The sequence below is a fragment of the Notechis scutatus genome, chromosome 6 (assembly GCF_049901735.1).
Source record: "Notechis scutatus isolate UNSWTSFEM ecotype Mainland chromosome 6, rNotScu1.2, whole genome shotgun sequence".
In the NCBI taxonomy this organism is placed as follows: Eukaryota; Metazoa; Chordata; class Lepidosauria; order Squamata; family Elapidae; genus Notechis; species Notechis scutatus.
The window spans coordinates 58323576-58467754 of NC_142014.1; the positions used below are offsets into that span (position 1 = coordinate 58323576).

The 144179-nt window shown below is 37.4% G+C and overlaps 1 protein-coding gene and 1 long non-coding RNA gene across 2 annotated transcripts in view; one reads left to right on the plus strand and one right to left on the minus strand.

The window, feature by feature from the left end:
* Positions 1-13678: 13678 nt before the first annotated feature.
* NUAK1 (NUAK family kinase 1) lies at positions 13679-71840 on the plus strand. The gene is made up of 7 exons (XM_026694987.2): positions 13679-14326; positions 43117-43237; positions 57847-57998; positions 59796-59861; positions 66627-66746; positions 67088-67220; positions 69499-71840. Exons 1-7 carry the CDS (start codon positions 13994-13996, stop codon positions 70638-70640), a joined length of 2067 nt encoding a protein of 688 aa, XP_026550772.1. The 5' UTR covers positions 13679-13993; the 3' UTR covers positions 70641-71840.
* Positions 71841-100637: 28797 nt separating this feature from the next.
* The window catches only part of LOC148130233 (uncharacterized), a 51032-nt gene continuing 7490 nt past the window's right edge, over positions 100638-144179 (minus strand). The window contains exons 2-4 of the long non-coding RNA XR_015750131.1: positions 133078-133231; positions 132928-132997; positions 100638-100904 (exon numbers count right to left, since the gene is read on the minus strand). This is a non-coding gene — a long non-coding RNA (uncharacterized LOC148130233). The remainder of the gene's footprint in view (positions 100905-132927; positions 132998-133077; positions 133232-144179) is intronic.

Here is a 144179-nt window from a genome sequence, read left to right on the forward strand (position 1 = left end):
AACATGTAAGTGTATGGATTCAAATTCAATAGAGTTGGAAGGGACTACTCAAATCCCATTGCATGCAAGAATCCAGATTAAAGCATCATTGACAGATTGATGTCTGGTCTTGATTTGAACACATTCAAGTCCTACCATTCTGGGTAATTGTAAAGATTTGTCTTCATATCCACATTTAAAAATACATTGCATTATGTGTGGTATACATCCACACATCAATAGGAGAGCCAGTTTGGTTTATTGGTTAAGACATAAGGCCTAGAAACCAGGAGACTGAGTTCCAGTCCAGCCTTAGGCATGAAAAACCGGCTGGGTGACCTTGGGCCAGTCATTGTCTCTTAACCCAACTCAAATCTTAGGGTTGTTGTGGCGAAAACAGGAGGAGGAAGGAGTGTTAGGTATGTTTGCTGCCATGAGCTATTTATAAAAATAATAAACACAGGATAAAAATAAATAAGGCACTTTCAAAATAGCATGGTGATACACATCATATACATTAGTATCACATTGACTTACATTAATACCTTTGAACATCTTCTAATTCTTTCTGTGAGGAGAACAACATTGCAAGATTCTGTTACCATATAATTACCATTAAGTATTGACCTACACGAAATTGGTTTCCGGGTCCGGTTTTCCTTGAAGGAGTGACAGTAGAGATGAACAAACACAACCTCAGTGCTACCTGTGCCCCTCAATATCTCTTACTTTAGTACAGAAGAGAAAGTCTCCAGTTCAAGAATGTCTTCAGAGATATGAGGTTCTTGGCTTTGTTTAGTAAATCTCAAGAACCAAGTGATCCTGAACATCTGAGCTGTGAACATCCAGAGAATTTAACACCGGAACAGTTGGACACTGTCATCTAGTGATAATGTGTGGTAATACTACCTAGAATTGCTTTGCAAAACAAGGTTCAGGGCTTGATCCTCAGTATTCCATAAAGAACATTGTTTTCCTGTCAAGTATAAACCCGAATTTATTATAGCGTTAAAAACTGAGCAGTAGAAGAAAAAAAAAACTGACCAGAACTGAGGGGGCTTGGAAAAATCATATTCAAACAGATTAAGAGTGAAAATGTTTTTGTTTTACAACACTCTATTTTTAAGTGCAGGGAAGAAAACACCACCATTCTACATGTGTCCAATTTTAGTTTTATATATTTATATATTGATAAATTGGTTTATAATTACTATGCTCTGTGGATGTATTACATTTTTAAAACATATGAAGAACGGTTACAGGAACTGGGCATGGCTAGTCTAGTGAAGAGAAGGACCAGGGGAGACATGATAACAATCTTCCAATATTTGAGGGGTTGCCACAGAGAGGAAGGGATCAAGCTATTTTCCAAGGCACCCGAAGGCCAGACAAGGAATAATGGATGGAAGCTGATCAAAGAGAGATTCAACCTAAAAATAAGAAGAAATTTTCTGATGGTGAGAACAATCAAGCAATGGAACAGCTTGCCCTCGGAAGTTGTGGGAGTGCCATCACTTGAGACTTTCAATAAGAGATTGGACTCCCATCTGTCAGAAATGGTGTAGGGTCTTCTTCTTGGGCAGGGGGTTGGACTAGATGACCTACAAGGTTCCTTCCAACTCTGATTATCTGTTATCTGATCTGTTATCTGATTTCAGACAAAAAATTCATCTTTACCAGACACCAATGAGCACTTTTGGTTAATAATCCATGCAGTTTCAAGATTTCTTGTTAGTCACTGCCAGCTCAGTCCCTACTGGTATATGCATGAAGCTTGCATTTATTTTTGCTTCAGCATGCTCAGGCTCTTCACACTTGCTGCCATTGAATTGTGTTTACCACCTGAAAATCTGTTTATCCATTTTGGACACATCCTTTTGGATCCCTAGTTGGCACTAATTTTTCAGTTTTACCTGCCCAAATAATTTGATGTGAGACTTGGCTGTCTCACTGCCTACTTCCTATAAGTCAGTTATTAACCGATTAAGTGTTAACCCAAGGTAGGGAAAGAAGGCAGGATGAAACTTCTGGAGTTATTTTCAACCCCTATGGCAGCAATGGGCATTTACTGTAGGTATCTATATTGTATTTTCTTTTGCATACAGATAAACCTCACTTAGCGACCATTTCACAATTATGACCGTGATAAAAAATAATTTTTTAACCAATCCTTGCATTTATGACCTTTGCAGGTCTGTAAAGCCAAGGAAACCTGAAGTAAGATCCTAAACACAGTTGCAGTTTCTCTTAGTGATCACATAACACCCAAGTTGACAGTCCTAATTGTGGTTGCTAAACGAGAACTCCCTGTAATGAAATAATGTGTCAGGTCTGCATGTATGTGCTCTCTTCTTGTATATCTCCGCAGTTTTGGGCATGTGTGACGAAATGGGACAATTTGCCACGGCCAACTCACCACAGAAGAATTCCATTTTTGTCACTGGAAATAATGTGGAAGAAACAAAGATGGATGACATTTGTCATGTTGAGCTATTCTGCGTGAAATTGTTCCCAGCAAGTTGTCCCCTGGTGAGATAGGGGCAGCAAGTTGCCTGAGATGAAATGGCTGTGGTGAGTTGGCCACAGCAAGATGGCTGCAGCAAGATAGCCATGTTGAGTTGGCTGCGGCAAGTTACCCTAGACCAAGAGCAGACATTCCCTGATCAGTTGATTAAGATGAAGGTATGTTTAGAATGAAACAATCTGCTCTGTTTGTAATCACTGCCCAATAGCCTCTCTTGTAAAGATACATTAAGAAATGCTTTCCTGGAATTGTTTTCTCCAGTCTCCCTGGCTTGATCTGGACCGCTTTTAATTCAGTCTTTGATTTGCTGGACTTCACTCTGCACATCAAATTTGATCTGTTCAGGTTTCAGAGCGCTACAGTATCCTGTTTACGGACAGGTAGAAATGCAGAGCCTTGAGTCTTTTTGCAATATTCTTTCCAACATTCTGTAGGGCTTTAAGAATAATGAAGTATCACAAGCATATAGAGTGTACCTTCTTAAATTCTTTCCAAAGTCATAGAGAGTATCTGTATTTTCATCTGTGTAACATACATATGTGTTACATCTATATATGTGTATGTATGTGCATTTTTGTTCATTGCACTGAGCCTGTATTTCACAATCTCAAGTTGTGACCAGTACAGCTGAGTTTGTAATTATTTGAAAAAAACCTGGAATGAATACACAAAGAGAGAGAGAGACACACACACACACACAGAGAGAGAGAGAGAGAGAGACAGACAGAGACAGAGATGTGTATATATCCACAACTAATTTAGTCATCCAGTGATCTCTGTGAGCTTCTTCTATAAACAAGTTCCTAAATATGCAATTACGTACATATTTGGGGACTGAGATTTCTTGTCAATTTTGTAGGAATCTTAGATCATCCAATGAAGCTGAAAGAGTGAAGTATATCACTACTTAGCTTATGGCGAACTCATGAAAATTATTGTCAAGGATCTGGTAATGAATTTAAAAGTAGATTGGAGAAATTCGTAGATGAAAGAAAACTAATGGAGAATAAAGCTTTTCATGGCTACTAGTCATGATGATTACATGTTATTTTCAGTATCAGAGAGAATATACCACTCAACAACAGTTGAGTACACAACAAGATATTCATTTTCTGTTTGTGTCATATTGACATTGGCCATTGTGAGAACAGTAAATAAACAGATAATTAGTTTGGTCCAATGCAATTCTTCTTGTATGTTTGGATTCTGTCTTTTGGGTGAATGTCCTAAAATAAAGCAACTAGCTCCTTTCTTCCTATATATTACCTATTCAAAATCAACTTGTCTTGCTACAAAAGAAAGAAAAGCAGGGATAGGTGAGATACTCAGTTCCAAATATGGGAGATGCAACCTCTTCTCTGAGTTCAGTTCTATCTACTAGATTTGGTTATGCTATATCATGCCAAGATAAAAATTGGAAACCTTTGTAGTCTTTTCACTACCATGTAATAAGAGTACAGAAATTTCACACCTCACATTTATGTATTGATGGGACTGAAACAAACAACATCCATTTCATCCAGCACCCTGCTGCTCCAAATAAAAACATCTGTAAGAGATGGATTTGTAGCTTCTATTTCAACATATTCAGTGACTGGGAAATCATCACTTCTCCAGGTAACTGTTTCCCTTTTCACAGCATTTTTACTATCAGGATTTCATTTCCTAAGATTCAGTTAGACCAGCGGTCCTCAAACTTGGCAACTTTGGACTTCAGCTCCCAGAATTCCTCAGCCAGCTATGCTGGGAATTGAAGTCCACAAGTCTTAAAGTTGCCAATTTGGAGACCTATGAGTTAGACTTAGCCTTTCTGTCTTTCTGGCCTTTGGAACATGTCAGAGTTGAATGCAGCATCTCTTTAAAACAGTATTCAAAGCAACCTTTGAATTCAGTGTTAGAGTCAGCTATGTGTCCACTTACACCCCAAATCTGAGCACACATGCATTCAGTCGTGCAGCAGATGTTTTCACACACATGTGCACACATACACATACATATACTATTAATATAATTTGAATCAGGTAATGCCTAGCTCCAGATGCCTCTGCATAGATTTTTTTTTGCTTACTAGATTATTACTCCTCCCTCACTTGTTCCCATGTTCATCAATTAGTTGACAGAGACGCATCAATTTGACTGGCTGGATCAAACTTTCATAATTCTTTTGGCCTATGTGTGCCATGCATTGCACAAGCTATGAGTTTCTTGCCCATCTTCTGATTCATTTGTCTGTGCCTAATTTAAGCCTTCCTCTGCTCATGCATCTGTAAGTATATTGGCATCCCCAACTTCACACATTAGAGAGAGAAATCAGCCAATGCAGAGTAAGTTTGAAATCTACAGTACTGTATCTGCATCAGAAACCCACAGAACACCATGGGAGAAAATGTTGAGTGACTCAGAAGGAAAGATAACTGGGGAGCCAGATGCTGAGAGAAGTGAAATGGGAAGGCTAAAAAGAGACATAGATTAATAAGAAAAGAATGGTGAGAGCTCATTGTCTAAATATGTTCACAATAGGTTCACAATGAGAATCTTTTTACAGCACAGAAATCAAACATTTTAAGGCAATTGTGATGAAGGACCAGTATTTCCATTCCTCCTTAAGAACTCTCCTTATCTGAAAAAAGTGAATGAAGATTGAGTGTATAAAATGAATACAGAAAGCAAGCTAACTAATCATTAGAAGGATAGAGGTGAAGGAATCCTGAACTCCGGTAATCCTCCCTGTGCAATTTTGATGGAGTGTCTTTCATTTTCTTTTCTTATCTGCCCAGGTGCTATATAAGAAAGCAGGAGTGCTCAGGTGCCCTATTGGTATCTGAGTTCAAGAAAGGAAAGTGGAAGAACACATGTAGCTGTGACTATTACTGCATAGGCTTTTCAACAGAGGACATTAAAAAAAGAAAGATGTTCATTTTAGCAGCCTAAATGATTGGAAAAAAATATTCTGATTGAAGTGTTAGTCATCTCCAGTCCACCCACACTTACCATTCCATCACAATGACAAAAGGATGGTTATTTTAACTAGGTCAGCAATAGAAGGGTTTTCTCACTGAGCTAGACATAAATATACAAAATCCCAGCCTTTCTTATCCAGACCACCTTGGTCTGCAGTGGAATGAAAACATTATGAGACAAGGCAGAAAACATAATAAACATAGTATGATTAACAATTTCCTTGGAATTCATTTGTGAATTCAAAGTTAACTTTCTTTGCCATTTTGCTGTTAACATTCCATCTCTGCTCAACTGGCCTTCATGAATTTGTAAAAAGAGCTAGAGTATGCCTATATATGTGGTTTTTAAAATACTTATTCATTACAAGAAAGTGGTCAGGTCTTTTTAGTAGTGGGAGGGAGCTTGGCTTTCCATGCTCTGTAAAACTTGGTTGAAATTAAGGTAGGGACTGGGTTGGGGTATTTGTGTGTGGGTGAGTGGGTGGGGTTATAAAAAATTAATGATGGGAGAAGCCCAAAGGTGCTTTTTCAAGAGACAACTGGACTTTCTTGTTTTCTTTGAAGACATTTTGCTTCTCATCTAAGAAGCTTCTTCAGCTCTGAAGCTGAAAAATCTTCAGCTGGCTGGTGGGAAAACAAACCCATCAGGACAAGATTCACCAGTCCACCTGCATTTAAAACACAAAGGACACTCTTTTGAAGGCAGCAATGTCCACATTTTGGACAAAGAGGACCACTGGTTTGAAAGAGGGGTCAAAAAGACCATCTATGTCAAAATTGAACAGCCCTCTCTCAACAGAAGGGGAGAGATACAACATTATCTATGCAGTCTTCAGTCCTTTCAACCAGTTCCAAGAAGGCTCCACACCCATTTGCATGATTCAAGTGGCCCTGATAACACAGATAAACCTCCAGGTGGTCTCAACGATTCTATAAAAGAATGTGAATGACCAGCTGTCTATATGGAGTATAAATCCTTCTATTCCCCACCATCCAGTCAACGCTGAAGAAGCTTCTTGGATGTGAATCAAAATGTCCTCAAAGAAAAACAAGGACGTCCAGTTGCTTCTTGAAAAAGCACCTTTGGAACAACTATGATCTGACTGAGAATCTCCAGACAGATGGGAAAAGTCTGTTGAATGTTTGCCTACCACAAACATACTAATAGAACAGCAGCCAGGGTTATATAAGTTACCTATAGTAGCATGATAAGTATATCACATATCTCATTAAAGATATTAATGTCTTCATTACAATATGCTCAGTTATTGATGCACAAATGTACCATGATTGAGAAGGAAGAATTTGCCTTAAAGCAAATTCTTAAACATCCTATTAGATTGTTGCCTATATAAGAGCGTGAGAGACAGGTACCTCGGTCTATATACTAAACTAAATGAATGATCCATTGGGAGTCCATATAAAAACAACTTACCTTATGTGCAGCCAGAATTTGAAAATATTTAATACAACACATAATACTTGAGCAAAATGGTTCATTTGAGATTGGCATATGTGGGACTGATGGGGTTGTAGGAGTGACACTGAAATCGAATTTTATCATATTTTATTTATCCATATATTAAATTATTGTATTTTATTTCAATTCCATTTTAAATTGTTTTTCCGGATTTTAGTAATAATTTCTGTTTGGAACTCTGCACTTTGATATAGCCCATGGGCTAATCAATAAAGTAAACTTAAAGATATTAATGCCTTCATTACAATATGCTCAGTTATTGATGCACAAATGTAACATGATTGAGAAGGAAGAATTTGTCTTAAAGCAAGACCTACACCAGAGGTGTACAATCTTGGCAACCTTAAGACTTGTGAACCTCAGGGAGTTGAAGTCTATAAATTTTAAAATTGCCAAGGTTGGACAACCTGACCTATACAATGGCAGCTATTTTGTGGCAACACGTTCCACACTAACCCCAAACTTTTGCCTGTCCCTGAATTACAAGACCCAACTTCCACCATCTGAGCATCAGAGGGTTACAGAATATAAAACAATTGGTTAAGCCAATTCTACATTAATACATATTTCAATTTCAAAACATCCACTTTTTATTCAATATCTTGACCCGAAAGTCTTAGATAATCAACTGTTCTTTAAGGAAACTATTGTCCTAATCAGAAACCTCAGTGGAACTGCATTTATTGACTATAATATACTCTAATTTTCCCCAGAGCTTTTTTCCTTTGAACCTACATAGTCTATACATGTGGTTAGAACCATAATGAGGGTATGGCTATGTTCTCCAGGGAACTATTTGTCTTCTTAAACATAGTGAATTTTCTTATTACTTGCAGAACCCTTTGACTGACAGTCTCTAGTCTTAGTCTGCAATTCCATCTGCATTATATATACCGTATTTATCGGCGTATAACACGCACAGGCGTATAACACGCATCTTCATTTTAAGAGGGAAATTTCAGGAAAAAAAAAAAAAAAATTCTGCCTGCCTGCCTTAGTTTCTGGTTGTTTGGGAGCAGCTTCGGCTGAGAATAATAACTATTCGCCTCTTTTACTCAGCCGAAGCTGTTCGATTCAACCATTAACGAAGGCAGGCAGGCAGGCAGAACGGAGCACTGCGGGCGGGCGGGCGGGCGGACGGGATGGGGGTGGGGAGAAACGGGCGCTTCGGGAAGCTGCGGCGACAGGAAAGCCCCCCCGCTTCTTTGAAGCAGTTTCTTCCTGTGCTGGTGGAGGAGCGAGAGAGCGACTGAGAGAGCTGACCCAGAGAGAAGGACAGGCTTGGTTGCTTCCTCCCTCCCCTTCTTTCATTTGTGTCCTTGATCCCGATCCCAGCAGCATTCACCGAAGGCTTCTTAACATTATATCGGCGTATAACACGCATACATCATTTGCCCCCTATTTTCAGGGGGGGAAAAGTGCGTGTTATACGCCGATAAATACGGTATTTATTATAAAACCAGTTTAGACAAATGTTCTTAGAAAGTATAATACTTTTTATTATAATAATTGAACATATAAATATGTTTGTGAACATAGATTCAATATTTTTAGCTGAAAGATTGTATTTGTATTACAAAATCTAGCAAATTCAAGGAGTGGTCCAGTGGCCTAGAGGTGGAGCTCTCACCTTTTGATCAGGAGGCTGTGAGTTCGATCCTAGGTAGAGGTAGATATTTCTCTCTCTGGGCACTTGAGAATGTATCTGCTGAATATAACTCTACATTGGCGACAGGAAGGGCATCCGGCCAGTAAACACTCAGCTCCATTCAGTTGCCCAGACTCCACCCTGCAAGAGATTATGGCGTCATTAAAAGAAGATGATGATTTTGCAAATTCAAGATTTAATTAAAATGAAGATATTATTTTATTTTTGAAAAGCCATCTCTCCATCATGAGCTCTCCAGGAGAAGAGTTTTAAAAACATATCAAATAGTTTTTGAAAAACCAAGGAGATAAAAAGGAACCAGGTACTCTGAGATGTATTTCTCTCATCTTCCTTTCTTAGTTCTGCATTCACTGATTTTATTAATGTCACATTATATTTGACTTTCTCTTTAATAACATTATTTTAATTCTTTTGAATTGGACAAAATCATGGCCATTTTATATGGAAAATGGCTATGAGTCTCCAATATGTCAAAATATTGGCAAATTCTCTGTCCTGTAATACATTTGGCATAAAATAATAATATTTACCACTTGGTGGAGCTACTGTTTGTAAAAAAACGAAATTCTACAAAGTTTGACTTTTCCTTGTTTTCTGTGAAATAGCAGAGCAATAAATACTTGCTACATAATTTGTATATTCCAGGCTAAGATGACATACCATAACAAGCTGAATTATTTTTGTACTAATGCAACTGGAATTAAATTAGGTATTTTAGAAATGTATTGTACTACAAGTTTTATCATCTCCAAATAGCCCAGTTTGTGCAATTATGGAGGAGTCAATAGATCTGGAAACCACAATGAAATGAGAAGGCCAGGTGTTACATATGAAAAAAACAGATGAAGAGCCTGTTGGGAGTTTGTTTTAGGTACTCCCAGTAAAGTATAAACACGAAACATTCATGTTTTGTATTTCTATTTGGATAGAACGCAACATGTCACTTTACAAGCTATGTAGGGGAATTCATACCAACTTCCTGTTTCAAAAAATAGCTTTCCTTATATCATAGCCATGATACAGGATGTAAGTTGCTTATCCTACTCTTGGATCCTAAATAGTAGGGTTGTTTCTCCTTCTCCTCCTCCCCTCCCCCTTCTTGATCTCCCCCTTACATCCTCATCCCTTCCCCCTCATATCTCAACATTCAAAATGCTAGCCAGGGGAAGGTGACAAAGCTATTTACAGGGCAGTGTCCACCTTCTGATGCTCTACTACTCTTTAATGTATTAAAGTTTTTAAACAATAATTTATTTGAACTTACCAGAATAATAAATAGTTCAAACCTGAATCTTTTAGCTCTGTTTTGCTTTTCTTTGGGTTCAGCATAATCTCCAGTGAATAAACTGAAGTAGTTTAGTTAAAAGAACAGCTTTGTCACATAAACAGCATGTAAAATATGAAAAAAGGTTTACATTTCAGCCTTGCACAAAAATAAAATCCCTAAAATGTAATCTATCATGTAACTATTTTCAGCCTCTTTCCAAAAGAAATACATGCAAATTCTCTGCCCCATTTCCATCATTCCTCTATATCTATTTGTATGAATCATCCGTCATAGAATATTTCCATTGCTGTTATCATGTTTTACGGACAGTCCACTTACAACTGCATGCAGCTGCTTCTAGAAATCGGTTAAGGCATCTGACTTACAGAAAGAAGACTTTTCTTGACCTATAGCTGTACCATGAAATAAAGCTATTATTAGATGCTCTACTTCATGACTCATCCATTTGAAAGGTGACATTACCAGGCACATACAGCCTTATTGATAAACAATATTATTGCTATTTTTTTCATTGTGATGCCCTGTGGGATACATTTTCTGAAATATCTAATATGGTTTAAAAAATCTATTTTTTTCTTAATCCTTTGGTTAACACCTTCCTGCTGTGGCTAGAGATATGCAGATCAATTTAAATTCCACCCAGTTTGTGGGACAGATTTCCATTCACACAGATTTGTGTCTAGGTTTTTAGTAAAAAAAATCTTCACACATAAAGATGTGGGTAAATTTGTAGGGCTTGAAGGTTATACTTTTGAAAAAGCACAAGAGGGCAAGTTTTTTGGCTTTTCCCTTTTGTCAGCAAAATGGCTTTGGTTTCTGTAGCAATGTAATATCCTGAGGGCTATTCCTTGCAGCTTTGAGAATTCATGTAGTCATACAGAACTCTGTCTTAGAAACCCATTTCACATAACTTCCTATCTTGAGATTAAATTCATATGCAGCTCTCCCACATAATTTCTCTTCATATATAGGGAACTGGCTCAAACATAGCTTATATCACGGAGGATAGAATATGCTTGCAAAAGAAAATCAACTTTGCTCAATCTAAAATAATTAAAATACTCAGCTACATATTACAGATAGTAATAGTTTCTTTAGAACATAAGGCACATTCATCTGGGAAGGTGGTTAAAGCAGGAAAAGAAAGTGATATATAGAGTGCAACAAGAGTGCTGAAGAAAATGTATATTTCCTGAAGATTTAGAGTATATATTGGTAAGAGTAAAAGCCTGGTAGCTCTAACTCATAGCTAATGATGTGTAGGTGAAACAAATATATGACTAAAGAAAATCAGTAGTAAAAAAATAATGTTCTCAACCTTACAGCCTGCTGATCTATCTAGCTAATATTTTAAAGCTTAATGGTCTGCTAGATTGTTTCTTATTCAGACTCCCTATAACCTATCATGAAATGAAAACAGATAGCAAAGAGAAGGGAATACCTAATCTAATTTAGGAAATCTAAACAAATCTTTCTCTAAACATATTTGATAGAAAAAGACTGTTAGGTTTTAATTCACAAATCCTTCAAATGGTCTACTAGGAACATAACTGACCAGAAAGATAGGGGGGGTGGATATTGAGAGAAAGTACTGATGATTAAGCACTACAGGATCAGGGAGAAAACAGGCTCCATCCCACAGCATTCCTATTTGAAGATTGTAATAAATAGAAAGTGTTAATGAAAAGGTTGGAAAGTCCATATTTTGACTTCTGAGAAAGTGATATTTTTGGTCTTCCAGTTAACTTATTTTCCCTATGAAAAGCTAAACTAAATTAAAACAAATTGGGGATAGTTTTTGGGGCAAATCTGTGCATCTTTTAAGGACTTCCAAAACTTGGAGGGTTTATTCTTCCCACATTGACCTGTTTCTGAAGGCTAAAGCAAGGGGCCTCTATAACAGCATCCTTGATAGTCCAGTTAGGGGTTTGTGGGCTACCTATCCTAAATGAAAATCCACCCATTTAGTATGATAAGAACACATGTGGAAGCATTACAGGTCCCATAATTGAAATAGTTGAGAACTTTTCTTAGATTCCATTTTTTAAATTTAGCAAACATACACATTTTCAATCTCAATGAACTCTAAAAGCAGTGTGCAATGTATTTAATATAAAACATAATAAAAAATTAAATTAGACCAAAAGGGGGCATTCTCACATCTGGGATTAGTTGTTCCACTGGATCGTATTCCTACAGAGAATACCCACTTTTGAGTCCTTTCTGGAGATCCCTTTTGTTGTCCATAAATAACAATATATTCAATTCTTGTTTATGGAAAAGGAACCGAGTATGTCACACATTCAAGAAAGAACATTATTAAATGTCATCCTGCAAATGTGTGCATGTGTCTCCTGAGTACAAGAGATGGTCCTGGCAGCAGGGGATCTGGGCAATATTGGAGCGGAGCAAAATGATCCTTTTTGTGGCACAAAGACAGAGGTGATCTTGTTTTCTTGCATGGAGAGCTTGAGGGAACATTATGCCTATTGATCAACTGCCCCATACATTTCTGTAATACTATTCTACACTATGCAACAATTGTAGGATCCTACAAATAAAAGTGGATCCTCTACATGTTATATGATTTTAAATAAGATTACCCCAGATTACTTTATTTGGTAATCTGTTATTAAAAATCGTACATGCCTGAACATAATGAAGTATTTGAACCATAATGAACCATTTTGGACCCACTCTGAGTGCAAAGATGGATCTGATTTTTAAATACTGATGCAGTCTTCCTTCTTTTTAAAAAAAGAAATGGGAAGGAGATTTTCCTTTTCTGGGCTTGTCTGCACACATGTGGGGTGGGATATACTTTTTTGTACCGGGAGTCTTCCAAAATCTGTCATCAATCTGTCATCAAGTGACTGCTTCCATCTGTTTTCTCCATAACCATCTACTTCTACAGGGCTGAGAGGCTTTCTTAGGTACCCCCTGCTTGCAGGCAACAACAAATTGGGAAGAGCGGCCAGTCTCTTTCCCCTAAATTATCCGTGTAACTCGGCTGGAATAATACAACTTCCTTTGGCACAAAGGCCGGCTGGAACCTCCATCCTCGATTTGTCTCCCCTCCCCGCCTTCTTCGGGGGGGGTTGCCCTAAAGAGCCCGCCCAGATCGGAGGCCAGGCTCGGAAGGGGAGGTCCCCGGCTCCCACCCGGCCCGTTAGTTTCCGAGAGTAATTTCTCTCCGCGCCACGCCCGGCTCTTTCCCAGCCTAGGCGCAGCGCCGGGAGGCCCCACCGGCTCGCCCGCCCCCGAGTCGCTGGCTGGGAGTCTCTGAGGCGTGGCGAGCTCTCCCAAGCGCCTCTCATGGCCAAATCAGCCACCGCCTCGCTGACAGCACGAACGGGGAGAGGCGGCTCTGCGCTGCTTTATGTCACCTCGGGAGTCTGACATCGCCGTCCCTGCCCCCGCCGCCGAATTGCCTCAAAGAACGAGCGCCGGGAAAATGGGGCTTTTGCGAGACCGCAACCCGGACGCGTTTAGGCATTGTCCCGCATCCCTTTTTTAAGGCGGCTGGGGGCTGGGGGAAAAGAAAGAAAGAAAGAAAAGAAAGGAAGGAAGGAAGGAAAGAGAGGAAGGAAGGAAGAAGATAGATAGATAGATAGATAGATAGATAGATAGATAGATAGATAGATAGATAGATAGATAGATAGATAGATAGATAGATAGATAGATAGGAAGGAAGAAAGGAAAGAAAGAAAGAAAAGAAAGAAAAGAAAGAAAGAAAGAAAGAAAGAAAGAAAGAAAGAAAGAAAGAAAGACGGAGGAGGGGGACACGGCTTTTTTGCTTTCCCCTCCCCAACTGAAAAGCGTCTTCCGCCAAAGGACCGGGTGCAGCCGGGGAATCCCCTCCGGCCCGGCCGCTTTCACCGTCCCCAAATTCCCGTCTTAGTAATTGCTTTTTAGGTACCCCAGCGGGGAGTGAGAGGAGGGCGCTGTGGCCTCCGGTTTCTCGGCCTCTCTCCCCTCCCGGCCCGAAAATATGAGGGCAGCCCTTGCTGAACACGCCTGAAGGGAGGGACCCCCGAGGCTCCTCCCGCGCCGCTCCAAGTGCCTTCTAGGCGCACGCCCGCCGGAGCGGGAGATGGATAGGACTGAGCTGGATGGCAGCAGCAGCACAGAAGCTCCCCAGCAATGCTGCCGGGAGGCTGAGCGGGCTGTCGGTGAAGTGGCGGGAGCGGCTATGGAGGAGTCCGCAGCGGAGACTCCTTCTTCAGGGGACTCGGTTGCTTCGACCCCCAAGGCCGTCAGCCCTGTCAGCGCTCCCCAACAGGAGCTGAAGCAGCAGCAGCAGCAAGGGGTCAAGAGGCACCACCACAAGCACAACCTGAAACATCGCTACGAGTTGCAAGAAACGCTGGGCAAGGGTACCTATGGCAAAGTCAAGAGGGCCATCGAGAGGTTCTCAGGCAGAGTGGTAAGGGCTGAAAGGACTGGTCCGGGAGGGGATGCTGGACTAAACTGCAGGGAGAGAGCTGGTGGCATTATCGATGCATCTAAGCAGGGCACTTCTTGAGTAGACCCTTTATGCGTGGCAGCCTTCTCTAAGGTGATGATGTTCAGGGGAAATTTTGGGACAACTATTTTGCTTTGTAGGCTGCTTCTGGAGCAAAGAGGTTTCAACATCTTTTAAAAAAATAACATGAACTCACATAATTCTCAGCCATTAACTACAAAATCTGAGAGTCACGGGAGTTGTAATTCTAACATACCTGGGAGGGTACCAGCTTGGGGGAAGACTTATGTTGTAATATACCTAAATTTTCGAAGCTTGATGGTGGCTGCTTTTGCTTTTGCTTTCTTTATCTCAAACTGTAACCTTCTTTTAGCCTCTAGGGAGGTTTTTTATGTTCTTGCCTCCTCCTCCTCCTCTCTTTTTGAGATCCAAAAATCCACTGGAGGAGTCTTTATGAGTTCTCCAGAAGTGTTTCATCATGGAATTTTATTTTGAGCCTTTCTCTCCAGATGTCAACTGAGCCTATTTATAGAAATCAGAGGTAGTTCCTTGAATAAAGAGAACTGGATCATTTGTAAATTGGCATTATTTGTCTCTAACCTTCCAGCAATCAGACATTGCTCTGTTGTTCAAAGTGTGGACATCACATCCATTGAAATGCATAGCTAGTTTTCTAATGAGAAATGGCTTTGGACTTTATTAACCTCTAGAACAAACACATTGATGCAATTGCTCCTATCAAAGCGAAGTTTAGAGTCCACTTTATTTTGCAGACTAATGTTGTGGTGTACTGTAACTATCCTAGGACCAACTTAGTGGTCCTTGGTGCTTTTTGTTACCTGAATAGGTGCCTGAATATCAGAAAAATTCAGGCACGTGTATCAAGTTTTCATGTAATAGGCTAAAAGTACGGCTATTTTCCTTTGATGCTGTCTGGCTACATCTGATGGTTCTGCATTTAAATTGGGTATGCATGTGCTTTCTGCAAAATCATACAATTGTTTGATCAAGTACTTTGCAGTAGATTTGGTACAGGCTCCATGTTTTGTTTGTATTTTCAATTTTTCCTGTTGCTTGCTCAGTCAATGGTTTGAACAAGAGACTCAAGTAAACAACTAAGCAAACAACAGAGCAGTAAAAAGCACCTTAGCTACATGTGGTGTGATTGTGTATGCAAGAGCGTCCTCTATTAAAGAACATTTAAGCTTTTCCATGGTGTGATTTATGGCTAAAAACACTAAATCCTAGCACAGTGGTAAAAATAAATAAAAAATAAAAAATATCCCAGTGCATGAAAAGAATTGTTAAACACCTGGTTCAGATAAGTCTTAATGTTGTATTATGCTCTCTGTCATTTTACTAAATCATTAAGATAGTTAATCAAAAGCAGAAGTGAGTGCTCATGTTCTTTTTGGCTGCCTGTTTTTTCTTTGAAAAGGAACATTGCCTGCAGTGTATCATGTTACAGGGGTTTAAAATTAGCAAAAACATCTAGCTCAAAAAATGTCCAAGCTGAAGAGTATCATTTCCAGATTGTATTAGTCTGCTCTTTTCAATAACTTCATGTTTATTCATTTTATGACAGCATGGATAGTTTTTTAGGTTTGCTTTGCTAGAGCAATGCAACATTTGCAGTTAAAGAGACAAACCGAGGAAAAGGGAGTGAAATCATCAAAATGCAGTAGCAGTGTTATTTATTATATATTTACTTGTTTATGGATTCTTGGGTTTTAATTCGGAATGTGTTTCATGCCACATGAAAATGCTTAGTTGTGTTAAAAATGGCAATGTACTTTACTGAAAAACAAACATCTCTGTCTGCTTATATGTGTAATATACCCCCTTCACACATAAGAGTGTCATGAAAAGTATTTGGCCCAGAACTTAAACTGGGAATTCATGTAGCCTTCTCTTTCCTATCTGTGCTATCTTTCTTTTTCCTTAGTCATAACTTATGGAATCATTAAAGGGCTTTGATTGGAGCTAATGTGTACTGTAACCAGCAGAGGGGGTCCTTGGTATAATATGACCAGCATAATTCCCATCATGACCTCATGTAGAGAAAAAGCTTAGGACTGCATTAGAAATCTCAAGGTCATGTTCTCACCTATGTCATTTGTTTGCTGTCATATTAGTAGGTGAGGTAGCATTTTCCTACACAGTAGTATGTAAATATTTGGAAACATAGGGCAACGTCTAAAAATATCCTTGGTAGCTTACTCTCACCAGGTTACCTAAACAAAAACATTTCCATTAAAATTTTATTACTTGTAATTTTGGTTTGAAGCATACAGCTGTGGACTTTAGAAAAACCAGACACCACTAATTAGAATGTCAGGTACTGGCTTTTCCTTTGGCTTCTGGGAGAAATCCTATGAAATTTGCAGGAAAATCTCTAAACATCCCCAAATGGGAGAAAAAATTCAAATTTGCATCAAAAAAGACTATGTACTAAAAATTATCATCTACGTACACTCTTTTGTTTTGCTTTCGTACACACCTCTACAAGCTAGATATTGGCATCTAGGAATTTGATTGTTTTTTACTCTGGAAAATGCTTATAAAGTTTGACATTTGTTTTGAGAAATGTATAATACTTTCTCAGCCCTAGCTTATATGATGGCTGTTGAGCTGTGAATTGTATTATAGATACAATTAGATACAAATAGATATATTTGTATTATAGATACAAATAGATATATTTAGTTTGTTGTTAGCAGCAACTTGTTATTTACTCTTGTTTACTTAATAAAGTAGTGGAGATTAGGTTGCATGCTGAATGAAATGAAATGCAGGAATACAGCCTACTTATACTGAGGCAGCTTACCTGCCAAACATTCACTGGGGTTCTGAAATTCAAGTATGATTTATATAAACATGTAATAGTAGTAATCTGTATGGTAGGTAGGCTGGCATTAAAGCATTGGTTGTGTGCTATGGATTACATAGAATTATATGCAAGGAAGAAACAGTCTTTGATATTGGTTATAGAATCAAATCTGGCCACCTAATTTCTCATTCTCTTTCATTTATTCTACCTAGTCATGCCAGATGTTGAAGTGCTTCTTTGCTCCTATCTTCCCAGTGAAGATAGCTAATTGTTTCTGAGTAAACCAGACTTATGATTAATTTAAAAACACATTGTGCCTTGCTGCAATTCTATCTGTTCTTAAATAGACAAATTCATTTTTATGTGGGCACATTTTCAAGGCTGCTATACTGAAAAAAGTGGTCATTATGTTAATTCACTCAGGTACAGCTCAACAGAATTTTATGCTTCATGCAAAATAAGAGGACGAAAATGGGGTATGTTTGCCGCCTTCAGTTATTTGTAAAAATATTAAAGGTGGAATACAAATAAATGAATAAATAAATATACATTTATTCACTTTAAATTGCAATTCAGCTAGTCCTTGCATGGTGAGCACAATTGAGACCAGCAGCTTGGTCATTAAACAAAGCAGTTGCTAAACGAATTTGTGATTATGCTCATGATTTATTTTACAGACCTGCAAAGGTTGTAAATGCAAGAATTGATTGCAAAATTATTTTTATCACCATTTGATCTATGCAAACAGTCCTTAAACAAGGCAGTCATTAAACAAAGTCTATCTCTACTAGCAATCTGTGGGTTAATTCTGGAAGAAATGTCTCCTAGAGATCATCAACAGAGTAGAATAGTTTGATTCCTTTACTCCTATAAAAACTCTAAGCAGTATCTACATCTACATCTAATCTATTCCTATCCCTATCCCTCTATCCCACTACCTACCTACTTATCTACCACCTGTTTCCCTGAAAATAAGACCTATCCCCAAAATAAGCTCCAGCATGTTTTTTTAATGTGTGCGCCTAATATAAGCCCTACTCCCAGAATAAGCACTACTTAAGAGCCGTCCACCTGCCCATTCCATCTAGTTGCTCACGATGCCATGGCTGTGAAGTGGATGAGTGGTGGAGCTGCCTCACATGCCCCACACTGACTTACCTCAGGGGCCCCGCAGCCAGGCCATCCATGCCCCAACATCTGCTTCATGGCAGCAGCACCAGAAGCTATGTACAGCAGGAGCCCACATGGCCGCCGTCTCACTTCTTTTCCTCACTCGCGTCCATAACAGAGCAGGGAGCAAAGCAGTATGTTGATGCCACTTCCGTGAGGTGATGCAGGTGTTGAGGCATGGATGGCCTGGCTCTGGGCACCCTGAAGTAAGCCAGTGTGGGGCAGCTCCACCCCCCACCTCATGGCGGCATTACTGGCATGCTGCACGGCCTTCTGCCCTGCTGTGAGCAAGCAGAAGAAGGGGGCCTCCCATATATGTGGGGGAAAAAAAAACAAGATACCCCTGAAAATAAGCCCTAATGCTTATTTTGGGACCCAAAAGAAAATAAGACCCGGTCTTATTTTCAAGGAACCACTAGTACACACACACACACACACACACTCAAAAGCTGAGCAGGTGGAATTGGAAGGGAGACTATTAGAAAATTTCGGAGCTTTGTACTTAAAAGTTTTAAAAACATCTCATAAGAGGGCCTTGGCAAATCACTCCTGCACTGTTGCCAGGAAACTACATGGACATATCTATAAAGTTACCTGGAGTTGAACTCAACTTGAAATATACTTTATTATTTAAATCCCTGAATAAGTATAAAGAGTATTCAAGGAAGAAAATGCCCAAACTAACTCTGTCTTCTCTCTCTCTCTCTCCCTCTCCCTCCCCTCAACCTCTCTCCCTCTCTCACACACACACACTTGAAAATTGTTCAGTTATTGTGGTGGCAATGGTGTCTCTTGCTTTTCTCCCATTTTCTAAGAATTCTGTACATCAGATTGTCAGTATAATATTTATTTTTTCCTGATACTACTTAGTATTGCATTTTACTTTCTATTCCATATGAAAACTATTTTCCTTATACAACATTTTTGTTCCTTTATTCTCACCTCCATCCATTACCCTGAGAATTTATTTGTAATAAATAATGGTGTGTTTATAGAGGCACGTTTGTAATATCTTTTCAATTAAGGGAAAAAATTCTAACTCCATTTGTGGACTGTAGTCAAAAGAATTCACATTATATCAGTTTTACTTACAAATCAAAAGGGTAATGAACAAGTCTATTAAATCAGGGGTCTCCAACTTTGGTAACTTCAAGCCTGGGGACTTCAACTCCCAGAATTCCAGGAGTTGAAGGTCACAAGTATTAAAGTTGCCAAGGTTGGAGAACCTGATATTAAGTTGTTAAATTGCTCATCAATATTTCATGACTATGTCTTAAATTCTACAAGAATACATTCTTGACTCACTTGCAAGTATTACTAAGACACGGACACCAGGCAATGGCTAGTGAGCTATATGCAGCAAAACTAGGTTTTTTTAAAAGGAAAATATGAATTGTATAGCAATTGCAGCACATCTACATAAACAGTTATAAAAGCTTTAGTTCTTGCAGGTTAATCATAAGTGAAAAAGCTACATAGATTGAGGATAATTTCTAAAGGGAAATCTAGCAGCCATAATACAGAATTATAATCAAGTATCATGCAAGGGTTAATAAAAAGATAACCACTCCATTATTTTGTTTAAAGGAAACAATAGTTCTATTTATTTTTAAATCAAAGTCAGTCTAGTTAAGTTTTGGCTTGTCATATGTGAAGAGATATGGTAGATATGGTCCACCCAGAGTGAAAAAGATTCCTAGGAATGCTGAGACACACATTTCTCAAATAACTCTTTGCGGCCAATGTGTGACTGATTTCTTGCTTCAGTGACAGGAACTTCTTTCATCTTGGAGCTTTCATTTTTTTCAATGGAATTTTTAAAAGCTATTTTTTAAATATTGGGAATCAATTAAAAAGGCTGTGATAATATAGGCACAAATGTTTGAGGTAACTTTACTTGAAGAGGGTATCTCTTAAGATTGTCATATTAGAGTGTTTTTGGACATTACAATTATTGACAGCTTCACTTGACATTTTAAGACAGCATCCTTAAAATTATTTCTATCATCTATGAAAAATTGGTGAACATTTTTGCCTCCAATTTAGCTGAAGTAAATGAATACACAGTAGAATCTATGTGCCAAGTAGCTATTAAATGAAAGCGCTATTGCATTCTCATAAATGGTCACTAACAATTTCAAGACCACATTTGAGAAGAAAGATCACAATCAAATTGATAAATAATGTACTTTGCAAGTGGGTTTCTTAATATAATCATGTTTAACATTAGGAAATTATCTAAAATGAAGGAAATTTTATCTGAATAAAATTACATGTTGTTATATTCACTTGGGATGAGTCACTTCAGGGGAGATAGGCAACCATATAAATTTAATAAATAAGTAATATTTCTGGAATAAAGCTATTCGGAACAAGCAGTTCTTGCATGAGAGCATTTATTCTTCACAAAACTTGAGTCACACATTCTTTAATTGGCACTCATCCTATGTAACAAATGCTGTTCCTTTTTAACAGATGCTTTCTGAGTTCATTTAGTAAAATTAAAAATGCATAGTTTTCTTGCCGAATATTTTTATAAGAAGAACAGAGAGAATTATAGGAAGAATAAATATGCAGTATTTGATGACTAGTTCATTAAAGCCACAAGTGTGCTGAGGCTTTCATTTGTGTTTTCCTGCTATTGTTTCTTGGACTCAGCCTGTGCAGTCAGGCATAGGATTCTCATTTGTCTTGCCCACATGAAAGTTCTCAGCATCTGTAAGCTATAGTTTGTGAAGTACAGTTTCAAAAAGCACATATGTATCACCATATCTACACAGACAACACTGTACATTTGAATAAATTAGGAGATTTCAGATGCAGAACATTAGGGGGATGGGTGAGATACTGCATGGGAGTTGAATGGTTGCCCATGCTGATCAAATATCTTGGATTTATATCAGAAATTCCAGATGTTTAATGCATGCAGAATCCCCTCAGTAATGTTCAATTTTAAATGAGAAGGAATGCCTGTGTTCACTAGTTAAATGTAAAGTTATTTGATATCCAAACTGTAGCAATAAAATATATAAAAGAAACCACATGTATACAAATGAGTCATGTCTACTTTACATTTAGTTATCTTAGATAATAGTTATATTTTGACTCGCTTTAGGATGAAAATTGGTTACAAACATCTATGTTTGATTAAAATGAGAGATCTCAAAAAGTAAACTGGTCTAAATATGGTACAACTAGTGCACATATGCTGATTCAGATCTTATATATTTAGGGGATATGAATAAAAATGGTTTGTGAGAAACTATTAATTCAAAATAATAATGGCTATGGAAAAAAACTTCCAGGATTAGAATGATATGGGACCTGGTTATTGTCAAACAATATCTGTATATTTATTACATTGATATACTACTTTTACTTTGTATAACTCAAAAGTTGTAGCTGAGCTACTAGAACTAATCTAACACCTTAGACTCTACACTAAGTAACGCTAGACATTGAGCTAAACTATATGGTGATTTATTTAGTTTGGCTCAGTAGGGCTTAGCATACTGTGGGAACCAAATTAATTTTTAAAGTTGATCATGGCTTAGTAAAGCTTGTTGTTTTTCAATAGTATTTAATCATTTTATGCATTTTAAAGGTTTCTCAGGTGTTAGATTGTTTGTACATATTCCCCAGTCATGATTTCCCCCCCCCTTATAAAATAGAGACATGTTAAATCTGAATAGAACACAGCCCGATTCCAGAGGTGCAGCCCATTTCTTAGTTTATCAAGATTGGAATCTTAATTTGTGTTGTGTGAACCACTGGGAAGTAAGCTTTTGAATTCATTTGAAGGTACAGTAAGGTTTTGAGGGCCTCTATGTGAGGACATCCATGCTTGAAGATATGTGCCACTTCATTATGGCACCAATCTTGGTGAAAATGTACATAGACAGAAGCTATGTACAGATATGTACAGAAGATATGAGCAGGTCCCAAAATGGCCAAAGAGTGTGGATATAATCATTGACATTTGGAGTAGCAAATGGGCTTGGAGACTTCCCTTTGGCTTCTGTTTTTATTTCTTTTTCTGTTTATTAAGAGATAAAAATACCCTAGTGAGAGTAGGGGTTGTGAAAGTTTCTTTAACTTGCTTCTATCAATAACAGTATACCAATTGTCTGGCCTGGACAATCAATTTTTTTCTCACTGCATCTAAAGTCCACTGAATTATAGTTTATAAAATCAAGGTTTTACCATATAGAGATCTTGTGAAGTCTTTATTGAAAATTCATAAGGATCTATCAGTTGCCTGCTATTCACAATTTAAGATGTTGATATTGACCTTTCAAACTATAAATACCTTAAGATCTGACTACCTGAAACATTTGTCTTTGGCTATAAAACTGGCTGGTTAGTTAAGTGAACAGAAGAGCTTTTAGGAAGACCCAATGCCAGAATCTGGGCCTTTGGACACAGGAGTTCCGCCAAAACTCATGCAGGAAATGTTAGCAACAGGGGTCAAGCCGGAAACTCTCCTGATTCTGTGGTTCTTCTGAAACCCCATGCACTTTCCTCAGATGTCTATTGTTGACCTCTCGGCATTTAGGGTCTAAAGGGGTATACATAATCCGCTACTGTCCCTGTCTTAATGTTCCCTTTTATTGGTATCTATTTCATGTATTAATAATCATGTTTATACTTATAAATATTATCAAATGCATGCTTGACAAAATAAATAAATAAATGATTAAAATCTGCTCCAAGCTACATTTATATAAGTAGAATGATGGGGTATGCATTGAATAGCACCCATTACAGCTTTCCTATAAAGTGATATTTATGATTATAAGATGGCCACAACTTCATTAATTTGCAAGCATGGGCAAGGTTAATTTAACAAAGGCAAAAAACACATTCTTTTTATTATTCTTTTGCATCCAGTCTTACTACCATCTGGCCTACCCTGGTGAAAATAGGTATGCCTTACTAAGATCATGCTATCCCAAGGAAGATAAAATTAATATCCTTAGCCAATCTAGAGGAAGTTGCTGTTTAGATGTATAAAATGATTTAAAAATTACCCAAGTACCCAATAAACTAAAAATTTATTCAGAGTTTTGCAGCGTTAATTCAGCGCCAGAAAAATAAACACAGATGGCTGATGCTTCATTTAACATCTTTATAAACATAATAAGTAGATTTTACAAACCAGTTGTAGATTTCTCCAACATGAAGCAAACTTAGACAGAAACATGTTGCAAGTAACTCTCAGCAGAACAGAACAGAGAACTTCCAGTTTCACTTTAGTTCAGCAGGCAAGCAGAGGAGAGAAGCAGTTTCATTTCAATAGACAGACTCAGAGCTCACCATAGCTTCAGAGCTTAATATAGAGCCACACCTAAGCTACTTCTAGTTTCAGTTTCCAAAACAGTCCTCATTGGCTGACTTAGTTGCTATGCCTATTCATTGGCTGACCTTGTTACCATGCTCTATTCCAGTTCATGAATATGCTCTGACAAAATTGTAAGAGTTTTGGTTTATGATGCTCAGGTTCTCAGCTACTACAAAATAATCCTTGGGAAAATTTCCTGATCCCAAATTGCTTTGTCTCTCTCTGACTCCAAATTCCATCTAGTATTTTCCAATACTATGTTGATTGGTAGAAGCACTTGAGTGTATTTCATAGTATTTGTGCATAAATGTGCCATCACTCTTTTCAAATATTATTTTAAAATCTTACTGTACAGCGTGTTTTGAAAGTATGATAGAAAAATGATAATTGATTTGTAGCAAAAAATCATATTATTTTAAACATTTTTAATGTTTATATAGATTAATTTTTTAACTTGTTTCTCCAGTGGGAATTTCAACGTAGATATATTGTAGATTGAATGCTATATCTTTCTTGGCAACTAAATATTTACAGAAATCTGGAAACATGCAAATGATGATCATTAGCATAGTTTAAATGCCCATAATCAGGTCATAATTACACTGTCAGTATAGCTGTCAACCTGAACAAGGTAATCCCTCCCTTTAATTAAGAATGCTCAGTTCAGTCTTGCAGGATCAAGCCCAGAAAATAATTTTAGAGCACTGCTTAAATCTGAACATGTGATGATGATCTGGTATTTAAAAATAATAATCTTGTCTTCATGTCACTGACCTTTTATAATGGAATGCATAAATACAGTTAGTTCAGATTGGTTTTCATTACCATTTCATTATCTCTCTTTCAATCACTTTCTTTTTTGCCCACTGTCAATGTAATCAAAAGTTTTAGTATGATTCAGGTATATTTATTTGTTTGATTTTAACTGTAATATATTGTTAGAAGATTTTGCATATCTTTATGAGAAGAGGGCATGGATTCCCAACAAGTGAACAGTAATACACTGCATTGTGACAGAAATTCCTTATTGTAAATGCACCATTTACACAATATAAGAATGTAAGGACTAGTGCTTGTGTTGTGACATCAAAAGGAATGTTTTAGCATTTTAGTAAAATATTAGCTTGCTATGGACAGTGCTGGCAGGGAGTTGTGTTATCTCACATGAAGCTAATGGACCACTTCTGCCTAGGGCTGTTCTGGTTGGACAGCCTCTTGGAACGAAAAACCAGCTTCTGAGTCAGGGCTATGTTCATCTGGACTCTAGTTATCATTTGTTGGTTTGTTGTTGCAATATTTACATACCACTTACATCACTAGACAGTTTACAGTCCACAAACATAAATCAATGTTTTCTTCTCTGGGGTTTAAGTTAGTTTTGGTGTTGGGTCCCTTAACATTATCATAAAATAGGCTTGATGTGATTGTTATTAGTTACTTTTACCTATTGTAAATCTCTTCTTGTAGACCTGTCCACTTTGTGGATTTCCTTGACTGTATGGAGATTCTGTGCAACTAGAATCAAGTTGCCAAGTCTTAAGATGTATTTATATTTATTCAGGTGGAAACTAATTTTGTATATGTCAGCCATCTTGAAAACTTTATTTTATTGCTAATTTTGAGAGTCTTCTATGCATTGAACAGACATTCATCCTAATCAGCCTTTTTAAAGATAAAATAAAATATCTTCAAGATTTTTGAAATAAAATCTGAGAAAATTGAATGTATTGCTGTGTCCAGAAAATAAAATGTTCAGCCAAGGTATTCTGTTATGCAGATTTTCCTACTTCAGTGAAATGAATCAAAATACATCTAGGATTAGAATGAATATGAGGCTACTTCCAGACAAGGGACATAGAGATGAATTCAGACCATATCAATTCATATGTAAGCTTATTGGAACAGATAGCTGGGATTAAAAAAAATAGTAAAGGTTTTCCCTATCCAGTCAGATCTGACTCTAGGGGGCAGTGCTCATCTCCATTGCCTAGCTGAGGGAGCCAGTATTGTCTGAAGACCTTTCCATGGTCATGTGGTCTGCATGACTATAGGCCGAGGCACACGGAATGCTGTTACCTTCCCACCAAAGTGGTACCTATTTATCTACTTGGATTTGCATGCTTTCGAACTACTAGGTTGGCAGGGGCTGGGGCTGGGAGGCGAGCTCACCCTGTCATGCACTATTTGAATCTTCAACCGCCAACATACCCTTTGTCAATGGGATACTCTGAGCATAAATTAAATCAGTCACTATATAGTACAATTTGTCTTCTTCCAGCCTCTGATAATAAGAAAAGAAAGCATTGCCACATATACTATGAATTCCTAAGATTCTTGGAATTATCAGGAAAAGAAAACAGTAAATTACATGGCTATTGGTATCTCTTGTGTCTTCAGAATTGGGTCTTTTGCTTCAGTGGAAAGTATAACAGAGAAAGTATATTAAGGATGTATTTAAAACAGTGTGTGTTATTGTCTGTTGAGCTAAGTTTGTTCTTTATGAACTGGATGATCATAAAAGCAGCATAAATCATGTAAAGAATTCTCATTTGCTGTTTCTGCTTTTTGCAGATGGAGCTTATAGAGTAGAAATGCAGTCTGCTCCGGGATATTTTAGCTGAACTGTGTGAGTCCATTAAATAAATGTAATGGGTTTTTGGAAAGACTTTACTATGCATTTGAAACCAGATGTTTTACACAGAGAACATCTGGGAAGTATGGGTGTTCGTGTGTATATACAGCACATTGGAAAATAGCTTTATTGAGCCCAGCTGGGTGGCTGCTTGGGATGTGGTTGTAGAATATAACAATCCAGTTGTTATAAGAAATAATTTATTTGAAGTGTTGCCATCAAATGAATGTTTGGCACAGGAGCCAGCATCTTTGTTTCGTTTTGTGCGCAAATTCTTCTCATTATCATTCCAGCAAAACTTGCTATGACATTTTATATCCTGTTATATAAGCTAATTCAATCATGAGCATGCTTTTAAGTTGGTATGAACATTATAGAGCACACTGCAGAACAAAGTCAGTAGTTAAACAAGGGGGTTGGTAAGATTAGGGTATCAAATACAGTCACAGGATTTATGAAGAAATTGTACAAATTCACTATGTTCACTATTGGAAGGTATCATGATTATTTATAGCTTCATTCCTGTGCGCTTGTTAGAGCAATATAAAAGCCATTGCATGGGAATATATGCTTCATCGGAGTCTAATGAAAGAATATACTATAGTATGCTTTTATATTTTCATATCATATTTTCATGTCATGTTTTCAAAGCAGTTTTCATTTTAACAATTATTGGAGTACAAACTTGATATTTGTAAAAGAAGAGAGTTTAATTCTTGGTGGGATCCCTTTTTTGTCATTTTGTATAAAATTGTTTTTTCCACTTCACTTGATCTGCCAAGTACAGGAAATATTTTTCTAGTTTCTGATGTAGTAGCATAATCATTTCATTTGGGATAAATAGAAAGTTTAAAGTCAGAAAGGCTGGCTTAAATTGGCTGATTCCCATGGTACTGTATAGGTAGTCCTCAACTTACACATTTGGGACAAGAACATCCATCACTAAATGATGCAGTCATTAAGTGAATAGCACCCAATTTTGCAACTTTTGCTGGGGTTAAGTGAATTGCATGGTGAGTCAGACTATCCTTGTTGTCTTTGCTTGTCAAAAGAACCCTGGGAAGATCACAAATGGTGACCATGTGACTCCAGGATGCTGCAACTATTGTAAATATATGCCAATTGCCCGAATTTTTATCTTGTGACTGTAGGAATGCTGCAACTTTCTAAGTAGAATGACTGGTTGTCACTTTTTTCAGCATTGTAACTTCAGGTGAGATAGATGGTGTAAATTGAGTGCTACCTGTACAAGTTTTAAAAATAGTTCTCTACGGAATGGTATGATTTTTATATAGTATTTGCTGAAATTAAATTCTAGCTAAAATAACCAGAATGAGATATTGTTCTATGTACTGGATGTGGTGGTATATCATGTTTATGATAAAGACAAAGACATTGATTTAATTAAAATACCTTTTTTTTTAAGGACGTGAAATAGGCAAAATTTCTTCCTCTATCCCTGTGATGGCGAACCTATGGTACGCGTGCCAGAAGTGGCACACAGAGCCATTTCTACTGGTATGAGAGCCGTCACCCCAGATCAGGTGCGCTGCGCATGTGCGCGTGCCTCCTGCCAGCCACCTGATTGTCGTGTATCTGCAATGCATGCGTGGGGGCAGGGGGGGTGCGCATGCAGAGAAGTGCACAGTGCACATGGGTTGTGTGAACATGTGCAGAGGCGTGTGGTGTGCAGGGGGGTCATGCACACATGCACAGAGGCATGTGGCACACACACGGGGTCACACACGCATGTGCAGGGGGGCGGGGAGTCATGCTCACAGTGCATTATGGGTGTAGGTGAGGTCGAAAGGGTTAGCCATCATTGCACTATCCTGACTTATACTCTGAACAATGTATGAAGCTGAGAGTGCTAATACTGCCATTTGGTTTTATGAAAACAAATATATACATACATACATACATACATACATACATACATACATACATACATAATGACCCAGGATATCACAGCACAAGACCAAGGATACCACAGCAATAAATCTCACAAGGTCATCACACAACCCATTACCCAAGCTGTTACTACACAGGAGGCTAATGGAAAAGAGATCAAAACACAAACAACCCAGGAGATTACAACGCAGGACCCAGTATAACACAACAAAAGAACTCGCAAGCCCATCACACAACCCCATTACCCAAGCCGTTAAAACACTAATGGAAAAGGCTAATGAAAAAAAAAGGCTAATGGAAAAAAGATCACTACAAAACAAACGACCCAGGAGATTACAGCACAAGATCCAGGATATCTCCACAACAAAACTCACATCACACATCCCATTATACCAACATCAACTCCATCAACTCCATCAACCAATCAAGAGGCAGCAGTGCAGCCAACCAGCCCAGCACACCAGCCCCCACCACCAGTATTTATAGAGAGACGGCAGATCCGATCACACACTGCTTGCACTGGCACGAAGCCGAAAGCACCAGCCTGAGGATGGCGAGTGGGACCTCGCCGAAACGTTGCCAAGATACTCTTAATCTTACATGAGAAAAGACCAGAACACACTTAGACCTATAGTTCAAAAATAGAGGTCTTTTCTAGAATCTAAGCAGTAAGTATTTTTCTTTCATAGTGCTTACCAATATTCACAAGGGTTTATATGGATTGTCACAATTAACAGCAACCAAAATGCAGAGCTATTAGATAGCAATTCATATTTGATTCCAGGTCTCAGTGGAATGTAGTTGTAGAAAACTGACATAGTAGCACTAGGAAATAAAAGCTGGAAATATTGACCAATTTATTTTTATTTAATTTAGATTTATGTTGTGTTTGCTTCTTCCCACAAAACTCAGAGGAATAGCACTGTATTTTTATCCTCAAGAAAAAGTGGGATAGTTTGAGCTGAGGAAAGTTGTCTAGTCCAAAGTCACACCATGCTTTTCAATAGTTAAGGTAGACCTTAACTTGCTTCCCCAAGTGGTAATCCAACATTTTAACTGCTACATCACAATAACCAATATAAATGAAACAAATAGGAAATTAAAGAACAGTTAACTGTTTCAAAGACTTAAAGTATTTCAAAATGTTTTAAAGTGACTTCATAGATCAAAAAATATGTTTGCCCAACATCTAAAAGGTAAAAAAGTTCAAATCAGACATAACCCCGACAAAGGGATTCCATGACTGTGATAATCATTGCCCAAATAGTATCAGCATTTCTCCCCCTCCTCCAGGATGTCTGTAAATTTGATTAATAAAAATGTAGACTAGAAATGAATTGCAGGAACTCTATTAGTAAATAATTTTACCCTCACAGGTAAAATAGAGAACCATTCACTATTGCAAAGTTATATTCTAATGTATCCTTGTTTTATGTTATTTCACTATAAGCAAAACATTATGCCTGCATTGTTTTTAATGCTTGATCAGTCCAACTTGGTTCCTTTCTCAGTGAGAACAGCTAAATTAATCAAGAGTTATGTACAGAGTAGTAGGGGAAAATAGTGTTCTGTCCAAAATTGGGACTTCTGGTGCTGCTAGCAAACTAATACTTCAAATTAGAATTTGAAGTTGGCCTTTGAATTCAAGCTCTTTTGAAGAGCAAGAAGCCAAGATCCAGATTTGGTTATATCTCTTACCTTCTTTATCTTGCTTAGTTCTTGGTTTGTTTATTTATCTTTGTTGCATGCCTCTTATCATGGCACACACATGATCTGGTTTCTAAAAGCAGGCTCATGGTTTTTTCCCCCCTTCTGTGTTCTTATGATGCCTCCCTTGTCTGATGTCCAGCCCTTATCTGAAGCAGCTTAAAGTCATCCTTGGCTATCCCACTTCAGTAGCAGTATTTGTTCCTCTTCCCCGGCACCTTTTTTTGCTGGCCCAAGGATTACTTTAATTCAGCCATCTGGAAGAGCTTATTTTGAATTTTTCTCTGTTCGTTATTCTTAAAAAGTTGTGTTGAAGACCTTGTAATATGTTGAATACTTTCCTTTTTCAAACAAATGGACGTAGAGCACTTGGAAGTTGATGATGAAACCAAGGTTAATAAACGAAATACATTCAAATCAGGTTGAGAAATATCATGAATGAGCCAGACTGCATCTTCAGGATTGAGTTTCTGAAGAAGACTGGGAATAAACACTCAATTGGAAAGTAAAGTTTTATCTAGCATGTAGAATATGATAGTCTGCCTCTCCTTGTGTAGAAGCAACAGAGAAAGAATTCATGCTATGTAAAAAAGCATTCCCTTTTCATATGCACAGGAAGCAAAAAAAATATTAATTGCACCAACCAAATAACACATTAAAATTAAGACAGGTATTTAGAAAAAAGGAGATACTTTTGTCTAGCTCTGCACAGGATGGATAAAAAGGACTTGTAGGGCATAGTAAGACCAGGAACAAAGTTTCTACCCCTGATTTAGTTTATCATGAATATTTACACATAGTCAGACTGAGGTTAGTAGTCTGCCAATTCCAACCCATTTGTAAGAAATGCCAGCAATTGGGCCAAGTGAAAATAAAGACCAAAAATAAATAAAAGTTTTGCAATTTTAATACAAACTAAATATAACTGCAGTTTTAAGTTTTTTTTTTTTTGGTGGATTTGGCCCTCAGTATTGGACAACATTGCTAAAGTCAAAATTATGGCTTCTTGTTTACTGTTGTGGAACAGTTTTCATTTTCATTCCAGTTGTGAAACTTTCTGATAACTTCTCCACCCCTTTTTTGGATGAGATCTGAGTTTGCTTTGAAAGATACTCGGATTTCTTTTTATTCATGGCACTTCTTCTGGGAAAGCTTTTGGTGCTTGTTTTCTAAAACAGGTTATATCTTTGATGTTTTATGAGTTCCTCCAGATTTCTTTGTTTCAAGTTACTTCTCTCCTTCCTGCCATGTGTCGTTTTGGATGACAAAATGCGTGAAGTTCTGATACTTATGGATATTCTGTAACTACAAAGGGTTTGATTTAAGCTATTTGCTGTTTTCAAATCATTATATCTTTCATGCTATCTTTTTTCCTCATTTTTTTGAGTACAAAATTTAGGAAATATTTTAGCAACATTACATTCTTGTTCCTACTAACTAGACACCAAAGTATGTGTTGTTTATATCATTTGTAAACATTCCACATACTATAATCATCACTGCTCTAAGAGAGAAAAGTAATTCAGGATTCTACTACAGAACTTCTAAAACATTTTGCCTCTCTTTCTCTCACACACAGACATGTATATAAGTATTAACATTACTAAATGTTGCTTCCTAGGAGACTCCTTTAAATCATTTAACAAAGTCTACACAACCAAATTTACTTAGAATGAGCTAAAATATGGTGCATTATTTTTTCTAAGTGCAAAAATACAATTTTCCAGAAACTTTTGCAGGATACAAGCCAAGCTGTAAAGTACAGCAAGTGTGAAACAATGAAGGGATATCATTCTTTAGCATGCAGGGTTCAGGAAGTACGCATAAAAATCCTGTTATCACATGTGGGTAGGAAGGGAGTTGCAAATGTACCTTCCACCCTTTGGCTTACGTAACTGTAGCATAAATCATTTAGGATATAATTGCTTATTTTAATTACACAGGCTCTCTTTGAATCTGTGCATCATTGAGCGAATAAATATTATCTTCTAATCTCCCTGTTGAAAGATTGTTTCTTCCAGGGAGAAAAATGGACAAAATGAAATTGTACTACATACATACATTTAAAAGCATCCTAGTTATTGTACAAAGAATACATCAAATTATTAAAGTAACATATTGGATTGATACTTGATTTGTGATGCCAAAAAAGGGAAGTGCTTTTTTTTCAAGCTGAAGCATATGAGTTGCAAAGCATATTACATTTTTAGTCTTTTTTTATATAGATATATTGAGGTTAAACGTTGTAGCAAAATGTTAATTATTTATATGAATTCTCTTAATAGCAATAGTACTTAGACTTATATACCTCTCTATAGTGCTTTACAGACCTCTTAAAGCGGTTTACAGAGTCAGCATACAATTAAATCATTTTAAAGTCAATGTGCAAAGAATGAAAATAAGGTGTTTCCATCTCTTGACTCTTATGCATAAATAAAGCATCTTTGCTTCTTGATGCTATTTGCAAGAAAAATGTAGTAAAAGAGTTTAATTCTAAAATTTCCTCTTTTGCGGCTTAATCTATATTCTTTTTTGAATCTTTTCAGCCTCGCAGGCAGATGGCATCAAGATAAATAATTGCAGAAAAATAAAATATGTAAATTGCAAAGAAAAAGGATAGCAAATCCAAAACCCCTGAGGACACACTTAAATTAGCTTGTGTTGACTTCAAATTGTCCCACTGATTGCTCTTTTGGATTACTGTAATAAAATCTTTAACAGTCCCCCTAACAGTTTGTATCACTTCTAAATGCAGGTAGTCCTCAACTTACAACTTAATGGCACCTGGAATTTCCTTCATAAGTCATTATGGTTGTAATGGTTTGAGGCATCTACCTGAAAAGATCCAACGTTATGACATGTGTTGTAGTGGTCATTAACAGATTTCAGGGATCATTAAATGAATGAAGTGGTCATTCTACAAACCCAGTGGTCATTAGGGAAATCAATGTATTCCTAAAATGGGGTGGGTTTTTTTGCCAGAAACTGACTGAAAAAGCTGAAAACTGGCAAAACACATCATAAATTGTGGTTACGTGACCACAGAATGCTGCAACCAGCATGAGATGATACAGATGAACTGATAGCCAAGTGTCCGAAATGCAGTTATGGGACTGCGAGAGGAAAGGTATGCAGCCATTGGAACTCTAGAACCAGATCTTAGGTTGCTTTTGGGGGGGAGTCCATTGTAACTTTGAACACTTGCTAAACTACTGGTCATAAGTTGGGAGTTGGCTGTAGTGAATTTGATTTTAGATGTACATTGTGGTCTTTCTACCTTAAAGCTATATATGGAGACAACCTGGCTTGGGGATCAGAAAAATCGATATGTGCAAGCAATTTAACTGTCCCAGCCTTAACTTTCAAAATCTTGCGCTTCCTAACAATGGAAAATCCTCTGAAATTTCCCTGGTTTTGATTTGAAATAATTTGGAGTAATAATCATAGTCATAATAATCATCAGGATCATAGTTATTCTGCAGTTTGGATCACTCAATAAACCAAATAAACACACATAATTTATAATATATTATCTATATGTAATGAAGGAACTATTAAAAGTGAAAATGCTTTAAAGCAATTTGATACATTTTAAGCATATTTCCCAATGGCAGAAATATACTTCTCTCCATGAGGGATGTTTAGTTTTATTCTTTCCTTTCCAAACTAAAATTCTGTTCCAAACATAGATTATAATTCCAGCTGTATCAAATTACTATTTTTAAATCAGAAATCAGATGGGCTTAATAAAATGTACAAACTTAATTAGGATAGAGTGTTCGGGAAATGAAATATATTTTAAAATCATTTCATTTTTTATTGTTGAGTCTTCAACATTAAATAACATTTATTTCTACTTATAATTTAGATGTTCTTTTAAATTGAAAATTATATTTTTGTGGAAACACCAAATGTAGAGAAACAACCAGAAATTCTACAATTCTGAAAACTATTTGTACCTAAAATTAAAATTGTAAGAGGATGAAATAAAAATTAGAGAAATTATGACAAATCATCATAATAATTCAAAATTCAAATTGCCTAGAAGGAACGTCATCTGTTAATCCATCAAGTATCCTTGTTTGTCTTCCTAAGACCACAAACCATCTTTAGTTGTGGCAAGTACTGCACTTCCCCTGCACATACAGAGACAGTATGCAATATGGGTTAGGGTTAGGGTTAGAGTAGGGAAGAGGCCGCAGCTGTGGCCAGGAGGGCCTTTGCACAGCTTCCTGTTGGTTACCAGTTGTTCCCTTTCCTGGACTACAAGGTTCTGCACAAATAATTCATGCTTTAGTCACATCCTGAATGGACTGCAGTGCACTCTACATCTGGCTGCCTTTAAAGAATATCTAGAAGATATAGCTAATATAGAACGGTGTGGACAGTTATGTGTACTCCTCAATCAGCACATGTTACTGCTCTACAAGCTGCAAGTTTGATTCTGGGTTCAATTTATGATCCTGCCTGCATTTTTAAACCCTTCCTGGCTTGGAACTGTTTATTTGAGGGACTGCCTCTCGCTGATTATGTTTGTCTGTCCCATTAGAGACAGAAGAGGTATGCTGTGTATTCCATTTGCCAAGGAATGCTACCTATTGAGGCTGAGGAAAAAACCCTTTTCTTTTGTGGCACTCACCCTTTGGAATATGATTCCACCAGAGATCACATTGCCCTCTTCTCTCTTGGCCTTACATAAGGTCTTAAAGACTTGATTATGTCACTAGGCCAGGGGTCAGGAAGTGGGGCTGAGAATGTCCATCGGCTGCATTGATTTATGATTGTTTTACTCCTGGTTGCTTTTTTCACATGAATTGCTTTTTCTTTTCTTGTTTTTTATGTTTCTATATTTTCTTTCAACACTGTTAATTGCCTGTTATCATGAATTAGAGATGCCTGTCATATAAATTAAAATACATAAATCCAAATTTCTAGAGGTATCTGTTCATCTACCACGTATCCTGATTTTCCCCCCCAAAAGCGATAAATGCAGGATTATTTTACTCTCTCCAGTAATCTGAGATATAGTATTTAAGAATGAAACAAACATGTTTTCCAGGTTCACAGTAAAATAGACATGCAAGGAGAGCAATAGGAATGGTCTACATCAACAGGCTTCTACCTGAATCTTTTATTAGAATGTGTATAGTTTACTATTATTATGTTTGCTTTCTACTGTCACATAAACTTGGTAGTCATATTTTACTTAAGGAAATAGCAATAATGCCATATATATTCAGCTATAAGTCCATCCTTGGATAAGCCAACTCTAGAATTTTTAATCAAAATATGAAAAATGCACCATCTGCGAATAATCCAATCTTGAAATTTTTGTATTTTTACTTTTTACAATTGGTTTATCTATGGGTGGTGTATTATTTATTATATTTTGAATAAAAATTTGAGGGACTGTTTACTTGCAGAAGGGCTTATATGGATATAACTGTATTTTAACAACCTATTATCGTATATACTTGCATGTAAGCCCATCCGTGGCTAAAATAAGCCCAATTTTTCAGGTGTACTTTGGCACCTAAAATTATCATCTTATCTAGAAGTCTATGCTATTGTTAAATTCTATGGCCATTTGGATAGATAAAAGGCTTCAAACTATAATTATTTTTTAAAACATTGCTGGGTCATTGTAGACTTGTTGAAAGATTTCCTTGGATAGTGTTCTTAGGAATCAGCTCTTTTAGTATATTTTTCTATCTTATTAATACACAATTGTGAGTGTTCAGCAGGAATTCTGCAGTCATGAGAGGACTTAAAACATAGAAGAATTGACTTCCGGCTGGGCGCTGCGTTGATGCGGAGCTGAGGAGCGGATCGCCGCTCTGAAAGGATCCAATTTTCACTGTTTGGTGGCTTCCAGGAGTGTGTCAGACCTCGGAGGGGTAGACAGATGAAAGGGGAAGACCTGGAGATCTCGGGGAGGTGCCGCGATCCCAGAGATTACAAGAGAATCCCCCGAAAACCAGCAGCAGAAGAGGGAGATCGTACAGATTGGAACCAAAGACATGGCAGCCCAGCAGCTTAAAGAAGAAGGAAGGAAGCAAAGAGTGGAGAACAGCAAATTGAATAGTGGAAAGGTGAACTTAAAGAAGATTTCCAGAATACTGATTTATACTACAAAGGGAAATTGAAAATTGAGACTGTAAACCGAACAGTGTAGCGAAGCGGCAGAAATATCGGAAGGAATACTAACTAAAGAAACGACAGTAATTCGTGCTGATTAATGGAGTGCTGAAAATGGAGGAGCTGAAGGGTGAGACAACAGCATTTACTTTTATCTTGGGAGTTGAAAAGTGGGTTGTATAACTATATTTTTTGGCGTTTGACGTTTCAGAACTGTGGGAAGAAAGAGAAAGTGACAGCGATGTGTCCAAGTGAGACAGAGATCAGAAGAACAGCTGAGAGTAAAAACTTGAAAAGAGAACAATTGACACTTTGAAAGATTTAAGGAAAGGATTGAGGAAAGAAACTTTATAATTGCAATATTTGTCTGATAACTGTGATAACGGAAAAAGGAAGAAATAAGATAACTAAGATTTATACGTGGAACTAGGACTGTGTGGAGAAAAAGAATAAAAGGAGCAAGAAGAAGAAGCCAAAACAGAAAGGAGAAACAAAATGGTGGAAGTGACTGTGCAAATTTAAAGAGGACATTTTGAACTCGAACTAAGAACTGTAATAAGGTATTTATCAAAAAAAGAAGAAGAGAAAGAAGATGTTGGACATCACTCAACTGATCAAACATAGATGTAACTAAATAATATTGGTAAAACATAATCTTAATAGATATATATATGTTAGAATATTGAGCTAAGAATATTGGTTAATAATTTTTGAATAACTGGACAATTGAAAGTGTGTTGTATAAATATAGAACTCAGACCTTTAAATAATAATCATATAGTAAGAGACTGAGGTATTTTTATTCTGAGGTAAGCATATAATTAAGAACTCTAAAGAAATAGATTAATTGATATTTATATATAGATAAGAATCTAATTACTTTAATGAATTGGCTGCTTTAAATTAATTAAGCATATAAGACTGTTGATCTTATGAGTAAATATATCTGTATTTGATTAATATCGAATTCTCTTAAGTATTGTAATAGTTGAATAAGTTCAATAAGAAAAAATAGAAATAAGAGCTGATTGTGATTTTCCATAATAGAATTTTGGTAATTAATAATATAATAATATATGTATTAATATTACTATTGAACTGAAAAGGAGAGGAAAATAGTGCTCTACTAGGGATAGTTGATGGTAGATTGGAAAGAGCTGCTTCAGATAGTTAAAATGGCGACAACATCAATTACAAATGTAAAATCAGGAAAGAAAACTACAACAACTATGTCTTCACCTATGGGGCAGAGATCTATAGATGCAATGCTATTGGCAGAAAAAACTAGTTCAGCTCAAAGCTTGCAGACAGTACAAGCAATGCTCACTATGATGCAGGAAATGATGGCAAAAACCCACGAATTGATAGCAAGGAACCACGAAGACATGAAAACAGGAATGAGAACTGAAATAGGACAAGTGAAAAACGAAATACAAAATTTGAATAGTAAGATTGGAAAGATGCAGAAAGAAGTGATAAAAAATGAACAGAAATTAAATTTATTAGAGGCAAGAACAGAGATGGTGGAGAAGAAGTTAGAGGATTCAGAACAAAATTGAAAAGTGCTTTACTGCGAACTCTGGGATTCGATGGTACACATGGAATTAGAGAAGGCGTCATTTCATCTTAGGTTCCAAAATGTGGTGGAAGACAGAAAGGAAGATTTACGTGCAATTATGACGAATCTGATAGCGGCGGCTTTACAGAAACCCAAACTGGAAATTGAAAATGATGTAGACGAGGTCTACAGAGTATATACACACTACGTGAGGAGACATAGACTACCCCAAGAGGTTCACATTCGATTTGCGAGGAAGACAACACGAGACTTGCTCTATAGTAAGATCAGAGATGAACCACTTGTATAAAAAAAGCTCATGAAGTGGTTACACTGAAACAAATACCCAGGAAAGTCAGAGAGCAGAGAAGGGGCTACCAGTTTTTATCAACTCAACTTATTAGAAATGGTATTCCATTTAGGTGGCTCATCCCAGAGGGGCTTTTAGTTTCATGTCAGGACAAAATATACAAAATTGATACAATTGAAAAAGCACAGGAATTTTGTGAACGACACCTAGGACCCGAGGAAGAACAAGAAAGTAGAGATGACTTAAATACGAGAAGCCAAGAGGAACAACTTTTTTTTGAACCCCCACCACTCTTGGTCCAGAATAGATCAGATATGGATGAACCCTGGGTTAATAGAGAATATTGAAAGGATCAAGATTTTGCCAAATCTATGGGCTGACCATAATCCCATTCAAATTAAATGGAAAGGAAAGAGAAAAATGGGAAGATGGACATTTAACAATACCATATTAAGAGATAAAGAATATGTTGAAATGATAAAGAAAGAATTGAACATATTTTTTGAAATAAACAAAAGAGAACATACCTCTCTACAGAATCTTTGGGATACGGCCAAAGTCTATGTGAGAGGTCTAACTATTGCTTACAATACTAAAAAGAATAAAGAAAAAAGACATCAACAAAACATATGGAGGGAGAAACTGAAAGATTTGGAAACAAGTAGACAAAAGGACCCAAACAATTCAAACATTAAGTAAGAAATAGATCTGGTAAAACATAAGATAAATCTAAATGTACAGGAAGATCTGGCCCGAAAAATTAAATTAGCAAAACAAAATTATTTTGAAAATGAAAATAAGCTGGGGAGGTGGTTAGCCCATAAAATTAAAAAAGAACAAGAAAAGAGAACGATCGTAGCTCTCCAAGATCAGGAAGGGAAATTATGCACGCAGACCCAAGAAAAGAAAGAAATTGCTAAGGAGTTTTTTATGAAATTGTATAAGCAAGAAGAAATACCAGAAGAATCTATTGATCAATATTTGAATGAAAAGAACTTGCTCAAAATTACTGATGAAGAGAAACAAATTTTGAATAATAAAATATCTATAGAAGAAATTAGGAAGGCAATTGGAACACAAAAAGCAAATAAGACCCCTGGCCCAGATGGAATTCCTTCGGAATTCTATAAGCAATTCCAAGAAACAATAGAGGAGATATTGGTGGACTTGTACAATGAAGCCCTGGAGAATGCTAACATGCCTAAATCATGGATAGAAGCATATATTACCCTTATTAATAAAGAACAATCAGACCAACAAAAAATTCAAAACTATAGACCAATATCACTTTTAAATGTAGATTACAAAATAATGGCTACAATATTGGCGGAAAAATTAAAGAGAGTATTAAGTAGAATTATCCACGCTGATCAGAATGGCTTCCTCCCCCATAGGCAAATAAAAACAAATACAAGAACCATTATGGATATATTAGAATATTATGAAGTATACTCAACCAAGACAATGGCACTGATATTTTTAGACACCCAGAAGGCATTTGACAACCTGAATTGGAACTTCCTTATTAAACAACTGATAGGCATGAAATTTGGTGAAAATTTTGTAGGATTTATTAAGACAATTTATAAAATGAAAACCGCAAAAATATTAATAAATGGGGAAAATACAGATACCATAAAGATAAATAAGGGAGTAAGACAAGGCTGCCCCCTAGCTCCTCTATTGTATATATTGGCAGAAGAGACTCTCTCAGTACAAATTAGGCAAAAACAAGAGATTAGAGCACTAAAATTGGTCTGTGGTCCCAAGGTCAAAGTTGTGGGCATCTGGCAGCCTGTCCAGTTTTATGACTGCAGAAGTGCTGAACATAAAACCTGCCCATCTCCCTGTCAACTCTGAAGCTGGTCTGACTGAGGCCATCTTTGAGGCTTCAGTGTTGCCACAATGGAGATGAGAGTTAGGGAAGGGGGAATAGAGATAGCTGTGGGGATTTGTAGCCAAAACAATATAGTTTCCTCTGGGAATCAAGGACATTCTCACATGTGGCTGGAAAGAGGAGTGAAGTTACCAAGCAACCAGACAGAGCAGTGATTGGACCATGTGACTGATTGTTTGGGAAAGGGGGAAAAACTTTTACTTTTAATTAGGTGAAAACCATGGGAATCGTTAGAGTTGGTTTTTACTAGTCTGTGCCAATATGATATATCCCATAAAAACTGTTCTTTAAGGAATCTACCTGCCACGGAGTTCAATTTTCTATGGGTGTGTTACTTGGAACCCTGATATTAAACCAACTCTCCACTGTGGCAACACTGAAGCCTCAAAGATACTCCCGCCAACTGTGCCCTTTTGGTCCCCTGCTACCCACTGCTCTGCCACTCCAGCTCTCCTTCATTGTATTCGTGCTTCTACTTCTGACAAGATGTACCCAGCCGGACTGCTGGGCCAGGCTGCAATTGACTTTGCACTGTGGGGAAAAGTCAAAAGTCCCAGAACTGTTCCAAAGAGTGAATGAGTGACGCTGGGGCTGGCTTAATGCTGTCAAAAAAAGGGGGGGGAGTACAGGGGCTTGTGCTGCAGGGTGGTGAGGACTGACCTGGGGCAGCTTCCCAAGGCATGACGAGCTGCCCCAGAGCTGCAACGTTCTGGAGCTGCTTGAGAGCTTACCTTGCACGGCAGGGTGCAGGGAAGCTATTTACGTCTTGCTTTATGGTTGTATCACTTCATGACAGAAATTCGAGTCCCGGTTGTAGTTTGTAAGTCAAGGACTACCTGTAAAGCAACTCTTCATGAGATTCTGATTTAAAAGCAGATCGGAAGGAACATTTATTAAGTTTTATACAAATCAAAAAATATATTCTGTTTTTCAGGCTTAGATCTTTGTACTGCATGCAATTTATGCTCTCGTCTCCTATTTATCATGTGGGCTAAGATCCCAAGTATATTTCCATCCCTACATGGTATGATTGATTCCCTGTCCCAAAATGGTGAAGAATTTATTCTTTTCTATCTTTGACAATAACATCCTTTTAACATTCTTTCTGAGATGCAGAACTATTTTACGCTATACATATTTTTAAATCAATGTCTACATTTATTTTTTCCTTAGGAATGCATGTGTGGATCCAAAAGCCACCCACATGCTTTCTTTTCATACTTAGCATATATGCACTTTCACAGCCTCTCCCACAGAACAGAATCAAAGAAAAAGAAAAAACAGACCTTTCTTAACACTTGAAGCTGCTTTCTGTCCCTCAGGAATTGCTCAAGGATTTGTTCCTTTGTCTCTTTTTAAAATACATATTTAAAATTACATCCAGCCTTATTAACAGTTAGACTGTTGAGCTGATCCCTCAAATTAAAGTCATGATATAAAAAGAATATAGAATTTTTAAATTTTAAATTTTAAATTATAGGAGAACATGATGAAGATCGCCATTTTTTCCTGGAAGGATAGAGGTTTTATACAATAAATCTTTGTAATCTTGCTTTTAAAAATGTGATAATAGACTTTACTGTTCATGGGCAGGAACTAAAATAATTTGGCATTGCATCCAGAAGATAGAAGAAACATTTTGTTCATATTCTCCACCTAAATAAAATAGATTACTTATTTTGAAAATAATATACAATTCTATTCCTGAGTAAATCAAATAGTAAACCAAATGTACTCTAAACAAAGCTAATGTTTCATAGCATGTGAATAATAACTCCATCGTTATTCATAAAATATTTTGTATTGTTGGTGAAATAACATGCAGAATCAGCCTTAAAAATAATAATGTATATTAAATTATATTTGATAGCCTTTTCTGTATTTTCCTCTACTAGTACCTGATAGTAAAAACTAAAATCACACAATGAAATTAATAGAAAGTTTCCTACTTCATTTTAGCTTAAAGATAAGACAATGATTCAGTAATATTGTGGAATGAAAAGTAATATATTTTGGTTATCAAGCAGACGGAAGCAATGACAAATATTTATTTAAAACATCTAAATACTAAGCATTAAAATGATTCTGCTGTTGCATATCTATGTTTTGAAAACTTGCATCTTGTATTTTAAAGAAAATTATATGTGTATAGAGGCAGAAGTTTATTCATTCTGAATATGGATGGTTCAGATGTCCACATGTTGCCCTATTTGATCTTGGTAACCTTTTAAATTCTTGCCTCTGAAATGTAATACATATTCTCATGACTGTCCAATTATGATAAAAGATTGGCTATTGTTTCCTCTGTTCCCATGTTTTTTTTTTTTTTGGAGGGGTAGGTGGGGGAAGGTATCTACTCAGATGATTAAGGAAGGGTGCAGGAAGGGTATGGTTACTGAGTGATTGCTAAGTGCTTCAGGAAATATGGAAGTTCAGGATTCAGAGAGCAATATAGCAAGTAAGAGTTTCTTTTGGAATCAGCTGATGGAAATAGATCATGAGTTCATGTCTTAGATTTTAAAAAATTGTTATACTATAGTTTGTATATGAAATTAGACTGTATATGAAATTAGCGTGTGTGTGCACACACGCATACATACTAGCTTGATACCCATGCTTTGCTACAAAACTATGTGATCGGGCTTAGTTTTGGGGGAGGAAAATGATTTGCCTCTGCCTACCAGCATCCATTGGTTATTCAGTATTCATCTGGCTAGCGTCCTATCACTGTGTGAGAGAGTTGAGGGCTGTTTGGAAACTGAAACAGTATTTTCTGTGTGAGCAAGGAGACAGCAAGGAGCCTGGGTGTGGCTTAGCTCAACTGTTCTATACTAAAGCTGCTTGGTGCTGTGAAACTTAAAACTGAAATTCCTCTCCTCTGCTTGTGTTTTGCATTTGGAACATATTTCTTTTCAGGTGGGGAGGAGGAGTAGAATTCCTTAACACCAGAGCATATTAATAATAATATAGGAAATACTAATTCTCTGATGGTCATTTCAAAAAATCCTTTCTTAGTGAGCAACTAGAAAAAGGAACATACATGCCAAATTTCAAGTTTGTAGGCGTTACTGTTCTGGAGATTTTGTGATGATGCGTGAATGCGTTTTCACTTTTATATATATAGATATATACATTTTATTTTGCTCATTCCATGTTTTATCAGCATCAACAATCTATATTTATTTTCTGAACTCTCCTTATAGATTACTTTTATGTACTTTATTTTAAGAGTAATGATCGATTTCCTGAATTTATAGGTTGCAATAAAATCCATCCGTAAGGACAAAATTAAGGATGAACAAGATATGGTTCACATCAGACGGGAGATTGAGATTATGTCATCCCTCAGCCATCCTCATATCATCACCATATATGAAGGTTAGTGACATCATTTATACTATTTAAGTTTTCTTAAAATCAGTTTAAAGACGAGCAGATTTTTTCTACAATAGCTAGTTTTCCAATGTATCTCTTTGGATGACATGGTTAAGGTATGTTCATGAATGAAGCATCACAGATATTTGACATAGAGGCACTTGTTAAAATATTTGTACCATTGGAGATTAGTTTCTCTAGGAACTTCAGGCCAAGAAACTACAACAAAATCTAGATGTCACTATGCATACTGTATATTCAAGCAGCAGTTTCCTTCTTCATTCAAGCTTCAAAAAAGAATTCATCTCCAGTGTATCAAAGCCATGTAACAACAGTGTCACCACCATAGAAATCACATAGAATTAAACTTCCAGCCATTGTTTTTCTCAGGGGCGTTCATTGATAGGTGTACAGTCACTTCTACACTCTCCATAGGTGTAGGAAAATCCAGTAGTATTGTGACATTGCTCCATGCTGAATGAACTTGGATGGTTCTCAGAACTGAGAATCTGTGGAGGAAAGAATTCTGCAGACATAGGAAAAATAAATGAAGACCATATACAAGGAAAGATTTTATTTAAGATCCTTTTAATCTGAGTCCAGTTTGGATCAAACTTTCAGCTGTTATGACAATAGTATAAACATTATCATCCCAGAGTAGGCGGTTGGAGCAAACCCATATGGACCTTCTAAATTGATCTTGGTTCTGCAGACATCTATTTAGCAGATGAGATTTAGAAAGTAGTGTCTTACAATAGTATATATTGTATTAATTCTCTCCAGATGCTTTGCTGAGTCTTTTTGTTTTCATATTTGCCTAGTAGTGTCCATTACTTTAGATTAAAATGTGTTCTTTTGGAAGTAATTTTTTCCTAAGCTGCCATCCATGTCATTCACACTTGTGTTATTGTAAAGAACTATAAACCAATATAAAACATAAAACAATTTTTAAGTCCAATCTTGAAAAGCCCACCTAGTTGTTTCCAGTTTATTTAATTTAAACCAGTGTAACCTGGGCAAGGGTGCTATACAGAGGTGGTATTCAGCGGTTCTGACAAGTTCTGGAGAACCGATAGCAGAAATTTTGAGTAGTTCGGAGAACCGGCAAATCCCACCTCTGACTGGCTCCGCCCCCATCTATTGTCTGTCTCCCAAGTCCCAGCTGATCGACTAGGTCTTCTTTTGTTGCCTTGCACAGGAGAATGGAACTGGAAAGCAGGTTAGTGGGGTGGGGAGGGAATGGGATTTTGCAGTAATCTTCACCCAGGAGTGGGGAGGGAATAAAGATTTCCCCTGCAACGCCCACCAAGCCATGCCATGCCCACCAAGCCACGCCCACAGAACCGGTAGTAAAACATTTTGAATCCCACCACTGATGCTGTAAGGTGGTTGCTTACTACATTTGTAACTGGCACGTGCCTGATTAGATGACTTTGATAAATACCAAACTCTGATTCAATTTCTCACTCTTGCAAATTTTTAGTCATTGACATCTTGTGTCATTTAAATAAGCCATACATGCCATGGGGCCTACATTGGTAACGTGGTTTAAATATTTCAATGATCAGGCTATAGTACAAATAAAGGAAGTCCATAAAGAGCTGGCTGTTCTTGGGCTATAGTGGTTGGAGCCCCCTGTGTTGAATGTTAGATGAAAATGTTTAGAATATTCACCGCCTTGTTCTTTTTCTCTTTTTTTCTGCTCTGATTTGAGTTTTTTGTTTCTTGTTTTGTATTTTAACTTTTTGTACTGTAAGCCATCCAAATTGTTTGGAGTTGAGTGGCACACAACTAAAACAAATAAATAGCTATTCATCTGATTCTAAGTTGCAAAGGCAACTAATTAAATTGCAAAGGCAATATTGATTGTAATTATAAGAGCACATCTTACTTTTATATTCACAGATATTAAAGCAATTAAGGATAGAGGCATGTTCATGAATCACTAATTTGAAGAGTAGTTTTGAGTTCTTGATTTATATGGGGCTGTACATCTAATTAACTTGTGAAGTAAGATGGTTAGAGAGTATTCCAGCCGAAATAACATGCTGGATCTCCAAAGTTTAGTCTGCCATGGCTTTTCAGAGAAAAAGCTAACACAATTCGGGTTGTATAAACAGAGGCACAGAATCAAGATCACGTGAAATATCTGTACCGCTTTATAGTAAGAGCACACCTGGAATACTGCAACCAATTTTGGTCACCCTACTACAAAAAAGATTTTGAAACTCTAGAAAGAGCACAGAGAAGAGCAACAAAGATGATTAGGGGATTGGAGGCTAAAACATAAGAATGACTGCATGAACTGGGTATGTCTAGTCTAATGAAAAGAAGGACTAGAGGAGACATGATAGCAGTGTTCCAATATCTTAGGGGCTGCCACAAAGAAGAGGGAGTCAAGCTATTCTCCAAAGCAGCAGAGGGCAGGACAAGAAACAATGGTTGGAAACTAATCAAGGAGAGAAGCAACTTAGAACTAAGGAGAACTTTCCTGACAGTTAGAACAATTAATCAGTGGAACAGCTTGTCTTCAGAAATCATGGGCACTCCATCACTCGAGGTTTTTAAGAAGGAACTGGACAGTCACTGAAGACAACATTGCCTTCAGACTGCCCTTAATCCATAAGAAGGCAACCTCCACCTGAATTTTTGTCTACCTTTTAAGGTAGGCCAGGTCAGGAAACAGACATCACACCTATCATTGGAACTCTACTTCATTGTTACTGGATATAATGCATAATCTTCAAAGGCTTGATAAAGATTCCATCTTTCTTTTTTTACTAAGTAGAATCAAGACAAAGCAATCTTGATTCCCCGCCCCCCCCCCCCTTATCCCTCGTATCTATTTGGCTATGCCGATGTTTACAGTTCTTTTAAATTTTTCCTTAATTCAATATGGAATAGGGAAAAGAAAGCTGGTATATTTTGGAGATTCCATAGCGGTGTTTCTTGTTATCTATTCCCACAGAAAATGTTGGGAAGGAATTATATTTTAATCTACTGTTAGAGCTTTAGTTGCTGACCTATTAATTGAATCAGTTAAAACTCATAGGATTAATGGAAATCCAATTCCAACTGCTTGAATCACATACTGAAATATTTAAAAGGGTTTTTGTTTGTTGGAAGAAAGTCTGACTTTTTTTCAATTAAGTAAATTTTTAATAGATCTTAGAAATAGAGAAAGGGAAATAGCTGTGTCATCATGAGGAAAACAAATGGACCAAATATTCTTCCAGAATTCTGTTTAGCGCAAATCTGTATCTTGCTTAATGCTATTCATTAAAATAATTACATTACATAATAGCCCTTTCTAAAGTAGAATCAGGCAAACTTGAAGCTGTATTTCTGAGGCTGTCTGTAGACCGAAAGATAAATGCAAACAAAGAAACATTTGTATGAAAGTCCATCCATTAACAATTCCAGTATACTGTAGCAAAATATTGCTTACATGGTGAATATATCTTACAATAGCATTACATTTTGCAAATAATCTTCAATTCTCATGTTGGAGTCTCTTCTTTAAAAAAGAAATCAAAATTTATAACTAGAAACATTGTCATATATATTATTGAATGGTTATTGTAAACTGCTTTCAGATTTTCTATAAGGTGGTGCTATAGAAATAATGTGCAAATAATAATGCACTTAAATAATTAAGTGCCCTTTTTTCTTCTGTAACACACTAAATACATTAATGATGAATAAAGACGGTTGGGAGGAAGAAAGTAGAAAAAGAAAAAGAAGTAAGAAGTAAGGGAGAAAGATAAGGGAGAGGAAAAACTAACATCTGGCAAAACCTCCCCCCCGCCTCAAATAATAAAACCTATATTGGAGTTGAAGGTTCTGCATCTGGAAAAAATGAAGACTACTGGCTAATGAATGCATTGAGTATGAGCTGGAGGACCTTTAATAATATCAGGATTCCAAACATGTGCTTTCTTTAAACAGAATCCATGTTTTTGAATCTTTTAACCTTGTGTGGTTAATGGTGATTCACTTCTGCATTTATCAACTTAGCATCAAGACAAACTAGCCATTTTCACTTGTAGCTAAATCCATATGTATATAAAAAGGATTTCTTTTTTCAGAATTCTTTTTGGAACTTGATTAAAACAAATGTGTATCTTGTATTACCGGTAAGAAGCAGGCTCACCATTCATAATCAGAAGAAATTCCATCTTCTTCTCAGGATTGTAATTGGCAGCCTTTTGACAGCAGCTGGAAGGAAAGTACTTTCAAGTAATTTTTAAGGATTGGATGGATTAAGCTGGCTTCTCCAGAAGTGTTTTGATTATCATGGCATACATTTCAACTTAAAAAAAGCCCTTACTTTTCTTTTAACTTTCTCCTCCCTCCCATGTCCTGTATTCAATAACTAGATGAACAGAAACATCATGCTATGGAATAAAAAAAAAGCAGAAAAATAACCCATCTGGCAATACTTCATATACTTATAGAATTTGAAGAAAAAATAATATATAGTTCCTTAGTCATGTGGAACACAAAAGTGATATTAACTAAGGTGTTAGTAGATGGATCGTTTCAAAAATCATTTATTTATTCCTTCATTCATTTATTCATTTGTTCAATAGAGTCATAGCCCACTTTTTATTTGGAATCCCAAAGTGTTGTATATAGTGCACCCTCTTCTTTTCCCCCCACAACAGTAACCCACCAAAATAGGTTGGGCCACAGAAGTGCCTGACACAAAGTGAATCAACTTCTATGGCTGATGTCAGTGAAGATTATCAATCACTCAGGTAGAGTTGTCTGGAAGTTGCATTATGGCAACTTGACTTCTTGTTGTTTTGTTGCTTATCCAAGTAGCTTCTTCAGTATGGACAAGTTGGTTATGGGAACCCCATATACCGTATTTGCCGGCGATAAGACGACCGGCGATAAGACGACCCCACCACCACCGGAAACGCCTCCAGAAATCCCGGGGCTGCAGCGGCAGGGCAGAGTGCCAGGGCCGTGGGAAGAGCAGGAAGCTGCAGCCTCGGGCGGAGCGAGGCGAGCGGGATGAAGCGGAAGCGACGCAGGGGATCCAGGAAGCCAGAGGCGCCGCTGCTCCAACAAGCATCCGAAAAGCTGGCAGTGGATATACCGGCGTATAAGACGCACCCCCCACTTGGAGGCATGTTTTTCGGGCAAAAAGTCGCCTTATACGCCGGCAATACGGTATGTCCTCCAGGAGAGTTTCATTTCTCACCTAATCTGGATAGACTCATTAGGTGAGTAAGCAGAGAGTCATTGGGATGTAAATATTCTAACTCCTAAATCATTTGCCCTAGGTGGGTTGTTAAGCATGGCCACCTTAGTGAACCTCTGAACTGGTCTTAATCTTCCTGGGGACTGAAAGAGCAGCATAAAAAATGGGGGACAGGTTGTATCTGAGGCCTCCATCTCTATTAAGGGAAAGATTCTTTCCCACTTCTCCCAACCCATGGCTGAGATCCTAGTTATGGGTTTTCGTGCTCCTAATTCAACATCTTAATCTTACCCTTCTTAACATGTTTTCTGTGACAAGGGGAAAAAAAGGATGGAAGACAATATTGAAAGGTTACAACTGGAAAACAACATCTAAAGTATGCAATATTTCCATTGGCATGGGACAACTTATCATTAATATATAGATGATACCCCAATTATACATCTTCATATTTGGTTGGGTAGTAAATACAGTATCTGGTAGCTCTTAGGGCCTGAGTGGGGAATAACAAGCTCAAACTGAATCACGGTGAGATGGAGTGACTATGTATTCAAAGTTCAACTGAATTTTAGAATAATCCTTCCTTAGCTCATGAGAGTATTGTTCTCTCTTGGGCAGAGATTGTAGTTTAGGAGTCCTCCTGCTTGAGTAGAAGGTGGAGTCTGTGGCCAAGAGGACCTTCCTTTCCACATGTTGCAACTGTGGAAACTGTGGCACTTTCTGGATTAGGAGGCATGGCACATGGTTATTCGCCTTCTTCTTACTTTGTAATTAGACTGTTGTAGTTTGTTCTGTATGTGTCTATCCTTAAACACCATCCAAAATTTCAGCTGGTGGCCCATGCAGTGTCCCATGTAGTTGTAGATGTCCCTATATTTGTCCATGAGAGATCACTACTATGGGAGCTCAGTCTGATTCTGGTGCAATTCAAAATCATGTCATGACATTTGCTCCTGGCTGAGTCTGCCCATCCAGAAGTAGGAGAGAAGATTCATTAAGGGTCTCATCATCGAGGGAATGCAAGAACTTCACAATCAGACTTTCTCATGAGGAAGAATAATATTGACGAAGCTTGGTATGAAGATAATAACTTTAATAGCAACTCTTATTTCCAATATATCTTAAATTTATGTGAAAAGTGGAAAAGTCCACTCAAAATCTCCTTGAACTGCGAGATGGGTTGCTAATAAATTTGACAAATAACATAAATAAATAGAAAACAGTATATGCTAAATTATATAGCAAACAGGAACTTATACTTCCTAAAATGTGATTTGAAGACTGAAAAATCCTTACTGAAGTTAATGTCTAGAGGTAACTATATCTTTAATCTACAGGGACTCCCAGTGGCTACAGTGGGATATTGCCTAAGGGCCCTTTACATTTTAGTGCTACCTGTGTTTCAGGAATGATTTAGAAGACATGCATGTCATCTTATGTCAGTGAAGCATCTATCTGCTAGTCATTGTACATGTGAGCATGAAAAATATGCCAATTCAAAGCAATGTTGCTGAATCTGATCTGGGAAGGTCAGCTAGGTAAACCATTCATTGCAGTTTCTGCAGGTTCATGTATGAGAGCATACTAACTGCCTCAACACAACTATACTAAAAGCATTTACAATCAGCTGGTTAGAACCCTGGTTACTGCTTTAGTCAGGGGTGCGATTCAACCGGTATAACAACCGGTTCGGTGAGTGCACGCTGCACGCACATGCTCCGCATTTTAAAAAGCTAATACTTACCTTCAACGGCAGCTGAAGAAAACAGCTGAGGTGCGGCAAACTGCTCTTCTACGCGAATCAGCTGTGCTCTAACAAAAAGACATAAAGGTCAGGAAAGAGCAGGGGCAGGCAGGCGAGCCCACATGCTCGTTGGAGCAAACTGGTTCAGAGCCAGCTGATCATCAGAACAAGAGGTTCGCCCGAATCAGTCCGAACCTGGAGAAACCCATCCCTGGCTATAGTGCTGACTGCCTGTGTATGTTGTCAGTCAGACAGAGAGAGTCTACTTGTCACCTTAGCCCTGCCTCTCTGCGTACTCTGAGAACTGATTCATAAAATTGGATTAGTGGTTGAAAACTGGTTGGTTGAAGCATTAAATGGAGAATTATGAGCAAAAATATTCAGAAATCTGATCATGGTGAATAATCTTGAGTACAGTTACCAATGATGAGTTTGTATGTTCTATGTTAAATAGAACTGCAATCTCACATATACTAATCTCCCTCCCAGAAATGTAATAAATATGATAATATATATCTAAACATGGGATTTAATTGTGCTGGTGATGTATTCACTTCACCTACTTACTACTCAGAAGTTTCTATTGAGAAATATTATTGACATATTGTGTTCAAATTGTGATGAAGAAAGATGTCCAATAAATTAATTGATACATAAAATCATCAGGACATGTTTTCATAGTACATCAGATATATAATTAAGTTAATTGTTAAAAAAACTGGAAAAGTTGCTTTGTGAACAGAATGTATAGATTACATTGCACACATAAAATGCTGACTATATTAATATGTGTAGATTTGATTCCAAATACTTCATTCTGGATTTTTTTTTCAAAATAGCACACCTAAAATTTCATCTTAAATGCTTTTAGTGCCTATTCATTGGTATTCTTCATAAAAAAAATCTTTATTAAATTAAACAGGAAAAATCATGTTGTGCTGAGGGTCATCTCTGTCAACTCTATGAATTTGTTATGTCAGCGATTTAGCTTAGTTGCTTTAAAAATAGTATTTAACTATTAACTAATTCAGTTCCTTTTAGTTCAACTTTTGGCACTCTATTTCTATTGTTTGTACCTGGTAACACCCAAGACTGGTGTGTGTGTGTGTCTGTCTGTGTCTGTCTGTGTAAAACCTGATGATTGAGAATGAATCTAATCTCAAAATCACATGCTCCACAGCACTTCACATCCTTGCAGTCAGTATAATTTAACACCTAAAACTCCTTATTCAAAGAAATCCAGACTATCAAGGTTAAACAAAATTGGCAATTTGCCATATTTTCGAAATTTAAATAATTTATATCATACGCTTCAGCCACTGTGACTCTGGGTTTCTCAGACCTGGGCCTCATCTTTGTTCAATTCCTGTAACCTAGTTGTAGGTGGAAAAAAGCATTTTCTCTAATGTCCAGATAAATGTTATGGAAGTTTGTTATGATGGCAAAATAATTTGCCTGAAAATCTGAAAACTTGTTAGTGTTTATTGGAGAAAAAAATATTATATTGCCCTTGAGCTCCTGGAGGAAAACCTGCTTATAAAACCAGGGGATAAATAATAGAATATTACAATATTTTTTCTGAGAAATATTGTTGTGGGAAAGTAGGCAAGCATTGCATTCTCCTTTTAGAAGTCATGCTAATAGGAGTGACTTTTCTTTGCTGAAAGAGCTAAGCCATTATGGTATGCATTAGTTGACTCTCATACATATTGTACTGTTGTAAGATCTTATCAAAAGTAGCATAAGGGCCTCTAGAAGGAAGTAAGAATGATATCAGTCATGATTATATGAAACCGCTCGTAAATGTTTAATTGACACATATATAATTATAGTTATTAACTATGGCACTTTGATTTTGAAAAGCTACACTAACAAAATGTTTAACTTCTTTTTATAAGAGACATGAATATGCCTGAGTTCAGGTCTAGAACTCCAGAATTAATAGGAATCTAAAACTTGACATTTTTTGGTTAGGATTTTGGGTATGAACAAAACCAATCAAAAAAATATTTCCAAATTTTATTTATATTTTATTTGTGGTATTGTACTCAGTATTCTATATCTAGTCAATTCATAAAGCAAACAATCTTCAGTGGTTAATAAGTATTGCTATTAACAAATGCTTTATAATGTTATGTTTAACATATGATGATGATGATCTGAATGGTACTTAATTAAGTGAAGGTTTGAGGGACACAGTTGTATATATTAAATTGCGTAAAACATTATTTGATAAAGTTTACAACATTGATGTAATAATTTGAAGCATGTTCTAGAGCATTGGTAAAGTTTTATTCTAGCAATGTTAATCATATTGGACCGAACAGATAAATTGTAATAGATTTTAGATAATATTTTTCCAACAATTTAAATATATGTAAGAAAAAAAAGGCTTTTTTTACTTGAAGAATTTTAGCTTTTGGTCAGTGAAAAAGTTATACCCGCATGTGCCTCTGAAATTGTATTTATTTGCTGTTCTGATTCAACTATCCTTTAATATAGGAGCTCTTTGTATCATTGCAATGGTACTTCTGACTATAGCTATTGGGGGTGTGTGTGTAATAAAAACACCCCTTTATGGAAAAGATACCAGATGGAAGGAATGTCAACACACTGAAACTAATTTAGGAGATTGTTCTGATATAGAGCAAAGGCATGAGGAGAATTCAGATGTTCTAGTGTGAGGCGATTGATTGCCTCTCTTAAAATAACAAATCAAAATTCTTATCCTGAGGTTACATGTAAACAAAAAGCAATCAACTCTCAAGGTAGATGTCTGGTTTTTTTTTTTTGAAAAATAAAAATAAAAAATAAGCATCTGCAGCTTTCAGTGAAACTAGGATTCCAAAATAAAAAAATAAATTCCCATCTTAGTTATAAAATAACACTTATAAAGGATCTAAAAACCATGAAAGAATTAGGCAGAATGGTCCATGGCTGTTCAAATTCAGTAGGGTATGTCACTGCGCATATACCAATCTACCAGTTTCGCTTTAAAAACATGTTGGCTTAATAATGAAGTCTCAGTTTTCCTTTTAATGACCAAGTATGTTTTAAAGAGGAATATGATGCCTCACTGGATGCAAAGAATTCAAAAACTCTTAATAGGCAGAAGTAGAGGGAAGACTTTGTGCTAGTGAGGTTTTCTGTTTTATAGCTCTAAATAGAAGCTGAGCTCATCATTTCAACATTCTAAATATAGTTAGACAAATTACATTCAGGAATTATTATGAATAGTAGAATAATAGGCTGAGAAACGCTGTGTTACAAAATGTACTTCGACTCAGACATATCCTTGGTAACGAGAATTAAATTCTTTCCCAGTTTTACATTCCTTATGTTTTAGTAAAATCCAAAGCCAAAATATGTGTTTTCAATTAGCTGTTCAGAAACAAGGAATTAAAAAATAATGCAGAGACAAAGATATCAAATAAACAAATTCTTTTTTAGAGTCTAAGGGCGGAAGTAAATATATTCAGTGTTTGAAACATAAATACTTTAGACTAATTGCATAAAGACCTTCTGGAATAGTTTATGGAACTGGAAAAAGCATATATACACATCCTATTGAAGAATTGTACAGGTAGTTCATGACTTACGAACATTCCTTTAACAAAAAGTGATTTATGACCAGTTCTCACACTTCTGACCATTGATTGCAGCATTCTCACAGTCATGTGATCAGGTTTCTGGCGCTTGACAACTGGCATGTATTTAGGATGGTTGCATCATCCTGAGGTCAGGTGATTGCCATTTACAACTTTTTCAAACAATTTCCGACAAGCAGTCAGTGAGGTAAGCTGGATTTGCTTAATGACTGTGAGATTCACTTAAGAATTGCTTTGTTTAGCAACAGAAATTCTGATCCCAATTGTGGTTGTAAGTCGAGGACCACCTTTATCACATTTTAGGTTTTTCCTGCAGTATTTATTTAAGAGCTGTGGTGGTGCAGTGGTTATAATGTAGTACTGCAGGCTACTTCTGCTGACAGCTGGTTGCCTGCAATTTGGCAGATCAAATCTCACCAGGCTCAAGATTGACTCAGCCTTCCATCCTTCCAAGGTGGGTAAAATGAGGACCCAGATTGTTGTGGGCAATACACTGATTCTGTAAACCGCTTAAAGAAGGCTGTAAAAGTGCTGTGAAGCGGTATAATTCTAAGTGCTATTACTATTTGTATCCCCACCTTTATCATTTTTACAAATAAGGCAGTGAACATATCCAACACACTTTCTTCCTCCTCCTATTTTTCCACAACAACAACCCTGTGAGGTGGGTTGGGCTGAGAAAGAATTACTGGGCCAAAGTCACCCAGCCAGCATTCATAGCTAAGGCAGGACTTGAACTCATGCGCTGCCTTTCTCTAGCCTGATGCCTGAACCACTACCTCAAAGTGGCTTCCTCCCCCTGCTCCAACATGACTTCTATAGAGATGAAATGAAATTTACTTTGCTGGATAAATAGCAGCGTGGTAATATCTGAGCAGGTAAATAAATATTTGTCGGAAATATTTAGTTATCCTGTAAATTCTTCCAGGCTGCATCAAAAAATCCAAGTTCTATTTTAAAGTAAAGTATTTATTTACATAACAAGATTCTTATTTAAGGAACTTTCTTTTTGAAAAGGATGTGGGTGGACAGGGGGCAGGTGAAGATGGAAAACATTTGTACATTGAAACAAGATGATTAACATGTATTGCCAAGACTGAAATGTAGGCAGCTGTTAGAGAATAACTAAGAATCAGAGCCAAAGAATCCCACATAACCACAAAATCCATTGTTTCTCAAACAGAATCTCATCCCAAGTTGAATTTGTAATCTTTCCAGGCTAGGAGCCTTGTAACAATCTTAGGTAGATGAATTCAGTGTAGGGACTGAGAATACTTCAGTTTCTCAACCTTGGTAGCTTTAAGATGTATGGACTGGATTTGAAGTCGTCACATCTTAAAATTTGCCAAGGTTCAGAAACACTGATCTAGGGTGATGTTCTGATCGATTGCTAAAAGGCAGTGTAGACAGAACTGAAATGTAGCCATAGTAAATAGACATTCTTGGTTGGCAGTTTTTATTATATTATATAAGTCCTATTCAGATCCTTCAAAAATATGAGTTTGTTGCTTACTTTTATTTTTTCTTATATCAGAATTTATCCACCCATCCATTTAGGTAATGTCCAACTCACTCTTGGTGACTCTGGGTGTCTTTCAAAGATAAAATCCCAATATAAATCCTTATGGCTCCCAACAGCCCTGGCCACAACTATCAGACCAGCCACTTGATGGGCTACATACCATTCTAGGGTCCTCAAGCCTGTAGGCAGAACCATGTCTTCAGGACATTAAAAAAGAGTGTCAGAGTGTAGGCCAAACTTACCTCTGCAGGAATGATATTTCCTAAGTCTTCTTGGTCCTGCTAGATGGACCTCCTTAGGATGGGGGACCTTCCTAAGGGAAGAGGGGAAGCAGAGAAAGTACTGCAGTACCTATTTATCTACTTGTATTTGCTTGCTTTCGAATTGCTAGGTTGACAGGAACCAGGACAAGTAATGGGAGTTCACCCCATTGTGTGGTGCTTGAGGGTTGAACTCACACTGTCAACCTTCCAGCTGACAAGCTCAGTGTCTTAACTGCTGAGCCATCGCCTCACCCCCCACCCCAATGAGTCTGCAGAAGCCCATGGATGAGGGTCAGATTTCTTGGTTCCTATCAATACTGACTGAGATCAATCACAGAGGAAGGAATTGAACAGAGCAGCATAGTACCCACCACTCCCAACCCCCAAAGCCACTCCAGAAGGATACCATAGTTGATGGTATTGAAGGCTGTAGAGAGATCAAATACAGCAAAGATGCATGCACTACTCCATCCTGCTCCTGCCAGGCATCGTCAAAAGGCATAACCAATGCCATTTCAAAGAATATAAAGAAGGTTTTTGTTTGACCAATTCCTGTAAGAAAAGAACAAACGAACCGTTCTAGTGAACAGATTCCTAACGTATTTTAAATAGTAATCTTGTTATGTATCATAGTCATTGATCCACATCTCTATAGTATCTCGTATCATTAATTTTTTTTCCTGAAGTAGTTGGTGGTAGCAACAGCACAGAGCCTAAATAGAAGCTGTCCCGGATTTAGAATAATCTGCATTATGATGACAGGTCATAAATCAAATGGAGCAAAAACACAGTGAGCCAAGCATTCCAAATAGTTATACCAGAATTGGTTATAGTATAACTAATACTATATGAAGCTTGAAATTTAGATTTTAATAGGAAAGAATAGAAATTTAATTCATTTTTAACTATTGGACCGTGTTGAGTTTCAGATACCAGTTTCCTGACATTTCACAGGCAATGTGGCTGGCATCTTCAGAGGCAAGGTGGTTTGTATGACGCATAACTCCATAGAGCTTTGGGATTATGTACCACACAGCCTCTGAAGATGCCAGTTGCCTGTGAAATGTTATGAAACTGTCTGTGTGACGCATAACCCCAAAGCTCTATGCACAGTTAAAGATTTCATTGGCCTTGAATATCCACACATTTAATTTTAATAGCATATTCATTTTCCTTGACATAGTAATACACACTTATTCCATAGTGAAAACCTGGATCATGAAGACAGGCAAGGCAAGCAGAATATGTCAAGCGCGAGAGCTCACTGGATACTGTGCTTCCTTATTTTTGTATAAGTGACATAATTTATCGACAGCACACATTATTTTATATTTTACCTATTTACTCCTCTTCAAAAGAGCATCAACCGACTGCGTAAGTTTCATATTACATGTTGATTGCTAATAGTAATCCATTTTTCTCTATTAATGGCAGCATGACCAAGAAAAAGGTGTGATTTCAGTTTCAGACCTCATTTGTGCTCCAAGTGGGAAATTCATATTTTTTATTAAGCAAGGAAGGAAATGTATTAAATATTGTGTTGTTGGTTTATCATATTCCTGAAGCAAATTCTGCAGCTCATATAAATTACTTGATTGGTTACCTGTGGCGATCAAAGTTATTTATTAAACATTTTCTCCCTATTCACAATATCTTTCTCTTTTTTTGCTTGTTCTTTCCTAATTAAAAACAGGCCTTCAAATAAAATGCCTATTTATATTTATGAAAATGAGAAAAAAATGTAGTCGCAACAATTTTTATGAGGTTACTAGAAGAACCTAGGAAAACATTAGGGGAAAATGTTACTGAATTTTTATTTGTATTTGCATTGAAACACTATCTGTTGATTAGTAGGAAGATTGGAATTAATTTTCACTATTTTAAATCCTTTGTTTCAATTTATGGTTCAAAACTGTATCAGAGTATTTATAAGGTATGATGTTTATAAGGTATCTACTCTATGACAAAATTTCTCTTGAAATACATATTTTGATAGAAGATATGCTTAGAATTGTGAAAAACATGTCAAAGTATTATAAACTGTTAAAAGTATTTTAAATTTTTAAAAATGTGCCTAATTCTGTTTCTAAACTGCAAAAATGATAAATTAAGAAAGAACATGAAACTGCTCTTGACTTGAAACTGAGTAATTTGTGCTTCTCTACATTAGAAGATGCTAGCTCTGATTACTTATAAGTGTATATGAGTATTTTGTATTTAATTCATCAATATAATAAAAGTATTTGTTTCTATTTTATCTTAGTATTTGAGAACAAAGATAAAATAGTGATCATCATGGAATATGCAAGTAAAGGGGAATTGTATGATTACATCAGTGAGAGGCGAAGGCTAAATGAAAGGGAGACAAGACACTTTTTCCGGCAAATTGTTTCAGCAGTTCATTATTGTCATAAGGTGAGTAAAAAATATTTGGAGGTGTGTGGTGATAATCTTTGCATTATGTGCACTTCCTTTCATACCCGATTTCAGACTGTAAGATGAAATTATATCAGAGCAACTAAAAATAGGTTTCAATTTAGTGTAGGCCTCTCTTTCAAGCAAGTTGGGTTCTAGACAAATAGCAACTCCATCTTTTAAAAAATTCAGTTTCAGCCTGTTTTGTTTCATTCCATTGTTTCCACTGCTTTTCCTGTCCAATAAAATGATACCTCATTCTGAACTGACCAATTTGCTTACTCACTGCTGAAAAATGAGATTTACAACCTCAAACCTGCAGCTGTCGCGGCATCCCCATGGTCACCTGATCGCAAATTTGGGTGCTTGAACACAATCAGTGTGCATTTAGAATAGTCAAAGTCTCCTGTGGTCACAGGTTCACTATTTGCAACCTCCATAGCCAGCTTCGCATAAACAATGGGAAAGCTGGCAGGAAATTGCAAGTAGTGGTCATGTGATGTTGCACTTAATGACTGCAGGTTATTTGCTTCAAAACTGCAGTCAGAAGTGATGTAAGTTGGATTCAGTCATGTTTCATATTATGACTGTATTACTTAGAGATGGAGTTGCCAATTGTGATAAGTAAGAAAGGACTACCTGTATCTTCTTTCAGTAGTTTCATGTAATTCTGATGACTGCCAGCTGCTAGTGGTTTGGCAGTTTGAGTCTCACCAGCTCAAGACCAACTCAGCCTTCCATCCTTCCAAGGTCGGTAAAACGAAGATCCAGATTGTTGGGGGCAATATGCTGACTCTAAGCCACTTAGAGAGGGCTGTAAAACAGTGTTTCATAAGAGTGACCACTTCATTTTCAATCTCATGCCTAGGTCTGAAGCTCAACTGTGAAAGGGTTGAGCTTCAGGATTATTTCTAGCTTCTGTGCAAGAAGGGAAAGTTGGAAACTGTACAGGATTTATCCAAAATGATGAGATGAAAAAGTGTCCTCTTCAGGAAGGGGTATACCACAATCTTCAAGACAAGAAGCACAATCCCTCTCAAATTCACATGCAATCACCCTATCTACCTTCCTGAAGGAGCCTAGTGCAGCCTGGGGTCCACCCAGAGAGCTCATGCTGCCAAAAACTCTGTCCACACCTTCAGAGTTCGCAAGATCAGAAGAATCCCTGCAAGTTGTCCTTGCATAATAATGGCATATTAAGAGACGCTCCAGGCTGATTATATTGTTATGAAAGTGGTTCCAATAGGATTAATTTATGCTGCAGGGAACATAGCATGAAATACACAAAACCACTTAAAACACACAGATTGTAGGTTTTACTTTTATAATTTTAATATTAATGAATTTGAAGAAGTTATGAGATTTCAGGCTCATATTGAAGCAGCCTTTGAAGGGTACAGTATAAGTCATCATGCCTAAAAAGGCTAGCAGCTAGAATTACTGGGCCTTTTGCAAGTACTGTACTAACATACCTTGATAGGGATTGTTTTCTAATGCCTGGGAAGAATATATTACTTTTACATTGTGAGGGGCAGATTGGCGTTGGGATTAAGTTCCGAAAAGAGTTCCCCTGCTGTTTTACAGGCTTTGTGGGAGGACAAATTCCAGTCATTCTTCTCCTAACCACACAGCAAGTGACTAATGCATCTCCTGTCACTAGTTACTAGTGTTATGACTGAAGTGTAAATGCAAAGACCACCCTGATGCTTTGCTTCTTTAATCCAGTCAATATTAAACCCCGCTCCTCTAGAATCTCCTTTATATTCATCTGCATGTTTTCTTTATTTCTTCTTTCAGAATGGTGTCGTTCACAGGGATTTAAAACTGGAAAATATTCTTCTTGATGACAATTGTAACATCAAGGTAAACAGCCTTCATAATCTTTAAATATATATTGCCTTAAACATTTTTTTTATCAAAGTTGCTACTTTGAAGCATCTGTTTACAGAATAAACAGACTATCTTTGTGATGATTTAAAAATGAATTAAGACTTTTATTTACTTTAAAACTAAAGTAGTAGTTTTCCTCCCTTTTAAAAAAGCAATAACAGCAATCAACACAAAGGTTAGTAGATCCCTTTCGCAAGATAATGTATTTTACAGATGACTTTTTTGCTGGCTGCTGGGACCATGCACACTTTTTTGGCTTACAGGTTTCAAGTGCTTATTTCACCCTCTGAACATTCCTTTGATTGCATCTGAAAAATAAGCAAATCCACTTTCAAAATAAACTCAAGCAGAGCACATGCCCTTCATTAGGAAGTGGCCTTAGAACTCCAGGCACAATGATAGCTTTCAGATTAGCTTTTGGTGATGTCATAACTATGTCAAAAATCTTTAGTAAAAGCATGGGAATGACCTTTTCATTCTTCTTGGAAAAAAGGGATGGCTAAGATACAAGCTACGTGATGCTTTTATGGGAAACTCTTCCTGCTTCCAAAAATCCACATTCCATTGTTTAAACTTCTAAGTATGCTTAATTATATAATATTATAATTATATAATAAAGAGTTTTCTTATATTGGATCAGGTTCCTTAAGGTATAGCATGAAAGCACATGATGCTGTAACCAGGGTGATATAAAACAGATCCCAACCTGGTCAATAACTACAATTGGCATATCATCTAAGAACCCCATTAGTGGTACTTGGAATGTAAATAAATCCCTTTTTCCTCAAATATATGTAATACTTAATGAGTGGTATTGGTCCATATCTAAGAAACACTCTTAGTAATAATTCTTTCCATACAACATGGATTCTAGTGATTCATGAAAGTCCAAGAAATGTATTATTAAATATATCACACATTTATTGTATTTCATTGTAAAATTGCTATTTTGGTTGTCAGATTTGGTTGCATATATTCCATAGGGATTGATCAATTTATCCAATATAGAGGACAGGGATGTCAAAATCAAGCCCAAGGGCTGAATCTGGCCCATGGTGTGCTTAGATCTGGCCCACGGGGCTGCCCTGGAAACAGCAAAGGGCCAGTCTGCAGTGCAGAGGATTGCAGGAAGCCATTGCAGCCAAAAATGGAGCTTGGGAGGCCATTTTCACTGGCAGAAGGCTTGGGCCACCACAGGTGCCCTGATATGAGTGATATCAAACTGGTTATGCCCACCCTGGCCCTCCGAGGTCAAATACAACCCTAATGTGGCTCTCAATGAAATCAAGTTTATACCCCTAGTGTAGGAGACGAATAGAAGATGCATCTGGTAAAATGAGCTGTAGTTCATAAAAGCTTATACCGTTAAATAAAATGTGATAACTTGAAAGATGCTACCAGACTCCATGTGATCTAATATAAGGTATATATAGATATTGATTGTATATATTACATTGAACTACTAGTAATTGTAAGGTTCTTCCTATGAAAGTCCCTTGAGGTTCTGAGTAATATTAGTGTTTCTCAGGCAGTTATTTGGTGGAAGTAACATTGGAATCTGCTTCAGGACATGGATGAGGCAGACAGCGGGTGGGCAAATTATAAAATGTGCCTGGTGTCATCATCTAAATGTAGCAACCTATGTAGTTGCATCAGAATTTGCGGCTCAAACACAGAATGGTGGCTTTTACATTGTGATATTACTATACATATCATCATTTTGGCTTTCTTATAGGTCACGGGTGTCAAACTCACTGCGTCACATTGCTGTCATGTGTATCGCGATGTTTTTCCCATTCACGGAGCTGGGGTGGGTGTGGACTGTGCATGACGCATCTGGCCCGTGGGCCGCCAGTTTGACACCCCTGTTATAAGTTGAGGGCTGTGCCTAGTATTTGATTCTTGTATTTGTGTTAGCATGAACAAAGAATTGCATAATGAAACATTGTATTCTACGAATTAAATTCTTTATGAAAAAATTGAATGAGAATTCATTAAAAGTTCTACCTTTTCTGTGAGTTAAACAAAGTCTGATGTTTCTTATCTTCAATACATGAATGCCTCTGTCACAGCTAACCACTGCTTCAAGGTCATTGTGATTCTTGCTTCTCATCTCTCCTTTTATATTTCTACCTATGTTTTCTGTTTCTCTCCTTCTCCTCTCACATTATACAGTATGTACATATACATGAAACACATTTTTTCAGTATCACAATGTGGACTGGGATCCTATAAAAATGTACATTATATGCATTTAGATGGTTTTAAGATACTCTGGGGTATATATTTTTTCCATAGAAGTCTATAGAAGGATACCCTTTTGTGGGGGGAAAATCATAAAACCTTTATTAAAGTGTAATTTTAACATAATACAAGCCAGTGCTTTTTATGTCATGGATATATAACTGATAATACTATATTATAATAAAACTGGCAGCCTTTGACAGTGTGCTCTGAGAGATAGACCAGTGTTTGGTTTTTGCACTATTGCCTAGATTTTTTTTTCCTCTTGATGTTTGAAATGAGGTTTGTATTTTTTTATATATAAATCATAATTCCCCAAAATAATTTGGCCAAAACCAGAACCCTTCTGGCAACAATCTTTCTTCCTAATCATGGAAATTGAATTCAGTCCTCTTCCAAGATACCCTTTGTGGGATCTCACCATATCTGTTACTTCCTTGTAAGAAATGTAAGATGGAAACCGTCTTCCTTCTGCTTCTGTCTCTTTTTCCATTGTAAAAGATGTAAGTACATTTGATGGGTCTTGTCCAACACGCATTGAATTCCCCTCCCTGTCTCTCTCTCTCTCTCCCAGTCTGAAAGCGGACAAATTTGTTATGTCTGCTAGAGAAGGAGTCACCTTCGGTTATGTGGCATCTCTCTTACAGCCTCTTCCCTTTCTCCCTCCCATTATGTATTTTTCGTAATGTGAATTTCAAGAGGAAAAAAATGAAACTTTGCTTAGTTTATTCCCAATGGCCCAGTACCTGAACTAGGTATGAAAAATAACTTTCCCAGTGACCTACATAGTTAAGCCATATTTACTTAACAACTGCAGTGATCCTTTTAACAACTGTGGCAAAAAAAGGTCACAAAATTGGGCACAACTTATTTAACAACTGCCTTGCCTAGCAACAGAAATTCTGGTCCCAATTGTGAGGACTATATATAAAGTTGATGATTACATATAAAACCAAAAGTTGTTTTGTTACTCTTTGCACTCTTTTAGTTGTAAAATCCCTTTCTAGCCAAAACCCCTTTAATCTTGGATTCAATTTTGCTATTATTCCATTTATATAGTGGAACAATGCAATCATTTGTCCAACAGGACAATGCAGTCCTATTTTGAAATTTCTGTACATATACAGTACACATCTACACCTATAGTCTTATATTTCTCCATTTTCACAGTGCTTAGGACTACCTCTTTTTAAATTGTTTTCTTAATATTATTTGTTTAAATTTGACTTGCTGAGCAATTTACTCACTGAGTATAAAGCTTAAAGCTAGTGCTTTCTCCAGTATTACAATTTAGGTTAAGCTGAAATTGTTCCCTTAAAAATGTTCCTTTACACTACAAATACAATGAAATTTACTCATGGAGTATGAAACTTACGTTCCATCCAATTTTGAGTTAATTCAGATTACCCTAAGCTCAAATATTGGAGAAGGTATAAGCATCATATTCAGTGAGTAAATTTCATCACATTTAATATAAGTAGTGGAAACAATCATTTCCTTGAGGATAAGGGAATACAGCATCTGGTTTTTTAGCAACCCCTCCCTATTTGGGAAACATTTGAATTCTTTGGCTCTGTTTAAGTGAGAAGAACTTGAAGGAATCTTGGCTACTATGATTTTGTTCTCCACAGAGGGGGAGGGGAAATGTCAGTTTTAACTAGAAAATCTGATAAACTTGTGAATATAGGAGTTGGCTGAAATAGAAACACTTTTTCCTGAAGGTCAAAAATGAAAATGCTTTGGAGCCAGTTTGAGATTTAAACTTTATACACCCATTTGCCCATGTATTTTGTAGATTGTAGGACAATAAGACCACAGATTGTCTTAATAAACTGTACAATGAATGTCAGAACAGTCTCTCTAAGTAAAGGAAATCTACTGATTCATGGAGTTGTGATTATGAGCTCAAGATAAAGTTCCAGCAAACTCCTCAGAGTGATTTGATAAGAACTTAAGGAAATTAACTGCAAACTGAACTTTTAAAATTTGCAGACTGAAGTTCTACATCAGCTGCTTCTAATGGGATTTGAGACATACAGTGAAGGCTTTACACAGGGACTTTTTTTCTAGGATTTCTTTCTGCATGCAATTCCAAAACATGAATTGAGACATTTATTTTGAAATGAATTCACTAATATAACTGTCTACCATGGACCTCACCCTATTCTTAAGAGGTCCTTAAAGGGGGTGTGCATCAGGAACCAGTGTGCCTACTGTCCCTGTCCTACTGTCCCCATTTATCTGTATTTACTTCCTTTCTTCATGTTTATGTTCATACCTATACTTGTTATCTTGTCATGTTTGACAAACAAATAAAATAAATAAATAAAATATAGCTACTGGCTTGTCTTGTAATGTCCTTGTAATGAAATATCAAAAAGCACAGCCTGGAAAATGTCCTATAGCCCACCTATGCAGTTTTCTTACTTCAGAGTAGGACTTTCCACCACATTCAATCATTAGTTTAGTATACTTTCCATCATATTGTTCAAGAAGTAGATACTGATTAATTATCTCCTGCTAGGAATGCATGTTAAATTCACAGAACACTTTAATAAAACAGTAGGCCACTTGGGCAAATGACCCTGTCAATTTATATGCTGTAGAGAAAGCAACATTCCTATCTACTTTGATAAATCAGAGGGGAGGATTGTAGAAACCTTGCCAGTATGAGGTAAAAAGTGTTCATATTTCATTAGCCTACAAGATACAAGTGTTCTGAAATTGAAAGAATACTCTTCCCCTGGTTTTATTTATTTTTTCCTCTATAGCAGGGGTGTCAAACTCAGTTTCATTGAGGGCTGCATCAGGGCTGTGGTTGACCTATGGGGGGTCAGGCAGTGTGGCCAACTGGGTGGGCATGTTCAGCTCAATGCCACTCCCCAAACTGCTGGCGTTTTTCCTCTTCGCACTGGGTAGACTGGGCTGAAGTGATACAGGCCAGCCCCTTACATTTTCCAGGACAGCCCTGTAGGCCGGATCCAACCATATTGTGGGCCGGATCTGGCCCATGGACCTTGAGTTTGACACTCCTGTTCTATAGGGACACAGATTGCTGTGACTAAACACTAACACTAAGCCCCAAAGACTCAAAATTTCAAATACAGGAGGTGACCAATGTGATCCTCCCTCTGTTTGTGTGACCTCTTATTTGCTATTGAATAGAGTTTCTCCCAAACAAGCTGGAGTTTATTTATTCTGAAATGGTATAGGGTCTCCTGCTCAAACAGGGTTGGACTAGAAGACCTCCAAGGTCATTTCCAACTCTATTATTCTATATTCTTATTCATTGGATTTTTATCCCACCTTGTCATTCATCCAAATTTTATTTAATGGTAACTTTGGGAATCTTCTCATTCTTTCTTATTTCTAAGCACATATTTGGATCAACTAGACTTCTAAATTGCTTCGCTCCAAGAAAGACCCCAAATATGTTTTGACCCAGCCTTTGCAAGTAGTGATAAGATGTTTACTCACAAGTAAAACAACCCCTTTTTATAATAGGGCAGTAATAGTCTTTTATTCACAGGGATAAACAAAAAATCAAATGTAATTGGTCCCAACAAACCTGGGTTTATCCAATAAATATGAATTGCTTGCTGTATATTAGAAACAAATGGTTGTCTCCACTCCCAAACACCTCCTATTTATTTCCCAGCCAGGGAGGGGCTGGCTATCATCTGTGAGCCAGAAATATGTGTATCCCTGAGAGCCAGCTTATTGCTTTCCTTTGCTCTCCTCTCCTTTGCTCTCCTCTCCTTTCCATATGCGCATCTGGGATGGCCCACTTCTGTTCCTCCCTCTCACTCAGGTCAGGCCCCAAAGACAGCTTTCTCTCCACCTGGGGGAGGACGGAGGCCCTGGCTGTGCCTCTGTCTCTGGTGCTGTTTCCTTATCAGAGCCTTCCAAAGGCTTTGAAGCTGGCCCAGGCTCTGCCTCAACCACCTCCTCCTCCTCCTCCTCCTCCTCCAACCTCCTGACTCTGCAGCTATCTCTGCTGGCAGCCAAAAGGCCAGAACAAAATATTAGAAAGTCATTTTCATTCTAAGTTTTTATTTTCCAATTTTTCAAAACTGTTCAAAAATATTTTGCAGCCTCTAACCACTATTTTTATTCAATTAGCAGTATGATATGTATGCAAGCATAAATTATTTTGCATGAAAATATTTTTAGCATTACAAATATGTGCTATATGGTTCCAATGTTTATTTTATTCATAATATACATGTACATTTGAGTTGCCCATGAAAAACAAATAAAAGAAGATGCATTTTGGCATGGATGTTTTACTAATACAATAACACATGCTTTATATAACTGAAATATAATATAATATATAATGTAATTGAAAACCAGAATTAAAAGAAATATAACAGCTGTTATAAACTCCTCATGCTACTATTCTGAAACTAAGAAAGAAACAGAATGGAAAAAAGGCTTGTATTAATGTTACATATTATCCATAGCCAACCGCTTCTAAATTTGTCTTTACAGATTGCAGACTTTGGTCTTTCAAATCTTTATCAGAAGGATAAATTTCTCCAGACTTTCTGTGGAAGTCCACTATATGCATCTCCTGAAATTGTTAACGGAAGACCTTATCGAGGACCAGAGGTAAACAAAATTCAGAAGAAATAAACATTTTTTAAAAATGGAATGAAAAATATAAATTTATGTATTGATTAATTCATTTTATATAGCCGGTTTGTGTAAATATTCTGTGTGTATGGAATTCGGTGAAAATGTTTTTTTTTTTTTTTGATAATCCAAAAAGTAATAATCTTTGCATACAAGATACTTTAAAGTCTTGTTTTCATTCTTCATTGATGTATTTTCTACAGAATACTTATACCTTTTTAAATAATGGTAGATGGATGTTTTGTTTCTTTAGTAATTTCAGCGTCTTCAGGAGTCACCATATTTTACTCCTTATGTTTCTTATCTTTCTGCTTTAGGTTGACAGCTGGGCTCTTGGTGTTTTACTTTATACTCTGGTTTATGGAACAATGCCCTTTGATGGCTTTGATCACAAAAATCTGATCAGGCAGATCAGTAGTGGAGAATATCGTGAGCCAACACAGCCCTCAGGTATCAAAAGATGTGTCATGCATGGTGCATTGACATAATAGGGGTTTCTAATGGCTTGTTTTACATCCTTTCTGATGTTTGCTATGTGGAGGAGTTGGATGGATAAAACAGAAATACTGCAATACAAACTAAGGATTCTCAATTTGCATCAAAGGCTATCTGGATGCTTTTGATTTTCAAAGGGTATTGTGAGAAGTTTGAGGAAGATCTGTCTAAAGCAACAATCACCAATAAGCAGTTTGCCTGTTCTGTGACCCGTTTTAATTTCTTTCTCACAGTCTTGGGGTACCTAGGTTCTAACAATGTCTATGAGATATTGACTTGAAACTAAATTCTAATTTTATATCTAATACTTACTGGCCAAACATTATTCAATTCTTTATTTCTGTAATGCAGAACTCCTATAATAGATAGTTTGAAGACAGATTGAACTGTATTACAATTTCCCTCTTAAAATGTTGATTGCCAGGTCATTTTGTTCTGACCTAGGCTTCCCCAACAGCATGAAACCTTTTATTTGATTTACAATGAATTTCCTCTCCAACAAAATTCCGGCCTACAGTCTTTCAAGATAGTTCCCAATTACAAACCTTTATCAGGCTTGGAGCATGGCCAGGCCGATATCTTTCAGATCCTGCAATACTTGGCAAGCATGCCGGAAGGAACTAATTGTCTCCTGCAAAGCCCCACTCCCCTTTCATTCTCTTTTATTCCCTATGGGAGGGGCCATTCACCATCCACCTGTGGCTTTACTCCCAAGTCGGCCCTTGTTCCTCAGCTGTTCCCTTCTTCTGGCAATTCTGCACATATGCACACTGGAAACAGGCTCCAGCTCTTCTGCCTCACTGATGTCTGACTCTGAAGGCAGCTGATAACTGTCAGATGGCCCTGGCCCCATCTCTGCCTCCAACGCAGAGCACTTGTCAGAGCCTTCCCCAGACTCCAGGACTGGCCCATGTTCCTCCCCAACCTCCCCACTGTCCGAATCTGCTGCCAGCTCTGCTGGCTGCTGTCGGGCCACAACAGATTTATTGCCATGGACTTCTGTTGACAGGCTGAAATGTTGCTGCTGATCATAATGTCTAATGTCCTAAACACTGACCAAGACATATCTGCTTTTTTTCTCTCATGTGTCATAGCAAATCTGAGTGACAGTGAATTTGTTTCAAATTTGTTTCAGCTAACTAGGTGATAGTCAAAAGTCTCTTAGTCTTTACAAGGAAGCTACAAAGTGTTACTTGATAGAGATTCATTTCAGCCATTAGAATTGTGTGTGTGTGTGTGTGTGTGTGTATGGGTGTGCACATGTGTGTGAATTTAAAAAAAAAGACTTTGGAGAGCAAACTTTGGCTTAAGAATTTAGTCCTATGTTGACCATCAACAAGTCTTTCACAATTTCTTAAAAATACAGAAGGAGGTTGATGACAGCAATTAAAAAACTAGGCTGAAAAATTAAAGGCACCATTTGGTTTGACATGGGAACACCAAAGATCTACCAAATATTTTAACATTGTTCTCACGGAGATGGTAAATCTGATGGTTAAAGGTAGAAGAATTGGACTAGTTGTATTCCAGGTTATATGCATTTAGCTATTAGAAATAATACATAGGCTTTCTCTCATACACACACAAATATACATTCCTTATATGCAGTCAGTCTCCAAGTAGACTATATTTGACAAATATATATGTTTTGATTTTTATACATTCTATTACAAACTCTAATTTTACTGAAAGATAAATCTCACATATTAGCCTCCAGAGTGCAACTCAGGTTGTTTTCCTTTAAAAAGCAGATTAAATTTAAGATTTGTATAGTTGTTCAGGAAAGTCTTATAACACTTAAAACTACTGATAAATATTTACATAATAAATATTCCTATAGATATATATTGAGAAATGGATTGTCATTTGCTTTTATCCCTACAATCTACATGCAAAAATTGATAGATTTTCTGAATCTGTGTTTCTTCATATGTGCTTCCCTTTACTATATTCATTCAGCAACCTTGGGGGAAAAAACAGACCGGTATTATTAAATATTATGTATGTACCATTTTCATGATATGGAAAAGTAATTTAGTGTCAGTTTGTACCAGGAATCTACCCCTAGGAAATCTATCAGTCAATTACCTATCTACTTAATCCCTTTCTTCCAGGCCAAAATACTGCCCTGCGTAATTTTCGTGTCATTTGCAACTATCCATTATATGTTAGATTCTGTATTAATGTAAAATCTTAAGCTCAAAAGTCTTTAATGTATATTATTTGTTAATAGATGCTCGCGGCCTGATCAGATGGATGCTGATGGTGAATCCTGAGCGCAGAGCAACCATTGAAGACATTGCCAACCACTGGTGGGTTAACTGGGGCTATAAGAGTACTGTTTGTGATTGTGATGCCTTGCAAGACTCTGAGTCCCCTCTGCTGTCTAGATTCATAGACTGGCATCATCGATCCAGTGGCCTCCAGCCAGAGACTGAGACCAAAATGAAGTGCCTTTCTAAACCAAAAGGATCCGAAGTCCATTTAGAGAGACAGAGATCCCTCAAAAAATCAAAGAAGGAAAATGACATTGCACAGTCTATCCAAGAAGGAGTTGACAGCTCCTGCAAATTAAATTCCAAGAGGCCAAAAGGTATTTTGAAGAAGAGGAGCAATAGTGAACATCGATCTCACAGTGCAGGATTCATAGAAGGAGTAGTCAATCCAGTATTGCCCTCCACTTTTAAAAAAGAACAGGAATTATGTAGAACAGGTATGCCAATTAAGAGTGTTTTGGAAGGGGATATAACGGGTAAATACAGCACTAAGCAGTCTTCTTTAATGCCAAAAAAGGGAATCCTCAAGAAGACTCAGCAAAGAGAATCGGGATACTACTCATCTCCAGAACGGAGTGAATCTTCAGAACTCCTGAATCATAATGAGGAGGTAGGAAACAGTGATACATCCCCAAATATCATCGAAACGTTAAGGATAGAGTCTTACAGTCATTCCTACAGACGGAAGGGTATTTTAAAACACAGTAGCAAGTATTCCACCACTACTGCACATTCAGCTTTGATCCATTCTGATAGACCAGTCACGAAAGGCATGGAGGAAGCAGGTCTGGCTGTAGATGGATTATCTCGAAGTTACAGTCGCCCTTCTAGTGTGATTAGTGATGACAGCATTCTTTCCAGTGACTCTTTTGACTTGGTAGACTTGCAAGAGAACAAACTTAAAATAAAAAGCTGTGTGTCTGCTGAAAACTTCCTCCAGATCCAAGATTTCCAAGGACTTCAAAAAAACCGCTCACGACCACAGTACCTGAAGCGCTACCGAAATCGGACAAGTGATAGTTTTTCTCTTCTTACAGACATGGATGATGTCACTCAGGTCTACAAGAAGGCTCTAGAGATCTGTAATAAATTTAATTAGCAGATGGGGAAAAAGTAGGACTGGAGAGAAAGGGTCTTGGATACCTTTATGATGGAGTTGACCCAATTATCAATTAGCTGAAAGTAACAACATTGTTATAAGGAGAAGCCCTTTGAAAATACCACCTCATGCTTATTATTCAAACTTGGAGTTCATGCAATTAAAATACTACCTAATGTACAAAGAAATTATGGTAATATATGAAGAAAACTCTCTGGCAGATAGAAAAAAAATAAAATCTTCCAGTGTAGTAAGTTGAAACTAGATAAAATGTAAACTGAAAAAAGGTACTTTTCATTTTTGTTAGAGAAGGTAACTAACTAGTGGAAAAGCTATAACTTTAAGAGTAAAAAATAATCAATAGTTAAAAATAATAAATTATTGGCGAATGGATTTATCAGTATCTATACTGATGAATTAAACTTCAGCTAAGTTAATAAAAGTTCTTGAATTTCAACCAAAGGAGATCCTAACTGAAAAATACATGCAAAAAGGCCTGGGCTAAAAACTTTGTGGGCATACTTGCCCAGCCATTTATTGGAAATGCTGGTTATAATATTTTTCTTTTGAAAAGCATTTAGCAATTTAAGTGGGAAATATTTCATTTTTTATAGAACTTCAGTTAGCAAGAAATAGTAATGTAGTAAAAATGATGAGTTGAGAGACAAGAACCATATTCTTTTCCCATTAGTGGGGACTCTGGAAATCTGTATGTCTGCAATTAAAAATAAATTGTTTGAAGTGCCAAGAACCTTTAACAAGTTTCTTTTCACCACTTGTGCGTTTATGTAAGTTATAGGAACCATAAAGTTTTTCTAAAGGACTTTGTTATGCAAAGTGATCTAATGCTGATTTAATGAGCTGCAGAATTTAAGTTTTATCAAAGACTTTGAGTTTAGTTATTGCAGACCTCAGTTTAGGACAGATTTCCAGAGCCCTGTTAATAGGCAGTGGTGTGAATGGCTAGATGAAACAAAGTGATGAGGATGACTAGAAGGAATACACCCAAAGGTGCTTTTTCAAAAGGCAATTGGACTTCCTTGTTTTGTCTTTGAAGATGTTTCGCTTCTCATCCAAGAAGCTTCTTCAGTTCTGAAAGCCCAGTTGTCTTTTGAAAAGCACCTTTGGGATAACCATAACCTGGATGACTGAGAATCTCCATAGATATTTAGAAGGAGTACAGTTTACGTGTAAGAAAAAGATAATAGGGTAGTGGACTTCATGAGGAATTCAATTTAAGAATATATGTGTATTATAGATGATATTGTTAGATCAGTTGAATCAAATTGGAGAAAACAAGACATGATTCATGGATGTCATTCTAAAATTTCAATTAAAGGTTTCAACTCCCATAAAGATACCACTTGGGTTTACTGGATTATATGAAAGAATGTAAGCCTCTTTTTAAATAGGCACTATGTGGTTGATAGGCCTGGGCAATGGAGACTTCTGACTTACTTTAGGTCACACATATCCCAGAAAGCAGTTCAGAGTTTCAGTACAGTAACATTATTAAGGTATTTTACAGAATCAGTGTTGTAACCCTTTGTTGAAAAAATAGGCCAACTCAAATCTAACTAGGCTAAGAGTACTTCCTTCATTTAAGCTATGCCAGTTTCATTACAAAGAACATAATTCCCCTCCCTTTAATTTGAGGCTCCCAAATTACAGGAATCTAGTGCCAATTCCAAAGGATTTCAAAGCAAAGATACTAAAATATTAGAATTAACTGACAGTGTGGTTGTACAGTTCTCATAATTTTGTTGAAAAAATGGATGCACTTGGAATTTGGGGATTATGATGTAGATCAGGGGTGTCCAACCTTGGCAATGTTAAGACTTGTGGACTTCAACTCCCAGAGTTCCTCAGCCAGCTTTGCTGGCTGAGGAACTCTGGGAGTTGAAGTCCACAAGTCTTAACATTGCCAAGGTTGGACATCCCTGATGTAGATGCTTTCATGAAACAGCTGGTGTGAGGAGGGAAATTTAATGTTCTTAAAATGAATGATGTATGATCTTGTTCAATTACAAAACGTACTGTAACTGAAAGACTAATAAGTCTCTTTTGAAGCCTTCTCTAGCTTCTGTCCACCGAATGCTGTATATTCCAGCTTAATTTTGCATTATTTCTGGACAGATGTGCACATATCCAAACATTTTTATGTTCAAAGAATGCCTTTGAAACCTATAGAGGTTTGCTTTGTAGCAGATTAGCTTCTCTTTTTAAAAATTAAAAGACCGTCTTAAAAAGTAAACAGAAGCAGCAGGGAACATGATGGGCACTATGACAGGTATCTGTAGACAACTTGCTACCAACTTGCTACCATTAAGATTAGTGAATTAATTGATTTCCTTTTCCCAAATAACAGAAAGATCATTGTATTCTTCCAAAACATATTGGATCAAATAATCCAAAATGGTACCAAATGCTAATAGTATCCCTATAGTACTGTCCATCTGGACTTGTCATTGATACTAAATAGAAATGCTTCCAAAGGTATTCTAGTAATATAGTAATTGATTGTATCCACCTACCATATCCTTTGTCTTCCAGTTCTTATACATCTTTCAACCTTGCCAAGCAATTCTTTTTTCTATTCCATCATCTACTTGTACCATATGCCTAAAATGAACAATCTGATTTTATTTGGACTAATTTACTGGTTCTTCCAGCAAGTCATGATATATTTAAAAAACCCAAATCCATAGTTCAAAGTCATCTACCTTCTCATTGTCTCTCAGTATCCATTTTAACAGCTATACATTGCCACAATTACAATTCAAGTATTCTGAACTTTGTTGACATTGAGGTCTCTTTCACGATTTTATATAAGTTTTATTACTGCCTTCTTTCTTAACCAACCTATGCTTTAGATTGCATACAGCTCGTCTTTATTTATTGAGTTCAAAAAACTAAAAACACCTTCATATTCACAATTTGTCTTCTTAATATTTAATGTTATCTTGGATGTCTCACTTTTTATTTTTACCTTCATAATGAGTTCATCCAAGTCTTTTTGAATTTAAATTCCAAGTGCTAAATATGAAGCCCAGAACTATGTTTACTTAGTCAGCCTCACTGGATTGACTGGTAAGCAAATTTGTTCAGAGATTTCCACCTTAGTAGGGTACATATGTTTCAACGCACAACTTTAAAAAAAAAGCATAGTTCAGTAATTTGGATAAATTTAAGATTTATTAATAAAGACCAGGTTTTGATTCATGAATAGGCAACCCTTTTTCCTTTCAGAACTAAGGATTGGTCTCAGTTGTTTTAAAGTAGAATAGTGCTAATTGCTACTTGTCTTCAGCAAGCCCAGTTTAACATGCAGTTGATAAACATTGAGAAGAAAAGGGAACTCTCAACAGCTCCTGGGAAGAACTAAGAATTGTTCTTACATTTAGCTCTGTGTTGTAGCCCAGGCCTGTCATCTTGTATACAAATGTGAATGACTGATTAACTCGGTGTTTCTCAACCTTGGCAACTTCAAGATGTGTGCACTTCTATTCCTAGAATTCTGTAAGTTGAAGTCCACGCATCTTAAAAGTGGTCAAGGTTGAGAAACACTGGTTTAACTGATTGCTGCCAAACTGGAAAAATGTTCTGTAGGGACTTACTGGCATATTATCATTCCTAGAAGAACCAGAACTCTTGACTGCACATTGTTATTAATAGTGCTGTGTAATTTTTTTCCTTATTTAATTTGCAAAGAATTTTTTTTTTGTCTTTAAAGTTGACTTTTGTATTTGTTTTCCTTTAATTTATTGGTCTGAAAGCCATTTCAAAGGTATAATAATATATTTTGGTATAATTTAATTGGTTCTGCATTATTTTACAGCTTTGGCCAAAACATTACCTTAAGAAAATGTTTTGTTTTTCATTTTGCTTATTGGTTGGTTTGATTATTTTGAAGCAGAGGGAAACGCTGGATAATCACCCAAAGTGTTTGTATTTTTAATCTGATCTTGTCTTTTTTATTAAATAAAAATTGATAAAATGTGAATGGCGTCTGTTTCTCATCTTCAATACTCTATAAGAGATCCGCTTTGTAGTAGTGTTTAATGGTTACTTTAAGGAACGTTGTGAAGCGTCCGAGAATGTGCACTAGAGAGTTGACGTCATCTTGACAAACAGTTTGTGGAATGCTCTAAAAATAAGTGAGCATCTTTGTCATCTCACATCATTGTTCGGCATCTCAATCTCTTAAATTTCAGCTTAAGATGTAGAGCACCTGGAACGACACTGAAGTTGATTTCCTAATGGAAGTTTGCAGAGCATGTGAGTAGACAGTTTTCCCACTGATGGGAACTCTTGTTTCAACCCATTTTCCAATTGTTGAGTTTCACCAATCCTCTTCTCATTCTTCCTGATAATAAATTCAGTATCATTTCCTACAAGCCATTTAAATGTTTACAGCAAGACACATTTGTTTCCCTCTTGATGTTTTGCACATCCCCCTCTTTGCAACTTCCCAAACTTGTGCAAATCGATACAAAAAACTTAAAGTTTAAAGGGGTTTCTAATGAAAGTGCAGCTTAATTTTTGTAGAAGAAAATTGTATTTAATTTTACAATTTAATATGTGGACCTTGCTAATATGTGGTAAAAGAGTAGAAATCATACATACTTCTGCTGACTGCTGGCTGACTACAGTTTGGCGCTTCAGATCTCATCAGGCTCAAGGTTGACTCAGCCTTCCATCCTTCCAAGGCCGCTAAAATCAGGAGCCAGGTTATCAGCCCAATAGGCTGACTCTGTAAAGCACTTAGAGAGGGCTATAAAGCACTGTGAAGCAGTATATAAGTACTACTGCTATTGCTATTCAGTCTTATACTAAAAGGAAAAAAAAATCTGTTAATTTTAGTATAATACAAGTTCTAATTCTGGCTACAAGTTGTCATCATGCTCAGTGACTGAAGGACAACAAAATTTAATTTTCAGAAACATGGCCTCCTGAGAAAATACCCTCCCAAAAATCCCCACCCCTACCAATCCACATTTTATTTATTACATTGTTTTTGACAGAAGTATTATTTCTGAAAGCCATTTTGTTTTATTCCCATATAATCTTATTTCATTTTATTGTCATATTCTTGATTTTAGCTTTGACACAAAAAGATCAGATATTTTTTGTTAATGTTGGCTATATGTGCCATGTGCCATTCCAGGTAAATATGGGGCATCTTTTTATATTTCATCCCCTATTACAGGATGAAGCACCCAGTATCCATGATAGTGCCATTGCTCATGAATGCCACCACATTGCTATTTTTACTTTTTTTCCCCATTTGAGGCAGAATGAATTAGTAACTTCTGAACTTCCTTTGACCCATAGAAATAGAATGGCTGACTTGTTTAACTAAATTGTTAATATTAATGCTGACTTCAAAAATGCAGACCATAATAAAAATCAAATTGAATTAAATCGATACAGCCTGATCAGTGAAAGCCTAGCAGATGACTGACATATAGGTGTGATATTGGCAGTTAATTATAGACATGAAAATTATATTCACAGTATTTTATGCAGAATAAGATTTACTTATAACAAGAACCCTGAGCAGTGGTGGGATTCAATTTTTTTTTTACTACCGGTTCTGTGGGCGTGGCTTGGTGGGCGTGGCAGGGGAAGGTTACTATAAAATCTCCAGTCAGAGGTGGTATTTGCTGTTTTTCCAAACTACTCAAAATTTCCACTACCGGTTCTCCAGAACTGGTCAGAACCTGCTGAATACCACCTCTGACCCTGAGCCTTTATAACTAAAGTTAGGTTTGGGAGGAGGTAAGGCTTACTAACATAAAAAACTGTTTTCCTTGATTGACTCTAAATTATGTCAGAACTGTTGGCAATAATCTGAAAATCACATTTTTCTTTTATGATGTTAAAATAGAATCTCTTTTTCAGATGAATTCTTTTTAAATTTTCAAAATAGAAATAATTTCTTAATTTGAAATGACTAATAATAACATGAGGTCTGGGGAGAAAAATGGTTATGACTGTACTCAAAGGGAAGAAGGAATATTCAGACACATAAACAGAATAATTTATCACTTGCACTGTGTGGCTAATATAATAGTTAGTCCTTGACTTATGACCACAATTGGGAGCAGAATTTCTATTCCAAGATAGTTGTTAAGTGAGTTGCACCCGATTTTGCAACTTTTTTATGCCAGAGTTGTTTAACAAATCACTGCAACTGCTAAGTGAATCACATGGTGTTTAAGCCAATTTGGCTTCTCCCATTGACTTTGCTTGACAGAAGTTGGATGGTAAACTTGCCAGTGGTGGTTGCCTGGCCCCAGGATGCTACAATTATTGTAAATACATGCTGATTGCTTTTGATCACATTACCATGGGATGTTGCGATGGTCATTATTGCCCGGACTGGTTGTAAATCACTTTTTTTTCATTACGACTGAAACTTTGAATGGTCACCAAATGAATAGTTGTAAATTGAAGATGATCTGTACTTAACTAATCCTGCATTTTAAAAAATGAACCTTAGCAACATCATCCTTTGGCACATGTTACTCATTTATTGTGATTGTATTGCTATTGGAGTATTTTAAAATGAAATTTAAATTCAGTTCAAGCTAATGTTTATTAACAGGCACATAGTTAATAGCTTTAACTATCCCCTGGTAAGATATATTTCCTCCAATAAGACAGTTTCTCTATTGTCTTTGTCAGTGGCAATCTTCTCTATACTCATACTAAAGAAACTTTCATTTAAGAAAAAACAATAGATTCTTGGAAAGCGGGAATCAAAGTTAATTTAAAGACTGTTCATAATGTGTTTAATATTTCTAAGGTTAGACAGCTGTGATGTCAGGAATGTAAGTCTGACTGTTTATCTTTCTCAATGTGGTAATTTTCAGATGCACTGAGAATGTGAAGCTATATATATCTATCCACAGTAGTCAGTTCGGTCTAATAGATAATTCTTCAGAGTATTTGAGAGGTTTTTCACATATGGTATATTTCCATAAAAGTCTGAAAAATTCTATTTGTGAGGCCATTGATACTCCCAGAAATGCAGTTCCTGTGAATTTATGAGTGCCTTCATAAAAGCTAAATTACTTCATGGGTAAGAATAACTTCTGCTTTCAGTGCACTGAAAAATGCTTAAAGGAAAGAACATAGAGTGCTTCATTTTTGTGTGCACAAGGAAGAGAATGAAATGGCCTTGTTTCTTTCACTTTAATGACTAAACTGCTCTAACTGTAAGTTAACATCTTTGTAAGTAACAAGCTTCAAGGCTTAGTGTTCATTCATGGTAACTTGAACTATAATTTGACTCAATTTTTGTCGGTCCAAAAATGAAAACAAAAAGATACATTTCAGTAATTTCCACAAATTTTAAGGAATTAGAACATTTTGAGAAATGAACTATCCTTTCTAAAATTGCAACAACAATAATTAAAAAAAATAGAAAAGACCATAGTGATTTTTCAATTAGGTTATCTGTTGCAAAGATCATGAAAAGCCTTGACCTTTCACCATAGAAATATCTCCAGCTGCATAGACATGCATATGAGATAGAAAGCTTTTTGTTCAGACCCAGCAGAGCAGAAACAAACTATTGTTTAAAGGTCATCATTTGCTTTGGTTGTTGAAGAGGGACAAATTGCAAAAAATAACACATTTTAAAGAAGTTATCGCAGATCTGGCCTGCGAAGACAGCAGAATGTTTATTTCCTAAGAAAAGTCCTTCTGGGCTCAGATGGTAGCATGGTCTACGCATTCCTCGTGTATTTGTATCAGGAGCTTGCTATAATAGAAATAGGGGTAGCTAGTATCCCAGTTAAATATCATGATTGAAGTATGCATCCTTTGTCTGAGAAAGCAGGGCTCCAAACCTCCACTTCCTCCAGATTAGCATTCTAAAAATCTCAACTATTATGTTAGCTATACCAGCTTCTCCCTCCGCAGTTCATATTTTCTGTCAGCACTGGCTGGTGAATATTAAAGAGTGTTCCTGTTCAATCATTTTTGTCAGTTCTAATGTGAAAACTGGCAGCTGCTGGGTTTCTGTGGCCTTCTTTGCCTTTCTTCTATTCCCTGTTCTTACCCTCATCTCCCCACCTTCCCAGAAACACATGAACCAAGATATTACTGAGAAGGAAAGACATAAAGATAGTCTGCGCTTAGCGCCCACTTGTTCAGCAAGCATTCAGAGTTACAACAGTGATGAACAAGGGGAACTTATGACATATCATAATATCATAAGCATATCCATGGCAGCATCCCACCCACAGTCACATGATCACAATTCAGGAAATCAGCTCACAGTTAAAGGTAAAGGTTCCCTTTGCACATACGTGCTAGTCGTTTCTGGTTCTAGGGGGCGGTGTTCATCTCCGTAACAAAGCCAAAGAGCCAATGTTGTCTGAAGACATCTCTGTGGTCATGTGGCAGGCATGACTAAATGCCAAAGATGGACAGAACGCTGTTACTTTCCCTATTTTCCCTATTTTTGTACTTGCATTTTTAACATGCTTTTGAACTACTAGGTTGGCAGAAGCTGGGACGAGTAACAGGAGCTCACTCTGTTACGCGGTGCTAGGGATTTGAACCGCTGAACTGCCAACCTTTCTGATTGACAAGCTCAGTGTCTTAGCCACTGAGCCACCATTCAGCTCGCAGTTAGAACATTGCAATGTCCTGCGGTTTACCTGATTGTCATTTGTAACTTCCTGCCAGCCTATTCATTTATTTTTCTTGTCAGAAGCTGACAATAAAGATTGGATGTCACACAATAGCAGGAACCTGTGATCTCATAACTGTGAGCTGTTTGTCAAATGCACAAATTGTGATCATTTGACCATAGGACAACAACCCTGTGGAATTCACCCAATGGCAACTGGGAGCGGTGGAACTGATGTCATAAGTTGGTGTAAACATGTGACATTACACCTTACACCTTTATTAAGCGAGGGCTACCTATATTTGGTACTGGTGTATTACATCTATGAACACTTTTGGGAAGATTGTAGTTTGATGCTTCAAACTGCTTAATCACATACGTAAATACTTGATATGTTAAGAGCATTTAGGAACTTGTCATTTATATTTTATAATGAATGAGATGCAATTATTTCTCAAGAATAGATATTTAGTCAGTAGCTTTGCATGCCTTCTCTAAATAATGCTCTCTTTATAGAAGCCAAAAAAACTTCACTCTCCCTTGCATTAATAGTGTTACGTAGCCTGATAATAACATTTCTGCAAAAAAAGCACCAAGTGCCTAAATCCAAGCTACAAATATTCATTGATTCATTGATTGATTGGAATGGGATGTTCAGTATATATTTTTTTTTTTTTTTTTTTTTTTTTTTTTTTTTTTTTTTTTTTTTTTTTTTTTTTTTTTTTTTTTTTTTTTTTTTTTTTTTTTTTTTTTTTTTTTTTTTTTTTTTTTTTTTTTTTTTTTTTTTTTTTTTTTTTTTTTTTTTTTTTTTTTTTTTTTTTTTTTTTTTTTTTTTTTTTTTGTTTTTTTTTTTTTTTTTTTTTTGTTTGGGTTTTTTGGGGGGGTTTTGTTTTTTTTGGTGGTGGGGGGGGGGGGGTGGGGGGGGGGGGGGGGGGGGGGGGGGGGGGGGGGGGGGGGGGGTTTTGGGTTGTGGGGGGGGTTTTTTTTTGGGGGGGGGGGGGTTGGTTTTTTTTTGGTTTTTCTTTTTGGTTTTTTTTTTTTGTTTTTTTTGTTTTTTTCGTGCTGTTTTTTTTTTTTTTTTGGGGGGGGGGGGGTTCTCCTTCTTTTTTTTGGGGGGTTTGTTTTTTTTTTTTTTTTTTTTTTTTTTTTTTTGTTTTTTTTTGGGTTTTTTTTTTTTCCCTTTCTTTTTTTTTTTTTTTTTTTTTTTTTTTTTTTTTTTTTTTTTTTTTGCGTGGGGGGGGGGGGGGGGGGGGGGGGGGGGGGGGGGGGGTTGGGTGGGGGTGGTGGGGGGTTGGTTGGGGGGTTTTTTTTTTTTTTTTTTTTTTTTTTGTTTTTTTTTTTTTTTTTTTTTTTTTTTTTTTTTTTTTTGGTTTTTTTTTTTTTATCAAAATTCCTGGAAAGGAATATGTTTACCAATTTTTAGAAAGATAGCAGGGAAAGGCAGGCCTTCTTTAGGAATGTGATTATTAGACTTAGGATTCACCACAGAAACATTTTATAAAATTAGTTATCTAAGAGAGAATAATGACTCCAAAGGTCCCAGTGAATTTTATGGCCTTGGCAGGGAGTTTGAACTAAGGTTCAAGTGTCTGCTTTTTTTTTTCATGCTCTGAACTACGAAAAAAGAAACAAATAGGTTTCTTTACCTTTTGATTTTTCCCCCCAAAGATGCCAACTTAATTTGATCCAGTGACTGTGCATAATATTATAGGTTACATTGTTTTTATCTTGAAGATGCCAATCGGAGGATGATGCACTGAATCACATACCAGACCAATTTTGTTCTCCAAATAAAAGACTTGGGAATGTATTAAAGGAAATGAGGGCTTCCCTGCTAGTTTCCTTTCAGCAATGCTGATTTACAGTAAATCTATGTCTGAAAGAATGGCATTAAAAAAACGAGAACATGTGTCAACTTCAATCCAGTAGAGAGGAAATACTGGAAGTGTACAAACCAACATAATAAGGTAGAAGTCACGCTTTCCCGTATTAAGTTTGCTTCCGTTTAAATGTTATATTTAAGAGGGGAATTCTGTAGACTTTTCCATTTTGTAAATAACTCAATGACCTTTGTAAAGGAAGTAAAAGTAGGGACTTGTCCAGACAGCAGTTTCCGCACTTGGGTTGGGAGTACACAGTGCTTTATTTCTTAGAAAAGAACATATATTGGAACGTAGATCTGCAGAGAAATAACTGATTTTGATCTAAAAGTGCTTATCTAAATCCTGCTGTCTCTAGACTGTAGGAATATATATATATTTACCATAGACAGGGTCTGGATAAAGTAGCAGAGGCAATCCTACCATTTTTCCTTAGCACAATAATTTTAACATCATACAGCCCTGCCTTGTATGCCTTAGATTACTTTGATCCCTTTAAATGTCATCATGAATGCCACCTTGTCCCAATATGGTGGGATTCAATTTTTTTTACTACCAGTTCTGTGGGCATGGCTTGGTGGGCATGGCATGGCATGGCTTGGTGGGCATGGCAGGGGAAGGTTACTGTAAAATCTCCATTCCCTCCCCATTCCTGAGGGAAGGTTACTACAAAATCCCATTCCTTCCCAACCCCACTAACCTGCTTTCCAGCTTCATTCTCCTGTGCAAGGCAACAAAAGAAGACCTAGTCGATCAGCTGGGACTTGGGAGGCAGAGAATAGATGGGGGCGGGGCCAGTCAGAGGTGGTATTTTCCGGTTTTCCGAACTACTCAAAATTTCCACTACCGGTTCTCCAGAACAGGTTAGAACCTGCTGAATACCACCTCTGCCAATATTGTTAGATTCAGCCATCAGTCTAGTTGGCTTTGCATATAATATGGGAATAACTTGTCTTCGGTTCAGGAAATAACATTTCTTGATGTTACCCTGCAGTTAATAGAATCATTTAGTGAGCATGTTCCTTCTAAACAATAATGTAAGTTTTATTACAGATAGGTCTTGTTTAGCAACTACCTTATTTAGTGACTATTTGCAATTATGATGATGATGAAAAAATAATTTTGCAACCAATGCTTGCATTTACAATCTTTCCAGGTCTGTAAAGCGAAAGAAAGCCTGAAGCAAGATCATAAACACAATATCAGTTTCACTTAGAGACTGCTTCACTTAACGACTGAGTTATGAGTCCCAAATGTCTTTGCTAAACAAAGACTACCTACATGGTAATAAAAAGTAATCACACCTATTTTAGAGATAAACCTTTATATTGATGATTGCAGTTTTTGGATTCAAACAAATCACAAAGAAACCAGGGGAATACCATGCAACTTATCAAGGATGTCCCCAAGTTTTAGGAGGCTGGTAAGATGATCAAATTGGAATTACTTAGATATTTTTAGAGTGCATCTTCTTGTCTGCTTTGTGGAAATCAATGGCAGATTGGCCATTGCTGTGTCTAGAAGTCCTTGGAATCTTGTCTAATCTTGGGTTTTGAGAACTGAAAAATCATATTCAGAGGGGAATAAGAAGCAAGGAAAGTGAACTAATATGTGGTAGGAGAGTGCATCCACAAAACAATTGCCTTGTACCACGAGGTGAGCAGCATATAAATGTGATAAATAAACAGCAAAAATGCTTAAATGTCAGATAGCCTATTAAGGCTTAATTATTACTATAATTTACAAACAATGGGGCTGTCCATCTCATACACAGGTTACTTGAGGTGGTTTACAACATTACAAAACCACATTAAAGTGTTTTATTCAATTAATTATTATTTAATAAATAATACACAATTGTTATAATAATTAAATATATGCCATAATTATAATAAGCTAATATAAAATTAATAACAGATAAGTTCTCCTCTTGCAAAGCAAGTGCAACATCTAACATTTTATGGAAAGCACTACACCAGAGACAGAGTAAAGACAGTTTATTTTTTTTTAATTAAATGTTTTAATTAATTTAATTAATCAGTATCAGTCAAACCCGAAAACATTTTGTATTCTTTCTTGCCTTGACATCTTTGAGTCTTTTATTCCGACAAAGGCTCTCCTGAAAAGAGCTGCAACAGATTTACTAAGAGCAGCAAAAGTAATTTATCGGTAATTTATTCCGAACTAAAGCTGTTGACCAGGAGTTTCTACGAAAGGATATAAAGCCTCTCTCTTGCTCTTCACAGACAAAGGATAAATTCTCCCCTGGTGACAAAAGCAAATCCAACATCTAACATATTATGGAAAATACTACACTGGAGACACAGTAAAGTCAATGTAAAGTTTTACTTTAACAATAGTAAGCATAAACTTTAAAATGCATTTCTCATCAGTTACCTCCACTTTAGAGCAAGCATGAAAAACCTCTGAGGTTTTAGAATAATCTGGTAAAATTACTTAATGTATGAGTCTATTTGGGGATGAATAAAATAAGACTTGTCTTATTTTACATGGACTGTTCCACAACTGAAAAGCTACTCTTGTTAAATTATTTGAGATTACTTTTACACCAGTTACTGGTTTAAGGAGAATGCTTTTGATTAATGGGATTTGTCTCTTTTAAAGAGGGAGGAAGTGGTGTAGTGACTTCATGACCCTGGAATTGCTGGCTACAAATAGTTCTCACTCTGTCGGTTTGAGCCCAGCTTCTTGAGATGGAGTGAGCTCCCATTGCTCGATCCCCAGCTCCTGCCCACCCAGCAGTTCAAAAGCATGCAATCTTGTGAGTAGGTAAATGGGTACCACTTCAGTGGGAAAAAACTAGCTGTATTCATGTATGTGGAGAGCACAAGCCAGCTCCAGACCTGGCCAGACAAGGGGAAAAGCAACACAAGGTGAGGTGGGGTGCGAAAGGAAGAGGAGCCTGGAAGAGCCAGCAACTCGAGTGCTACTAGCTAATTGGTATAGAGCTAGTTTGCCGCCCCCTATTGCCCCAAAGATAGGTGCGCAAGTGCCTAACAGAATGAACTAGCAACCTAGCTGTCCAAACTACATTATGTCTAGCATGTATAGATTTCCCTGACATTGTATGCCATATGCTAAATAAATAAATCTCTTTTAAAACCTCAAAATGATTGATAGGATAAATACTATATATACTATATTAATACTATATTTCTGGAAGAGAAAGAAGAAGAAAAAAACGTATTTTATAGAAACATACTTGGTTGCTACATTTTACAATTATTTTATTACTTTATATTACAAATTTGCAATACAGAACATTATTTATATATTTATTTACATTTGTGGATCACAAGATTATGACCCAGTCATTTTTATTGCCTTTGATCAGCAGAGAAATATCGCTATTCCCCTGAAAATCAAATGGTTGCGTATAATGATTTCGCGGGGGCTTTTTTCAAGGACCTCTGAAAATAGGGGGCAAAATGATGTGAGCCTGCGTGTTATAATCACTCTTGGAAGAGCATATCGCGAAGCCGCCGTTGCTCCCCAAATCCAGAAGCCTTCGTGAATGCTGCTGGGATCGGGATCAAGGACACAAATGAAAGAAGGGGAGGGACGGGAAGCAACCGAATAGTGCTGTCCTTCTAAAGAAGTTTATATTATTTCTTTTTACAACTCTGTAATTCCTTTTCTTGGGGTGGAGTTGGGGACTACTGAATAGTGCTGAGCATTTACTGGCTGGAGGCCTTCCTGACACCTACACAGAGTTGCAGCATATATTTCCTTTCTGCATCTTGATAGAGAAACATCTGCTGCTACCTATGACTGAACTCTCAATCTTCCAAGTGGGAGGCAAGTATCTGCCCCTGCACCACTCCAAAGAAGTTTATAATTAATACTAATATTATTGTGAAACAATAGGAAAAGAAGTGATATATTGCCAACACACCTGTCAACTCGTAAGCGAACCTGGCTGAAGCCATCTTGTACTGCCTCATAGGTGCCACAAAGCCTGAGAGGGGGAAGGGAGAGGGGAAGTGGATAGCCTGGCTAACCGCTAAAACAAGAAAGTTTTCCTGTGAGAACCAAGGTCATTGTAATAGGTGGCTGTTGAAGGAGGAGAGGAGTGACCAAGCAACCTGCCAGCTATATTCATTGGACAATGTGACCAGTAACATCTGGGAGGGAGGACTTCTGCTCTTTTAATTAGGTGCACACCACGGGAACTTTTAGAGTTGGTTTTCACTGGCTGTGCCGATATGATGTATCCAATAAACATGTTCTTTGAGGAATCTACCTGCCTTGAGTTCTGTTTTCAGTGGGTGCGTTACCCGGAACACTGACACCACAGTTTGCTATTACTAATAATTAGTATAAAATGTGTGGCACCAGGAAACAGTTCCATATATCTTCTAAGGTACAATTTATTCTATATGATCAACTCGGGTGGGATTTCACCAGTATAACAACCGGTTTGGTGATTGTGCACTCTGCGTTTTAAAAAGCTCTAATACTTACCTTCTACTGCAGTCCCTGTGAATAAAACAGCTGAGATGCGGCAAACTGCTCTGCCACGTGTGAATCAGCTGTGCTCTAACAAAAGGAAATAAACCACAGGAAAGAGCAGGGCTGGGTGGGCAGGCCCACATGCTTGTTGCAGCGAACCGGTTTGCTGCCAGCTGATCTTCGGAGCAAGGGTTCGCCTGAACTGGTCTGAACCAGTAGAATCCCACCCCTGGATCATCTCTTCAAATCCATTCCCAATTCAAATTAACATCTTGCACCAGATTTTTAAAATGTTTTTTTTCCCTTTAATTTTCAAAACACATCAAGAAAGACATTGTTATGGCCATTAGGATTCCTGTTTAGATTAAGATTTCAAGAATCATAAAGATTATTGTCTTAGTCTCCAAATAAAGGAAATAAATCTGAAGTAAGAAACCAGAAGCAAGGGATCATGCTGGTAGATTTCTGCAGAAATTAAATTCCACTTCAGTCATAGACATCAGGATGCTTAATTGAAGCCCTGGGCCATTTACATTCATTGGTTTCACAGATGAATAGGTAGTGATTTTGAATCCAAGTCTACCTACTTCAACATCTTAACCACTATGCCACACTAGATTTTGATAGTGATTCCTCATGGTTTTATTAAATGTGGGCACTATTCCCACTATTCTAAATATATTTCCGCATGATCCATGCCATATTATTTTACTAAATTCTATATTTATTTCAAGAATGCTCATCCAGTGCTAACTTTCCAAAATCACAAGGGTGTAACTGAAGTGAACATATCAATATAAATATAACATAGGTAATTTAGCACTTAGCAATAGTACTTAGTTTTATATACTGCTTTGCAATATTGCCTCCAATATCATTTTATCAAACTTGAAGGACGGGGTCAACCTTGAGCCAGTCAGGATTAAACCCCTGGCTATGGGTAGAGTTAATTTGCAGTACTGCATTCTAACCACTGCACTACCAAGAAAATGATAAATTGGGGAAACAGCTCCAGAGAAGTTGTAATTATTTGGAATCCATCAACAGAAACACACAGAATGTGAATAAATATTTTGCGATTCCACTCAATAAAGTCATATATCATTCTAAGGCTGCTTTCTGTCCCCAAAGCCTCATGGGACTTCAGGTGCTGTTTATATATTATCCTCTCCTGAAATATCAAATAAAGAAAAACTGATAGGTGTAGGCCATTACCAGAACAAAAGACATTTTTATAATCACACCATTATATTCATTTTCAGATTTTGCTCTATCTGGCTTCATCCCTGGGTGGGCATCTTAACAGTCTTAAGTCAATGGTAGGGCCTGCAGTCAATTGGTTTATTGTCCTGGCAACCATAACTTGAATAATGGAAGCAAAGAATTCTCATTTTATTTTATGTGTCCTAACTAAACTTCTGCTCTAAAATGGTTGGATATTTCCTCATACCAAGAATCACGTTTCCAGAGCATGGCAGTACAGAAGTTAATGATTAGTAGTAATGCAGGTACTTTAAAAAACTTGCAATGGGTCAGCCAAACCTGTGAACCCACCAGTGGTGCTATTCTACTAGTTCGGCCTGGTTCTGGCGTACCAGTATCTCCAAAGATCAGCCAAGACTGAACTGGTTCTCTCTGACAAACTGCTGTTATGTCCACCTGCCCACCTGGGCTCCCTTACTGACCTTTATTTCCTGCTTTTGAAGTGTAGCTGCTTTGCGCGGCACAGCAGATTGCCACACGTCAGCTGTTGAAGCTACAGGGATTGCAGGAGGTAAGTAGGAAAGCCTCTGTGCATGCGCAAAGTGCGCATTTGGCACGTGCGCACAAAGCATGCCCATAAGCCACGCCCACTGAACCAATGGTAAACCTCTTTGAACCCCACCACTGGAACCCATCCTGGCACACACACTTGTTAAGGGACAACGTTATTATTGGTTAATGCTTCTGGTTATTTTATAGAGCTAGTTAAGAGGAAATTGAGAGATGGGAGAATTCCTGTATCATACAAAGCATTTTTCCTGTGTGTTTGGAGCATTGCCACTGCTTAAAAGAAAGTACCTTACCATCTGCAGTTTGATTATTTGACTATTCCTGGCTTTCCGTCAAACCACAATAGAATACCCCAGCCAGTGATTTACAGCCCAGGGTGTGATTGTAATGGTTTTATTTTACTTGGATCTCTGTTTGCAGGCTCACTTGTCTTGGTGCAGTTACAGTGTTAGAATAACAATGAGAGAATGATTAGGTCTCATTAGCAGCCATCCTACATGGCATGTAGTACTTTAGTTATAGAGCACTACTTAAGTACTCTAGTAGCCTGGCTTTGTCTGCTTTTCATACCTAGGGTGGATGTGGGAGGTTGAAGTAAAAATGGGGGCTATTAATTCTCTTTTGAGCAAATAGAAAAACCTTATGTAGATATATTTCTTGGATTAGAAGCTCTAAACAATTGCTAAGGCAAAAGTACAAAGTCATTGTTTCTGTTACCAAAGTGATGGAAGATGCTAAGATGAGGTGAGATGAGGTGAGATAAGATGACATTGGACAGGTTTATGACAATTTGCCATGGTCAGCTGACCACAGCCAACTCACCACAGTCAACTTGCTGCAGGACAACTCACCACAGTGAACTTGCCATGCAGCAACTCACTGCAGGACAAGAATTACACTTAGTAGTAAAGAAATGGTGGAAATAGAATCATTAAAAAAAGAAATGGTGGAATAGAATAATTAAAGAAAGGATGCAAAAGGAGGGACAGAATGAAATGTGAATGACAAAAATTAAAATGGTTTTTATTTATTTTAAATAATTAAATTGCATTGTTAAATTGCCCTGTGGCAAGTTGGCCGTAGTGAATTGTCCCACAGTGAGTTGCCATGATGAGTTGGCTGCAGTGAGTTGGCTGTGGCAAGTTTTCCCGTTCTGACAGTGGTCAGATGCTGACCTTGTAAGATGCCGTTTTATTTTTTGGATACCAACACAGGATCCACCAACCATTACCAAAACCTCAAAGGGATCATCTCTACTGGACACACTTTCATTTCTCAGGCATCCATTTGATTATATTTTTGTTTAAAATGGATCAGGAGGCAAATGTTGTGCAGCACAGAGTCTACCAGGTCTATGGCACAAGCTAGTGCCATCTATCCATACCAAATGTTCTGATGTTGGTGACCTTAGCAGAGCTGAAAAGTTGATGTGTACCGACATGAAAACTGAAATTGTGAGAAAAGCAATAGATGACGCTGATATCTCAGAACATGGCTTCTTTGATTTTAAGTCTGTATACAAGAGTGAAGCTTGCTTTGCATAAACCATTTGGCATGGGAAAGCTGAACACTATGATTGACTACATTGACTACATCTTGATATCTTGCATATCAATGAACTGAAATGAAAAATCATATTACTTATTATTCAGGACATGAAAAATGACTGCTTTCATGATCAAGAAGGATATATCAATGGCAGTGTGTTGGGTACATTGTGGTTAATGACTGAATAGAGGTAGTCCTAACTTAATGATGGCAACTGGGACCAGCCACTCTGTCATTAATTAATGAGATTGTTAAAAGAGATATCGTGTGATCCAATGGTGGGATTCATTTTTTTTAACTACTGGTTCTGTGGGCGTGGCTTAGTGGGCATGGTAGGGGAAGGGTGCTGCAAAATCCACACTCCCTCCCCATCCCACTAACCTGCTTTCCAGCTCCGTTCTCCTGTGTAGGGCAGCAAAAGGAGACCCAGCCGATCAGCTGGGACTCGGGAGGCAGAGAAGAGATGGGGCCGGTGCCAGTCAGAGGTGGGATTTGGTTCTCCAAACTACTCAAAATTTCCACTACCAGTTCTCCAAATCTGGTCAGAACCTGCTGAATACCACCTCTGGTGTGATCATATCTTACAACATCAGTTCCATTGAGATTAATAAGCAAATCACCTGCAGTTGTTAAGTCTGGCATCATGTGACCATGATTTGTGACTTGCTGTCAGCCTTCCCATTGGCTTTACTGTGGCTTTACTTTGGAAGCTGGCTATGAATGTCACTAATGGCAATCATGTGGCCATGGCATGCTGGGACAGTCATAAATATGCTCTGGTTGCCAAGAGCTCAAATTGCAATCACATGACCACAAGGATGCTGCAACTGTTGTAAGTTTGAGAACCAGTCATAAACCTATTATAAGTTTAAATTGTTGCTAAAAAGGACAGTCATTAACCAAGGATAATATCAATTGCAATTGTATTGTTAATGTCAACCAGATTTCATGGACAACTCAGGGGTGGGATTCTACCAGTTCGCACCTATTCGCTAGAACCGGTTGTTAACATTCTAAGCAGTTTGGAGAACCGGTTTTTAAAAATAATTACTGGCCTAATCCTGTAATCCCTTCTTTTCATTAAATTAGGTATACCCAATTCCTGCAACTGTTGTTCATATGTTTTAGCCTCCAGTCCCCTAATCATCTTTGTTGCTCTTCTCTGCATTCTTTCTAGAGCCTCAACATCTTTTTTCATTCTGGTGACTAAAACTAAATGCAATATTCCAAGTGTGGTTTTACTAAGGAATTATAAAGCAGTATAACACTTCACATGATCTTGAATTTATCTGCATTGACTTTTTTGGCAGCTGCATCAACGCTGCTGACTCATATTTCAGTGATTGTTCACTGGTGTTGTCTGAAAATTTGATGTTCCCCACCTATCCCCTCATCCAAATCATTCATGAAGACATTAAACAGTACTGGGACTAAGACAGAGGTTTAGGGTATCCCCACTCCATTCTTCCCTCAGTGGAGATGCAGTTCCATTAAGGATTACAGGTTGAGTGCATTTGGTCAGCCAGCTATGAATCCATCTGGGGGTGATCCTATCTAACCCTCATAAAGATAGTTTCCCCTACTACATAGAATTAAATATTAGAAATGCTTCGTGAAATCAGAATTTATTTCATTAATCTTGAGCCTGAACTCTTGCTAACCATTACATATAACATCACCGGGAGCTATTCATACAATCTTTACAGTTCTTTCACAATTACAGTATCTTTGAAGGAGGTTTCATTTGAGGTTTAGGGATTTGCTCAAGGCCACCCAGTAAGCTTCACTGAGAATGAATGGCAGCTTCAATATGGACCTTTTCCTGCCAAACCCAATACACTTGCCACCACTCTATTTCCCCTATTGTAATGTAATCTAGCTACATTAACTCTGGGTCAGGAGGTGATAAAAAGACCACCCTATATATCTACACCTGTTCTCAAATGTAATTAAAAAAAGATTGTAGTGAAGTGGTGAGTGGATGAATCATTTAAATCTGACCTTCCCTAATGCATTGTCTAATCCAGTTGATCTATTGTGTGGGTGGTTGATTTAATAGCAATGGAATTTAATATCAGAGCAACACAGATATATTGACTCAGAGGTGTATCTCTGAGAAACAACTGTTTGGATTCTAAACTTACTTTATGTGAGAAAATCCAAGGCCTCCCAACTCAGTTATTGGGTTGCTGTACACAGCCTTGTATATTTGCACAAAAGTCTGTTGAGTAATATGGGAAAATTAAAAGTTCTCAAAATACAAAAATCCACTTTTGAAAAATCCCTGCTGTTCTAAATGGTTGCTCAAATTAGATCAGCTCCAGGGAAGATGTCTTAAAGAACAAGGAACTTTAAACACTTCTTGTACATTAAGAAAATGTACATCATGAAAGCTGTAAAAGTCACCAGGTCTTATTGGAAGAACACCATGTTAGTCTTTGGTATCCAAAAATTAGGAGTCTACTTGGACCTTTTAGAATAACAGATATTAGTAACAAGCATAAACTGTAGCTCACAAAAACTTATGTCCATCACTAAATGTTGTAATTGTTACAAGATAGACTCAGGAAATATATAAAGCACATTTTTCATAGACATTCCTGAATTTTGCTCCAGTTTGGATTTATGTAGGTTAAAAATCTTTTCTCTCACTTAATTATATAAATGTTGTAGCAATGGTATTATAAAGGAGGGAAGTGTCTAATTTTTAATCCCGCCCCCATCTCTGTATATTCCCTCCTCCCTCCTTGGTTTTTCAGGCAGAAAAGACATTGTCAGTGCATTTGATATTGGTATAGACATGAGAACTATGTGGAAACTATGTTTCCCAGGGGTTCTCATACTTAGAATATTACTGAAATAGTTTTCTGGTCAGAAAGGGGAAAAAAATCTAATGGAGGAGAAAGGAAAGAGAAGGAGACAGAAAGAAAGACAAAAAGTTTAAGAGAATACTTAAATTATTTTTGAAAAAGTAAAATTTAAGAAAAGCAGGGGAAATTTAGTGGAAGCTTATATAGTATTTGGTATCATTCCAAGCCATTTACTCTAAAATACAAAAAAAATGTTAACAGCAGACTAAAGAATAAAATAATAGGATTAAAATATAATAGTAAAATTTAGGTCAGCAAGTCAAATGTCTCCTGAACCAAAACAAGATGCTTAGGAAGTTATGAAGTGCCAAAAGGCCTTTCTGGCCACAGCTGCCACCTCTCATGATCTAGTGTCCTAGTGGCCCACCAATTAAGTATGATCCAGCATACGTGGTGGATAATAGTACTATGTACTATTACAGAGAAGTCTTGCTTCCTTTATATAACCTTTATGTAAACATTTCTTATAATGGAGTTATTTCAGCACCTTGCGACAATAAGACCTTTGTGACATCTTAAAAACCTATGAAACATAGCCATGAAGATGCTTTTGTTTTGCTACAACTGATTTACTGGCTACCATCCCAGAAATCAATTTTGGCTTTGAATTTTTCTGCACTTTTGTCAACCTTATGAGAATCCCCTTTAAGCTCTGATGGACTTCAGCCTCAAAGCTTACTGGGTGACCTAGAATTCATTATTCTAGACTGGTTTACACTGTGTAAGCATGATTTGTTTAACCATGCTTTATGATTAAAGCATAATTTATACACCATGCTAAACTGCATGGTTTATGCACCATGCTAAACTGTAAATCATAGTTTAGAAATCAGAATGATTGGCTTTATAAACACTCCACACCCAAACTAAACAAGTCATAGTATAAGTTAATGTCAAATGTGAATATGGTGTCTCAGTCTAATGGGAGGATACAATAGGTAGCTGTAGATCTATGTGTATTGCCTGGAACTCATTGGCAGATGAATATAATACTAAAGTAACAAATCAATCTGCATTTTTTCATCCTTTGTTGATTGAAGAGAAGTTTTGAGTAATAGTTTAAAATAGAATGGAGAAAATTATATTGTAAAAATAACGTTTTCACCATGCAAAAGTCACATAAGAATAAATCATTTTTCCTTCACACATCTCAAAGCCTTGCTCATTGACTAATAACCATTGGACCTCAAAATGTTAATCTTTCTACTGATATCTTTTTATCCTTTATTGAATCAAGGTAAGGACTCTCCCACTAACCCCTTTTTCCATTCCTAATTAAATCAAAACAAATATGTTCTTTTTCTTTTCTTCACTAATCAGTCCAAGGTTTAATAATACATTTTTCCATCCACAAAAAAGTACAAAGTTAAGCCAACAATTAAAAATATCTACTTGCATCCATTCAAAGTGAATTGCTTAATTGGGAAAATACTTCTCACGTCTGCACACGACCAACTCTTGAAAAGAGACGGACTTTCTGGGAATTGCCAAAGCAACAACTAATTGATGTAAAGGCCAAGAAATTGGCAACCAGTCCTATCTAGAATTTAATCCTCTGTATAAATGTACTTTTTAAAAAAACATAATGAGGTTCCATTTTCTTGGCTATTTGAAACCCAGTGATCATGAGTGAAATAAACTACCAGCCTTCTTTCACAGTGTTGAGCTCCATTCTTTCACAATTTAATTAGACACTAATCCTGAAAACTGTTGTGGTTTCCCCCCTCCCCCCATCTTCATAGTTTATGACAGGAAAGCTTAAAAATGTGTTTTAAAGTGTTTAGTGGGTTCACTATTGTTACCCGAAGCATCCAATTATGAAGAGGTTTCAAAACCAATGACACAACTTTATGCATGTTTATATTGAAATAGGCAGTATTGTATTTAACAGGATTTCCTCCTAGATTGCAGGTAGACTCAAATATTCAGGCTTGGACCTGATCACCACCTTGATTCATATTAAATTTCATGTAAGATCTCATTGTTCTTGCATCATTGAAACTTCACATGCCTCAGTGATTTGGCAATATTAACATTACTATTTATTTTTATTCCACTTAACTCTGAGACAGTGTTGTTGGCACCCTGACTTAGACGACAACCCAAACTGGGAGAAGAAGGGAAGAAAATGTGTTCATATTTTGATGCATGCTGGCTTATAGATATGAAGATCCATTCAGGTCCATGGAATTTAATTGTCTAGCGTATGGCTTCTTTTTTGAGAGAGAATAAACAACTGAATGGTTTCACTTAAATAAAGTGAAGAAAAGAAATTTTCTTCTCACTGTACTAGTCAAAATATACAGATGTGATCTTCTTTAGCAATATGATGCTGCGAATTGCACAGAGCTGCCAATGTAGCCCCAGTGGATTGGACAAAACATTGAGAAATACTTTATACAACCTGATGAATTGTTGATCGCTTAATAATAGGGTATACTACTATCATGTATTGGCAGAACACATATGTGGTAAGCACCATGGAACCATCAAGTAAACTCCTTATTATTTTAGACTTACAAACCAGGACACGTGTTAAATGATATTTTGGGAACCTTCAAATATAAATACCAAGCTGTTTAACTCTGTAGAAACCTATAATTACAGTTGCACCAGAGCTATATAGTTACTGATTATGGTCCAGCTTTTTCTTTTGGCTGTTAAATTGTGCATTTCTTTTTAAAAGAAGAATACTTTCTATACAAAATAACTGGTGAATGATTCTATTTGCTCAGCCATTTCATTTATTCTTCTTGTTTCAAACTGGCCAATCCAGGACAGATTAAATGAACTGTTGACTGCTTTAGAGTTTCTTTTAAATATCCAAAATGTGTTGGATAATAAATTTGTTAATTTATGGACTGGTTCATAAAGAACATAAGTGGGGAGAAATAAAACTTCCCTGAGAGTTTTCTTTGAACTTATTCCCCCATTTGGCTTCTCTCAAAATGCCTTAGATGTTTTCCTTTAGAAGAACCCCACATTTGCTCTAAATTACACTGTAGTTATTTGAAAAATCCAATGTTACACATCAAGGGCCCTTCAAAATAACACATCAATAAAAATGTGTATATAATCAATCAGTCTCCTGAAATGCAAAAGATTAGCAGCAGAATACAATACAAACCATAATAATCCATGCTAGGGCTATGTCAAGTGCCTGAGGTCAACAAACCACTTCATACCACAGTTGCAAATGTAATTTTTGGTGAGAGGATAAAGCAACAGAATTCTCAACATGGTGTATTGTGCCATTCCAGGCCTTCCATCCAGCAATTCCATTCTAGCAGCAGCTAGAAGAAGCTTCTACATGCATACAAGAGAGTCAAGATGATGCAAACAAAGCAATGCAGCAGCTTCCTTTTGATTTTAGCATGTAGGAGGTGTCATGTTCCCCAGCCTGGAACTTGGAAGTGAATGTCAATCCCCTGCCTTTGCATGATTTAATCTGGCTGCAGGGGACAGACTTAATTGAAGCTTCTCAATGTAGATAAGAATCTTTATTGCAAACTAAAATGAGCAGTTGTTTGACCTTTTTGAAGATTTGATTGCTGTTTCCCCTCTTATTCCCATAGCAGTTTAAATATGTTGCCACTTCTTCCCAACTTTCAATGGACTCTTTTATCCTATGGCCTTGAACTCAAGCTGTCCTTGGTTCCTGAAATTACTGACATTGTTTGTGATATTAATTACAGTTTTATATTTTAAAAAAAAACAACTATGTTCATCTATGCTGATCTATGTTCATCTGAGTCATACATTTTTCATCTCTCAGTAGAACTTTCAGAAGGAGGATGATAATGAAATAACTGAACAAACCCAGCTAGAATAACCATATCCAAAGCACATCCTTTTATGTTTTGATTCTTTTTAACTTTCCTTTTTCAGAAAAAAAGAACAGAATGAGAAAATGGCCAATGTCTAACTTGAAGGGGAATCAAGGCTGGAAAGCTTAAAACTCACATTGTTCAGCTATTTCCCCCATCTTTCCAACATATTGCTCAAATTATTTTGGCAAGGTTAAGAAGACCTAACAGGCTTGCAAAAACCAAATTAAAGTAACCCCCTTGTCTTGTTTCAAGGTACACAATCTACTTAAACATTGTGCAGCCAGGGAGTAACTCAGGCTATTAACTCTTTCAAAATGATCAATAACCTGAGAGAAAATAGATAGGGAGATATATTTCCTTTCATAATACTACAAGTTAGTACATGCAAAGGATGAAAAATGCAGGACACACACAGGTAGTACATTCTTTGACCATGGAATTCACAATAGTAGGATATAAAGGTGGTATTCAATTATGACAGCTTTTAATTGAAATTCAATGGTGAAAAAAGTAAGGTGCTACATTTAGCAAGAAAAACAAAGTACACAGGTACAGTATATGTGCTACCTTGCTCAATAGTAGTAACTGTGAAAGGGATCTTGGAGTCCTAGTGGACAATCATTTAAATATGAGCCAGCAGTGTGCTGCAGCTGCCAAAAAAGCCAACACAGTTCTAGGCTGCATAAATAGAGAGATAGAATCAAAATCACGTGAAGTGTTAATACCACTTTATCATGCCTTGGTAAGGCCACACTTGGAATACTACATCCAGTTTTGGTCGCCATGTAGGGGTGACATGATAGCAGTGTTCCAATACCTCAGGGGCTGCCACAAAGAAGAGGGAGTTAAGCTATTCTCCAAAGCACCTGAGGGCCGGACAAGAAGCAATGGGTAGAAACTAATCAAGGAGAGAATCAATCTAGAACTAAGGAAAAGTTTCCTGACAGAACAATTAATCAGTGGAACAACTTGCCTCCAGAAGTTGTAAATGCTCCAACACTGGAAGTTTTAAAGAAGAGACTGGATAACAATTTGTCTAATGAGCAGTAGACAATTTGTGGATGGCAAGATTAGCTATTAAGTATCAGAAGTGTAGAGCAGGGGTTGCCAACCTTTTGGACCTCAGAGACCACCAAACTCATAATTTTAAATCCCAGGGACCACTAACCGGTTCTGTGGGCATGGCCTAATTTGTGGGTGTCGCTTGGTGGTCATGTGACTGGCTGGGCATGGCTTGTATGTAAATATTATAAACATTTATATCAATATTGAATTTTTTATAAAAAAAATAGCAACTTTTACCAAAATCAGGCAAAGCAGGCAAGCAGATTGAGTTGCTCACAGAATCATTCAGTTATCTATCTATCTGCCATCGGCTAGCTCAGTCTCTCAAATTTGCTTGCCATGAGTCTGCACTGAATAATAGAACCTTCAGTCCTAAGGGAGGTTCGTCTGTGCTTAAAAGCAGAGCCGAAGATCTAAAGACTAGCTAGAAAGCAAGAAATCCAATCATTTCCTGCTTCCTAGCTAATCTAAATCTCCCGGCACAGCAGAACAGATGATGGTCAGAAAAAGGAAAAATAGCAATTTAGCAGGCAAGTTTGCTGGGTAAGGAGTGAGTGGGCGGGGAGGGTTCCTGCGGGCCATGTGGATGACACAGCCTTGTGTTTCTGCGCAGCCTGGATTAATTACTTTGGGGGGGTGCTCTGGGGGTGAGATTTCTCTGCGGCCTACCAAAATTTTCTCACAGCCCACCAGTGGGACGCAGCCCACTGGTTGGCGACTGCTGGTGTAGAGGGCATAACTGGAAAGAGTGGTAGTCTCAGGGTAGTCAAAACAGGCAATATGACAATCACATTGTGATCAACGCCATGCCATTTTGTATATGCAATGTTGGTATGTTTACAAATAAAGTGTGGCACCACCATCTTGCTTCTTTTGACTCATCCAAGGAATTACATTGAAAGTGTGTAGATGTGCAAAGTTAGTTTTGCCCGGACTGAGCAACCTCAGGGTGTATGAACTTCTACTCTAAGCTGGTCTTGAACAGCATTCATAGCAGTTTTTTCCCCTCACTATAACCTGTGAGGTAAATAAAAGCAGATAAGATAAGCAAGAAATGACTTGCTTAACAATTTAAATCACCTCTTCAGATCTCTAATCATTATGAAACAGCAAGTCTTTTTCATATAGCTTTAGTATTTTGAAAAACAAGTAAGTTGGGCAAACCACCATCAAGTAAGGATGACTTCTTTGCGGAACAGCCTACACATGAATCTACAAAGCGGGCCACCCTTGTTCCTGCAACATGCACTTGGCAGGCTTATCAAAGCAGCAAGAGGCAGATGATATTATGTAAAGTGTGGCAAACATGCTAATATGTCAACCTGTCTCTACAGAAAGGCCATCTGTTGCAGCCAGCTGTGTGGCTTCATTGCATGCATAAACCTGTCTGTTTTTTCATACAAAACTGGTGTGCAAGATGCCAATATGGTAGAAATCAGCCATAGTCTTTATTGTTTTCAAAGGAAGTTACCATTTTTTTTAAAAAAAGGAGGAAATTATTCTAGTACTCTGGTTACTCTAGTAACCTTGCATGGATTCTGTGACAGCTGCACTGCATAAGAATGATTATTTAGCCCTGTAGATTTATTTATTTATTTATTTATTTACTGAGGTTTATGTGCATCTTCAATCCAACAGGATTAGCAGCAATTTAGTGTGCACTAAGAATTTATTTTGCATTTTTAAATACACTGTTCAGTCTGATGCATATAAAAACTTTGAGATATTATTTTCAATGAAAAAAAGTATGTGTGCATCTGTATGTCTGTGAGCATGCACTTCAATTGTATTCCAAAAGATGTCTTCATGAAGAAATTCTTTATTAGGGTAGCGCAAACTATGAATGATTTCACAGCATGTAGGAACATGAGCAAAATACCTCTTTTCAGATTATTAAAATAGCCGCATCTTTTGTAAAACTTCCTGTTGGGAAAAATTGGTCCTGGTTTTCCTCCTTATTCAAATAGTTTGCACAGCCATACTCCTTAGATTAAGTTTTTTTTTTCCAAATTAGGGTCTTATAGTCCTGTAGACTTCAGAGGAACAGACATTGTGTAACAGAAACACGACTACACAGCAATAGAGCTATCCATCACTTCCAATAATGAAATTCCACCTAAGAAATTAAAAGGGAATCTCAAAGAATCTAAAGTAGGACAGAAAAATAGAAGACTTTTCATAGAAGAAAGACATTTTTGGAAAGCTATTCATTTTAATTTCAGTTCAGAAACATGAAGGAAGAAATTAAAATTGCTATAATCACAACGGAGAACACAGTAAAGTCTCCTCTCCTAGAAAATATAAATGTCTGTTTACTCACATTGACCAATTTTAAATAAATTGTCCTATTAAAAAAACCTTTCTTTTAATAGAGGGAACATCAAGCAAAAGCTTTCAAGAAAATGGAGCCATGTGACATCTAGCAGCTTTAGTTAACAGGCATTACAGTAAAATCTGCTTCCAGAATTTGCTTTCTGTGGGTTCAAGTTCCCTGAGTTGACATTGGGTTTTGAGTTCCAGTGGGATTCTCTCCATGGAAAATAATATCCTTGCCACGTTTTCTACCAGGAATCATCCGAGTCTACGAGGCACCACCCTTTCCAAGAGCAATTTTGCTTGAGACCTCGCTGACAATTGGCTCTGGTTTGCAGACCATAATACATTTGCTGGGAAAATGGACCCAAGCTTTAGAGTCAAGCTTTTGGTGTTTCAGGTTTCCTAAGGTATGTTTCACACTGCTATATTATTATTAACAGCTAGCCATGACTCATTTGCAGAGGATGAAAAAAAAAAGCTACGAAACCCACAGTTTTCAATGCTTGAAAGATCAATTAAATGGATGAAGATTGTCTTTCAGCAGCTACTTTTGAAAGTCATCAGAAAAGGCCCTGTTTCAAATCAGGGGTCCTGGAAGAGGTTCCTATGGATGTTGTTCTCTTTGGTACTGAAGTAACTAGACAGAGACAGCAACTGATCATATTGGAAGGCCACTACAGATGTCCTGCATGTAATGATTTGCTCCCTGAACTTCAGAAAAAGACAGTAGGTCTCTACTTGGCCTGGTAAATCCCACTGTAGGTACTTGGTTCATTTGCTACTTATAGCTATTTTCAAAAATGACTCTTCAGGATGCCTCCGTTTAATGGTATTTTTCTATTTATTTCTTTGCTTTTAAAAAAATATTTTCATGTGATGTGAGAAGCATCCCACCATAGTATTGTTTTTCATGTCTATCTAGGATTAAACAGATCTAATTTCTTGAAGTGATTAAAAAAACACAATATAATTAAGATTAGAACAAATGTTAAAAGCAGCATCATGCTAATTAGCCTTATTTATTCAACCAGATATGTTTTCCCTTGAAGTAGTTGATACCTGAACTGTCTGAAGCAAGCTCTACTGTCAGCAGATCTTGGCACAATTCTCCTCTAATGCCAGCTGCCATCATCCAATCCAGGATTACTGCAAATCACCTGATACCAGCACATATAACAAGAAAGCCTCAGTAGCAAGAACAAAGAAATTTACATTTGGTCCCCTGAGTCCCTTCCTTTAATCTACTGAAAAGAGCTCCCATCTAAAAACATCAGTCGTGGACTTTAATCAACTGCTCTGGGTTCTGTTTGCTTTTCATCCTAAATAATCTTATAAGGAAAATTTGACATGTGATTTTGAAACATTGGAAAGGGAAGCTTAAACATCTTCTAAGGCATTCTAATGAATCTATAAAGAATGCCATTTAGAGGGTTTTTTTTGAAGGTGGGCAACTACCTGTCTAAAAGAACTATAAACACCCATTTAAAGAAAAAGAGCACTATATACTGGACAATAAAGATTTTGCTTCCTCGACACTCTTTGGTGTATCTTATAGATCTGTTAGTGGGGCTAGAGAAAATCACCCAGAAAGCATTCAAGACTGTAATTGAGAATTTTATTGGCAGTTATAGAGCTCCAAGCTATATTCAATTGGTTGACAAACTTCTTACAACATACAAGATCATGAAGGGAAATATGTCACTGAAGAATCATGTACTGCATTCACACTTGAACTTATTACCTGAAAATCTGGGTGCAGTAAGGATTAACATGATGAAAGATTTCATCAGAACATTGTCACAATGGAGAAGTGGTATCAGGGCAATTGGAATCCATCAGTGGTGGCTAACTATTGTTGGACCCTGCAGTGAAATGCATTGGACACTGAATACAAACAAAAATAACCAGCAAAACACTTTAATCCTATTGATTTCATGTGTGTCAGAAACATTATGCAATTATGTACATTAGAGTCATTAAAAGTTAATTTCATATTTCTCAATATTTTTACAAATTATATTTGTGTTCAGTTTGAAAGGGTCTATCATAATTAACAAAAGTTAATTCAGGAAGCAAAACTTTTTGGGGAAAAAAGCTATTTTCCAGTGATTTGGCTCTGATCCATTTGAAAGCTCTACCAAAGGATGGGCCACAAAAATCTCAATGACACTAAATAGCAGGAAATATGGCAATTATTTAATGATAGCCTGGATTTTTCCAGGATGGATCTGATCTATCTCTCTCATGGTTATGCAACCTTCGTTATAGATGTACCAATATTCCAGGAAAAAGATGGGGCAAAGGCTAACATCACCATAGTTCAGGGCTGAATATGACTTTCTCAGTCAGAAGACATTGGTTCCATTACAACCAAGAGCCTCAGTGGCACAGTAGTTAGAGTGCAGTACTGCAAGCTACTTCTGCTGCAGCCAGCTGCCTGCAATTTGACAGATCGAATCCCACCAGGCTCAAGGTTGTCTCAGCCTTCCATCCTTCCAAGGTGGGTAAAATGAGGACCCAAATTGTTGGGGACAATATGCTGACTCTGTAAACTGCTTAGAGAGGGCTGGAAAGCACTATAAGGTGGTATATAAGTCTAAGTACTGTTGCTATTACACATGTTCTATTGCCCTATCCAGTAAGAGTTGGTGCTCAAACACAATAACCCTCTTATTGTTAAACTGTTGTAGTAGGTTGGATGAGGAAAAAGTGATGTTTGTTTTGGTGGATGTGCATAGAGATATCTTGAGGAAGGCAGCCATGTTCTGTGCTATTGCTATCACTATCCAGGAACTTGTCTATGGAGATTTTCTGTCATCCAGGTCACAGTTGTCCCAAAGATGCTTTTTCAAAAGACAAGAAAGTCCAGTTGCCTTTTGAAAAAAGCATCTTTGGGGTGTCCAGGAACCTATGGTCTGGATCAGTGTTTCTCAATATTGACAACTTTAAGATGTGTGGACTTCAACCAACAGAATGGTTGGTTGGGGAATTCTGCGAGTTGCAGTCCACACATTACCAGTTACCAGATTAGAGAAATACCAATCTAGGCTTTCCAGTTGTCCCAATTACATACATATTCACTAGAAATACCATTCAGTATAACATATCCTTACAAAATTATTGTTTCATTGTTTCATTTTTGTACTCTATGAATGTACAGTTTTTCCCCTGGACATGTGTATCAGTTTGCCTAATAAAGCTTGTTATTGTACTAACACTAATGGTTCTCTAGTGTTGTTGGAAACTATTTTTCTTAAGAGACACACCAGAGATGGGATTTCTTATATTACAGTTCATGCTTTTCCCCCCCTGGAGGTCACCATAATCAATTATTCAAGACTAAATGTAGCTTCATTTTTCTTCTTCTTAAGATGAAGTTGGTGTAAGTAGCTCATATGCAGTTCAAACTCTAAATGTTTCTCCAGAATGATATATGTAGGTGTTAAATCCATTATAGAGAGAACTTAATCCCCTGAGTGCAACTGCATGCTAATCAGCCAGGGAAACTAATCAGAGAAGGCATTTGCAATTCTTTTTTGACAGGCGGAATGAGTGGCTAGGTAAACCCATCAGTGAAGGGTGTAGTACATAAAAGCTGTCAGGTTATAGATTAGGTACTGGCCACTTGTACAGGCATCCTGATAAGAAACATTCTCAGCTATGTAAGTGCATTGCACAAACTCCCAATAGTTAAAGCCTTCATTGATTATTTTAAGCCAACATTTAATCACACTAATTCTAATGCAGTCTTCTTTTTCTTCATCTTTCTCTATAATAGCACACAATTCCTTGCCCTTTGTACATCTTCAACTTTATGGAAAGGTCTTTGCCTTGCCTTGCCTGATATAATAAACCTATTTGTCTTATTATTAATTTTAATTTTTTTAAATAAACCATCTATTTACAAGATTTAGAAATACAAGGCAATGGTGGGAGGCTACTGCTGTCTGAAATATATCACTAATAATATCTGTTAAGGCATTTATTTATTTTTTCAAGTCATTTTAGGTGAATTTCAAAATGTCAGGATTCATGGAATTTCCAAAGCATCACTCAATTACATTGAACAGAGTAATTATGAGCTTCCAACACTCCTGGCTAGTACAGCCAATGATATGCCATGATCTGTACTGCAAACAATATCAAGAAATCAACAGCTTTACCATCCTTGCACTCAAGAGTGTAAGCAGATGGTTAAGTTGGCAGCTGCTCAAATGCTAAGTTTAAAAGCAAACAGCATGCTTGTTATCACATTCTCTTTGCCTGGACTAGACCAAATGAAGATGGGGATTTAGTCTCCTACAGGAATGTTTCCAAGAATTTAGCAACATAAGCACTAAGATTTACTTAAAGGCTAAGTGGTATTATTCCTCCTATTTGATTTGCAAGGTGTATGTTTATGTATCCAGTCTCAGGCTATGTAAATAAAATATCTGGTTATGATGGATAAGAGGGTTACTTTTATGTGAAAGCCACTAAAATTAAAAGCAATCAAATTTAATTTACATCTTAAGGAGTCCTTTAAGGAGAAGAGAGGATTGAAGAGCTATTTGACCTGGGTCTCAAATACATAATGAATTTTTGGAAGTAGCTTTGACCCTCCGAAAGCTTTATATGGGGATTCTCTCCAAATTCTGTACAACCAACACATAAGATATTAGGAGGTCCAAATCTGAAACAGATTATTATGTCCTACTAGAATTGTTTTAGCCCTGTTTTGATTATTTAGTAAATGTTCTGATATAAAAATTGTTGATTTCTAATTAATTGTTATATTCTAGATTATATACCTGATTGCAACTATTGGTTGCAAGGTAAACAGGTTATTTGGCACTGGAAGAAAAATGCAAAGTTGAAAGATAATAACAACTGGAAAAATGAAAGGTAACAAAAGACATTACCAATAGATGAAAGTATATGTAGCTCAGGGCTGAATTGGAGTCCTTGGTGCTCACTGAGTTTGGTTATTTACTTGTAGAAGTTTCTCAACAAGTTGGATAGTGAAACTTCTGGAAGTTTAGTTAAAGTTATTATCTATAGGACCTAGATAGAACTTCCATGTTCAGAAGTTATATACCCCTGAATTCCAAGACCTGAGGAAAGACAGTCAATTTATCTAAAAAGATAACTGATTTCCTACATTGTGGGGAGCATTTTACAACAATCTAAAAAACCAGATGTTACAATAAGAATTATTATAATTAAATTATTTTAATTTTATTATTAGTCTGATATATTTATTGTGTACTATTTTTCAAGATAATGTACAAAACTGTTACAAAATAGAAAACATAAGACAGAATCTACAACTGGAATATTTAGCTCAGTAAAAGTTGAGAACAGCCTCTTTCCTCTTCCAAAATAATGTGCAACCAATTTTTATTCTAAATTAAACATGCCTCCCTTATCAGGAATCCTTTCATGTTCAGATGGCCAATGTCTAAATCTTAGCACTGATTGATTTGGTCTCTATATCTCTAAACATTTGGTCTAATGACTGCAATGTTTCTTACTGGATGCTTTTTATCTTCTCCAGAGAGCTCCCTACATGTGGTTAACAGGTTAGCCAAGAGCAATGAAGTGCCTGTTTAGCACATCAAAACATATCTATCCCAAGGTGGCCTACATTTTTCTGCAAAGTAACCATCTTTCCACAGTACTTGTAACCAATAAATTGAAAATAGTAGCAATAATAGTCATCCTTTTAATCAAGCAGCCACTGTGATTGTATCTATTATACAGTATAAACAAGCGTTATGTCTCTGTGTAAACTCTCTTGCACTAATCCATTCTTTTTTTTAAAAAAAAAAAATCGGGTTGGCATTAGCTGAATACCTAGTCTAAATATTTTTAAGAACAAGTAAGATCAAATATCTCTCAGCAGCAGAAATAAAAGCAGAATTCCCAAGATCTTACAGACATAAATGCTTGAAAAAGTAGAGTGATCAATTTTCTTTGAACTGATATTTTGAGCGTAGATTGCCATTACATTTCCTTCATTTACTATATGTATGCAAACAAAATTAAATAAATGTTTCCATGCACCAAGAACTATGCATCTATTTTTCTTTTCAGGAAAAAGGGTAATGTGATTGAATTTGTCATCTAAAATATTGATATCCTACCTATTTCCCACAGGATTATAGGACTCACAACACATAACAATTTATAGATGACTGCAAAACTCAAATACAAAATGTAGACGAGTCATTGATGAACAACTACACTAAAAGCATTTTAAATATGGACAATTTACTACAAACAGCAAAGGCCTTCCTAAAATATTTTTCATTAGTGATTTAGGTATTCCTCCCAAAGCCACTAAAACATTTTGCTTCTCTTCATTGTATTAATAATAATAATAATAATAATAATAATAATAATAATAATAATAATAATAATAATAATAATAAATTGTTGCTTTTTAATAAGCCATTTTGTAGATTTGGTCTGTAGGCCAAAAGGTGAGATCCCACCTCAGCGGAAGTGGGGGCATGTCTCGGGGGTAGCACAATGGTACACACAGATATTTTTTGCTGAAAGTGTATTCCTTTATATCTCCAGATAACTCTCCAAAAGCTTTTGTCTAAAGCTTTGGAGACCTGTTTTATATCATGGGTTCATTGATGAAAAGATCAGTCAGAGGATAAGCATTCCCCACACACAGAGATTAGGAGGAGGAGGCTCTGGGTATTTCTCAGAAATGCCTTCTTAGTTCATGAGGATCAATGCTGAGATTCAGTGCAGGACTGACTGGATTTCATTCCACTTGAAATGAAGACGATTTTTGAATGTGTTCTTGTGGCCCACTTGCCATCTCTTCATCTTATTTTATTGGGTAAGAAAGGTGAAGACATCCATTTAGGGAAAGCAGCAAACATTCCATGGGTAAACTCAACATTTATCTTTCAAGAACAATCCCCTAATAGAGGGTCTCTACTGAAGAATGAGCTCCTCTAAAAACCAAGCCTATACTTCATTATGAAAGAGGATACGTGGTGGAAAGTACACATATTTTAGGGAGATATTTTGATCCAGCAGACATGTGATGCGACACCCAGAAAAATATGCCATACTTCACTTAATCTTCCAAGGAAAGATTGAAGGCAAACGAGGACCAGGCAGAAGAAGAACATCATGGCTTCAAAATCTAAGGGACTGGTTTGGACGAAACTCAGCAGCACTTTTTAATGTGGCTGTTGATGAAAATAGGATCACCAACATGATCGCCAACGTCCAATGACAGATATGGCACAAGAAAAAGAAGAAAGTCAGAGAAATAACTTGTGCATTTCACTTCATTTTGTACTGTTATGTGAATCTGGATGAGCTCTTTAAATAAGCTATTATAAATATGCATATAGTTCAAACCCTTCAGCAAACCTATATTTATTCTGTGTTATAGTCCTGAATCATCAATCAAAGCACTTGTTGGCTATTGCAATAGGAATTTTGCTTCAACTGCAGGGCTGTGCTTAGTAGGAGAAATTAACCTCTTTTCAAACCGATTATTAAGAAAATCTTTTGGGTTTACTTTGTACCAGCAGCAAAATCTAAGATATCTCAGTGGACATTAGGCCATCACACACAGTCTCCACCACAGCCATTTCTGATCCAGTCAACTACGTGAGTTGGCTTCACATTTGTTATATTAGGGTAGGATCAGCATTCCCAAAGGAATCTACAAACTTCACAGCAAGAAGTGTCCACCAAAGATTATTAATTATTTTTATATCATTTTTGAGGTTCCCAATTTCCTCCCAACTGAATTTCTTCACTAAGATAACAGCAATCTTGCCTCACTTTGGTATTACCACCCAGGACTATAAACAGATTTGCTGCCCATTGAAGGAAAGGAGAAAGGCAAAATGCATTTAACCCCAGAAAAGTGATATTTAAAAGATGGGAAGTAGCACTGGCTGAAACAAATATAACTACAAAGAATCTTGAAGAAAACCTCAGTTTAGGACAATGGTGTCCAAAACCAATCCCTTTTTAAAATTTTATTAAGAACATAATTCCTAATGCATTCTTTTCTGAGTTTAGAAATTTTGCTGGGCATACAAACTGATTAATTCATTTATGAAGAAACAAATGTATTGAAATATACTGTCAAATATTGTGCAGGTGTTTGCTTTTGTGGTACTGGGAGAAATATTGGTCCATAATTACTCAAACACCTTTATATCTGTAGAGATTCTTCTAGCTCCTTTCTCTCTAGTCGTGGTCCAACATTTCATGTTCTACTTGTAAATATTACCAAGTTATAAAACTCAGAAGATGTATATACGTGTCATTCATAGCCCCATTGTTGCATGCAGCCTTTTCCTGTCAAGAATTGCCTGCCTGCGGGTGATCTATTCAAGGCCACATAATTATTTAATGATTGGTGGGGCCAGGACTGTCAGTCTCTTTTTTCAGGCAACCTTTCTTTCCTTTCTTTCTAATACCTTCTCTCTTTTTTCTTCATCATTTAGAAATTATTGAGGAAGGAAAGATGACTGTTATCAGGAGTTTGAACTGGAATGATCTACCAGTATAGTTAATATACACAAGACATTCATTGCTTACAAATGGCTTTTAAAATTAGGGCAAGGAGCATTGTAGGAAGTAATGAGTGAAATTGTTTTAATCCATTTTCATGTATGCATGTATGCGGTGGTGGGATTCAATTTTTTTTTACTACCCGTTCTGTGGCCGTGGCTTGGTGGGCATGGCAGGGGAAGGATACTGTAAAATCTCCAGTCAGAGGTGGTATTTGCCAGTTCCCTGACCTACTCAAAATGTCCGCTACTGGTTCTCCAGAACTGGTCAGAACCTGCTGAATACCACCTCTGCATGGATGTGTTCTTCTTACTTAAAGAAGTTTAAACAAACAAACTTCTTACTTAAAGAAGTTTACTTAAACAAGCCTCAAATAAAGTCCCAATGTACCATATAAGTGCTTATGGCAAGTGTTATCTAATCCTTCTGAAGGGTGCCAGATTACAGAAGACTATTTTAGTTCTTAACTACCACTCCCTTAGTTCTGATCTTGCCAAATAAAAGTAAATGAGCCCAGTCCTTTACAGTGGGAGGAGTCTTCTGAAAACTCACGGCAAGTCTGGGCCTCTGCTGAAGGCACCTGGGGTGAGATCTGACTTCAGCAAAGTAATCAACATCTGAAATTTCATAATGTTTTTTGAAGAGATTACATAACTCTCAGAGTCACTGGCAGGTTTTGTTTTGACTTGCCAATTCTTTGGATGGAGTCCATAATCATTACTTTGTTTTTCCAATATTATTATTATATTGGACCATTAATTGCTCATTTTTGTTCTTTTTCATATGTTGTCATTTGTTTTTCACCATTACCTTTCCCCTGAAGTCATAGAATCATTATTCTATAACAGCCACATACTAATGAAGTGCTGTCTTGCAGCCAGCTCTCTGAACTCAAGAACTTATGCCGTCTTCGGTCTGACTTAAACATGGTATATAAAATCATACATTGCAATGTCCTACCTGTCAATGAATACTTCAGCTTCAACCATAACAACACAAGAGCACACAATAGATACAAACTCAAAGTAAACCGCACCAAACTTGATTGCAGGAAATACGACTTCAGCAATAGAGTGGTCAATGTCTGGAATACTCTACCCAACTCTGTAGTCTCTTCCCCAAACCCCAAAAACTTTAACCTTAGACTGTCTACTATTGACCTCACCCCTTTCCTAAGAGGTCTGTAGGGGGCGTGCATAAGCACACCAACGTGCCTACCGTCCCTGTCCTATTGTTTCTCTTATTCCTCTTTTATTTTTCTTATATGTACCCATTTCATGTATTCACAACTATGTATACACTTATACTTATTATCTTGTAAACAATTGGCAAATCAAATAAATAAATAAATAAATAAATAAGTACCTGTAGCTGATTTGCTTTCTTGCAACCAAGCCAAGCACTTTGCCAAGAAAAAAAATCTTCTGCTTGGATGGTGCACCAGTGCAGGTGCATGTTCCACAAAAAGCCTGAGCAATCATATTATAAAGTTATTAATTTTGTAGATTTGCAAGGCTGATCAGCATACACACCTGAAAATAAATACACATGCAGGTAAGTCCTCCACTTACAGCCACTAGTTTAAGAACCATTCAAACAGTGGTGGTATTCTACCAGTTCAGCAGAGCTGGTAGAAGCAATGAGTAGCAGAGACCAAACTGGTTCTCTCCGCCACTCTGTTGTTGGGCCCTCCCACCTGCCTGGTGGGATTTGAAGCGCAGCTGCTTTGTGCGGCACAGAAGAGTGCTGCGTGGCAGCTGCTGAAGTGACTGGGATCATGCAGGCTTGCAGGAGGTGAGTTAAAACGTCTCTGCGCCTGCGCAAACACCTCTGCACCTGTGTGCATTTGGCATGGGCATGTATGCAAAGTGTGTGCATGCGCACAAAGTGCGCCCACCAAGCCATACCCACCAAACCAGTGGTAAAAATATTTGAATCCCACCACTGCATTCAAAGTTACAACGGCACTGAAAAAAGTGACTTATGATACTTGTGACAGCATCCCCCACTGTCATGTGATCAAACTTTGGGCGTTTGGAATGGATTTACAATAGTTGTAGGATTGTCATCTGCATTTACAATAGTTGTAGGATTGTCATCTGCAATCTTCTTCTTTTTTATATGAATATGTTTTATTAGGTTATAAAGTGTTATAAAATACAAAATATGAAAGCAAATAAAAGGGCAGGGATAGGGAGGGGGAAAGGGCAGAGAAAAGTGAGGAAGGGTAAGGGGAAAAAAAGAAAAAGAAGCACTGACATTGACTCTATTACAGTAGACTGGATAGAACACAATTTTTTTACCATAATAGTATAAGTCATTTCTACAAGAATCTAACAGTCTAATATGTAAAAACCCAGAATCAAAGTTTCATTCTTTTCCATATCAAGCACGAAGTTTAGAAGTGGTTTCCATGTGGAAACAAAAGTATTTATGTTCTTTTCTTTAAGCAAAGTAGTCAATTTTGCCATTTCAGCCAAGTCCATCAACTTCTGCAACCATTCTTCCATAGTAGGAATCAAAGTGTCCTTCCATTTTTTATGCATACAATAATCTTGTTGCTGTCAACATATATATAAAACAAAGTTCCAAACTTTTTCTCCAATTCTTTTTCCATTAAGGCCAAGAGGAAAAATTTAGGTTTCATACCTGCAATCTTTTAAAGGAGCTTCTGACAAGCAAAGTCAATAGGAGGGAGCCTGATTTGCTTAACAACTGCATGATTCCCATAACCACTTCAACAATTTGCTTAACCACCATGACAAAAAGGTTTCAAAATGGGGCATGACTTTTTTTTAACAACTGTGGTGTTTAGCAAGGGGAAGTTTGGGTTCAATTGTGGTTGTAAGTCAAAGACTACCTGTACTATTACCAATGGTACAGCAAAACCTATTTAGCTCAATTTTCCAAGGAATAGTATCACGAGACTATCATGGTAATTTCAAAGAGTAGAGTCTATATAAAGCAGTACTCATAATATGATTTTCCAGTCTTAACCTAATCAGTTTAATCAGTTTAATCCAGCTTTGACCAGTATACTGGACTATAAACTAATCCTATGGGCTGGGTTGGTAAAACCACTAGACTGAAGTGTGTTTTGTAATATAAATTCTCTTCCCCACTCCTAACCCTCCTTTAGAAACTGGTAGAGATGCATCTTAAATGAGGACAAGCTGAAAACGGATTAAATTTCAGTTGCATTACATTTCAAATTTAATATTTTCCACTTTTTTAATTCTATATTTTAAAAAGTCAATATTGAGCTAATATTATTGACATTCATACTAGAGAACTTATGAAAAGTATCATTGACCCTGTAGGATAATTCAGTATAATGACTAAGTCCCAGTAGTAATGTAAGTTCCATAAAGACTTTGAAGTTTGCAAATATTTTCTTCCTTGCAAAATAGGCTCTCTCTTTTTGCTTTCTTTTTAAAACATCTTTTTAGGATGCTTAAGAATTTCTTTCAAATTTGTCTTAGTGATGTTTTAAAACTTATTTCATGGTGGATGCTACTGTTGACTTTTCCCTGTTAGACACCTTTCCATCACACTAAAGCAAGAACACCAGTTTCTCTGGAATCATTTCCTTGAAATTCTCTTTTTCTTTGGGGAAAAAAAATGTTTTGATGAGAAATTAAAATGAAAAAAAAAAGATACCAATATCAGTACAGACAGTGGACAAAAGGAAAAGCACTTGTGGATTCAGTGGTATCCATGGGACCAGAATGCCTACCTGGGTTAGACAAATGCTTCAGGAAGGAGTTCTTTGACCCAGCTCATGGGCTCCTGACATCTGACATTTACTGTGATGGAAAACATAATTGCTATTCTGCATGAACCACGCACCTCATATGATAAAAGTATGTTTTGCCAAAAGGGTGTATAAAACTGAATGAAAACAAAAGAACATTCTCTGAAGTAGGGATAAGTAAATGGAATGGGAGATTTAAAATCTGTGCAAGTCTGAGAAGCTGGAAGTGGCAGATTCATCCATTGTTGAAGGTGATATTTGTTCTATTCTGAGTTGGACACTGGCTTCCTTGTTGAACCGCTTCCTCAGCTGTGTATTAAGTGCAGCTATAAAGTTATCAACAATTGATAAAGTCCTATTGTCAAATCATGTAAACTGGGTGTACTTAGGAGAGCTCTAAGCTCTTTTATCTCTGGCTTGGTTCCCTGACATCCTGATAGTTCAACCGGAAAGCCCTGACTTTGCATTACCTGAACTGGATTCATACACCATACGGTTTGTTTATTTTTCACATGATACACAGATCCAGTTATGGTTTGAAAATCTTTGGTTTATGATTTAGGGTGATGTGAATCTAACCATTAAATAAATAAGCCATGGTTTTTAAAGTGTTATGTGAATAAACATGGCCTTTTCACTCTCAGTTCCACTTCCTGATCCAGACTTCTGTAGCTATTATTTTGCCATTCCAATTGGGTTATCAAAAAAGCTGAAGTCTGAGATATAGAAGTAGATGAATTGAACGGAAATTTAGCTTTGTTTAATTAGTCTTAAATTTGTTTTAAAATGTTTTACATGACTCTACCCTTAAAGATTTGCTTTTTTAAAAGAAAAATCAGGTACATATTAGATTGCCCTGTTTTAATCATGACTTTTAGGAAAGGCTGCAGATCCATACCAGAGCAATATTTGCCTCTTCTCAGTTTGAAACTCCAGAATCTCCAGGTAAGGCTGGGAAATTTTTTCATTGAAAGATTATCCCACTGAGTACTGACAGAATGACATGAATAGGTAATAAGTACTGTAGGTTTAGTAGGATCAGCAAATAGTTGTACTAATCTTTCTTTCTTTGTACATTTCCCATACCTGTGCTTTATAGCACAGAGCCTCATTTTAAAGAATGATTTATTTTTAGGGAATTGTTCATCTTCCTGACCTGCCACTCAGATGTTCCAGATGCCATTCAGTCTATTTTCTGCCAAGCACATTCCTTAACAACAACCCACCCACCCCTTTCACTTCTGCTTCTGGCACACAAGAAGTTACATGCATCTTCTAGTTTTCCTTTTCATTCATTTCTAAACGTCCATTGTTATTTTTTTTTTTCATTTGTAGCCTCTCCTATTTTAGGCTTTTCTTACTTAAGCTTATTCTATAGCTTTTGTCAGGATAGTCCTTGGCATGTTTCACTAATCTTTCCATGTCTTCTTTCTTCCTTCAGTATGCCACTAATATTAATCTATCAATTCTCTTATGTTCTTCATCAAATTAACATATAAGACTAAGTGTAAATACAGGAGCTTCTTGCTTAATATATATTCCAAGGAAGTGTCTGATTATTGATCACTGGAATTGTCATTCAACACGTCTGGAAAGCACCATGTTGGAAAGGATTATGAAAGGAAGTTGATTTAAATAATTACACAAGGGCAATAAATTCCTATTGAATGTTTAGTTATGTTGTCACTAAGAGCTAACACCAACTTGATGACACATAATCACTTAATCCAGGGGTCCCCAACTGCCGGTCCGTGGACCGGTCCCGGTCTGCGGAACAAGTCTTACCGGGCCGCTGGTTGCTGGGCGCCGCCATCTTTTTTTGGTAAAAAAGTGCTTCCGGTGAGCTTTTCCGGGTAGAAAGCTCACCGGAAGCACTTTTTCATCAAAAAGATGGCTGCGCTTCCGTGAGCTTTTCGGGTAGAAAGCCATTTCTACCCGAAAAAGCTCACCGGGCGCTAGCGCCGCCATCTTTTTGACGAAAAAGTGCTTCCGGTGAGGTCACCGGAAGCACTTTTTCGTCAAAAAAAGATGGCGGCGCCCAGCTGATGCCGGTACCGGGCCGCGGCATCAAAAAGGTTGGGGATCACTGACATCAATTTAGGATACAGTCCAAGTTTGATTCTTAGAGTTCCTAAGATGAATTATTTTCCTCCCATAAGTAAAATTTGACATTCAATCATTTGTGTCTTGGATAAAGATGTAGGCAGGGCTTTACACAACATTTAAAAGGACTTAGTTGAATGAGTGAAATGTTCTCTTCAGCATGTTCAAATAGCCAGTTTCTCTGGAAAGCTGTAGTCATTTGAGGAAAACTATATCAGAAATATTTTGGGCTTTACAGAGATCTTTGTCAGAAGCTTGTTTCTATTTCCAAAAGTGTGACACTTTCTCTGGCTACCTATATATGCTCATGTGCTTGCTAACAATTAGCGGTTAGATGGCCAGCAAAAAAATTAATCAATAAATAACATTTCTGCTCGGGCTGAATCTAATTGCAAATGCATTAGAAAAGATTTCTGGAGAAGATGGCTTCTGGAAGGGATGGGGCTCACACAATACACATAATGAAGCATCTCTATCATAATACTGGAAAATTCCAATATTGTAGTAATTAGATATTGGTACTCTTTTGGAAAGTAACTTCATAGCATTTGGGACAAACTATGAGTTCTCCCAGTATTACCCCCAAATATCAATAAATGTTTTTCTTCTCCAAAACTAACCTTAGATTAGTAATAATAATCCCTGGGAATTGTTACCTTGCAACAATGCTATCTCTATCTTTCCCCCACTCTACTTTTATTGCATTCTTCAGGAGCTGTCCAGCATTACTTTTCAAAACGTAATCACCGAACCAGTAGTAACGCAGGTTGAATCCCACCCCTGTACTGTCCCTTTAAAAATGGTGCTTTCCATTGGTATTTGGCTCCCCGCCCATTTTCATCTGTTCACATAGTCCAGCTGTGCAGTAACCAGGCCTTATATGATTCAGCATTAAGGCAAGGAAAATTCTTCCAACTAAAAGTGGATCCAGGCACATTTCAACAACCTAGAGCAGAGGTGGTATTCAGCAGATTCTAACCAGCTCTGAAATTTCAGCAGAAATTTTGAGTAGTTCAGAGAACCAGCAAATGCCACCTCTGACTGGAGATTTTACCGTATCCTTGTCCTGCCATGCCCACTAAACCACGCCCACAGAACCAGTAGTAAAAAATTTTTGAATCCCACCACTGGATCAGGGGTAGCAAACCTGCAGTGTCATGTTGTCATCACGTGATGTATTGCAACTTTTTTCTCCTTCGCTAAACTGGGGCTGGGCGTGGCCAGCACATGACACATCCGGTCCACGGGCTGCAAGTTTGATATATCGAGTTTGGTTTAGATATATATGATGTTATCTGAGCATTTGCAATAGGTTCAGAGGCATATTTCCCCTGGGAGGGTGCATATTTTGGTAAGGGGAAGATTAAAGGTACTTCTTCAGCAACCCATGGTCCTAGAGGAATCCCCCCCTATTCCTTGTGGCACTGCAGGGAGGGGATGGAGCAGGGGTGTCCAACCTTGGCAAGTTTAAGATTTGTGGATTTCAACTCCCAAAATTCTCCAGCCAAAGTTAGACATGGACTGGAGACATGCTCTTGGTTGTGCCAGAGAAAACTGCATTGACTGAAATATTTCATATGAAGCCGTTCTTAAAGAAGAACTTTGGCCAAAGAAAAAGAAATAGTGAAAAATGAGTAATAGCAAATAATCTTTTTTTGAATAAAAGAAGCCCAAAACCCAGAATAAATCTAAAAGTTCCTAAATTATAAATCTTGTTTATGACTGTCATGAAGTAGGGGACTTTTCTGTTTGGAACGGTTTGATATATCATAAACACAAAAAAGGGATCTGTGAAGATCTTGATAAAGACTTCTTAGCTTTCACTGTAGCAGAATTTGCTGCCTAACACATAGGCCACAGTTCAAGCACTAAGTTATTTGGCAGATTTGCAAAGTAAATTTAATAAAACTTTAACAGTGAGCAAAAGGAAGATTTCAGTAGCACAGGACATAAAATTATATGAGGATTTCCTGTCAGTTATTAGTTATCATCCTGCTATTAATGATGCAGGACATATTCAACTGGAAATAAACTGGGACTGTTGTAAATCAACTAATACTCGAACTAGCCTTGGTGGCAAAATAACCTTCTGACTTGTGTATTGAGCAGGCCAACAAGTCACCTGCTTACTTGTAACAGTTGAAGCAGCCACAATTTAGTTTTCTTAACCTTTTTAATCAAAAGGGGCAACAATATTGCTGTGAAAAGAGAGAAAAATTTCAATCACAGGAAAACATTGCTAGTATGTGGCTTACTCTGAAATCACCTCAAAGATCTGGATATGCAGCGGAAGCCTGCCTATCTGTGGTTGGATTTAACCAAGCATGATGTATCAAAGGTGTTTTTTCAAGAGGAAACTGGACTTTCTTTGTGACTTTCCCTTGAAGACATTTCACTTGCATCCAAGAAGCTTTGTAAGTTTTGATTGGATGGTGGGGGGCATGGAAGGATTAGTTCTGTCAGAACTTTCTTTGTTTTTCCTTGAAGACATTTCACTACTTATCCAAGAAGCATCATCAGTTCTGACTGATGCTGGGGGAGATGAAAGGATTAGTTCTGTCAGAATTAATATTTCCATTTCCCCTATCATCCAGTCAGAACAAATGAAGCTTCTTGGATAAGAAGCAAAACATCTTCAAGGAAAAACAAAGAAAGTCCAGTTGCCTCTTGAAAAAGCACCATTGGGACAACCATGGATGACTGAGAATTTTGATAGACAAGCATGATGTAGTTTTATTTCCACTGATAGTACTACAGAAGTAAAATGATAGCATGCAAGAATGAGAAATTGTGTAGAAACTTGTGCCACTTGGCATGCAATAAGATGCTAATGATGATAGCAGTGATCAGCAGTTCTGCTGTGGTAGTGTTTAGGGGACAACTAAGTCAGGCAATGCTTAGCTAGATATTTCCCAAATATAATTATGGGGTGGGTTTTTTGTCATAAAATGTCAGATATAAATATGGGATGGAATGCCAAACTTTGTGCGGGGAAAATGGCTAATCTGCGTCCAGAATTTATTCCAGGAAGAAATAATTTGGCAAAAGGACTTAAGCCAACCTTATCCACACGGTCCAAATGTATTGGGTGCCCAGTTCCCGGTATGTGAGAGGCTATCATTTTTAAAAGAAGTATTTTCCTCTTTAGATTAGGAGAACAATAATTTTGAATCACCAACCTTCATAAATCAGCATAATCAGTTGTAAGACAGCATGGGATTTGTAGTTTAGATCAAATGATAGACAGCCGGGTCATAATCCTTGTCCAGATTCAGAAATGTGGATCTAAATAGAGCCACAACCTAGATTCAAATTTTAACCAAGAGCATAAATTATTTTAGGAAAATAAGAGTTCAGATAGTCCTCAATTTATGATCACAACTTGGATCACAATTTCCATTGCTAAGCTAAGCAGCTATTAAGTGAGTCATCCCTGATTTTACAACCTTTTTTCTGCCAGAGTTGTTAAGCAAATCACTGCAGTTGTTAAAATGAATCATGTGATTGTTAAGCAAATTCAGCTTCCACGATTGATTTTGCTTGTCAGAAGCTGGATAGGAAGGTCTCAAATGATGATCACACGACATCAAATGCTGTAACCATCATAAATACATGCCAATTGCTAAGCACCCAAATTTTGGTCATGTGATGGATGCTACATTGGTCAGAAATGTGAGACTGGTCATAAGTCACTTTTTTCAGTCATTATACCTTCAAACAGTTGTTAAATGAATGGGCTGTAAATTGAGAAGTATCTGTATGCAAGGTTGGTCTCGATAAGTACATTAATGTTTAACCATTTGATCTAGTACAGCCTTCCCCTTCTAGCACAGGAACCATTTTGAATTAAGGGTAGTTCCCAGTTTAAGAACAAGTTCAATTCTGAAGGTGTCTGTCTCTTTTAGCTGAATTACTATGTAAGTTGGATAAATATTATTGTAATACCGTATAAGTAATATTGTACACTGAACTTGAACTATTGTGTATTTAGCAATAGCACTTAGACTTATAAACTGCTTTACAGAGTTTTACAGCATTCCTTAAGCAGTTTACAGAGTCAGCATCTTGCCCCCAACAATCTGGGTTGGAAGGCTGAAAGGCTGAGTCAACCTTGAGCTGGTCAGGATCAAAGGAATCGAACTCCTGGCAATGTGAGCAGAGTTAGCCTGCAATACTGCATTCTAACCACTGCGCCACCACAGCTCTTCATTTGAAGTTTGCTACAATAGGCTCCATTCTTAACCATCTCTCATTCATAAACTGGGGTATCCTTAACCCAAGGAGTGACTGTACAGCCCTTCTTATGCTCAGTCACTGATGTGTTAATAGAATGACAGAACTGTAAACATAATCTGCAACAATTTGAATTATTATTGTTAACTGTCTTCTGCTTCTAATTCTAGGTGGGTGGTATTTTTATTTATTGCATTAGCCAGGAACTCTATTAAATATGATAATTCAAAGCCTGTTGACCATCATGGTTGACAGTTTCAAGCAGAATGGCCCTTTGGGATCAATTTTGACATTTTAAACTATAAGTTCTTTGCTATCTGAACAGCTGCTACATTTCTTGAAATGGTGTGGTCTCATAGTAGTTTTATAATACTTAAGGTTAAGCCTAGAAAGATTAGAGACACACTTAGATATGTGAAAACCCAACTACAAGAACAAAGATGTTATCATCCATGGACAGAATGCATACATTTATTGTTGCTGACTTAGGACAAGACATCTATTTTAAGAAATGGTATTTTTTAGAAGCATGTAATGCATAAAAGAAAGCCAATACAAAGGAATCTTCTAAGGATCATACAATCATCTAAACCCAATACAACAGGCCAAGAAATACAGAATTAAAATGAAATTTAAGCTGTCTTTCTTTCCCGACCTAGGACCATTAGGTTTGCTTGCTAAGATAAATATAGCATCTCTTAAAATAAAATATCCATGTTAAGCCACAAAGCTCCAAATAACATCTGGTTCTTTTGCTAAAGTACCACCCATTCTAGCCAGCTAAATAACCCCAGACTTCCTATATCTTGCTGTTGTTTTTCCATATGTACACATACATGCTGTTTCGGAGAATTATTGCTATATTCAGAAAGACATTAACATTGTGCAAAATTCTTGTGTATTTAAAGAGAAGACTATTTTTGTACAATAGCCTCACCAGAACGATATATTTTATAATATTATTATAAATATTATAAGACAATTTATAAACACATTATTTTTCTGAACTGTCACCTCAGCCAGTGTATATATAATCTCATCTCATACCAAATAATGTTATCTGTATATTTCAACACAAACCTCTCTTTTCAAGCTCTTGATTTTATAAAATAAAATTTAAAAATAGTAATGACCAGATTGAGAGAATCTACAACTGTATTTCAGGACCAAACCTGATTGCCTGCTTTTGCTTCATAATTCCTCTTTGTCCAAATTGTGCATTATGATGGAAAATGTGAACATGTTTCTCCAGGGGTGGGATCCTACTGGCATCACAACCGGTTCATTGAGTGTGTGCTTTGCTGCGCAGTACTTGCAAAACAACTTCTCCTGCAAGCAATCACGACCTTCTGCTGATGCGCAGCACTCGGCTCTACCACGCAAAGCAAATAAGATAAGAATAAAGGACAGCCTAGAGCAGGGGTGTCCAACCTTGGCAACTTTAAGACTTGTGGACTTCAACTCCCAGAATTCCTCAGCCAGCTTTGCTGGCTGAGGAATTCTGGGAGTTGAAGTCCACAAGTCTTAAAGTTGCCAAGGTTGGACACCCCTGGCCTAGAGCCTTGGTGGGCGGGTGGGCCTAACCGAAGAAAAGAAGATATCTGGAGAGAACTGATTTGGTGTCAGCTGCTCTTCAGAGCTACCTGTTCTATAGAATCGGGTCGAACCGGTAGAATCCCGCCCCTTTGTCTCTCCATAATTCTTAACAAGCTTCTAAGAGCATCTAACAACATGCTGTCATTGTAATGGCCACTTCTGATCATACATTTCCAGAGGGACAGTAGGTCACAGTGTACTGTCATACAATATGTTAGCTCCACAGGATGTTGCATGAAATAATTCATGAGCAGAGTGACACAGGGTTGCAATATTGGCTCATCTAGTATGGCTTTCTTTTGATGTTTTTCTCTATCCTGATTTGAGTGTAGGAAGCCATTTTCAAACATTTTTTCTCATATGACAGAAGACCTTTCAGAACATTGTTTTCATGTCAGAATAAATCTACCAATTTAGAAATTACTGCACAAGCAGGTTTTTAAATAGATGGAATAAAACAGCTTTCAAGTTCTTTCAGGGCTCACTAATCACTCTGAGGGAAATGGGTGGTTAAGTAATAGGAAATATAAATAAATATGAACCATCAATCAATCAATCAATCAATCAAAGGTTTAAGTGATTCATCAAATTGCCTAACACCCATCACCTTCCAACCATATTTGAATCTTGTCAAACTGATATAGAATTGCTCTTTTCTATATGTATAATAACAAAAGAGAGTTTTTATTATGGTAATAACTTCAGTGAAAATCATATGGATGAACCAGTACGATGTCTCAAATATGCAGAAATCAAATGGCTGCATAGTCTTTCTCCAATTAAAGTTTCTTGTATCAGTAGAAAGAGACCTATATTCCTGTTCCTATTGACTTCTAAAGGCATAAATGTAGCATTTAAACATGGGAAACTTATGAGCCTTTGAATGGTGTATTAGTAGCATTCTGGCCCACATCCAGTTGCTGGAGTATAGATCACAAATTTTTGGTGACACCCCTGATGTAGCAAGTCAACAGCTTCCCTAGTGTTATAAAATGCTTTAGGAAGACATTGCTTTGATTTCATTGTGTAGAATTGCATATTTTCATATTTTGGAAAAAAACATAAATAAGTATGAGTCCACCTAGATAAGTTTAAGCTTTTAAAGTTCATGATCTTGATTTCAAATCATTTTCCTGAAATGATTTTCATCTATGTTTCTGTTTATTTCATTAACAAATACTTGGATTTTCCCCTCTTTTCCCAGATATTGAAATGGCATGTTTAATAGATTTTCCCCTCTTTCTTTTGTTCCTCTTCTGGCACAGGCAGGCTTTCCCTACCCCCAAATGATTTCTTTATCAAGAACAAAATGCCACTGTTTGGCTGAATTTTAGATGTGATTAGGATCATGGAAAGATGATGCTTGCAAATGATGGCAAATAAACTTGACTTAATGATGGCAAATAAACTTGACGTATAAATAGTGAATAAAAGTGGACTCAATACACAGCCCTGAGGAGTGCCAGTATTGAGAATCTTCGCAGAAGAGATATGTTTATTCACCGGGCATAAAAGGTGTTTAGTTCCTCTACCAACTCATGTTTTCCACCCATACTAGCCTTTTGTGCTTTAAAATTAGTTAACTGCTGAATCCCCTGCCAAGCTTGTCTCAGGTTATTATTAGATAACCAGTCTTCTATCTTTCCCTTGTATGCAGCCTTGGCTTGTTTAATACCATGCTTCAAATTTGCTCTAGCCACACTATACAGTGAGGCATCTCCAGACTTAAATGCCTTATTTCTCTTGTACAAAAGGGACCTAACAGTGCCAGGTCATCCATGGTTTTTGGTTTGGGTAGGATCGAATACACTTGTTCGTCGTAACAGTATCAATGCAATGGGCCATATATCCCAAAACTGCAGCTGTATAATGCTCTAAATCTTGATGTTCAAAGATGTCCCAGTTGGTTCATTCAAAACAATCTTGAAGCTGTGTAATCGCCCCCTCAGGCCAACATTTCACTGTCTTTACCACCGCCCCCCCTTCTTCCTCTTAGAAATATACTCAGGAGCCAAAACCAGAGATAAATGGTCAGACATACCTAGATGTGGTAGCTGCAAATCCTATACCCCTGTACAATATTTGTATAAACTTTATCTAAAGTATTCAACCCCCTGGTCGCACATCTCACATGTTGATGAAATTTAGAAAGAACAACTCGCAAATCAACATGATTGAAATCCCCTGCTACAATATATACAGCATCTGGATACTTAGTTTGCAAATTACTAACTTCATCACCCAAGTAATTCAAAGCCAGGTCAGCTTTTGCATCTGGTGGAATATAAACAACCAATATGATGACAGCGTTAAATTCGCGTGGCAAATAAAAAGGTCTAATCTTTACAGTCATATATTCTACTTCAGCAGAGCAGTGGCTTGTTATAATCTTCGAGTTTGTACTCCAATTGTCTCTCACATACATACAAACCCCTCCTCCTTTATTCTTTCCGACAGTCTTATCTCTATCCAAGCGATGTAGCAAGAAACCATCCAGCTCTATTTCAGTGCATGGAATAGTGGGGTTTAGCCAGGTCTCAGTTATTAACAGCACACAACAATCTTTAACATATTTGCTTGAAGAAGCCATTAACCTTAGATCGTCCATCTTATTTACAACTGACCTGGCGTTTGTCAGAAAGAAGCTTGGGAGCGGTAACCTCCTCTTTTGTTTTTTCATTCTATATAAAACACCAGCTCGACAGCCCCTCTTCTTCTTCCTTTCTGAACGTTTCCTTCATCTGTTCTTTCACCCACTCACCGGAGCATTAATCCACCAGGGGCCGGGAGGCCTTGCAATCTCAACCGGGATGTTAAAACGCCAGAGAAACTCAGCTGTTATCTCCTGTTTACTTTGTAAACCAATCTCCACAAGGTTCCATCTGTTGTAGAATTTGTTCGCCTCACAAGAGGTACTCACAACATCCGATAATACAACCACAAACAGCCACAAACAACACATATCCATGGAGCACTGAGCTGCAGCAAGTGATTGTGCCGCCATCTTCAAACGAAATTGATTGATATTAAAGAGGAGAGGCAAAAGTTCCAAACCTTGAGGCCCCCACATTGTAGGGCTCAATGTCTCAATTCCCACCAACATTGACTTAAAATTGCCATTGAAGGAGAAATGCCATTATAAAGTAGGGCCTCCCCCCTAGCCCCTAGAGCCAGGTCAGAAGGCTACCATGATTGATAGTATCAAAGGCCACTGGGAATCTATGGTAGAAGGGCAGGATGAACACACCACCTCCATCCTGAGTCCTCACAGGTCACCCATAAGTGTCATCAATATTGTTTCAGTGCTGTAAACCGGTCTGAACCTTGACTGAAGAGGAACCTGATAACCACCTTCATCTAGATAGTGGTGGGACTCCTCTCTGGGGGTGATGAGTCTGCCTACCGAGATGAGGTGGACCGGTTGCTTTCGTGGTGTGGAGACAATAACTTGGTCCTCAACACCAATAAGACCAAGGAGCTTATAGTGGACTATAGAAGGAACAGATCAGACATCCAGCCCTTGCTTATCAATGGAGACCGAGTGGAGCAAGTGACCAGTTTAAAGTTTCTGGGTATTACCATAAAAGAGGACCTGACCTGGGGGGCTCACATTGCAGCACTGGCCAAAAGGGCCCAGCAGAGATTATACTACCTGAGACTTCTCAGAAAACAACAACTGAATGAAAAACTGCTGGTGACCTTCTACCGCTGCACCATTGACAGTATCTTAACTTACTGTACCTCTGTATGGTTTGTCAATTGCACAGTGGCAGATAGGAAAGCACTCCAGAGGGTTAATGTCATTGCCCAGAAGATCATTGGTTGCCCTCTCCCCTCTTTGGAAGAGCTTTATAGCTCTCTCTGCCTTAAGAAAGTTCAAAACATTCTCAAAGATCCATCTCATCCCGGGAACCAGTTTTTTTGAACTATTACCATCTGGCAGATGGTACAAAATAATAAAAACAAGGACAAATAGGCTGAAAAACAGCTTCTATCCCAGGGCAGTAGCTCTGTTGAATTCTACTGTATAGTGTAGTGTTGGTGCAGTGTCGGGGGTTTTCAATTCAATGTGTGGAGTGTGATGGATGTGTGTTTGTGTTTATTTTCATGGTCATGATATGCACTGAAGATGGTGTTTGATTTCGTTGCACGAGGTGCAATGACAATAAAGTAAATTAAACTGAAGCTGAGTGCCTACCATCTGCTCAACAATATTTCCTATGAAGGGGAAGACAGAAGTTGTCCAATTTGGTTGGGACCAAGAATGGCCTCTAAAATTGTGTGTATTGCCTTGTTGCATAAAGATTGCGACTCTTGGGTTGGATCACAGCAACATTCCCTGAGGTGACCCAATGTGAATTGCACGCTGGGTTACATCCTGTCATCATCCTCAAGCAGGGTCAATCATCTCTTACTTGAAATGCTGCTGCCAGTCAGGTGACAATATGAGTGGAAAGAGTCTTGCCCATTCTCAGGAAAAGGACAAAGGGGCAGCGCTTCCTAAAGAGTGAACTTTGACATGTGGAGTTTGGAACTAATTATTTCTGCAAGCAAAGAATGACCTCGGTCCCTGAGCTCTAGACCCCTTGCAAAACAGAATGGCAGAGCACACACTTTCCATGCGAAAGATCCCCGGCATTCCAAATCACACGGCTAAATAATTCCTGTGTGAAAGCCTGCAGAATGTATTTGTTTATTTGGTAGGACCACTCACTCCTGAGCGACTCTGGAAATGTACAATATTAAAAACAAATTAACACGAGAAAAGAAAATAGTATAGCTGCTGGTACTGCCAGTTTTAGACTCATTTTAGCATGCTTCCTACAATACCATGCCATGAAGGAAAAGATGAAGGAAGAGTGAAAAAACAGAACACCTGTGCTATTGGAACAAAATTTTCAAAAAAATCTGGATTATGGGACTAGACCAGATGCAGTCCAGGAGAAAAATATTCATGAAAGGGATCTGGATGCTGAAGTAATAGGAAGAAATCCATATGAAATAAAGCGAGAGGGAACTCAGGGCAGATAGCTTTCAGAATCAGAATCAGAATAGAGCTGGAAGGGACCTTGGAGGTCTTCTAGTCCAGCTCCCTGCTCAAGCAGGAGATCTCTACCATTTCAGCCAAGTGACTGTCCAGTCTCTTCTTAAAATCCTTGATAAAGCACTCACAATGTCTGAAGGCAAGTTGTTCCATTGGTTAATTGTCCTCACTATTAGAAAGTTTCTTCTCAATTCCAGGTTGCTTCTCTCCTTGATTAGTAACAGTAACAGATTAACAGAGTTGGAAGGGACCTTGTAGGTCATCTAGTCCAACCCCCCTGTCCAAGCAGACCCTACACCATTTCTGACAGATGGCTGTCCAATCTCTTCTTGAAAGCTTCTAGGGATGAAGCTCCCACAACTTCCAAAGGCAAGCTGTTCCGTTGGTTGATTGTTCTCACTGCCAGAAAATTTCTCCTTATTTCTAGGTTGAATCTCTCCTTGATCAGTTTCCATCCAGGTACCTTCCAAAATAGCTTGACCCCTTCCTCTCTATGGCAGCCCCTCAAAAATTGGAACACTGCTATCATGTCTCCCCTGGTCCTGCTCTTCTGAGAGATTCAGAGGGAAAATTAAACGAAGAAGAAAGCAGGAAACAGAGAATGGGAAAGGTCAAACAGGCAGACCTGGCACAAGAAAAAGAGTAAGCACTGCAAGGGCAGAATCTGACTGATAACAATCCAATCTGGGTGATGAAGTGTTGAATTTAAAAGGATGCACTCTGTGGAAAATAATCATAAATGTTTCGTTTCACAATTTCTAGTTTAGGTCTAAAGACAGGCCTGGGCTGATACATTCCAGTAGGAACAGAACTCTAAGCACATATTTTCCATTGCTTTGAGATTCAGGCTGTCTGATATAAAATGCTGACCCCATGGCTGTATTCTAAAGCAGGGGAGAGAAGAGATTCAGACACAATTCTCGCAGCTGTCACTGCCAAGTTGCCAGATCATTGTGCCACCACCCATCCTGCTTTGCCTTGCTTCACTGAAGCCCATGAGAGCAGCTCCGGAGGAAACAGGATGTGAAAATGCTCTCTGTTTGCACCCTCTCATACAACAAAAGCAGTCTGGTGAACTGAGCTTAATAAGCTGGATTTGCAGATGAACATGCTGAGGCTGCTTTTTTATTCAGAAGATCCTGGTGCTCATCTTTAAAGGGTGTCTTTTAAGTCAAAAGAATACCTTTAGAACACGAACCAACTATCTCAGAAGCTAGAATAAATGAAAAGGCTGGGAGTGGCTTGATTGGCTTCCAAGTGAATGTTTGATGATTTTATACAGTTGATCCTTACACAATGCACCATATTGGGCTAGAAGGATCAAGGGCAGGCACAAACAGCCTCAGGCCAGTTTGGTTTGTTACAATAACAATGCAATTTGAACCCCTTTACTCGTTGAGAAATGGCTTGCTCTCTGTTCATTGGAGGTGCAGGTAGAAAAAGACACCTGGTTTAAACCGTGGGACTGCTATATAAGGTCTGAGGTTTATAATTGGCAATTGCTGCTGTTCTACTGTCTGCAGCAAAAAAAATTCTGCCAATATGTAAGACAGAGCATTTATTTGTTGAGATTTGAAGTTGCCATTTGATTGACCATTCTGATACATAGTCAAGGGCTTTTTGGAGGGTAGTAGTATGTGGTGTTGAATAGTTTTACATCATCAGCAAAGAGAATGCAGTTGCTCTTAATATGATCACAGAGGTCATTTATGTAGAGTATGAAGAGAGTTGGTCTTAAAACACTACTTTGGGGGACACCACTGTTGACAGGTACAGAATTTGATAGGACGCTCCCAATTTTGACCATTTGTTGTCTCTTTGACAGGAATGCTTCTATCCAGTTATGTAGGTGTCCAGAGATAACATAAGATTTTAGTTTTAGGAGTAGTTTGTCGTGTACCACTGAATCAAAGGCTTTACAGAAGTCTATGTAGATTGTGTCTATTGCTTTGCCCTGATCGAGTTGTGTAGTCCATATGTTTTTGCAGTGTAAGAGTTGCAGATTACAGGATAGTTTTTTTCTGAAACCAAATTGTTTATTAGAGAGTAGGTTGTTTGTCTCTAAGTGGAGGATAATGGATTGGTTAATAATTGATTCCATGACTTTACAGGCGACGCAGCATAAGGAGATTGGTCTGTAATTTACAACTAGCTGGGATTTCCCTTTTTGAAGATGGGGATGACCGTGGCTTGTGACCATAGTTTTGGCAAGGAGCTGGTCCTGAAAGATTTTTCAAAGATTATGCTTAGAGGTTCGGCTATGGCAGTGGATAGCTTTTTTAAGAAGTAGGCACATATTCCATCTGGTCCAATAGATAGGGATTGTTTTAGATTGCGCAGTGCTTTTTCAACAATGTCTTCTGTAAAATCGATATGTATTAGATCATTGTAGTTTTCTGTGGTTTGACTCAGAAGTACTGGGCTTGATCCATTGCTGTTTACAAATACTGAGCCAAAGAATGTGTTAAAGAAGTTTGCTTTGATGGTGTCATCGTTGCAGTCTTTGCCATTAGGTCCTTTCAGGGGTGGGATGACCTTGAGTCTTTTAGTTTGTTGTTTACAAAATTGTAGAAAGCATGGGTGGAATTTGTGCATAGAAGGTTTTCCTCTTGTTTGATGTGATAATCAGTGCATTCAGTTTTTATCTGGTGGCATAGATTTTTGTATCGGCTTTTGAAGTTGGCAACGTGACCAGATTTGTTTTTCCACCAAAGTGATCTCTTTTTGGATTGAAGCTTCCTTATTGTTATGGGTAATCTGTTTTTCCTGGTTTGGGGAGTTGTTATTGGTACATATAGTTTGATGGCTCTTTTGATTTCTAGTAAGAATATGGTGTAATGGTCTTCAACAGTATTGCATCCAGTGAATAGAAATTGCCAATCAAGGGAAGAGAGATCATTGAATGTAAGAACCTAGCTGCCTTTTTTGAAGCTATAATTGGGGATTTTGTCATTGTGATTATTTGTGTGGGGACATATATTGACACAAAAGTCAATCATGTTGTTCATGGAAACAATCATGTTTCCAACCCTGTTGGAAAAGGGTTCTTTAATTTGTATTCCGTAAATTGAATTCAAACTATTGCAGAAGATGAGATCGAGGCAGTTATTAAGCCTAGTATTGTTGGTTACTAGTTGTTCCAGTCCCAGATTTGTTACAGCATTGTAGAAGGTTGCATGTATGGGTTCAGTTGTACATTCATTGATTGGATTCTCTATGGTCTCTATTATAAAACTCTATTTCATTTGCTTGGATTTTAGAACAGAACACTTTACATGAGAAATATCATTTTTCATGCTTGCTAAGAGTAGAATTACATCTTATCTTGGCTAATAGGGTTTTCTGAGACAATGTTTGCTAAAGTACCATTGATATATGAGGAAAGATTGCAAATCCCAGTGTCTCCTAGACCAACAGTCTTCAGACTTGGCAAGTTTAAGACTTGTGGACTTCCACTCCCAGAATTCCTGAGCTAACATGACTGGAGGAGGAATTCTGGGAGTTGCAGTCCACAAGTCTTAAAGCTGTCAAGTTTTAAGACACCTATCCTAGACTATATGAATTACAGTATCGGGAAAGAAATTCAGAGTAAGATGACAAGTGACATAATATACTTATATGAATATTTGCTGCAATTAAAGTATATTTAATTTTTAAAAATGTTACTGGTGGAAGAGCTATAAAACAGCTAAAAAGAAAGCTTAGTGTATCTTCCTTTAGACAAAGGACTAAAAAAGTTTGGAGTGTTTTGTTTAGTAAAAAAGTGACTAGGAAATAATATAAGCTATTTAAAAATTATAGTTAAGTTTAAAGAAATAGAGATTTTGAATATATATTGGTGATGCAATATAGAACAAAGAATTCTGAACATATGCGAAGTGTCCATCACTCCATGAAACAATATTAGAAATAATTTATTTAGTGATCTTAAAGGTTCAGTTGCTTGTCCTTGGTAGATGATCTAGGCCAGGGCTGTCAAACTCCCAGCCCATGGGCCAGATGCGTTATGCATTGGCCACGCCCATGCCTGGTTTAGGAAAGTGGGGGAAAGTCCCCAAATGTCCTGTGATGCCACTGTGAGATGTGAGTTTGACACCTCTGATCTAGGCTGAGTTTGATTCACCATTAAAGTGAAGAAGTACATTTGAGTAACTCTTCCACCTTGTTCCTTTTTGGTTGGTCTACTCTACAAGCATAAATATTAGTCCATTCCAAAAGTGTGAGATTAGTTCTTGATAAAGAAGAACTGAACCATTTCACCTTTCCTTTAGACTGTCAAGTCTAGCCTCATTTCCTTTGCTGATATCCCAGGCTAATAGATATTTCTCCTTTTCTTTCTCACTGTAGCACAATTATAGATGGCTTGAGTGTGTTTGTGTAGATGCTGGAAAGGATGAGTGTCTTCAGCTAGCTCGGGGTTGTGTACAGAAGCAATTGTAAAGAAGGAAGGAGCAAGCTAAAATAAACACAACAACCCTTCAGATGAAAGGTAGTGTTTTTATCTTATCACATCCATTAAAATTCCAATCCAGCAAAGGAGAAAGAACAAGCAGGACTAGGAACCTCTTAGAATTTTCAGGCATCATTTAGGAGAGCAAACAGCTTGTACTCTGTTCATTTTTCTTCCACTGGTTTGTTATTGTCCAGAAGGGTGTGGAGTTATTACTTTAGAATAAAGAGAAATCTACAGTCTGTGGGTTGTAATTCTGGGAACTTGGTTAGATAGAATGATTGATTGAAGTAAGGTCATCTGTTACAACTGTGAGAGCAGTCCTGCTCAGTTTAGCAGGGCCAATCAAGAATTTTTGCTGTTTGAGCAAAGGATATCTCCTCCCATATAAAAACAAATTGATTGGCAATTGAATCAATCTTTGAGAATTGCAATGAGGCAGCAAACTCAACCACTCTAAAGGTTTAGACCAGGGGTGTCCAACCTTGGCAACTTTAAGACTTGTGGACTTCAACTCCCAGAATTCTCAGCCAGCAAAGCTGGCTGAGGAATTCTGGGAGTTGAAGTCCACAAGTCTTAAAGTTGCCAAGGTGGACACCCTGGTTTAGACAGATCTATTAGCTTGTTGCTGCCCCAATCATCTATTTACATGGGACAGCTGCTTTGCGTTAGGGAGGGCCAGCCTGGTGTATTTTCAATTGTGTGTAAGCTTTTCTCTACTGCTCTCTGTCATCCTTGTTATTTCTCTCTTTTTCTTCTTAAGAAAGAAGGAGAGAAATGGAAGGATGGGACAGGGTTTCTTTTGGAAAAAGTTACTTGTAACAGTAGACTTCCAAGTGACAGAAAGTGGTGAGCAGTGATGTTTTCCATCACCATGAGACAGAAATTTTATATCCATGGATTCAAGATTAATAACAAACATGCAGAGATATCAAGATCTATAAGGGATATCAAGATCTATAAAACAAATCAGCTAATGAAAGACTGGGGAAATGAGCAAATAATTTTGTTGAAGATTTACAAATATTTTATTTAGCTCAACAGATAATCTTGATCTTCATTGTGTTTTAATCTATTTAGTTAATCATTTTACTTCAACACACCTTACGGAACTATACAATGAGAACAAACTAATGTCATTGAAGCATATTGGAAAATAATGAAAACAGCAATAGCAATAGCACTTAGACTTATATACCACTTTATATTGCTTTACAGCCCCCTCTAAGCAGTTTACAGAGTCAGCATATTGCCCCCAAGAATTTGGGTCCTCATAGCTAATAACTATCCAAATGAAATGGAAAATGTACAAAGGCCACATAAAAGCCAATATAAATGATAGTGGATTTCAGAAATCATGGATTTAGAGCATTCCACATTAAAAACCTACTGATGTCTGCTACTTTCATGATTATTGATGATAGGCAGGTGTTAGCAATAGCAATAGCACTTAGGCTTATATATTCCACTTCAAAGTGCTTTACAGCCCTCTCTAAGCGGTTTACGGAATCAGCATATTGCCCCCAACAATCTGGGTCCTCATTTTACTGATCTCGGAAGGATGGAAAGCTGAGTCAACCTTGAGCCAATGAGAATCCAACTTCCAAACTGCTAGCAGCTGGCAGTCAGCAGAAGTAGTCTGCAGTACTGCATTCTAACCACTGTGCCACCACAGCTCTTTTAAGACTCATTATGAGGAATATGAGGGAGGGTGAGTTTAAATGATTTGGGTTCAAACCAGCAAGTCTTTAAATGTCAAAATGAATATTTCACATTTGATCTCCCCCCACACCAACCCGCTATGAACTTAGTTGGCACAGTCTTGGTGTAATAGAATCAGCATGTTAGGTTACACAGCTACATTTGGTATGGATGAAATTTTGAAATTGTCTTAAAGGTAGTAGCATCTGGGCTAGATGTAAACAGTGAAATCATACTAGAGATGGGAATGGCAATATGATTACAGAAAATAGAAGATATTATTCAGTCCCTGTCAGAAATAATACATTTTGGGATTTTGGTGGTGTTAATGTTTTTCTTCTTTGTTTCATGGTGTCCTACTCTGCAACAGCGCTGTAAATAAATTGGCATTAGCACAGCTAAACGCATTACTTCCCCAGCATAAAGGTTTGAATACCGTGCCCATCAAAGAAACCAGCATGAAAAATGTATAGTCCAACACATGTAGAAAATGGCCAATTGAAGGCTGTGATATAGTGAGATAATCTACAGCTGAATAAGGGAAAAAAGAGAGAAATGTATGATTCCATATCAATTTAAAAAACAATCCTGAGCTTGCTATTTTTTTCACTGATGACCTCTCTTGGCATTCTATGAGATGTCTAGGCATACTGTGACTAGATCAGAAGGACTGTATACTGAGTCCTCTGTAATTTCTTATCTGTTCTCACACCATGGCTTAGAATCATGAAAACATACAGTTGAAAGGGATCTTGGATGTGTTCTAGTCCAACTCCCTGCCCAGTACAGGAGTCCACATACCATTCTGGATTAAGGGCTAACAAGTCTAATCTTGAAACACACCAATGATGGAGAAACCACAACTTCAGAAGGTAGGTTCTCACAGTCAGGAAATTCCTTTTTAGCTCAAGTTTGCATCTCCCACTGTAAAGTTTCCACACATTCAGTTCTTATCTTACCTTCAGGTGCTAGGAAGAATAAACCTACCCCCATCTAACAGACTATTCTTCTACACTCACTACAATCAGTTTCTTTGGAGATTTTCTCTATTGTCAGGGTGTTGTGATTCCAAAAAAGTGCACAAGAAGAATATTGTAGAGTAAGTTCAGGAGCAGGATTTGGGGGAAGGTAGAAAGGCAGGCTGGCTTGCACTAAACATTCATGGGCTTATGTTTATTTAAGTGTCAGAAAAAGCATAACGTAATGGGTCACAGATGTTCAAAAGAAGATATCTATGGGCATTGGGAATGCTTTTTGCAAATGTTATTGGGTTAGGTGCATTCTGATGCAAGTGCATTTGGAAATGGAAGCAGCTAGCTATTTTAATGCAACACCCAAGTCCCCAAGGGACACTTAATAATATGAATGGGATTCATAATGGAAAAGCAAAATTACTTGAAGGGAAGCCGTGCCAGCTGGCACCCCTCATCTACCCTTGAAGATTGAAGAATAGGCTCTGCACAGGTCCAGCCTTGTCTCAAGGACAGTAAGTCCCTCCAGGCTTCTTTCTAAACAAGGTGATGTCACTATAGCTAAGTCTAAACCTGATTTAAATTGTTGGAGATGACTGATAGACATAATCATAAAGAGAGTTAGCTGTTAATGAAAACCAGTGGATGCACTTAAAGAGGCAGAGCAATTACCCAGCACAAAGATTCTTGTATTGCAGAGGAAGTTTACAAGCAGCTGGTTTGATAATGGCTTTCTTTTTTCAAAAACAAATGCTTTCTAAATGCACCACCAGATGGTATTTTAATGGGGCTTTGATTTTGAGAGCTGGTAAATACATTATAGATACAAACATTTATCAGAAGGTAATTTTGTTTTATTCTTGAATCATTGATATAGGCAGCCCCCAAGACTTTGTGCAAAGGCTCCTGATTGGTTATCAGTGGTCCCTGACAATGCCTGATGGTTCCTTGTACTTTTTCACTGCTGTCTTTAGCCTTGTTACTGTTTAAAACAAACTTAATAGCAAAATTCTTTTATGCCACTTGAATGTGATGCAACACCTGGAAAAATACGGCATACTTCACATAATCCTCCAAAGAAAGAATGAAGGAAAATGAGGTCAGGGCAGAAGAAAAACATCACGGCTTCAAAATCTAAGGGACTGGTTTGGACAAAACTCAGCAGCACTTTTTCGTGTGGCTGTTGATAAAAATAGGATTGCCAACATGATCGCCAACATCTGATGACGGATATGGCACAAGAAGAAGAAGATTCCACTATTTATATAATCTTTATCTCACCTTTTTCACCATTAAAACTGATCCCAGGTGGTGCAATTGAATATAACATGTCATGCAGACATCTTGTGCCAGGACCCTTGGAAAAGAGATCAATATATGTGGCCTAGAGATTTGAACTACTAGTTTGTTCTTAATAAGTGAGATAGGCTGAGTACTGCTGTTTTTTTTTTATATCTTCATATCAGTGAAGGAGAAATAGGGAGCTTACCTTAAAAAGGGTTCTGGGAGTTCTCATATTGTGTACTGCAACAACTGTTTATTCTTTGTCCACATCTACACTTGGAAAAGATGTAAAATTAGACATACAAGAGGTGCATATGAGAAGCATAAAAGAATTGGAGTGGTTCACTTGCCTGACAGTCCAAGGGATTCCTTACTCTTCAGTTTTGGTTTCTGTGGGAATGCTCTGGCATCATTGGGAGCTGTCAGTTTCCATGGATATGGTGGAGGTTGGGAAGGGGCAAAGAATCGAAAATGCAAAAGGCCATGCCTCCTCAGTCCTGGACTACACCCTGGATTGACAGTAGGAAAGAAAATTGATTTCACTGACTGGACAAACACTTCATGCTGGCTTAAAGCACAGACATCCAAATACTATTCCTTTTTCTTTCCTGCTTCTGAACTGCATGGCTTTGAGGGGTGCTTGATGCTCTGTGTGCCAGCAGTGCTGATTTACCTAGTTTAGGTAATGAAACATCTGCAAGAAAACAACCAAACTCAGAGAGCACCAAGGACTCCTCATTTTAACCCTGAGCTACAAATATTATCCTTTATTAGCTACATGACTTTAACAAAACTCTTGTCATAAAGGACCCCATTTTTCTTTAGGGTTACATGGTCTTGATGCTCTCCCCCTTTTTGATACTAGGTCTCTATATTTAATTTGCTCTCCCTTCACATATTGCAGCCTCGCAAGAGTGAACTAGGTAAAATTGAGTATTACCACTTTATAAGATATATTCTCAATAAATTACTCACTCCTGTCCTTTCTAAATGATTAGAAACCTCTTCCCTCTTTGTGTCAAAAATGATGGTCCCTGAATCATTAATTCCTATCTCTAAACTCTTTCAGTTAACATTTCAGTTAACTTTAGGATAAATGCTCTAATGGTGACACCGATCAAGAGGATCGTTTTCTCCACAGAGATAAATAAGGAAAAACTAGAATTGCTTCCTGCACTGCAGATTTTCCACTGCCTGTATAGTTGGACTAAATGGACTTTAACATCGCTCTAAAACCACATCTTTCTGAAACTTGCCATAGAAGCTGGCCTGCAGAGGAATACTCCCAGGGACCTGGGAATTGTTCCTATGCCATATTTTGGATCTTGCTTTTGCCTCTCTGCAGATGAGAAACCGTTGCCAAAAGGAAATAGGAAAAGGGTGGGATTTTCATTTTAAATTTCCTGAACTTCAATCCCTGTCAAATGTAAGGACATTGGAGATGTGGTGCTTCTCGAAAGGGGAAATATAAATAACGATTTTGTATTTTATTACTTATACTGGGATATGCTGTAGAATGTTTAAAAGAACACACACCCAAAACAACACCAATCTCACAGAACTAAGGTGGGGTTGGAGGATGAAGAATTGAATTTATTTAAATATGAGCATAATTCTCGGGCGTATAAATCTTCAGACGAAGTGGAAAGGTGGAAAAACAAAGCCACTTCCTTTCCATATATCATTAAATCAAGGTTTAGGACAAAAGAATTGAAAGGAAATGAAAACTATTAGCCAACTACAGCACCTTCTTAGTTGATTGGAAATTAAGGTACAGGATACGTTTCTCACACATATCAAGTTGTGTAAATGTTTGACAAGTTCAGTGGATTTCCTTGCCTCCATAACCTTCTGCAACCTTCCAGATACAGTACGTGGGATTACAACTGCTATTTCTTCCCCAGATAGTACACTTAATGGCTAGGCAGCCTTGAAAAATTAGTCCCAGTGCATCAACGTGGGAGATGTTTATTACTAAACATTAGTAGTTACAATTATTACTAAAGGCAGTGTATGCTTGGACACTGTCATCACCCAGTTCCCAGTGGGTTTGATACTACAGCTGGAAAAAAAGGAACAGCAGAGTAGAAGAATAGAAACAATATTGGAGCCATCATTACCCCTTGATTCCCATCTTATTGTTAGCCAAAACATTTTTATAATCTTTATCCCTGACAGGAAGATTAGTGATACTTCATTTCTAAATTTTTGCTACTGACTTATTTATATTTTTAAAAAGTGTTTTTTATACTTAAAAATAAATTCCAAACTGGGATCACATAATGATAAATTAAAAGCCATCAGAACAATAGCTTCTTAAAAATTAAAAATAATGTGCTTAAAGCCATGAACATCTTTAAAATACCAAGATAAAACAGCAGTCTCTTCCCCATGTCTTTCATAGTGATAAACAGAAGTGCTGGGACTGAAATATCCAAAATTGTCCAACTTCAGATTGATGGTTGAATTTTGAGAGTTGCAGTTTTACTCCTCATGGCATGGATAAGGCTCTTCAGTAAGATTCCCATATCATACCCAGGGGTGGGATTCAAATTTTTTTAACAACCGGTTCTGTGGGCGTGGCTTAGTTGGTGGGTGTGGCTTGGTGGTCATGTGACTGGCTGGGTGTGGCCAACTCAACATCACTCACATCGAGGCATGCATCTCCTCGCCTGGCCTCTCATGACTGTGGGGATGCTGCAATAGTCGTAAGTGTGAAAAACAGTCATAAGTCACTTTTTTCAGTGCCATTGCAACTTTGAAAGGTCATTCCACACAAGCAAAGTACCAGTAAAGGAGGTGAAAAAAAACTCCAGAGAAGTTCCTGACACAGGAAGACTAGTCCTGCCAAGAATGTAGTAAGGGTTAATGGAGCGGCAGTTTCTGTAAGCAACACCAGAATGTTTCCTTCTTGCCTTCCTTACAGGATTAGGCCAATAATTTCTTCTAACAACCGGTTCTCTGAACTGCTTAACAACTGGTTCTAGCAAATAGGTGCAAACCTGTAGAATCCCACCCCTGATCATACCTGAGAAAGAGTGTGTGTATGTAGGTAGTGCTTGACTTACAACCAGAACTGAACCCCAAATTTCTGTTGTTAAGCAAGACATTTGTTAAGTGAGTTTTGTCCCATTTCACGACCTTTCTTGCCACCATTGTTAAGTGAATTGCTGCAGTTGTTAATTAAGTAACATGGTTGTTAAGTGAATCTGGCTGGTGAGAAGGTTGCAAAAGGTGATCACATGACCACAGGACACTGCAACCGTCATAAATACGAACCAGTTGCCAAGCATCTGAATTTTGATCACGTGATCATGGGGATGCTACAAAGGTAACTGTGAAAAATGGTCATAAGTCACTTTTTTTCAGTCAGTGCCATTGTAACTTTGAATGGTCACTAAATGAATTGTTGTAAATTGAGGACTATCTGTATATTTGTGCCTTTGATTCAGTGTTGACTTCTGGCAAGTACCTGAACTGATCCCTGAAGTTTTCTTTTTCTAAGATTTCAGAAGTGATTTGCCATTGCCTGCTTTCTAGGGCTGGGAGAGAGTGACTGGCCCAAGGTCACTTATATAGCTTTATGTTTAATGCAGGATTCAGAGGTGGTATTCAGCAGATTCTGACCAGTTCTAGAGAACCAGTAGCGGAAATTTTGAGTAGTTCAGGAAACCGGCAAATACCAGCTCTGACTGGAGATTGTACAGTAGCTTCCCCTGCCACGCCCACCAAGCCACGCCCACAGAACCGGTAGTAAAAAAAATTGAATCCCACCACTGGTAGGATTAGAACTCATGGTCTCAATTTCTATCCTGAAGTCTTAATCACTGCACCAAACTGGTTCTCAATATAGTGAAAAAGAACCAAGGGAAGGAAATAAGGTAGGGTTTGGTTACTACATTCAATCTCAGAAAAACTGTTCTACTTGTTTTGAGTATCTGAATCAGATAACATTTGATTTGGATCATCAAAACATGTGCAGAAAGCATCCACAAATCTATCTCGATTTAATACTTCAAATTAGTCTAAACCTTGCTGGATATTTGTGATTATAAATAAGATCTGCCCCAGATTGAGTTCTAAGCCTCATGATTATATGAAATTCTCTTCCTCTATATATTAGAGGGAATGGGATATTTCTTCTCCCTTCCCATTCTCTGAATGACAGATTACCCAAATTCAGATTATCGTCTTTTCCTGAATATACTTCTATATATACTTCTGTCTTCTGACCTAATATGAGCTTTACATTGCTATGATATGCAAATATATTAGGCAATAGGTTCTATTGAACTCAATCACACATTCTTCAGTTGATTTGAACAGGAGTATAGATTAATAATTTAGCCTATCAGGATTGTAGACTGCTGTCTACGCGAAGCCAAGCAAACCAGACGCAATCTGGCATGTGAAAATAGTCTCCTCTGATCTCAACAATCTGAGATATGCCAATTAGGTCAGTTCACTTTAAAAAGTTGCATGCGGGGGTGAGGGCAAATAATTTTCTCAGTTCCAAGGACTGAGCAGGTATTATTACTATTACTATCATTACTATTATACACAAAAAACAACAATGTATACAGCAAACAAGATAACTATGCTGGGTTTCGTATCACAAATCACTAGTCAAACACTTCCCAAGCGTTTAGGACTGCGTGATGTATCAGCGGATTATGCGAGCAGATCCCAATAGGGTTTATATTATTATTATTATTATTATTATTATTATTATTATTATTATTATTATTATTATTATTATTATTATTGTTGTTGTTGTTGTCAACAGAATGTAGCAACATGTAGCAACAGAATCCTAGTTATCCTTGAGCATATTATTTGTTCTTCCAGAATCAGAGGAGTACATGGGAATCCGGGCAAATGGCCCTGAACACCAATTTTAAACAGAGCTAAATCACTGATGAAAGCAAATGGAATATTCTATTTATGGATAGAATCAGGCTTCCATTTCCTAGAACCACAAGGGAAATGACTAAAGGTACATTATCCTCCATGTAATTTAAACACGGTTTTGCATTACCACTAGCTATTATTTTAAAGTTAATCCTACAGTTGCTAGTATGTACATTTGTTCCTAAAAATTGTTTTTTCCCCCTTTCCAAAGGACATTAGCAAATTGCAGTATGCACATAGAAAAAGAGAGGAGAAAGAAATATGCACAAAAGAAAATTTCTTAGGTTGCCTAAAGCAACAAGGTAGTTTTCCTAATGCTCTCCAGATACGTTGGTCTTCAGCTTCCATAATCCCCAACCATTGTTGAATTATCTCTTGGTATAATGTTACTTTTGCAGAATGTCATTACCAGCTTTGTGGTTTTATTTTGGAAGGAAACATGCAGTTCAAGACATCAATTGAGCATATAATTTACATGCAACCCCTGAAAACTGCAAGCCTTTCCTTCCAAATGGCAATTTTTAAAGTGGTAGGCAAGAGAGTAATGGGAGAGTTAATTATATAAAACTACGTGTAAATTAAACATAGCCAAACTGTTTCTGGCAGTGGCTTCTCTCACCAGCATCTCAAAGGCTAAATTGTGGTCCTTCTGTTAGAAAGAGATATGACTGTCTAGTTTTAAAAAATAAATGCTGACAGAAGATTACAAGCTAAGAAATTACAATACTATGTACTCACAAAAATTACAGTTCTTTGCCATTATAACAAGATAATTTTCCTCTGCTTGTTGAGCAAATTTGATATTGCAGCCAGTAAGCTCTCTGTATTGAAACTGACCTCTAAATACCTTTAAAACATTGTCTCATTGGGCCTTATGTTCAGATCTTCCAAAGGTCTGAAGAAGGGTGGTTATTTGGAAGAAATCCTTTGGCCGAATAAGTTCCAAATTTATATAAAAAAGCTATATTAAGCAAGGAGTCCACATTCTTCAGCCATCTCTAGCAAATCTAGAGTAAAGTACTATAAGTTATATCCGAGACTGGATCTGCCACATTTTATCTGATAAAAAAAAGAAGAGAAACAGAAGAGGCAAGAGAAGTTTGCAGTTCTTTAAAATAATTCAGGTGACAGAAATGTTATTCAAAGAATGGCACAAAGCAACTCAAACACCATCATTTGGAATGAAGTGAATCCTGCCTTTTTAAAAAGCAAGTCTTGAAAAAACTAATGGCTGAATTTAAAAATATTTGGAAATCAAATTGCCAAAAATTTGGTGATCACTTATTTTTTAAAGATCATTTTGAAAAACAATGATATAATAACAGCAGTTACCTAGGAAAAACAGGAGGTCTGCCACATTTCTTGCATGTGAATTACAGAGCCAGTGTCACTGGTTAACATCAAACTATGAACACCAAGATACGCATGTCAGCCATAGCTACAATCCGCAGATAGAAGTACAATGAATCCTTGGAAACAGCTAAAACTCTGTTGTGCTCTCAACAGCCCACACAATAAATTGAAACAAAAGTCAGATTGGCATGGGTCAGTTTTCCAGTGGCCTGCACTCCCTGACCAAGAAATATCTTGTGCTTTCAAGAATTGCAATTAGACCAAAATTGAATGTGAAGAATTCAATGGGAAGTAGAGGTGGTATTCAGCAGGTTCTGACCAGTTCTGGAGAACCGGTAGTAGAAATTTTGAGTAGTTCAGAGAACCAGCAAATACCACCTCTGACTGGAGATTTTACAGTATCCTTCCCCCGCCACACCCACCAAGCCACGCCCACTGAACCGTTAGTAAAAAAATTGAATCCCACCACTGATGGGAAGCAAAAATAAATGGAGAGATACCATTGTCTACTTACTGTAGTATACTTCTCACACCCTGTCAAACAAAGACAAGCAATTATTCTTATATTATACGATTGTTTTCAAACTTCTGAAGATCCAGTGTACAGAAGACACAACAGACATAACATAACAGAATAACAGAGTTGGAAGGGACTTTGGAGGTCTTTTGCTTCAAGCCCCTGCTCAGGCAGGAAACCCTATAACCGTGATGGCGAACCTATGGCACGCATGCCACAAGTGGCGCACTCAGCCATTTGTGCTGGCATGTGAGTCGCAGGTAAACTTACCTCACTATGCATGTACATGTCTCACAGCTGATTTTTTTTTCTGGTTGGTTTGTGGCCTTTTTCGGCCTCCCAGAGGCTTGGAAAAAGCCTCTGCAAGGCTTTTCAGGTTGAATTATAGGTCTGTTTCATCACTTCCTGTAATAAGTGATGAAATGGGCCTATAATTCATCCCGAAAAGCCTTGCAGAGGCCTTTTCCAAGCCTCTGGGAGGCTGAAAAAGGCCTCAAACCAACCGAAAAAGCAAATCAGATGTGAGGCGCAGTACAGGTAAATAGGTGGTGGGGAGGATTGTGCATGCATGCACAGGGGGTATGGGGGGTGCGCATTGTATACTGGGTGCTGGTGCGTGTGCAATTTTTGGCACAGAAGCCCAAAAGGCTTAGCCACCACTGCCCTATAACAATTCAGACAAATGGTTGTCCAATCTCTTCTTTAAAATGTCCAGTGTTGGACCACCTACATCTTCTGTAGGTAAGTCATTCCACTGCTTAATTGTTCTGTTTCAGAATGAGGATACGGCCACCAAATTTTAAATAAATAACAGTGGAGAAAATTGTTAGAGTCAGTTTGGTCTAGTGCAGGGGGGTGGGGTTTGACAGCGGGGGTCGCAAGTTTTGGGGCCCCCTCCCCTCCTCCTCCTTCCCCTCCCTCGGGCCCCTCCCTCAGCCCTCTGAGTCAGGGTGCACCCGGCCCGGGGGGGGCCGGGGCCCGCGGGAGGAAAGGGAAAAGGAAGAGGCGGGCGGTGCTTGCCGCGGAGCAGCGGCACCGGGAGGTCAGGCCAGGGCCCTGGTGCTTCCTTCCCAATGGGACTGGACGCTGGCGGCGTGCAACTGGACACCCCAGGCGGGCACCGGGCGAAACGCCTCCTGTGCTGCCGAGACCACCGGCCCCCAGCAGCCTGCCCGCCCACCGGCTTCCCTCTGCCCGCTCGGGGCAGGGCGCCCGGTAAGGAAGCCGAAGTTGCTGAGTGCTCGGGTGCTGGGCAGACTTAAAGGCCGCGAGATTTCGAACTCCCAGCCGAGGCCTTTGCAAATTTCTTTTCTTTCCTACCCCTAGATCGCTCCGCACTGTTTTGCAGCTTTGGGGGCCACAAGGCACAGGGCAATTACGCCACGCCCAGCGATTTTTTTTTCAGGGCGGGCCAGATTGGACAGACCAATGGCAGCGATTTTTTTCAGGGCGGGCCGCATTGGACAGACCAACGGGTCGGATGTGGCCCGCGGGCCGTAGTTTGCCCACCCCTGGTCTAGTGGCTAAGGCTAGACACCAGGAGATTTTGAATTCTAGTCCTGCCTTAAGCATGAAACTTAGCTGGGTGCTTTGGACCAGCCTCTCTCTGGTCCACCCCAACTCTCCTCACAGGGTTGTCATTGTGGGGAAATTAGAAAGAAGGAATATAGTACATGTTTGCCACCTTAAGTTATTTATAAAAATAATAAAGACGGGATGCAAAATATCTAAAAGAAATAACAATGGGCTTTCCTTCATTAAAAACAAATTTTTTTCAGAAAAAAGTTAGCCTCAAGGATTTTAAAGCTATGAAACCACATATAGTATATCATCAAAACAAGCCTTTTTGAGGTTGGATAAAACTCTTATTGCAAATTAGTAGTTAGGGATAGCTTATAAGATTTTTGTTTGAAATGCTACAGCTTAAAATGTTAAACAACCCACATGGAATTTGTACTGTTGGATACTTTTATGAGTGCCATCTCTGTTGACTTTAAAGAGGCTTTTAAAAATATCTCACAGAAATTCCACTGGTATATTCTTTCAAGATTCTGATGGGGAATGAATTGACGTTCATTTGGTCTGGTTTTTTCTACAAAATAATCCAGTTCTTATTTTCTTAACCTACATGTGAATTAAAATTCACCTAATAAAATTTAATGAAATGCAACTGAAAAGCAACTGAAAAATGCAACAGTACCATTTATTATTCAAAAGAAGTGATAAAATTAATATACAAGGATAGAAGATGAATTAAGTGTATTCTATTTAGGAAAATATGCAAGTGTAGATGCTAATTTTGTCTTGACATTTATTGTAGGGAATTCACAAATTTGACCAAAGGAAACAGCAAGTGCAAATTCAATGCAAATAATTTCTGGGTCAATTTGCAAATCTGACCCCGAAGTAGTAAAAACCAACCAACCAAGGTCCAGATAAACATATTCTTGCATCACTTCAAAAGGGAATTTGCAAGTTCTTGAAAGAAATTACTTAGAATCTAGAAAGAAGGACTTTTTCAGAAAGCCAGGTCTGAGATATCATACAGAGGGGTTTTTTTCCCACCTTTCCTTTTCTACTAGTATCATCCCAAAATCTGGAAAAGCTGAGAAGGAACACTAGAACAGAAAAAATGGATCAGAACTAACTGGCTACAATTTAATCAGAAACTGTTTGAGATTCATAATCCCTTCATGAATGATTAGTAAAAGGGTCTGATATAGATAAATTGTTTGAATCCATCTATGCAAAAAGTGAGCCATGTCACCAGGATGGTGAGCTAGAGATATCTCAGCACTGAATGAGGTTATGTTATTGATTACGAAGGTTAACCATAAAGAATACATTTGTTGTACATTTAGGCAAGAAAAACCAAATGTACAAGAATAGCTTAGGTGAAACTTGGCTCAATAGCAGTAACTGTGAAAGAGATATTGGAATCCTAGTAGACAAGCACTTACATATAAGCCAATGCAATCCTAGGCTGCATTAACATAGGGATAGAATCACGATCACTAATACTAATGAAGTATTAGTACTGCTTTATTGGGCCTTGGTAAGACCACACTTAGAATACTGCATCCAGTTTTGATGACTACAATATAAAAAAGATGTTGAGACTCTGGAATGGTTGCAGGAACTGGGCATGTCTAGTCTAGTAAAAAGAAAGACTAGGAGTGACATGATAGCAGTATTCCAATATTTGAGGGGCTGCCACAAAGAAGAGGAGGTTGAATTATTTTCCAAAGCACCAAAAGATAAGACTAGAACCAACAGATGAAAACTAACCAAGAAGAGAAGCAACCTAGAACTAAGGAGAAATTTCATGACAGTGAGAACAATTAACCAGTGGAACAGTTTTCCTTCAAAAGTTATGGTTACTCCATCACTGAAGGCTTTTAAGAAGGGACTGGGCAGCCATATTCCTGAAATGGTATATGAGCTCCTGCTTGAGGAGGGGATTGGACTGGAAGACTTCCAATGTCTCTTCCAACTCTGATGATGCTCTATATTCTAGAATAGGTTATTTTAATAGAAAGCTATGTTTAGGTATTAGAATCTACATGGTCCAGTTTGCTTTTCCTGCAGTGTCCAATCAGATGTTTATGAAAAGTCTTCATGTAAGACATGAATGCAATAAGATCCATCCTTCCAGTCATATGTCCTAGTCACATGGATAGAGAGGTGTAATATCTCTGACACATTGAAAGTAAAACATAACCATAATCATTAGCATGTATCCATGGACTCACTCTCTGCTGTGTGCTATTAGTTCATTTGTCACTTACATATTTTCTAATTGGCATGATTTGCCACATTTTGGGAGCTGTTTTCAATGTTTGCACCTATGGTTTAAGATGCATGCATATGCACTTAGATTTGACACACCCAGTCTAGGGGAATGGTTAGTGAAGTTAACAGATTTTGCTGAATGAATACACTGACTTTTTTTTATTAGAGAGAAGCATTATCTGTATTTATTGGTGACTGGAAGCCTCTTACCGTTGTTTTGCATAAAAATGGGTGAGGGGGAGAACTTGTGATTTATGGTTTTGAGAATTAGACAGGATAGCTATAGAAAAAAAGAGTAATATGGTGTAACTTTAGAGAGAGAGGTAAAAATATATTTGCACTTATAATTGCAGTCAAGAATAACAGAAGCCATTTCTTTATACTTTTCTATTTTTTTTACATTTCTTCAATTTTGTTCTTTTCTTGCACGTTTTGGTTTTTCTTTGATTTCTTTCTTTTTCTTTTTTCTTCTTACTTTATGTTAGTTCATGCAAGTTTTTAATCTACTTGTTTAAAAGTTTTAATAAAAATGATAAACAAGATGCATTTATATATAAATAACCATGTGCTCTCATATGGTTATTTAGTATCCTGTTATCCTAGTATAATAGTATCCTATTATCTTAACTTATGTTACACCAGTAGTAAATTCAGTTTGCAAATAGATACAATATTTCCTAAACAGATAATAACTTTAAGTCTCAGTCAAGCTTCCCTTTCAAATAATAGAGCTGAAAAGCAGAGAACAAGACCATTTTCTCTCCAAGAAAATAATAAGATTTTAAAAAGAGTCCTATTTACAATTTTTCTTCCCTTTAATTAATAAAAGTATGCTTTGGAGTGTGACAGAAAAAAATGTGATCAATGTACTTGATAGGTTATGA

Excerpts from the sequence above, each read along its gene's own strand:
- NUAK1 (XM_026694987.2), top strand. The coding sequence starts at position 13,994 with ATGGATAGGACTGAGCTGGATGGCAGCAGCAGCACAGAAGCTCCCCAG. Across the intron at positions 57,999-59,795 it reads CAGTTCATTATTGTCATAAG|AATGGTGTCGTTCACAGGGA; the intron begins GTGAGTAAAAAA and ends TTCTTCTTTCAG. Across the intron at positions 66,747-67,087 it reads GACCTTATCGAGGACCAGAG|GTTGACAGCTGGGCTCTTGG; the intron begins GTAAACAAAATT and ends TTTCTGCTTTAG.